Below are 135,565 nucleotides of genomic sequence, written 5' to 3'. Positions count from 1 at the left end.
CCTGCCCCAAACTGACCCTGGGACTGTCTCCTTTCCTTGAACATCAGCTTTTGAGCTCCTCTGGTTCTGGCTGGCACAACCCTTGATGGAGGGCTGTAGCACCTACACCACTGAGGCAGGTGTAGGACAGGTCTGCAGTGGGTCTGGCTCATCCATTTCTATGTTTGACTTGGAGCCTTCCTGCTGCTTTCCACCTATACACCTCGTTTGAACTCAGACTAGGTAGGAGAGACTCGGAGGCGCCTTCAAGTCCTAAGGGGTAAGGCACAGACAGACTAGGGGTGGGAGGGATGGTAATTGGGGATGTTTCCTCCTCCCCTATAGCCTGAGGATTCCTTCCCAGGTCCCAGCGAGTGATGGAAAGAAAATGATTTCTGCTTCCCGCTTAGGCCTTCTGGATGCGGGCCCGGCCTGCCAAGGCAGGGGCGGGGTGGGGGGTTCCTGGAGGGCGCCGCCAGAGTCTGAAGGCTGGGTCCTTAACCGCCCAGGGCGCGGGTGGTGGAGAGAGAGAGGTACGCGCGTGGGCTGGCCGAGTAGGAACTGTCCCGCCTGGCAGACTCTCCGGATTGGCTGCTGCGGGGTGGGGGCGTGGCGGATGGGGTGGCTTCTCTCGCTCCCGCCTTCTTTGGGTTCCGCCCCATCTCCGAGAGCCTCACTCTGATTGGAAGCCGGACATCAAAGCTGCCTCCTCACTGCTTTGAGAGCCTGGGCGCCGGAGGCTAAAGTGCGGCGGGGACGGGGTGATTTGGGGGGACTGTCGGCGGCTCCTGATTGGCCCAGATACCTCAGAGGCGGAACCAGGGCAGTGTCCTTAACTGACCTCACCCGGCGCCTCCGCCCCTCGCTCCCTGCTCTCGGCGTGCTTCCAGGTTTACCCTGCCTGACTCTGCCCCACACATTCCCTGAGGCCTGCCGCATGCTAGGCGGTGGTGTTGGTGTCCTGGGCTCAGAGGGGCCCGCAAGCTCTCCCCCGGAACTCTCTGTCCCTCCGCCTTCCTTTCCCACTTCTCATTCCTCGAACCACCTACACCCTCCCCCCTTTTAGCTCTCAACCTTAGCGGATCCAGATGTTCATCACATTTGATCTGACTGCAGCCTCAGCGTGAGGGGCACAGAAGGAGGTTCGCTCAGGATCTGGGACTTGGGACAGGGGAGGCACAGGCCGCTTTGACAAAACAGCGGGTTCCCAGAGAAAGGGTCGAGGGGGACTGCCTCCAAGACAGGAGACTTCATCGAAAGCCAACTAATGTTCGGATGGGACAAGGGCTGTGCAGGCAGGCACTTTGATTTCGCGCACTACAGACCACTTCTATCCATCTCCGAACCCAAATATTCAGACGAGCGGTAAGCGCGTTATTTTGCAGGGCTCACTGAGGGGCAGTGCTGTAGTATGAGGAGACCCTTGATGAGGGAACCCGGAGGTATGCACATAGTTTTCGGGGACATGGAACTCGCCGGGAGAATCCATAAGAACGCTCATCCAACAGTCTCTCGGGACCCGGATGAGCCATAACTGCGTGAAAGGGAGCCGCAACATCCACATTGACCTCCAGGGGGCAGCATCGACCAGGAGATGGGGTCGTTCCCAGTTCACAGGCTCTGATGCTTCGTCTTGCTGAAGAAGACTACGAAGCTTTTCTCATGCTCCCTTCACACTGAAGCAACTGAGAGTTTTCCTTCAGCCTACACCCCCCCCCGCCCTTTTAAAAGTTTTTTTTTTTTTGGCGGGGGGGGGGGGCCGCCTAGGTGTCTCAGTCGGTTAAGCGTCTGACTTCGATTCAAGTCATGATCTGGAGGTTCGTGAGACCCAGCCCCGCGTCCGGGTCTGTGCTGACAGCTGAGAGCCTGGAGCCTGCTTCCGATTCTGTGTCTCCCTCTCTTTCTGCCCCTCCCCCGCTCATGCTCTGTCTCTCTCTCTCTCTCTGTCAAAAATAAATAAACATTAAAGTGTTTTTTTGTAAGTTTATTTATTTTGAGAGAGAGAGCATGACCTGGAGAGGGGCAGAAAGAGGGAGAGAGAATCCCAAGCAGACTCCATGCTGCAGAGCCGGATGAGGGACTCTAGCTTACTAAACCCTGAGATCATGACCTGAGTGAACTCAGGCATCCCAAAAGGTTGTTTTTTTTTTTTGTTTGTTTGTTTGTTTTTTTGTTTTTTTGTTTTTTTTAGTAATCTGTACACGCATGGTGGGCTCGAACCTACAACCCAGAGATCAAGAGTCGCATGCATGCTCGACTGAGCCAGCCAGGCACCCAAGCCTTTTGGCTTAGATAGAACCTTGTGACCCCCAGGCTGAAACTCAACTTCTGATGAACATCACTGCCCCTTGCGTTTCTCCAACACTGCTCAGGGATCTCTGTCCTTTAAAGAAATATCATTTCCCTCTATTTCTCTACCACTGTACCCTCGGTTTGCCCTGAGTTATCTCTTAACTGGACTCTCGGGGAAACATTTACTTAGTGTTTCACAGCTCTGTTTCTGTGCAAGATGGGCATGCTCATCTCGGCATCAATTTCCCGACCACTGAATGAGGAAGGACAAAAAAAATAAAGGACATCCTTCTTTCTCCCCATCCTATTATTGACCCATCCTCCCTCCACTTAAGAAGGGTGGCTTTTTTTTTTTAATTTCAGGAAATCAGTCAGAAGGCAAATTAGCTGGATTCCAACAGAGACTTAGGGCAAAGATTCAAGGAAAGAAGGAGAAAGCAAGCCCAACACAAAACTTTGAGGGGAAGAATAGGAATCTGTTCTCTTCATCCTGGGAATAATGGATACAGCAATTCATGTTACATTTTGGAGTTTCTCAAGTGTTTTCAGATTCAGATACACCCGTTAAGCCAAGGTATATTTATTGACCCCCTTCTGTGTTCTGTGATAGACACTGATAGGATTCAACAGAGAATAAATCAAAGTCCTTGATCTCCTAAGAGCAGATATTTCGTCTCACTGAAATCCACACACCTGCCCTGTGAGAGGATGCTGTTCCTGCTTCTCATGCTTGAATAAGTTGAGTCCAGCACCACCCAGCCCCTCAGTGGTTTGAATCTTCTCTGCCCACATTCACTTCTTGTTCCATGACTCCAGGCTGGGAGTCATGGGGCTGAGGAAGTAGCTATCTGTGGAGAAGCAACAAATTAAGAAGAGTGATTTATTGGGAGGATATTTACAGAAGTGAAGGATAAAGTGAACAGGCAGGCTTTGGAAAAGACAGAAGCCAGGACAGTTACAGGATCTAAGTAGCAGGGACTAAGGGTCACAAGGCTCACGGGCAGAGAGCAACATGTTCTCCTGGCCTGGCTCCCTTTCCGCTGAAACATCCCTGGTTCAAATGCAGGGCTCTTAACCAAGATCCTAAAGGCTCTGTGAATGAGGATCAGGAAAAATTACATTTTATTTTCTCTAACCTCGAGCTGCAGCTTAACATTTCCTCCAATGATAAGTGTAGGCAACCCACCACAGCAGAATTAGCAGTACCTGTGACTGTTATCAATAGACCTCACAGTCATTTTTATGTCACCTTATCACCTTCTAGTTGCAGAAATTTCAAAATGTCATGTGTGCTCATTGTTACTTCGTAGTTACGATAGTGATTAGACCTACACTAAATCTTAGTATCTATCACACGTTTGATTTTTTATTTTGATGCCTGTGTTTCAGTACAATTGTTTTCTTTTGTAATCCTATGTATTTTATTTTATGCAGTTTACCCTCCATTGACTTCATCATTATAGCCAAAGGGGTTCAAAACAAGGTTAACAACTCCTTGAGCTCTCATGAGATGGTTATAGTTTCCTGGTTTTGCATTCTTTTACAACATCAGTAATTGGGAAGGTTTTCTTCACATTTAAACAAAACGCCCATATTTTCTTGTCTTCGTTATTACACCGTTCAATCATTCATTCATCAACTATATAGGAAACACCTCTCTTGTACAAAGCTATGCTGCTCAAAACTCTGCCGTCGTGTGCAAAATAACCCTCACTTGCCAATGGCTTCCCATAGGGCTCCCATTCTGGTGGAGGAGTGGACCGTTTACTCACATGGGTCATCCGGGCTGCAGCTTACTGACGGCAGAGCAGAGGGAGGGTTGCCCCAGGGCAGGCAGCAAGAGGGTGTGTTGTCTGTAGAACATTTTAAGACGATACTGAAACCAACTTTTTATTGTTCCCATGCCACAGCAATTCTACAACATTGTTAGTGACAAAATACTGCTCCTTGTGGTGCTATCTCCTTGCACTTCATCCTGCTTGGTATGCAGGAGTTTAACGGTGTCCTGTTTACACACACACACACACACACACACACACACACACACACACACACACAAATGCTTTCGAAAAGACTGCATTTCGAAAAGACTGCATCTCCCCATCCCAAATCTCATCTCACTCCACTCAGGGTGGGGTCTGCAAGCTTTTGGACCAGTCTACTCCAGGGTGAGCGTCCAAGCCATCTGTCTGTGAGCCCAGTGTCCACCCTTCTTGAGTGACAGTAATGTGACTGCCACGTATCGCATGCTTGCTCTGTACAAGGCACTGCTTTTTCCCCCTCACTTTGTTGAATTTCTTCACTGAGCATTGCTATTTCTATTTTATTCATGCCATCTCTTTATTATTTCTTCTATTTGCTGTGTTTGAGCTTGATATGCTAACCTTTTTTTTTTTTTCGTTGTTAAGATGAATTCGAATCATTGGTTGCCAGCCTTGTCTCCTTTTCTAATATATGGTCGTAATTCTATAACTTTCCCTCTAAACACTGTTTACTTGTGGCTCACAAAATCCTTTGTCTCTTTCTATTGTTATTCAGCTCCAAAGATGTTCTAATTTCTATTGTGGTATCTTCCATAACCCAAGGGTTATTTAGGAGTATATGGCTTGATATCTGAGCAGTTCAGTATTTCTTATTTTATTCTTGATTTCTACCTTCTGGAAAACATACACTGAATGGTTTTAATCCTTTGACATTTTTTTGAAGCTTGTTCTGTGACATAGCATGGGTAATTTTTAGTAAACAAAATTTATTTTACAAAAGAATGTGGATTCTTTTGCTGCTGGGGGAAGTGTCTTGTATTTGTCAAATAGATCAAGTTGTTGATTGTGTCCTTCAAATGTTCTATATCCTTACTGATTTTACCTTGTGTTTTTTTTCCCCCCATCAGTCATTGAGGAAGGTATGCCAGAGCCCCTCACTGTGAATGTGGATTTTTCTGGGGCTTTTTTTTCCATTTCATTTTGTCAAATTCTGTTTTGTATATTTTAACACGTTTTGGCTCTGTATTGAATTGGTTTTGGGGAAGGGAAGGAGCCATGACTTTGTGGAAATGCAGTATCCTATTGTCTTTAAAATGGAATTAGGATCCGGGTTCAACTTTCAGTTCAGGATCTTGATCAGAGTCAGACACTGCTGCTGAGAGGTGGGGTGTGGTGAGAGAAATCAGGACACAGCTACAGAGATGTTCATGGAGTGTTCAGATCCAGGGCTCTCATCGGGTTCCTGCAGATCCTCAATATGGACCACCTATAGGAGACGGGGAGCAGTAGCTCCTTGAAGGAAACACGGATAGGTCACCCCCGGAGCTATTAGTTCAGGAGGTAGGAGATCCCCATATCTGCACAGAGAAGGCCTGAGAAGATGTTGTCCTCCCATGTATATCCCAGAACCCTGTGGAGGGCCTCCCTCAGGGGCAGGGACAGGATCAGGACAGGACAGGGATCAGTCCAACGACTCATTAATAGTCCAGTATAAGTTCTACAAACTTAGCATCTGTGGTCATTGTCACCAGCTCTTCCCTGCGCCCCTGTGCTTGAGCCCCTTGGCAATTGCTTTTGCCGCTGCATGATTTCTGTTCCTCATCTCCAGATGTGTCCTGTCATTCAAGAAATCTCTGGACTTTTGAAATCCTCCCTGGTTCCAAGCTCCTTTTTCCTCCTTTGCTTTCAGAACACTTCTCACCATTTTACCTGGAAGTGTCACTGTCTCCATTTTTTGTTTCTGAGTTTTCTCTCATTCTTGGATCTGTAGCCACAGGGCCTCACCCAGGACCTGCAAAGAGCGGACACCTCGTCTGAGCTGCTCTAATCGTGGTGCGTAAGGATGTCTTCTTGTAGCCTCTGCACTTTTTTGAGACATCATATTCTTCCTTCAGCTTGAAACTTTGCAACCCTGACATGAACTTTGTAGTCTCTAATCTCATCTTTATTTAATGCGAGGTTTGCAGATCCCTCTCCAAGTCAGGATCTTGAAGTAACAGCAAAGCCCATCTCCTGTAAGACTTTTTTGGTTATCTTTGTAAAGCTTGACCTTGAATCCTTCTGAGGATCTCTCATAATAATGCAGGATTTGGAAAAGCTGCATAAACCCATCCACTGTAAGATAAAATACATTTGTGTTCCTATCTTCCTCAACCTGAACCCATCTTGATTCTTCCTTTCTCTTAGCTCCCCTCTTTGGGGATCTGTGGGCTTGGGGTTTTTCTTTGCAGGAGTTCCTCCGCATCCTTAGCATCGATACCTTGGACACTTGCAGGAGAGCTAGATGTGTCATCATTAGAGAAGCCATAAGTGGCCTGATGTGTAGCAATCTAACCTCCCGTGACCTTAGGGAGTGAAGGCTCCTTATCCAGATCCCAGTGATAGGCGGTGTCAGCTGGCTTGCAACCTGAAAGCTTCCATTTTTCCACCGGGATCTTGGCGTCTCCGTATAATTCTTGCATTCACAACTGCTCGTGAAACTCCCCCTTCCCACCCACGTGGTTGCCACTCATGTTTCCCACCTGGTGCAGGGGCAGGGTCCAAGTGAGCCAAGAGGCTGTTCTGCCAGGTCTGGGAGCCACCGCCAAGTGTATGTGGGGCAGCTACCCAGATTCTGTCCCAAACGTTTAACACACGAAGTCATTTAACGATCACGGCAGGCACTGTGAGGCAGGTACTGTTGTCACCTCCATTTTATGGAAGAGGAAATGGAGGCCCAGAGACCTTGTCCAAGGCTAATAGACAGCTGGAACATGACAAGGCTGGGATTTGAATGCGGGCGGCTCTGCTCTAGAGGCCACATCCTTATTATTATTTTTTTAAGTCTGTTTATTTAATTTTGAGTCCCCTCTACACCCAACGTGGGGCTCGAACTCACGACCCCGAGATCAAGAGTCGCACGCTCTTCACACTAAAGCAGCCAGGCGCCCCTAGAGGCCACATTCTTAATCACTTTTTTATAGCTTCCAAGAGACTAAATGAAATCCAGCCTGCCTCCCCTCCTATCCCTGTTTTGATCCTTTGCTAGTGGAAATGTAAATGCCCTAGCCCACCGACTCTACTGCATTGTCATCCCCAGACCCTCTGTGCTCTGGTCCTTAACCGGCCCTCCACTTGCCCCCTCCCTAAGCTACCCTCATGCCCTCGAATAAACTGCAGACCTCCTCACACCCTTAACTGCTCCTTCACTTCCCGGCTTTCACTGAAATGGAACTCTCCCCTGGGGGCACTACCTCCTCTGCAGTCCTCTGAAATGAGAGCTGTTTGTTTTCTTACAGAGGAGGGTGCTTTCCTTGCTCCAGATTGCTGCCTCCAGACTACACCTCCTCCGGTCCCCAGTATTGAGTTGTTTGGCCATTAGGCTAAATTGCCTTCTTCCTTCCTCTTTGCCACCGTCTGCCACCTGCCAGAAGTCCTTGCCTCTCTCGGAGAGGCGGACCGTGTCTTCCCCTCTCGTCCACACGGAGGGCCCAGTCCCCACCTGGCCTCTCAACAATTTGGTGACTTCGTCCCAGGACCTTCTGCACTAAAAGCCAGCCAGCTTGGCCACCCCCTGGACTTTGTCCTCTGAAGCCCCCCCTCTTTGAGAATCCCTCATTCAAGCAGCCTGCCTGCCTCAGCACCATCTCTGAACCTTCCACCCATCACTCTGTCGACCCCCTCACCACCCTTTTTCAGTCTCCCGGTACCTCGAGGGTGGTGATGTTTCCCTTCTTCCAACCCATCAGCCCCTCCTACCCAGTGTCAGCTGCGTGGCTTGTTCATTTCAACAACTGCCTTGACAGTGTCCCAGACTTCCTTGCCCCTCCATCCTTTCACCCTATCTGGCCGAGTGCTCCCCCTAGATGAGCTCAGTGATCTGTTTCCTTCAGGATTTTACTCTGAGAGCCAAAAAGCGTTGGAGGAAGTCTCCACTCCAGGAAATAGTTACCGCTCCTTATTCATGACCACCAACCCTAAAAGAGGCCCCAGAATTCCTTAGTGACCCACCACATCATGCTGGTCAGTTGTTACTTTAAGCTCCCTCATCCTGGAACCTCTGAAGCTCTTCTCTGTCTCACCTCACTCTCAGTTGATGATCTCACTTATGTCACAGAGGAAACCGAAGCCTTCAGAGGTGAACTCCCTCAACCCCTGGTGACCAAATTTACACCACCTCCGTGTTCCTCTCGTTAGAGCAACAGTTCTCCAATTTTGTGTGCGCCAGGAGTTCCTGGAGCATGTGTTAAACTATGTGTTTCCGATTCATTAGTTTGGGTGGGAGGGCTAGAATTTTCATCTGTAACTAGTTCCCAGATGATGATTGTTGCTTGCTGCTGGCCTAGGGCCCTCGCTTTGAGAACCACTTGAGTAGAGGGGGCTGCTTTTCCCCCATCCGAGGCCAGTCTCTCTACGGTGTTCTGCAGCCCCTTTCCCCTCCTACATCTTCAGCCTCTCACTTTGAAGAAACCAAACCACTCCTCCACCTTCCCTCTTCCCACTGTTCCCTGCAGCTCTTTCTTTTTTTAATTTTTAATTTTTTTAACGTTTACTTATTATTGAGAGACAGAGCGTGAGCATGAGAGGGACAGAGAGAGGAGGAGACCCAGAATCCGAAGCAGGCTCCAGGCTCTGAGCTGTCAGCACAGAGCCCGACGCCAGGCTCGAACTCGCAAACCGCGAGATCATGACCTGAGCCAAAGTCGGACTGAGCCCCCCAGGAGCCCCCCAGGAGCCCCCCACTTGGTTTTTTAATTTTTAAATGTTTATTTATTTTTGAGAGAGAGAGTGTGTGTGTGTGTGTGTGTGTGTGCGTGCGTGAGCAGGGCAGAGAGAGAGGGGGACAGAAGATCCAAAGTGGGCTAGGCGCTGACAGCAACAAGCCTGATATGGAGCTCGAACTCACGAACCATGACATCATGACCTGAGCCAAAGTCGGATGTTCAACCGACTAAGCCGCCCAGACACCCCTGTTTCCTGCACCTCTCCTTCTCCTGCCTGACTCTCACACACAGCGTTGTGTGTGCCTTGATTGCATACTGGTTTGGAAAAATACATAAGCCTGGGTGAAAATTGAGTATATTTTGCATTATCAGATGGTATTAGGGAGCGATGGTTATTCTCTTACTGTAACGATGGCATTGTGGTTACGTAGGAGAAAGTCCCCGTATGCTGAAGTATTATAGTAAAGTGTGAAACATCGTGATTTCCTGGATTTTCACCTGGTTCAAGAATATATATAAATACGTAAATATCTGTATGTACGTATAAATGGTGATTGTTAAGTCTAAGTAAAGTGGCAGATGCACAAATGATAATTGTGCTAGAGTTTCAACTTTTCTGTATGTTTGCAACTTGTCATGATACAAAGTTGGGGGAAAATCCTTTATTCCTTCACTTCCACTCACTCTTCAGCCCTTTCAGGTGGGCATCCAGCTTTCCTGTGCCGCTCAACTGCTTTTGCCATTGGCTTTCTGTCATTAAATCCATTTTTTTAAGTTTTTTCCCTGCTTGAACTCCCACCGGTAGTCAACTGTGTTGACCAAGTCTTTCCTGAAACGCTTTGGCTTCCAGGACTGAGCACCCCTCTGGCCTTCTTCCTCTCCCTCTGGCTACTCCTTGCTTCTTGGTGGGCTTATCCTGTGCTGTCTGGCCGTGCTGGGGTTCGTCAAGGGCAGTGAGTCCCAAACCCTTCTTCTTCTCATGCTACACTCTCCCTCCAGGGGACCCATCACACCTGACCCATGGCTTCAGTTGCTATCAGCTGATCACTCTCAAATCTGTGTCTTTCCTCCGATCCCCAGACTTCTGTATCTGGCTGCGTACATGGCATCCCTACGTGGATGTCTCAAAGGTACCCCAAACTTAGCATATTTGAAACTGAACCATGGTCTCCCCCCACCAACAGTATCATCATTAAATCTGGACCACGAGGTCCTTGCCCTGGCTCACATACTTTAGGGGGACTCACTTACCACATACAACACTTATTAAATGACACCCAGGCACTTGGGATCTGGCCTTCAGTGCTGGCGCAGCACAACCTGCAACTCTGAACGTGCGCTCTCATAATTAACACTGTCTGGGCCCCAGGGAGAGGCTTCTGCAATCTCTTGCCCTGTATCCTGGAAACAAAAGGTGACTACAACGAATTCTGTGAAAGTTTAGGCTGTGCCTCTGCCAGATTCGGAGGTGTGTCGGGAGGATTTAAGTGTTGGAAGCACTTAGACAAGAGCAAATGCAACTTAATTAATTCATCAAATAGTACCTCTCGGGGCACCTGGTGGCTCAGTCGGTTAAGTATCCCAGTTCCGTTCAGGTCACGATCTCATGGTTCGTGGGTTCGAGTCCCACATGGGGCTCTGCGCTGACGGCTTGGAGCCTGCTTCAGATTTTCTGTCTCCCTCTCTCTCTCTCTCTCTGTCTCTCTCTCTCTCTCCCCCTCCCCTGCGCGCACTCTCTGTCTCAAAAATAAATAACATTAAAAAATATTACCTCTCACGTAGCATAATAAAGTATCATTTCCCAGTAGTGTTGAATGTCCATTTTTCCTGCTTCTCTTTGTGTTCTGGAGGTATCGATGTATGGTCTACGTGGTGCTGCATTCCCAATAGTTGCAAATGACAATTGAGGAACATCTTGCAATTTTAAATGATTATTATTACTGTTAAATGTGTCTGCATGTAGGTCTAGACATAACTTTTGTGAAGTATGATATTGATTTTCTATTTGGTAAGTGGATGAACATTGAATACTGGATTATGAATAGTTTGATTTCTATAAAAATATGTAATAAGGATTTTTAAAGTCAGCAAAAAAGCTTTACTTAAATTAGTTTGATTTAGCATACTAATACTTATGAATTATAATTTTAATGTTACCCTTTTCAATACATAATTTTGAATATTTTAGAAGAAAAGAACTTTTATGACATCTACTACAATGATTTTAGGGGCCACCTGGGTAGGTCAGTTGTTAAGCATCTGACTCTTGATTTTGGCTCTCATGATCTCACAGTTCCTGGGATCGAATCCCACGTATGGCTTGCGCTAACAGTGTGGCGCTTGCTTGGGATTGTCTCTCTCCCCCCTCTCTCTCTACCCCTCCCCTGCTTGCATTCTCTCTCTCTCAAAATAAATAAATAAATAAATAAATAAATAAATAATTTTAAGGGTTTTTTTACATTTACATTTACATATTTTGGTAAAAATACATTTAATTTTTTTAAACATTGGCTATACTATACTATATAATTTTTAGTTTTTCAAATGTTGATTTATCATTTATTTTGAGAGAGAGAGATAGAGAATAAGCAGGGGAGGGGCAGAGAGAGAGGGAGACAGAATCTCAAGCAGACTCTGCCCCATCAGCACGGAGCCCAGTGCGGGGCCTGAATTCACAGATCGTGAGATCATGACCTGACCCCAAATCAAGAGTCAGATGCTTAACCGACTGAGCCACCCAGATGCCCCTATTTTATTGTCTAATTATAAATCAGTGAGAATGAGCATGCACTCAAATCATGATAGAAGTAGAAACTATGAATGTGGAACTCAAAGAAAAATGGGGGATCTTCAAGGAAGCAATCTACTGATATTTTCAAAAACTGAGAAAAGCGTACAAATGGAGGCCACATGTATCTTCCTTGTTTTGACCCATAACTAAACCGATAAAGAATATGAAGTTGTGTGAATTTTATCTGTTCAAGTTGTAGATTTCATGAAGTCATTTTCTCGCTCATTTTTTATCAAATCCACAAGCTGAACGGGGAGATTAAATCCCTGCAACTTCATATTCCTTATTTGTAGTCTGTACGCAGGCCCCTCAAATGTCTGGGGTTCTCTCTCTTTCCCTCAGAAGGCTTGCTCCCCAGGAACCCAGGCATCACTGGTTGCAGGCAACAGTTTCGTCTAAGGTTGCAATCAACCGCCAGTACCAGCTCCCAGACATGGAGTCACTTCTAGCACAGTTCCCAGACATTGTAGGGCAGAGACAGGTGGCCCCACCTGTGCCCTGCCCACATTCCTAACTGCAGAATCTATGGGATAAAGTATGGTTATTGCTGTTGTAAGCCACTAAGATTTGAGTACTTCGTTAAACAACATGGATAAGTCATACAACCTCCTCAATTCACCGTCGTTCCCTTTCCCTCCCTCCCTCCCATCCTCCCTCCCTCCCTCCCATTGAACCTGCTCTCACTAAGGTAACACAGTTAGATCTTTTTGCCACATCCAATGGAAATTTTAAAAATTTTTAATGTTTATTTATTTTTAAGAGAGAGAGAGAGAGCACCAGGGAGGGGCAGAGAGAGGGGAGACAGAATCTCAGCTGTCAAGACAGAGCCTGATGCGGGGCTTGAACTCACAAACCTCGAGATCATGACCTGAGCCAAAGTCAGGTGCTTAACTGACTGAACCACCCAGGTGCCCCTAATGGACATTTTTCATCTTTGCTTTGCTTTTCTTCCCAGGAGCATTTGGCCTTGCTGACTGCCCTTTGAAGTTCTTTTCTCTGCTGGCTTTTGTGAAACCACTCTCTTTCTCTCTCTCCCTCTCATCTTGCCTCCTACCTCTCTGCCTGGTCTTTCTCAGGCTACTTTCCATGACTTGGTCCAGGCTCCCTTCTCTCCTCATCTGTACACTTATCTTAGTCACTCTCGTACCCATCGCTATGCTGGCGACTCTGCAATGTGTATTTTTAGCCCAGATTGCTCCCTTGACCTTCACTCCCCGGTATCTGTCTCATGAATCTCTCCAACTGAATGTCCCCAGTTCCTTAAAGTTAATGTTTCAATTTAAACTTATTGAGCAAGCACCAAATATTCGTTAATTTGAAACTTGTCTCTTCTCCCAAACCCACTCCTTCTTCATTATCCCTGGTTTCAGTAGACAGAATCACCAACCACACAGTTGCCCAAGCCAGAAACCTTGAAGGATCCCCAGATCACACTCTTTCTTGCCTTCCCCGCCCCACCTCCCATTCTAATAAGCAAGTCCTAGCAATTTTACTGTCTAGCTCATCACCATATCATTATTTTAGCAACCCTGCTGCCACTTCCTGCCTACCTACCTCTGGCCTTTCTCCAGCTCCGGGCACCATATGTCCACCGTCTTCGTGGGTGAATCACAAACCTCCCTGGGCTTTGCGGTCTCTGCTCAGGACCTCCCCTGGTTGTTCTTGACTTACTCCCCTAATCTTGCTTCTTTCCAGCTCCCAACTCTCAGCCCAGGGCTCCAACCTAAATCTCATCTCTGGACTTTTGGATTCCAGGGTCTGACTCAGTTTCCCCTACTGGGTTGTGACTCTAGTGCTCTATGTGCTTCAAAGACAGTCTTCATCCTAGTTCTGCCCCTGAACCCGACTCCCAATCTTAGCCACTTGGCCAGCCGCAGGTGGCCTGTGCTAGTCCCCACGAGGAGGGAAGGCAGCACTGCTCAGGGGCCCCCCCACCCAGGCCTTTGAAGATGTCTCCTTACTGGTCCTCTGACTTCTAGTTTGCCAGTCCCTCTTTGGCCCAAGCTCCTCCCAGTCTCTGACGTGAAGACCAGAACCTCTCACTCTCCTACTCAGTTCCTTAGTGGCTGCCCCTCCCCTTCAGGTAAAATACTGGACTCGTTCACTTCGCACGCAAGGCCCTTCAGGATCTGACTTCCTCTGTGAAACCGTAATGTCCTCACAATATGGTGGAAAGAGCACAGGTTTTACAGAGTGGCTTTAAACCTCGGCTCTGCCATTTCTTGGCTCTGTGATATTTGGCAAGTTACTCTGGATTGCAACCTTCTCCTGTACAAAATGAGACAGGGATGTTGTAAAGGTTCATGATTTATAGGATTTTGTGAATCATCTGTCACTGTGCCTGGCACATAGTAAGTGGTCAATAAATGTTAAAGATTGTTGTCTCCCTTCCCTCCCATCTTTGTACTTTGTGCTTCAATCACAACACTGACTTACTAGGGATTCTTAATTATGTCCTACTTTTCATTGTCCATGCTGTGTGCGTGCTTCTTCCTCTATCTGGAAAGTTTACTACATACTGTCCACTCCCCCTCCACATACACACACAAAAGCCAACACATGCCTTTTTTCAAGAATGAGCTCAACTCTCAAATACTATGAAGCCACCTTTGATTCTTCTAGGTAGAATGAGACATCTTTTTTCTTTCCTCTTATTTTATTTATTATTTATTACTTTTAAAGTTTATTTATTTATTTTTTATAGAGAGAGTGTGGGAGGGGCAAAGAGAAAGAGGGCGAGAGAGACTCCCAAGCAGGCTCTGCCCCATCAGCACAGAGCCCGATGCGCGGCTCGAACCCACGAACTGTGAGATCATGACGTGAGTTGAAACCAAGAGTCAGATGCTCAACAGACTGAGCTACCCAGGTGCCCTGAGACCTCTGTTTTCTAATGCTGCCTGTTTGGGTTATCTATTGCTGCTCAACAAGCCACCCTAATATGTAGCGTGTTGGCAGAAATGCATTGCATCTCACAATTCTGCGGGTTGACTGGGCGGTTCTGCTTCAGTTAGTGTCGGCTGGGATGGTGGGGTGGTTGGATGTTTCAAAAGAGCCTCAATCGTTTGGCAAGCAGTTGACACTGGCTGCCAGCTGGGGCTCAGCCACTGCCAGCATCTGTGGACCTTGGTTCTGCTTCCTGTGGGTCTCTCAGTGGGCTGCTTGGGCTTCCTCACAGCATGGTGACTGGGGTCCAAGGAGGCATGTTCCAAGTGGCAAAAGTGGAAGCTGCAGATCTCATAAGGCCCGACCTCAGAAGTTACACATTCACTCCCGCCACATTCTGTTGGCCAGAACAGGTCACAAGGCCAAGCCAGATTCAAGAGAAGGGGAGACAGACTATACATCTTAATGGGAGGAGTCACAAAGAATCTGCTGCCATCTTCAACCCCGCCCCCCCCACTCCTATGGCACTCTGTCACACATCTTTATTGTAGCTCTAATTACACTGTAGTTTTAAGACCCGCTCATGCATCTGCCTCTGTGCCAGCCTCCGTCTCACAGCTCAGAAACTGACAACCCACTCAAGTATTTCATTTGGTTCACAATGTGCTTTTATTATTCTTTTGAATAAATTATAACACTTAAAAATTGAGAAATTTTACAGAAAAATTGGGATTTATAGCTTTTCATGAAAAAAAAAAAAAAAGCTTTAAATGTGGTAATGCTGGCTCCGAATTCCTTCATGGCAGCACCTGACCAGGAGCTGCTGCCTCCCCAGATAACCTTACCCTGGCACTTGGCACATTACCTGCCTGGCCTTCACAGAAATGGGAGTTTGCAGCCCTTAATTTAGGTCCTTGAAGGCAGCGTTTGGGTCATCTCAGATACTGGGCACTTTCATTGCCAAGTGAGGTTCTTATGAGATTTTAAAACTTGAGATTAAAAAAGAAATTATGTGCAGCTGGAGGTGATACTTAAGAACACTAACATCATTGTCGTCAACAAGAACAAACTTCTAGAGTACTTAGTCTAAGTTAAGGAATGTTCCAAGCACTTGCCAGTAACTTACTTAACATTCTCTGCAATGTCAGGAGGCAGGCACTTTTAATATGTGCATCTTATAGATGAGGAAACTGAGGCATATAGCAATGAAGCAACTTGCCTAAGACAAGCAGGTATGAACAGGAAGAGTGAGACTTCACATGGAGGAGAGAGAGAACAGGTAGGGGCAATAAATCTCTCCGCATACATAGCCATCAGCATTGGAGTCTTGCAAGGAGATGAACAACTAACCTTCGGGACGCCCGGCTGGCTCAGTCCCTTGCCTCTCTTGATCTCAGGGGCATGAGTTCAAGCCCCATGTTGGGTGTACTGATTACTTAAATAAATAAACAACTAACTTTCATTTAGCCCTTTTATTAGCTCGTTTAATCATTACAACAACCCAATTCAGCAAATCTTCACTTTGGCATCACCGCTTTGCTTCACATCTTTTCCTTAATAATAATAATAATAATAATAAAGAGCATTACAGTTACAGCTAAAGCCCATCCCACTCCTTCCCTTTTCTTGGTGGTGATCACCATTCTATTGGAATTATTCCCATGCACATTTTGTACTTTTTACAGATACGTTTGTTTTCCTAAAGGTGTATCATTGTTTTGTGTCTTTAAAAACCTACATAGATAACATACATCACCCATTCTTGCAACTTTCTTTTGCTCATTATATTGGTGAATATAGCTATAATTCATATTTTAAGTACTGTGTAGTAGCCCATTGTAAGAATAAACTATATTTATCTATTCCCTTGCTTTAAGGACAGTTAAGTTCTTACCACTTTTTCTTGACAATCAAATCATACTGCAATGCCCATACTTACTCTTGTCTCCTTGCGCACATGTAGAAATGTTTTTCTGAAGAACACATCTCAAAGCAAGCTTGCTGGGTATTAGGGTATGTGTGTTTTCAGCATTAAGTATGTTGACTCTTGAACAACATGGGTTTTAACTGCGTAGGCCCACTTATGTGAGATTTTTATATATTATGGTACTATAAATGTATTTTCTCTTCCTTGTGATTTTCTTAATAACATTTTCTTTTCTCCGGCTTACTTTATTGTAAGAATACATATAACATACAAAACACGCGTTAACTGACCGTGTTATCGGTGAGGCTTCCAGTCAACAGTAGGCTATTATCAGTAGTAGTTAAATTTGGGGGATTCAAAAGTTATATGCAGATTTTCCACTGCACAGTGGATCAGCAACCCTAACCCCGCATTGTTCAAAGGTCAACTGTAACCTTCAAATTTGTCATAGCTGTTTACTCTTTCAAGCAGAATGTGGGAGTTCCGATGGTCCCACATTTTTGTCAGTCTTTGGTGTTATCAGAGTTATTTTAATTTTGCTGAGATAGTGTGTGTAAAATAGTATCTCATGGTTTTGATTTGCATTTGTTCATTACTAATGAAGTTGAGCGTCTTTTCATCTATTTATTGGATGACTTGCCTATTCATAGCTTTTGCTCATTTTCTCCTGCCTTGTCCTTTTCTCATTGATCTGCAAGAGTTCTTTATAAATCCTGGGTACCAAACCTTCATTGATTATATAGGTTGTAAATATTCTCCAAGTCTGCAGCTAATATATTTTATTTTTTTGTGATGTCTCTAATCTTATAGAAGTTTAAAAATGTTTTAAAGATATAGTCGTACGTGTCCACATTTCCTTTTATTGTTTGTGCTCTTTGTATCGCGTTTAAGAAATCTTTCCCTACTCTGATACCATCAATATATTACCTTACAGGTTTTTTGAACAGTTTAAAATTTTGTTTTTCACATATTTAAGCCACCTGAAATTTATTTTGGGGTATGTTGTAATGTAGGGATCTATTTTTTTCTATGTGGGTAGCCAATTACCCCGAGACAATTTAACAGACAGTCCATCCTTTTCCACCGATCGTACATCACTTTTGTCATATGCCAAGTTCACATGTCTTTAAAGGTCTAATTCCAAGAAGTTCTAGTCTGTAACAGTGGTCTAGTTATTTGCCCATGTGCCAGGACTACACTGCTTTAATCACTCTGGTTTTATAGTAAAGTTGTGATATGTGCTAAGGCTAGCACCCTGGTATTCTTCCACTTCAAACTTGTATTGGCTTTTCTTGGCCATTTACTTCTTTATAAAAATGTTAAGAACAGTTTGTCAAGTTCCGTAAAATATATTGGTGGGGTTTTGATTAGAATTATACTGAAATTTGTATATTTGAGAAAAGTTGCCAACTTTATATTGAATTTGCCTCTTCTTGAGCATGGAATATCTCTCTGTCATTTTTTGTCTTCTTTTCAAAATGTTCTCCAATCAGGTTTTATCATTTTCTCCATAAAAATCATGTTGTATTCATTTCTAAGTATTCTATAGTCTTCATTGTTATTACAAATGACATTTTCTTTCTTTTAAAAAAATTGATTTATTTTGAGAGAACTTGCGAGTGCTGAGTGGGGGAGGGGCAGAGAGAGAGGGAGAGAGAGAGAATTCCAGGCAGACTCCCACTGCCAGAGTGGAGCCCAACACATGGCTCGAACTCACGAAATCATAACCTGAGCTGAAACCAAGAGCCAGAGGCTTAACTGGCTGAGCCAAGCAGGTGTCCCCAAATGGCAATTTTTAAAAACAAAATCTTCTATTTGTTGTTGTAATATAGGCATATTGATATTTGCATATTAATCTTGTCCCCAGAAAGGGGTGTATTAGTTCTAATTATTTGTGGGTTTTCATAAATTTTCTTTGTCACTAATCAAGTATCTATGTGTAGTGATGGCTTTATTTCTTTGTTTTCTTATTGTGCCAGGTCAGACTCCCTAGAACAAGTTGAATACAAACAGTAAAAAGCAGTATCCTTGTCTTGACTTTGGAAGTTATTTTCTCATCTTAGTTAACTGGATTTTTTTTTAAAAAAAATAATGAATTAGTGTTAAACTTCATCCAGTGTGTTCTCTGAAGCTACTGGGGCAATCATTTTTTCCTATTTATTTATTTATTATAAAGTTTATTTATTTATTTTGGGAGAGACAGAGAGAGTATGAGCTGGGGAGGAGCAGGGCAGAGGGAGAATTGCAGGCAGGTTTCTTACTCTCAGCTCAAAGCCCACACAGGGCTCAAACACATGAAACTGTGAGATCATGACCTGAGTGGAAATCAAGAGTTGGATGCTTAACTGACTCTTGAGCTGATTCTTTTTTTTTTTTAAACATTTATTTATTTTTGAGAGAGAGAGAGAGAGAGAGAGAGACAGAACGTGAGCAGGGGAGGAGCAGAGAGAGAGAGAGGGACACAGATCTGAAGCAGGCTCCAGGTTCTGAGCTGTCAGCACAGAGCCTGATGCGGGGCTCGAACTCACGAACCGTGAGATCATGACCTGAGCCAAAGTCAGACGCTCAACAGACTGAACCACCCAGGCGCCCCACTTGAGCTGATTCTTAACTGACTCTTTTTTTTTTTTTTTTTTTGATTTTTGGGACAGAGAGAGACAGAGCATGAACGGGGGAGGGGCAGAGAGAGAGGGAGGCACAGAATCGGAAACAGGCTCCAGGCTCCGAGCCATCAGCCCAGAGCCCGACGCGGGGCTCGAACTCACGGACCGCGAGATCGTGACCTGGCTGAAGTCAGACGCTTAACCGACTGCGCCACCCAGGCGCCCCTTAACTGACTCTTGAACCACCCAGGTGCTCCCATTTTTTTCCTTTTACTACATCCAGTTGTAAATATCTTTCTTTTTTTGTTTCTTTGTTCTTTCTTTTCTCTCTCTCTCTCTCTCTCTTTCTTTCATTTATTTTTCATTAATAGATTTTTAAAGTACACCATCCCTGTGTTCCTGCAATAAACCTTCTTGGTCTCACACACACACACACACACACACACACATACGCACACACACACTTGCACGGATTCTGCCAGATTCAGTTTGCTAATATTTTATTTAGGATTTTAATTTTATAAGTGTGACTGTCCCTCTTTCTCCATCGTCTGGTACAGACGTATTATAAATAAACAAATGGTTTGTAAGAGTTGGCAAAATAGGGATGTCTGGGTGGCTCAGTCTGTAGAGCTTGTGATTCTTGATTTCAAGATCGTGAGTTTCACATTAGGCGTAGAGTTTACTTTTAAAAAAAAGAGTTGGCAGAATAATACATCTGTAAAATGTGTGTGTGTGTTAACTTCTCATTCAATTTATTAGAATTTATAGATCTGTTCAGGTTTTCTGTTTCTTCTGAGTCAGCTTTGGCCCCGCTGTTCATCTAATTTCCCTACCTCTTCAGGACCAAAACCTCCTCTCCCATCCTTGGGTGGCTGGTAAAACATTTCTAAGTTAATAGAACCAATTCTCTCCCAGTCCCCTTCTAGCAACCATGGTCAGCTTATCCTCTGGCTTTCAGTTTTCTCTTCGTTTCTAGAACTTGGGATTTTATTTTTCTTTTGAAAACTCAGTCATGTTTACTTTCCCCCCATATTTTATCCAGTATTTCTAGGTGATGGTACATTTAGATTTTTAATTCCTCCATCTTGCTTGATTCTGTTCTCATTTTATAGATAACAAAGCTTGGGTTCAGAGTGGTTCAAGAGCCCGAGAAAGGCCACACCACTAATACTTTTGAACACAGTACGGTTCTGAATCCTGGGCTGTTGCCACATTATTCCATGCTGCCTTCTGCAGTCAATGAGGCAAGACCAGAAAAGGGGATTACAAAGTTAAAAGGAAAGGGTCTCATGGGCAAGATGGAGAAAGCCTGGGATGAAGCCGGGACTGTGGGGATGAATGATGCTAGGAAGTATGGAGGAAGTGATTGTGTTAAGAAAATGGCATATGGGACTCCCGGGCTGCATTGCTGGAGGGAGAATCGTGGCCTCAAACAATCCTCTCTGAGATTCTGAAATATGTAGCCCCCTACTCCAGATCCTGGCACGCAGGCATCCATTAAACCAATATTTCAACTCAATATTTATGGAGTGTCCAGTTCGAGGTCCCCTGAATATGACAAGAGCGAGCATCTGCAGACATGATCCCTGCCCTCAGAACACTTACATCTTCCAGGGAGACAGACATCCATCAAATAATGAACAAACACGGAACTGCAACTATGCCAAGTGCCTCAGAGGAAAAGTACACCTTGGTGTGGGGGCTCAGAAGAGGGGGATTTGACCCAGGAAGGAAGGTCAGGGTAGTTTTCGTGAGGATTGGCAGAGGAGCTGAGATCTGAGGAATGAAGAGGAGCTAGCTGAAAGAGAAATGGGAGGAAGAGCCTTTCAGGCCTGAGGGCCTAGCCTGCACAAAGGCTGTCTGCGGGAGGAAGTGCAAAGCGGACAGGAAGTGGAGGCTTCAGACTGAGTGGAAATGTGGTGGGAGAGGAGTCCGGAAAGGCCCGCAGGATCACAGTAGGCAGGGCCTTCGAGGCCAGGTTAAGGACTTGTGTCTTTAACCTAAAATCAATGGGAAAGCACTGAATGGGTTTAAGCAGGGTGCCCGAAACAATCGGATTTGCATTTCAAAAAGGCCTAACAGGTATGCGGGCTTGTATTCTCGAAGGCCATTCCCAGCCTCTCCAGCTATTGCCGTGATTCAGAGGAGAGCCAGATGGTCCAGATGGTGGTTGGAACAGGGAGGTGGAAGGATGGACAAGAAGGGACAGACTTGAGACATATTTTAACGGATACAACTGATCAGACTAGAGGTGGATTCAGTATTGACATGCTCGCCATGAACACCTCTACGTCAAATTTTTCAAAGGCAGGGGCTACATCATAGGATGCCTGTTTGTAAGACTCAGGTCCCAGAACAGCCCCTGACAGGTGGTGTGGACTCAGTACACACTTCCTGAAAAGGTGAAACTGACCAGCAGTCCCCCAAGTGATCCTTTTGCCTCTAAAGGTTCTTTCCTTGCTTCTTTTATGTGTCAATAATCAGCCTCTCTGACACATCATTGGGAGAAATCTGCCAAATTCTAAAGGGTGTACTTAGGGGGGAGTTAACCCAAGAACTAAGGTCTACCTTTTCCTTTAACGTGAATGGTAACAATAAACTTACTGCAAGTGTTGCCCAAGGCAGCAACTCCCCCAACAGAACCTTCTAAAAGAGTGAATGGTAGGGGTGCCTGGGTGGCTCAGTGAAGTGTCCGACTTCGGCTCAGGTCACGATCTCACGGTTCGTGAGTTTGAGCCTCGAATCGATAGCTCGTGCTGATAGCTCAGAGGCTGGAGCCTGCGTCAGTTTCTGTGTCTCTCCCTCTCTGCCCCTTCCCCGCTCACACTGTTTGGCACGCTCTCTCTCATGAATGAACATAAATAAATAAAAAAAATAATAAAAATAAATAAATAAATAGGTGAATGACAAATAAATAATAACAGCACCCTCCTCAGTGCCAGGCTGGGGCCAGAGGCACCATGGGGAGGGGACGCTTCCCAGCGTTCCCAGCACAAGAAGCAGCTTCCCAGCACAAGAAGAGGACATGAAGAAAACAATTTCATGAAATAAGTAGAGATAACAGGACAGGAAGTGCTTGTGTTGGGGCTTGACAACACTGGGGGGAAGGCACACACTGAAGAAGACGTCCTTGGGACACTTGCACCTGAAGGAGTTCTAAGTTTTTCTGCACTCAGACACACCACTTGCCAGGGTTTGGGGACTGAGAAGCCTGGGCAAGGAAAAAGGGGGGAGGTGGATGCGTAACAGAGAGAGAGAGAAATTGAGAGAGAGAGAGAGAGAGAAAGAGAGAGAGGTTTCCCCCCTCACCCCCCACCCCTTCCCCCACCCAAGACTTTCTTCTTCCCTTCTCATTGATCCTGGCTGGCCTGGTCCCACCTCCCCCGTGAGGCCCTTCCTAACCACCCTACAGGCTCCCAGTGATCCCCCTGCTCCAGAGGTATGGAGCCCCTTCGAGGGACATTTGCCGTTCACCCTATAAGGACAAAGCTAACATCTCATGGAGCACCTACAGCAGTGGTTCTTTGCCTTGGTGCACATCAGAATCACATGGAAGGTTTGTTAGAACACAATGGACCCACCTACAGAGTTTTATGTGTTAGGACCCTCAGTTTAAGTGGCGGGGTGAAGATTTCGTCCCAGGTCTCTCCGACTCTAGTAACCTTTCTTTCTCTATCTTGCTCCTTTGCATTGTTAGTTACCCTCCTGCAGGTATGTTGTTCCTCAACAAAACAGTCCATTGCTTTTTTGTATACTTTGTATCTCTTGCTTTGCCTAATCTATATATGCAGGCTTAATTGAGAGAGGCTGAAAGATTTGGGGAACTAACCCAGGGAAGCTAGAGGTGCAACAGAATCTGAACTAACCCCCACCCCACAACACCTCCTTCTCCCAGCACTGGGGAGGGAGAACACCTGGTCAAGTAGGGCAGTTATTCTTTCCTTCCTGCGTGGGTGGAGACTTACCTAGGGCAACGGTTTGCTAGGTCTCCCATATGATGTCACCCAAATAAACAGGCACATCTTCAAAGTTCAGTCATGGAGGCAGCAGAGAGGAGACAGGGGTCGAAATGTGAGAAGTGGACAGAAGGGGAGGGTGGGGTGGTATTGACTGGGGAGCCGGGGAGGGACAGAGGAGCCATAGGAAGGGAGATACAGGGGCCAGGGGCAGCTGGCTGTTCCAGAGTTCAGCAAGAGGGCGGGGGAACAGAGACCGAAGAGGCTGCGAGGGAACGAGCAACATGAGGCTGCGCTGACGCTCCTGGCAGCGCCTGGAACCAGAAGAGAAGCCGGGTCATTACATACGCATCAACTTCCACCTCGGTATCCTTCCATCCTTCCCGACTCCTCCGCATCTGTTTCTCTCTCTCTTCGAAACTTCAGGAGCAACGCCCACCTCTCCTCCCGCCCCACCCACCGTCCCGGGAGCTCCCCAGCCGCTGGATACCTGCGGTTGGAGAGGAGGGGAGCCAAGATCAGGGGTTCCGGGGAGCGGGCACAGAAAGAGGCTCCTACAAGGGTGAAGTGGGTGTTGTCTATTTCTGCAGGGCGAGAGGGCTCTGGGGGTGAGCTCCAGGCAGGTCTGCGAGACTTGCTGGGGCTCGAGGTGCCCCTCAGTCGGTATTGAAGGTGTTAGGGACCAGGGGAAAAGAGAAATCCCAAGCGTGGGCTGGGATGCCCTCGTGTCTGTGGATCAGATCGAGAGGCTGACTTCTTTGCCAGCGGGGCGGAGAACTGAGCGAGCCGCAGGAATTTGGGGCGGGTCGGGTGGGGGCGCGAAGGGCAACGGAAACAGGAAGTGAGGGGCAGAGAGGCTGAAGGGGGTAGAAGGAGCATCAGTTACTCTTGGGGAGGCCGGTCCTCCTCCCCGACCCCCGCAGTGCCCGAGACCCGGCGCGCAGCCGAGCACCCGGTCCCCCGCCCAGACTTGGGGCCCGGCTCGCTCGCGGAACTCGAGGCCCGGAGCCAGCGTATGGCTTCACTTGACGCCCCCACCCCTCAGCTCTGGGCCGCTGCCTGGACAGGCACAGAACTACACCTCCTGCGCGGCCCTCCCTCCACTCAGCCCGCGGCTCGGCGGGCATGGCTCGCTCACTCCTGGGAACTGTAGTCCCTGGTCCTGTCCGCCTTCTTTGGGAGGCGGCCGAGATGTCCAGCTCGGGGGTTCTGGCAGCGCTCCCCACTTCCCTCCCTCTTGTCTTTTCAGCTATGGAAACTAGCTTCTCGCAGTGAGGAAAAATTATCCTCCTTCCAAACATTACGGTGGGTCCCGTTGGAGTCTACCAACATGCCTTACTCTCGAGCCACTTTCCTGCTTTCCCTTTGGTATTTAAATCCTGGATCTCAAGCTGGGCGATTCAGCTTTTAGGGGGCAAGTTTGAGAAGACTTCAGACACCGCTTACCTCTTCACCCTGTCCCTTTCAACTTCATAGGTTGGTCCCCGCTAGTTTCGAACATATTTGCTGATTTGGGGACTCAGAAAAATGGGACTTACATACCGTGAATAACCTTTGACATTTCCTCCCCATTTCCAAGGTTGATTCCACATGATTTCCAGCTTGTCTCCCCAATCTCCCCCCACCCCTTCTAGTACACCCGTGATAAACACACACAGAACTGCGGGTTTCAAAGAGGAAAAGAAGCAAATTTGTTGTTGGTAGGGGAGCATGAAGGGGAGGGTTCTTCACCTTCCCCAACATCTTGTAGAGATGGGAGGTTGAGGGGCAATAGAAAAGGCAGTAGATGGGGGCGCATGCCCCACTCTGTACAATATAGAAGAATCTGATATAGACACTTTGTATAAAAGCCACTTGTCCTCATTTGTGTCCTCTTGCTGACTGGCTGGGCTGGGGGGCACTGGGGAACAAAGAAGCTGGGGTGGTGGGCCAGGACACAGGGACACCCCCTGGTCCCCATCCTCTGGCGTCCCCTTGTGGGGTCACTTTGGATCCTTGGTGGGGGCATAGCAAAGCTCCAGTGGCCGGGACACCTTCCAGAACTTCTCATTCACCAGTTCCAGGGTCAGCGAGCCATTCAGTGTCTACAGAGGGGGTAGAAGAGAGAGGCAGGGTAAGAAAAAGTTGGAGAAGGTGGTAAAGGATATGAATCAGAGGCAGAAAGTGACCAAGGGAGGAAGAAAGAAAAAGGAATAATAAAAAAGGTGGGGTAAAGCAGGGGCATAGGGAGTGAGTAGGAAGAAGATAAGACACAGACGTGAGATGAGAGATGCAGAGGGAGAGTGGAGGGTGGGCTAGTTAGGAGGTCAGGATCCAGGGTCTGTGTGGCCCCAGGCCACCCTCCCAGCCTCTCCCCTCTTATAGCACTGCCCTCAGAGGCTCTCACCGTGAAAGCTCCACCCCCGGGGGCGATGTAGATGGTGTACTGCTTTTCACTGACACCTTCCAGACTGGGCAAGGCAGGCTCCTCAGGGCCGTCACCTCCTCCGGTACCCCCACCCTCTCCACCACCCCCATCAGGTCCCCCGGCATCAGAGGCGCCCCCTCCAGGCCCTCCTGGCTCCCCGGCTTCTTGCTGCTGCCTCCGCTCAAGGGCAATACGCAGGGCCAAGTACTTGGAAAGATGGTCCACTGTAGCATTCCCAGTTGTCTTCACATACCTGAAGTGGGAAAGAAGGCAGGTTTAGGGGACAGGAAGCCGCAAATGGAAAAGGGAAGTAGGGGATTTTCCAAAAGGGCTTCTGGGTTAGGGTTTCTTTCTGGGTTTGGGTGAAGCCCACTTCTGATGGACATCTATATGATCTTTTTGATTTCTCAGAGGTCAGGGGAAAGACAGGGCTCTCACCTAGTCTGGCAGTATTCTCCCTTCTCCACGAGCAGGGGGTGGGGCCGGAACACGAGCTCAATTTCTCCGCCTGGCTCCGGGGGACTGGGGGCCCCAGGAGGGCTTGGGGGGCCTAGGGTTCCCCCTCCCAAAGTCCCTCCCCGGTCACCAGAGTCTTCAGAACCGGCGCCCCCACCCACCCCGCCGGTGCCACCTCCCCCTGTCCCTACACTGCTCCCCCCTGCACCCCCGCCACGGGGTCGCTTGGGAGCAGGGCCTGGGGCAGAGTCAGGGGCAGAGTCTGAGCTCACATCCTCTCCATCCCCCTCTCCCTCCCCAGGCTCTCCTTCCCCCCCACTCATCGTGGTGGTCTGATCTGACCCGGGCATCGGCCGCCTCACACGCTGGGCCCTGTAGAAGCAAGTGGTTGAGGTTAGAAAGCACCACAGATAAGGGGTTTAAACTTTAAACTTAAGAGAACAAGAGATCAGGGAAATCTTAATGATGACACCTAATATTTATTAAACACTAACTACACGCCAAACACACTGCTAAGTATTTTGCACTGATCGCCTCACATAGTACAAATCTTAGAAGCAGGTGATTATATTCTATTTATGGTTGAGAAAACTGAGGCTTAGAAATGTTAGATAACTTCTGTGCAACCACAGCCTCTTGCGTTTCCACATGGACTCCAAGAACCAGTCGCATAGGTTTGTAGAAATGCAGAATTTCAGGCCCAACTCCAGACGTACTGAATTAGAATTTGCATTTTTCACAGACCCTCTGGTAATCTGGATGCTTATTAAAGACCGAGCAATGCTGGCCTAGAAGGTCATTTAATTCCCCGCAAGGTGAATCCAGAGTTTATGCTCAAAATCACTCCACTGTTCTAACTTCTAGAAAGTTAGAGGGTGAGCTAATTTTTTCTTAAGAATAGTAGTACCAGTTGCTAACTAGGAAGCTGCAATTTACACCCCTGGCTTCCAGACCTTGACAATCAGGCTGTGGTTAGCTATTAAGACGCTAAGGTTTAGAAGCTGGCAGGCAGCAAAGACGGCACCAGGAGTCTGACCCACGGATCTGTCCCACCAGCCCTGCTATCGCCTCTCTCCCGGCCCGAACCTGTGCATGGCCTGCATGCGCAGCCCCTCTTCAATGCTGGAGCTCAGTGCCTGTTGGTTGTGCAGGCGACTGAGGCGGATGAGCACCCGGTCTTGGTGGGCCTCATATTCCTCCCGGCTGGGATAGATCTTAGAGATCAGGGCATCAAAGTTGGGATCTGGCCGCAGAGACCGCTTGGATACCAGCTTCTTGCGGCAGGTAGGGCACTCCTTGTTCCTGGGGTGGGAGAGAGGAGGCCCTCAACGAGTCAGTCTCAGTCGCTAGGACACTGAGGCCCCAACTCTGTACCCTTCACCCCATCTCAAACACATCCCTCCCATTACCCGCTCCGCAGGGCCGTGACAATACAGTCGGAGCAGAATCGGTGGAGGCACTCCTTGGTGGTCATTGTATTCTTCAGCATGTCCAGGCAGATGGGGCACATGAGTTCTGAATGCAGTGACCGAGGGGAAACCGCAATCTCTGTGCCATCCATGATGGCTTCCTGGAGACATCAGTGAGTGGAAAGGTGATGGTGGGTTGGGGGGAAAGGGGTTTTAGAAACAGGTGGCAATGGAATGGGAGTTTTGAGAAATACAGTGAAATAACAGAATCTGGGTACCCCGTGTTGACCACTTGAGGAAGACGGGAATTCTGAGAAAGAGGAGCTAGTGACTTGGAGAGAATGGAGAACAGAAAGGAGTAGTGTCCATTAACTGAAAGTAGGAGCTTTGCAACAGGAGGATCTGAGGTTTGGTCAGAGGTCTGGGGCCGAGATGGCACAGATGTGGGGTTTGGGGAAGACTTTTTCAATCTAACTTCTTAAAGTGTGGTCTGGGTGCAACCTGTATCAGAATACCCTATGGTGCTTGTTTAAAACACAGATTCTGGGGCCCCATCTCATTATGGTATCAGAATATTGGCAAGGCGTGGTGAGGGGGTGGGTTGCGCAGGGGAGGGCTCCATTTCTAGTAAACTTGGAAGGAAAGTCTTATGTGCATTGACCTTTGACACTGAACTGAGGAACACTGAAGGTAATGTCTATGTGTTTACTATTTTTCAGATGAAGGCAGTCATACTCGCCCTACATCTGTGGCAATAGCTGATGTGAGAATGAAACGAGATAAATGTGAAAGTGCTTGGAAAAGATTAAGGTGATTCAAAGGTGGGGTCAAGGGAGTCTGTGACATCCGGCAGGGTCGGCAGAATAGGGCGAAAAATGGAAAAGAGGCTGTGAGATAGGGGTCTGTTTGAAGGGTTTGGGGAAAGGGAGTAAGCTGTGAAAGGAAAGTCCCTATCACCTGCGGGGTCCGGTGGAGCTCGTATAGACTCAGTTCCCACGTTTTGCTGGCATTCTGGGCATTCGCCGGCGTCGTCATGGTGACAGGGCACAGACCCCCCACCCGGGCTCGGCAGCGGTGGAGGAGGAGAGGTAGGCTGGGGAAAGGGGGAAGGGGGGGAAGGGTGTTAGGGGGGCCGCCCTCGCGCAGACCCCGCCCCTCCTGTGGCTCCCCCCACAACCTCCGCCCCGCGCCGCGCTGCCCCTCACCGGGCTCCAGCCGTCCGCGCCCCGTTGCCGCAGCGCCTCTCACTGGGCCCGGGCTCTCAGCCCCAGTTCGCTCGGTCCGCAGCCGCTGCTCAGACAGCAGCTCCCGCCGCCGCCGCCGCCATGGCCCGGGCGCTGGGGCCCTACGTCACTTCCGTTTGTCCCTCCGCTACCCACCCCCCCCCACCCCGCCCCGCCAGCGGAGACGTCACCCGCCACTCCGGGCTCGGGTGGGACGCGACGTGGGCTCCCGGGTTCCCCCGCCCTCGGGCGCGTCCGCCTTGCGTGAGGAGCCGGCGTCCCCGGAGTCCCCCGCTACGTGGGGACCGCGGTCTCAGTTCCCGGGCCGGCACCGTCGCGCTGCCAACCTTAGCCACCGTTCCCTTCCCGAGGTCCCCACCCGGGGCCTCCGCTCCGGAGGGCGGGGCCTGGGATCTCTTGGACCCCGGGAGGGTAGAGAGGGGTTGGAAAAGGGGCCACCTCCCCCACTCCGCGTCCCCTAGCGGCTCTGGGGGACAACTGCCCCCCTCCCCACAACTCCGTAACCCCAGCCCGGCATTCCGGGGAGGGGAGGGGGAAGGCTGGAAAGGATCTTCGGCCTTTTCAGTCCTCCAGTCCTGTGAACGCAACTAAATCCGGATGAGCCCGGGATTCCCCTTACCACCCTGGGGACTTGCTGCACCCTTCGCTTTGGCTCTCCCTAGACCCTCCGACCCGCTCTCCCCTCGAGGTTTGGGGACAGCGGCTCGGGACGTCCAGACTCAACTCTCGGCCGGAGCCATAGACTCGAGAATTGCGTTTGGACAATCAAGAGCCGCGGCCCGGGGCGGGGGAGGGAGGCGCACGGGAGGAACAGGGGAATGGAGACACCACGCGGAAGCAGGGACACACACACACACACACACACACACACACACACACACACACACACGATGGGGCCCCTATAGGGGAGGGGGTGTGCGCGTGTGGGTGGATGGGGGCACAAGGGGCAGAATGTCTGGAGTGGGAAGCGGACAGAAGCCTCCTCCAGGACTTTTCTGTAAAGGAAGGGGACAGGGAGGAAAGAGAAGAGGAAGGGGCAGAGCGATCCCCATTGAGGGCAGGGGATGAGATGTGGGGGGGCGGGGGGGGGGGAAGACCGTAGTGGGCGTCCTGTCTCCTCCAGCCTGAGCTGGGGCTCCCGGACTTGGGCTGCAGCTGCCAGGGGGTAGCCTGTTTCTGGGACAAGGCAGCAGTGGGTCCCCTCGCCCCCTCCCCCAGTTCCCCCCTACTTCCCTGTCCTCTCCTTCAGTCCGTGGCCAGTCCTTATGTGGGCTCCAGAGTCGATTAGCGCGGACCCCCTCCCCTTCCTCCTCCTCCTCCCAGCCCCCTCCCTTCTGCTCTCCTCCAGCCCCTTTCATCGGCTGGTCCATTCCCCTAATCCTGGCCCCCTCCCCTAATCCCCCCCACCCGACCCCAGGCCGGCTGCAGCTATTGTAAGGTGGAGAGAAAGGGGAGGGGGGGGACTCAGAAAAGGGAGGGGGTAGGGGAGGGCCACCTGTTCCAAGACCCCCTCCCAAGGCCAGACTGGACACCAGGATGGGGCCATGAACAAACCACCCTTGGGGACCATAAGGACCCAGGGAATTGGGGAGAGGGTACTGGGGCTGTAGGAACAGTGGAAGGGGGTGGGGGCCGAGACCCCCTCCCTCTATAAAGACCCAGAATGTCACGCATACACAGTGACATACACTCTCTCCTCTCACACCCGGCGGCGGGGGTTGCCCTGGGAGACCAGGCAGTGAAAGGGAACAATCCTTCGGGAAAGGGAAAGGAGGGGGAGGTGGGGAAGGGTCTGAGGGCTTAGACACAAGAAGAACCGGAGGTGGCAGGGAAGAGGATTTGGAATTTATTAGGGTCACAAGCACCCCTGCCTCCCATATTCAGCATTCCAGAGCCATACACTGCCACCCCTTTTGTAGCCTGGGAACTCAGAGTCCTCATCAGCAGGAGGCCGGGTGGAGTGGTGGGGGAGTGAGCAGAATCCAGGGTCCGTGAAGCAGTTACATGAAAAGACCTCCTGGGAGGGGCAGAAACATTTGGACAGATGCATAGGTGGAGACAAATGGGCTGGGGGGGGGGGTGCCCAGTTCAGTCCCTTGCCTATGGGAACTTCTGCTCTTCCCTTAGTGGCTCCAGACTCCCTTCTCTTGCTTTCTCTTATCATCTAGGTTCCACTTCTCTGCCTTCTCCCTCCCCATGATGGCCTCATACCAGTGACTTCCACTGAGGCCCCTGTGATGTATCCACTGTCTTCAGATGCCAAGAATGCGACCACATCTGCCACATCTATGGGAATGGTGGGGAAAAGGCAGAATCCTATTCACTTTCATAGATCCAAAGTCATCACCTCCCACCAGAACCCCTCCCCACCAACACACACACACACACACACACACACACACACACACACACCAACCACCAATCCTGGTGAGATCCTTTCAGATCCCACAAAGTTTGGGATTTCTTCATTCAGGCCCCCTCCCTAACTCCTTTTCCTTATTCAGTGCTCACCCTCAGGATCCCCCAAATGCCCCATCGGGATCATTCCAGTCACCTGTAAGAAAACACTCATACATGTGTAAATGTTTTTTACTTTTTTTTTTTTTTGGTAGGCTGTCTGTGGCACCTTTTTCTTTTTTCATTCCTTGTACACTTATTGAATATCTACTATTTGTCAGGCCCTGTGCTCAGCATTCTCTCTGAAGCCCAGAGAGATTGGGTGTCTGAATAACTCTGCCCTCTACCCACAGCCTCCTACCTTGTCCAGCACTTTCTGTGGCACTTTCTGTGTCATGGGTGTTGTAATAAACCCTGGGAGGACAGAGTTACAGCGGATCCCATGTCTGTGGAAGGGATAGTGGCTGCTGACTCTGGAAAGGGCTGAACACTGACACACCCCCTCCCCAGACCTCCCACATGGCTCAGCAAATCCCTCTGTACCCCCAGCTGTGTCTGACTAACCGGCCAAGTTCTCGAGCTGCAGTCTGGGTCAGCCCAATCACTCCAGCCTTGGATGCTGCGTAGTTTGTCTGTCCCATGTTCCCCACCTATAGGTGAGTCAGAGATTTGGAATGAGTCAGGAGTCCCAAGGAGGGGCTCTCCTCTCTGTGCCCAATTGGCTGGCTGACCTTCTCCTAACTCAACCTGACCTTCCCTGTGATGCTACTGATGTTGATGATGGAACCATGACAACCACTGGACACCAGGAGTTGGGCTGCAGCTTGAGTGACTAGAAAGATGCCCTGGTGGGGAAAGAGTAACAAGGCAGAAAGGAACAGTTGGGTGACAGTCCTCCTCCAGCTCCCTCCCCCAGGCTAGAGAAACCAGAAGTCACAGGTTCAGAAGTCGCCACCTTGAGGTTGACAGCTATGACTTTGTCCCAGTCATCCTCAGACATGTGGAGCAGAAACTCATCCCTGGTGATCCCAGCACAGGACACAACGACGGACGGTGGGCGAGAAAAGCAGGCCTATGGAAGGGGGCGGTTACACACCAAAACCCAAGTAGAGCCGGGTTAGTGAAGACAATCAATGTTGGCTCTTTAAAGGGGGCGAGGTCGTCTCGCGTTCACCTGTACTTGTTCCAGCAGGCGCCTGACCGCCCCGGCCTCAGACACGTCAGCCTGGAAGGCTGCGTGGTCCCCGCAGGGCGCCACCTCCTCGCTCCCCCGCCCGCCCAGCAGCCGCACCGTCTCGCTTGCCGCCGCCTCGTCCAGGTCGCAAGCGGCTACGGCGGCCCCCTCTCTGGCCAGGCGCACACTGACAGCTCGGCCGATGCCGCTACCCGCGCCTGAGGTGGGAGAGAACACACGGAGTGGGGGGAAGGGGAGAAAGGGAGGAGTAGGCAGGGTCAGGGGTCAACAGGGCGCAAAGTAGTAAAATTCGGACCAGGGGCCAGAGGTCACAGCGGCTGCAGACCCCAAGGACAACACTCCGGCACCCCGACCCGCCCTGGAAGAACATTCCCTCAACCTGTGACCAGGGCCAGCGCCGAGCGGAGACGGAGCTGAGACGCCATGTCCGCCGGCGGGTGGGCGGACACTGAACCCAGCACTGAACCAATCCTAGCGCAGAGGAGGCGTGGCAAGAGCAAAGCCGCGCCAACCTAAGCCCGGCCAGCGTTGAGTCTTCGGAGGCCACCAGCACAGGCTGACCCTCCACCGCGGGGGCGTGGTCACGCGCCACCGCTTGGGGGCCTGGGGAATGGGAAGATGAGGGGCCCTCATTCTCTCAAAAAAGACAAAGACCGCGTTTGGGGCGGAAGATCCGAGGACTTTATTTCCGGTTACCACCCCTACCCCTCAATTCAGTGATATCAAAAGAATAGGAAAAAAAAATCAGGCCATGAGATTGGCAAGCCCACCTCCCCCCCTCAATCACTCCCAAATCAGGACACACGATTGATGTTTAATTGATGTATATCCCCCACTCTTCCTGCTACCCACTCTGTCCAGGGCTCTGGTCTTCCCTGAAGCTTCCACCAACAGGTGGGAAGGGAGGGCGGACCTTGGATAAACCTGCTCTTGGTAGCTTGGTTTTCTGCAAACAGGTTCGGTAGGGGACACGGGGTAGGCTGTCATCACCTCTCTTCTCCAGCCTTCTTCATGGCCCCATTTAACCCCCTAAACCCAACAACATGGTCAGCACATGACTAACACTATGGTCCCTCTGACTTCTCATTCTCACTTCTGCAGCTCTTATAAGACTGCAAAATCTTGATGGCCCTAATGACAACGTTACCACTTCCCTAGCTTACAACTTCCTTCAGCAGACATCCCTGGCCAGGGTCCCCAACTTCCACAGACCCCTGACCTGGAAGGCTTACACACTAGAGATTTAGGGCTGGAGTGGGGACGGTTTACCCCACCTCTCACTCGAGGTGGGCAATCAGCACCATCATGACAACTCCCCCTAGCAGCCCCAGCACCTCCAGAAGTGACTGCAATGGTGATGCCTCCCTCAACAGCTCAGGCAACACGGACACCGTTGCTACATAGATGAAGCCACCTGCAGTGAATGGCAGAACCCAGCCAGGACCTGTACCACTTGCAACTTCACTGCCCACTGCCCCTCCTTCAGTTAGGAGGGCACAGGCTGTGCCTGCCAGTGCCCCTATTGCCGTCAGTAGTTGCAGACGCATCGCCTGGTGGGCAGAAAAGACAGAAAGGCATTCAACAACATCTAAAGATGATCAGTGGTTAGGCATGTTTGGTGGGGTACAGGTATATATGGGTAGGGTGCAGGTCTTTGGGACCTGAAGAATAAGGCAAAAAGAGGAGGATCTAGAATCGACACTTTCTGAAAAACCTAAAAATATCAAAGAGGTCCTTTCCACAGAACTTCTGATTCGGAAGGTCAGGGTGGGGGGCAGTGTAAAACACCCTCATAAACCATTCAGACGGTTTGTGGACTAGAATTCAAGAAATACTGAGCCACAGGACAAAGAAACAGAAGTTCTTCTCCCTCGTTTCTAGAGGCTGTATTGTTTGTAACAGTACCAACTTGTCTGAAACTAATGCGAGGCGATCTTGGGTTTTGGGTGGGTGAACAGGAGAGGTAAAGACTGAGGCAATCGTGTCTCGCGCACATCATTACCAACCTGTTTTTTGCTGCACCCAGACTGGACCAGGATGGCAAAGTCCCCAACTTCATGGGGCACTTCATGTAGCAGAACAGTCATTGTGGTCAGGATCCCTAGCCCCCGACCTCCTCTAAATGAAGCACCAATAGCCAGACCATCTGTGAAGTTGTGTGCCAGGTCAGCAGCCAGATTCAGGTACCCTGATACACGCAGATCTTGTACAAGTAAAAAGGAAGACAATGGTTAGAGTCATCTACCACCCCTTGTCCCAGCCCTTCAGCCATTATCACATCTCCCCCCAGAGACCACTTCACATCCAGCCCCTTCATGTTTCTCAAGACACCTGCCATTACCCACAGTGTATATTCCATGTGATTTGTGATATCCTTTGCCCAAGTTTATCGATAACCCTGGCCCTCACCTGAACCTTTTTTTTCCTCTTCAGAATTCTGAGGTCTCACTGGCCCATCTTTGAGCCCTGTGCTCCCTCCTCTCCTCTTCCGAGACCCACCTGCTTCCTTTTCTTCTTCCTCTGAGCTCTGTTTCTCCTTTGAAGACCGCTCTGAGGAAAGAAGTTAGTAGAGTGGAGAACAGAAATCTCCAGAAATGTCCTCAAAAGGGAAGTCCCCTCCTGCTGAACAGCCGTAAGGTAAGGGGATTCTGCAGCAGGCAAGGTGGCTTTCAAGGAAAGCTGTTCCTGTACTCACCCTGTCTTCCATGCCCATGACCTCCCTGTGTGTGACCATGAGCGTGTCCATGTCCGTGACTGTGTCCATGTCCTCCTTTCACATGTCTCACAAATTTCTCCACCACAAGAAAGGCAACAATTCCACTGAGGACCCACAGTCCCACAGACAGAATGGGTCCCTGGCCTGGGAATAGAGGCATTGAGACATTAAGGGAAATATGGATTCCAGACTCCTCCTCCCCAAGTGCAGGAAGAGAACAGGGAGGGAAAGACCTCTCTCAACATCCCAATACATCTCCATCCACCCCTTCCTCACCACTGTGGGAGTGTCCATGTCCAGGCTGCTCCAGAGGGTGGTGAGAATGAGGTTCTAGAGGAAGGGGGAGAAAAAGCCAGATGAGTGAATACCCTGCCCAAGGGGCATGCATTTGGGGGAATATTGGAAGGTCAAGGATCACAAAGGATGAAGAACCCTTCTGCCCAGAGAATAAAATATGTTAAGATTTGCAGTAGTGGCCAAAAATCACTTACCCAGAGCATGAGGAATGAGGTGCAGAAAGGCATCTCCCAGGAGCCCACCGGAAGCAAAACTGAGCAAGATCTGGAGCAGAGAGCGGTGCCGGGGGGAGTTTGATTCCACAGGGATAAGGAAGAGGACAAAAAATGGAGCTGCGGAGATCAGCACTGTGGCCCCCAGTGCCTGGTGAGGGGAGAGTCAGGGGTCAAGTGGTGTGGGGTTTCCCAACAATCCAGAACCGGCCCCTCTCTCTCCCATCCCCTGGGGACTCACATAGGCCCAGAGAGTGACAGTATCCAGGTCCTGCTTGATGCCTGGAGCCCCAGACTCCCCATAGCCTCCATGGCTGTGCTCATGGTCATGTCCATGTCCTCTGTGGTAGAGGCTCTCATGGGATTGGCCATGGCTATGGCCATGGTGCAAATCCTCATGTGAATGTCCATGTTCGTGACCGTGGGTATGCCCATGCCAGATGCTCTCGTGAGTGTGGCCATGGCCATGGGCATGACTGTGTCCATGGTGAAAATCCTCTTGTGAGCGCCTGTGGCTGTGGCCATGGAAGTCTTCGTGCAGGTCCTGGTGCAGGTCGCCATGACCCCCGTGTCCGGCCACTAGCAGCCCCAAGGCCGCCCAGGTCAGCAGTCCCATGGCCACCCAGTGGGGAGCCCCCAGGCCCCTGGCCATCACGCTGACCAGAGGGACAGAGATAGTGACTCCACTTGACCCTCAACTCTACACCTATGCAGGGTCAGTTTTACTCCGTTTGTGCCCTCCGTCCACTTCTATGGGCCGCTCCCCGATTCCGTTCTGTCCCCACCCACATTGTTCCCAAGACTCGGTCTCTTTATCTCGAACCCCCTCCCGGATGTAGGGCCCTGGGACACCGCTCTAGGCTTTGATCCTCCACTTTACGGACTCTCTGGGCCCTAGTCTCTATGATCCACTAGAAGATGGAAAAGGTCTGGAAAGGACGGTAGGGTAAAGCAGGGAATTCTCACCGGCTTCAGGATCTTCTCCTTTCCCGGTTTGCTCGGACGTGGCAGTCCCGCCTCTAGCTCCCGCGAGAACAGGAAGTTCCGCTCCCCCTCCGTCCCGATACCTTTACCAAGATGGCGACACACCGGTGGCGGCGAGGCCACGCTGCTCTGGCGCGCATGCGCAGGTGTGGAGGTTATTTGAGGGGAGGCTGGGCGAGGCCGGCTAACTGGGCTGAGGAGACCGCCTCCTCCGTTTCCAACTAGACGAGGGGGCGGGAACTAGCACGGAGACTTCCCGTCTATACCAAGATGGCTGCCATATCGGCGCTGTCATTTTGGTACAGAGCAGAGCGAAGCGCTTAATTCGACCCGGTTCAGGCCAGAGTCTTTTTCTCTGGGGCTTCCTCGTGCTCAGCTAGTCCCCCGGTCAATACGTGGGAATCCCTGGTACCTCTACGGTATCCTTGCACTCACCCAAGAGTCATGTCTTGGGCTGCTCGCCCGCCCTTCCTCCCCCAGCGGCATGCCGCAGGGCAGTGTGGGCCGGTGGGGGTGCGAAAAGAAATGCATTGTGGGGTCGCCTCCCGGTGGCGGCGGCGACGGCCCTGGCTGGATCCCGCGGCGGCGGCGGCGGCGGCAGCAGCCGGAGAACAACAAACCCCGGAGCCGGAGCCAGGGGAGGCTGGACGGGACGGGATGGGCGACAGCGGGCGGGGTGAGTGTCCTAGCGGACGGACCGGCGAACCAGTCACCGCGTTATCTGCGACCCCTCCCCCCGTCCCCTGGAGCTCTTTCCCTGGCGCTCCCGCCCCCTTGTTTGTAAACATGCGTCCCCTCCCTCCCGAGGGCCTTAGCGCCCTCCCCCACCGGGGCGGGGCGGGGGAGCTTCCGCCCTCCTAGCTTTGGCTGTTTGAGGCCCTACAATCCAGAGGTCCTGGGCATGGGATTTGAGTCCTCGAGTTTGGGGACTCTGGTCGTTTGAAGGCAGATTCTGCGTCCTAGGAAGGGTCCCTTCCACCTGTTTTCCTTGCACGCTCTGGCTACACGCTGGGAATGGAGGGGCTGTCAGTTCCACCCCACGTGCTGCCCCACCCACATAAGACATGTCTGGCTTGGGGTGACCAAACGGATTGCTTGGAATTGTCCCTCACTTGAACTATCCTGCCTTTTGTTAACCCCCTCCCTCACCACAATTAGGAGTTAAACCGTTGTTTGACAACAGGGTGTTTCTGGACTTGAGGATGGGTGGGGTGGGGTGGGTTGGGGTGGGGCGCGGCGGGGGATTAGAGAGAATTAAAGTCTCCAGTTGGATGATCTAAGACTCATTTTCTCTTTTTGTCTTTCTGTCTGTGTGTCTCTGTGCCTGTACGTACCCCTCCCTCAGACTCCCGAAGCCCAGACAGTTCCTCCCCGAATCCCCTTCCCCAGGGGGCCCCTCCCCCTTCTCCTCCTGGCCTACCCCTACCCCCTTCAGCAGCCCCAACCCTTGGAGGTTCCGGGGCCCCACCCCCACCCCCGATGCCACCCCCTCCACTGGGCTCCCCTTTCCCAGTCATCAGCTCTTCCATGGGGTCCCCTGGTCTGCCCCCTCCAGCTCCCCCAGGATTCTCCGGGCCTGTCAGCAGTCCCCAGGTGAGAGGTCGTGGCTCACTGACTGCCTCTCCACTTTCATTTCCTTGTTTTCCTTGTGACCCCAGATCCTTGTGTGAACTTCCCCATGGCCCACTGACCTTCCAGTCCTCTAATCCTGGCAGGCCTGTGGTCCTTGTGAGACCCCTTGCCCTTCCTGAGGTGACTGATCTTTCAGTGCATGCTTCCTTCCCAGCCCTATAAAACAACCCGATATTCTGATGTCCCTTTCATCTATCGGTTATTTTTCTGCCCTTTTTATCCCATCTGCCGTCCTGAGATATATGCCCTTCGGGGCCCCTGTGTTGCACAATTTCAAGGAGAACTGTATGTCTAATTTTTGGGGGGTTGTGCTCCAAGGGTGGCCCTTCACATAGACTGCAATGTAAATAATGTCCTCTGTGATGTGCAATGCAGGGCCCTGCCTAGGTGGTAGGGGATGATTTCCATGACCTCTGAGAGATTCTCCTTCCCAGTGAGTCTCCCTGTGACTTCCCTATTTCCCCCATCCCAGATTAACTCAACAGTGTCGCTCCCTGGGGGTGGGTCTGGCCCCCCTGAAGATGTGAAGCCACCAGTCTTAGGGGTCCGGGGCCTGCACTGTCCACCCCCTCCAGGTGGCCCTGGGGCTGGTAAACGGCTATGTGCAATCTGCGGGGACCGAAGCTCAGGTATGGGGCTCAGAGATCATCGGCAAGGAAGAAAGAGAGTATCTGACATTTACCATCACCTGTGGGATTCCCAGGGGCTCATGGGGTTGCATTGGAGCAAGTGGATGGGAGGAAGCGTGGTGATGACTAAGGGACCTGAAGCTCAGATGTGGGATGGGCGATGGTCAGGGGGAAGAGGGGGCTGGTATAGGGTTTTTGAACAGTAAGGAGAGTGGGACTGGGTCATCCCTCATATCCTGGTTCCCCATCTGTGTGGATGGATTTAAACTAAGTTTGCTGGGAGGGAAGTTGGCAAGGGACTTGATTGTGAGGGGTCTACATGCGGCCTTGCTGTTGCTGTTCCCATCTCCTTCAAGGCAAACACTACGGGGTTTACAGCTGTGAGGGCTGCAAAGGCTTCTTCAAGCGTACCATCCGTAAGGACCTGACCTACTCGTGCCGGGACAACAAGGACTGCACAGTGGACAAGCGCCAGCGAAACCGCTGTCAGTACTGCCGTTATCAGAAGTGCCTGGCCACTGGCATGAAGAGGGAGGGTAAGGGCCTGCGTCAGCCGGGCTTCCTTGGCTACCCTATGGGAGAGGAGGGAGGAGGTGGAGGGAAGACTGCAGGAAACTGCAGACTTGTACCTCTCAGGACTGGACTGTTCTCCCTCCTCCTCCAGAGGGCGATATTTGATTTCTCTCTTCCCTCCTCATCAGCTCTTGTCTCTCGAATTCTGCTCTGTTCTCTTGAGTTTCCTTTTTTTTTTTTTTTTTAATTTTTTTTTTTTCAACGTTTATTTATTTTTGGGACAGAGAGAGACAGAGCATGAACGGGGGAGGGGCAGAGAGAGGGAGACACAGAATCGGAAACAGGCTCCAGGCTCCGAGCCATCAGCCCAGAGCCTGACGCGGGGCTCGAACTCCCGGACCGCGAGATCGTGACCTGGCTGAAGTTGGACGCTTAACCGACTGCGCCACCCAGGCGCCCCATTGAGTTTCCTTTTTTTAATGGGGCTGCTTCTCTGTGTCCGGCACCCATGACCCCTCCCATCTGGTGCTAGGGTAGGATAACTATTCCTTACCCATGATGAGTTTCTCTGTCTCCCCTTCACTAACCTGAATAGTTCCTCCTCTTTTGACCAGTGCTTGTGTGCCTGTGATTTACCTCTCCCTCTCTCTCTGTCTCCCTGTTATCTGTGATTCCTCCTCCAAAGTCTGGGACTCTACTCTTTGAAGCTGCAGACTTTACTGAAGACCTCAGGGCTGCCTCCCCTTCTCTTTCTCTTATCTTCTTAAGTCTAATTCTGGAATTTTCAGACACTTTAAGGTATCTTGGTCCTATGCCTCATTTTAGAGAAGATGAGCCCGAGGCCTGGTTTTTCTGGGGTCATGCAACGAAAGAGGGGGCAGGGCTGCAATCAGAACCCACAAGTTTGAAGACCCGGGCCAGTGATCCTTTCACTGTGACTTTGTTGAATCGGAAGAGCACCAGATTTGCAGCCAGGCACACTTGGATTTAGATGGACGACTTGCTCTATGTTATGAGAACTTGGACAAGCTAACTTCTCCAAGCCCTAAAATTTTCATCTTTAATAACAAAGAAAAGAGATCCTGGAATTTTCATCATAATTGAGTGAATGTTGAAATGTATTTGGCCCATTTCTTAGACCCTAGGTTTAAATGTTAGTTTTCTTCCTAATTCCTTTATCCTGCCTTCCTCTTCTCCTTCTTGGCTTATTTATATGCTCTTTTATAGCCCCTGCTTCCAGACTCCCTAGTCTACCATTTCTAGTGACTTCTCTAATTTCTATAAATATCTCCTAAGGGCCTTGAGAACCCTGATAAGGCCCTAAAGACATTTCAGAACCCTTCACGGCTGACTGTTGACTTTCTACTTTTTCTTCTCCTCCCCTCCCCTCACCCCAGCGGTACAGGAGGAACGTCAGCGGGGGAAGGACAAGGACGGGGATGGGGAGGGGGCTGGGGGAGCCCCCGAGGAGATGCCTGTGGACAGGATCCTGGAGGCAGAGCTTGCCGTGGAGCAGAAGAGTGACCAGGGCGTTGAGGGTCCTGGGGGAACCGGGGGTAGCGGCAGCAGCGTGAGTGATGGGGTCAATCCACTCTCTCTCCTGATGGGGGATGGGGGACGGGAGTCTAGGTTGGTTCTATTTCCCTCTCCCCTCCCTTTACCCTCCATCCCCCTTAACACTGCCTGGGACTGGAAGTGCTGCCAAACAAGGTCTCTCAAACATCTGAGGTGGGTGTGATAGCTTTCTCTGTCCCCATCCCAAAACAACCCAGTGGTAGAACCATGGGCTAGTCCTAAATAAATAATTGTTTTCACGAATGCCAGAAGAGAAGCCTGACTAATGGGGATTGGTTCAGATGGGTTTGAAGGGAGACTCTAGATAAGGAGGTGGTGTCAGAAACCTCTTACAAGGGGGGGGACTTCCAGTGTACCTCCAGACCTTCCGTAACTCTTACCTCCCCATCCCCTGCAGCCAAATGACCCTGTGACTAACATCTGTCAGGCAGCTGACAAACAGCTATTCACGCTTGTTGAGTGGGCGAAGAGGATCCCACATTTTTCTTCCTTGCCTCTGGATGACCAGGTCATATTGCTACGGGCAGGTCAGTGACCTTGGATCCCCTTTACCTCTTGATATTTGATCCCTGTTTGACCTCTGACCTTCAGTGACCCCAGTGCATACTTACATACCAAGGGAGCCAAGTTCATTGATTTCCTCACTTCTTCTCTTCCCCTGATATGCTTTGAATCCCATGGTCTGAGCTCTGGCTCCTGACCCTTGCCGCCCCCCACGCAGGCTGGAACGAGCTCCTCATTGCTTCCTTCTCCCACCGATCCATTGATGTCCGAGATGGCATCCTCCTCGCCACAGGTCTTCATGTGCACCGCAACTCAGCCCATTCTGCAGGCGTGGGAGCCATCTTTGATCGGTCAGTGGCCTTCGGCTAGGCTGGCCTGTAGGTAGAGGGGGTGGGGCTTTAGGCTGGTCCGTGTCCAAGGCTGGCTGAGCTGTGACCTTTGAGTGACCTGCAGGTCCCTCTCCAGGGTGCTGACAGAGCTAGTGTCCAAAATGCGTGACATGAGGATGGACAAGACAGAGCTTGGCTGCCTGAGGGCAATCATTCTGTTCAATCCAGGTAAGAGGAGGATTACCCCTGTTTCTCAAGACCAAGGCAACCTTGGAGCCTCCTCTTCTCCGGAGACTCCTAAGTTACCCAGCTATCCCCCTCAATCTGGAACTCTCCCAGCTGACCAAGAAAAACCCACATGCACTGATACGTTCCCCTTTGGCCCCATTCCACAACTTAGCCAGGCACCTGTTAAAGGGCCAGTAGGTGGGGCCCAAAAGGGACATCGTGTGGGCCACATCTCCACATTTGTCCTGATTTGATTTGTCTTCTTCCTCCTCTCTTCCCTGCCATCCCAGATGCCAAGGGTCTCTCCAACCCCAGTGAGGTGGAGGTTCTGAGGGAGAAAGTGTACGCATCACTGGAGACCTACTGCAAACAGAAGTACCCTGAGCAGCAGGGACGGTGAGAAGGAGCTGTGGGGGTGTGGGGTTGTGGGGTGCCATGAAGTTGTGTTCAGGGCCCGTGTGGTTCCAGCTGTCTTCTCCCACCTCTGCTTCAGGTTTGCCAAGCTGCTGCTACGTCTTCCTGCCCTCAGGTCCATCGGCCTTAAGTGTCTAGAACATCTGTTTTTCTTCAAGCTCATTGGAGACACCCCCATTGACACCTTCCTCATGGAGATGCTTGAGGCTCCCCACCAGCTGGCCTGAGCCCAGACCTACACGTGGTGCTCCTCACACTTGAGGAGTACACATCTGAGAGGGACTCCAGCCTTGGGGGCACGGTGGGGAGGGGCCGTGTCCTAGAATCTTGGTGGGGTGAGGAGTACGGGGCAGAGTTGAGACCTCCAAGGGGATCCATAAACCCTCCAAGAGGTTTGCTTGATATCCCAAGTCAGAGGGGACCCCAGATCCTTGTGAGGGCTGGACCTCATCCTTCAGTGACCTTGAGTCTCTGAATTTGTCTTGGGTCTGTCATGATTTGGGGTGATTTCTTACCCCCTGCCTGGAACGATCTCTCCTTCCCCCAGCACAAAGCACTGGCCTTGCTCACAGGACCTTGCTTCCTTCTCATCTTGCCTCACTTAGCTACCCATGTGAAGAGAGAAAATGGGAACTCTCCCGGAGATGGATACTGGGGGGCAGGCCCCCCAAACTGATGGACATGGGAGTAGCACTCTGACAGGCTTTCCTCCAGGCCTTGACAGCCTTGACAGTAGCCCAGCAGGTGGGGGCTACTCTGGAAGAGGGAGGAGCCCTGTCACTGTCTCCTGTTCAGAGCCCCCCTCACACTTCACCTCTTGCTGCAGTCAGACTGAATAAAAAGGTGGTGGTGGTTAAGGGGTGGGTGAAGATGTAGGAACCGATCTGCTATTTTTAATTTCCTCTGAGGATAGAGACTTGCAGTTAGACTCAAAGAAGTACTGTACTTTCCCAGGTTGACTAAGAAATGCCAGTGGTGGAGGTGGTGTTTGGGAAAGGCAGGGCCCTGAGATGGTCTGTCCCTGGGGCCCTTCAAGCACTGGCCTTCCCTATCCCCTCCCCCATCTCTTGTCTAACTTGGGGAAGGGGCCTGGGATGTGATGGCAGGGTGGTTTGGTGAGTAGTCTTCAGGCCCTTCCTTTCACAGCCTTCCCCCAGACCTGGGCACAGTGTAGACTGGGGACACAGGACCCTGGCCTGAGAATTGAGGGGGGGATGGTCAGCCTGCAGAGATAGGGTGCTGGGGCTGCATGATTTTTGCCTCGCAGCCCTTCTCTCTGGGTTTCCTTTCCCTTCTCTTTCACTCACACATAAAATAGCTTTCAAATTAAAATCGCTGTTTTCTGGACTGAGGTGACTGTGTTGGGGGGGCGGGCAGCACTGCGTTGGCCGCGTGTGTGTGGGGGGGGCATCCGGTCGGGAGCTCCGGACGAGCTCCCTTGACGCCGCCGCCGAGGTTCCCCGGGGCCTGAGAGGCGGGCACAGGGTGGGGGACACAAGGCGCGCTTTGTCGGGGAGGGGGGAGAGGGTGTGCCAGGCTGGGGGCGGGGCCGGCCGGAGGAGGAAGAGGGGGGCAGCTGATTCTCAAAGGCGCCTTGTTCGCTTGCGCCCTCCTAGCGCCAGCGGGCGGCGGCGCCTCGGCTCGCTCCTGTCTTCTCCGGCCGCGCCACGGGCTCCGGGCAGACCCGGCGCCGTGCCCGTCCGTGGGGGCGCACTGGGCGTTGAGCGCGGCGGCCTCCTCAGGCGTTGCCCGCCCGGAGGCGGCCTCTCGTCCCTGAGTGACCCTGTTTCCCCGGACTCTTCCAACTAGCGTCGACGGCCCCCTGAGTCCCTTGCCACCTGGGCTCCCGGACTCCCTGACCTCGTCCCCCCATTTTCATCTCCTTGGACCTGATTATCCTGTGTGTGTCGGGCTGTACAGTCTCTGGCTCTCTCCGCCCCCAAACTAAGTCCCTCTGCCTCCCCTCTAACCACCTGCCCCCCCCCCCCCCCCCCCCCCCCCCCCCGAGCCGTCGGGTTGCAGGTCTCCAGTCGCTATCTATAGCCTTGTCTATAAATACCCCCACCCCAGGCCGGCTCTGTAATTACACTGGGCGGGGCGAGGGGAAGTAATTATGGAGACCTGTTGGGGGGAGGTAGAGACCCCCAGGCCCGCCTCTCTCCTCCCACAGTGCCCTAAATCCCGCCCAGGACTGCTGAAAAGGGGCTCTGGGCCCTTAACGGGGAGGGAATTGAGGTGGGGGCTTTGACTGGACGTCTGAGTCCTAGAAAAGGAAGGGGCAGAGGAAGAGATATTGGGGTTCCCGAAAAAGGAATCGGGGGTATAGGCCATTCAGCCTCTGCAAGGAGCAAGGGTCAGCGAACGAGGGCTGCTGTCTCCCACCGCCCCCCCCCCCCCAACCAGGTGGAGATCGAGGGTGGGGTTTCCCCTCGGTGGCTGTGGGCGGGCGGTTGGAGGCGGGGGCTGGGCCGGGGGCGGGGGCGGGGTGGGGGCTGTGGGCCGCCGGGGTGGCCGGGGACACACAGGAGCGGCGGCCACTGAGGAAGGAGCAGCGCCAGAGCCCCGACGAGGCTGGGCCGCTGAGAGCTGTTGCTACCCGACAGCCTCTGACCTCCGCAGGACCCGGGCGTCCGAGGCTCAAAGCCTGCTCGCTCTCTCCTGTCAGCCTTGGGGGGCGTTCAGCGCCTCCGGCCGCCCGTAGGTCCTTGGGACCGGGCGTTCGGGTCGCCAGCCATGGAGCGGTGCAGCCGCTGTCATCGCCTCCTCCTGCTGGTACCGCTGGTGCTGGGGCTGAGCGCCGTCCCTGCCTGGGCAGGTAAGAGGAATCCGACGCCTGGGTTCTTGGAGTCAGGCTGCAGCTCTGAGTACCCCCCTGGGTAGGAGATAGCTGATGCCCGAGGCAGAGCTTCTAAGTTCAAAAAGGGGATTTAGGGGGCTAAGGGTCCAGACTCGAGGGCAGGTCACTCGGTTCCCTTGGAACAAAGATAGGGATCTCTTTGCCTCCTTGGAGTAACTGGGAGAGGGCAGGTAAAGCTGAAAGGTGGAGGCTCACCTAAAGAGGGGACTGGATGCTGAGGTACTCTGGGAGAGCCAACGCTGGCCAAAGCTGGTGCAGTCCAGCCAATGCTGGGGTGGCCAGGTAGATGCCAGTGTTGATGGGTGAGGACGGTGTGTATATCTTCCGGGCTTTCTATCTATATGTCTGGGGTGAGGGGCGAGCATCTGTGGGTCAGAGCAGAGCCTAGTGAGGAGAGAAAGAAGGGATGCCTGGACTGTTTGTCCCACTGGCTTCCCCGACAGGATCCCCTTCCCCCTCCCTGTGCCCTCGATGCTGCCACGCGGCTGGCTCTGGGGAGCACTGGGGCTGGCTGCCAACAGGACGGCCGCTGGACAGGCTGGGATCAGGTGTCTGAGGCGAGAGCCAACTCTTTGCATTCCTGCCCCACCCCTCCCCCTCTGGCCAGCGGGGCTCCCCTGGGACCCTGGTGTCCACAACCCCAATCTTTTCCTTCTTTTTCCCAGGATCCAGAAGTCCTGGCACCTAGGAAAGGGATTTGATGTCAGACAGGAGGGGGCTGGGAGCACCTGGGTCCTAAGCAGGCAGGAGCCAGCCTCCCACTCATAGAAACACTAGAGGATAATTTGCATGTAACTCCACCATTCATTTCTTCTCCGATGTGGAAAGAAAATGGTCAGAATAGCAGCATAAAGGATTTAGATTAGATTACAGAAGGAAAAACTTTCAAGATGTGAGGAGGATGAGGCTGAGGGACTGGAAATTGAAGTGTGTGATGTTTCTGGACTCTTGGAATCTTTCTTAAGGAGGAAAGGAACCCTCTAGCATGGAGGCAGGGGATGGCTGAGATGCCTGTCTCTTGTTTTGGGGCTGAGGGGCTAGAGATGGGACTCTGTAGGTAGATAGGCTAGTGTGGACTTCATTAGAGTAAAAAATGGGGCACTTGGGGGCCAAAGGTAGAATGGTGGGGGTGATGGGGCTACTAGTGGGGAGCGTGTGGGGCAGACTGAGGCTGGAGTCAGTGGGGCACGTATGTGGCCTGAGGTGGGCAGATGGGTGGGCAGACCTGTGGGTAGACCGTCTATAGGATGGAACTGTACTCCTGTGGGGTTTGGTGAAAGGCGGGGGCCTCTGAGGTCTCCTTGGCCTGGGGTCTCTGTGAGTCTCTGTCTCTCTGTCTCACTCACCCTTCCTTTCTCAAAGCGGCCCTTGTGTGTTGGTGTTTGCGGAGCTGCCACACTCAGGGGCCAGGCTAGGGCGGGGGGTGGGGGGTGGGGATGTTGGTGAAGGGGAGGGCACGGCCGTGGTTTCCCCGTGCCTGGATTCAAAGGGCCTTTTCTCTGCCTGTCCGCCCCACCTCACCCACCCCACCCAGCTCTCCTCTCCTGATCACTCTGGCCCCTGCCCTGCCCCATGCTTCTGTGAAAATTTTGCTGGACTTTTTTTTGGAATTTTTCCAATCTGGAGCTGATGGCGTGAGGAGTGCGAGGGAGAGGTGACCTTTGTCTTCCCGGGAGTGTGAGCCTTGGGAAGCTGAATTCAAGGTGGATAGGGCTGATGGCCTGGGTCTTGAATCTTTGGATCCAAGAGGTGGGGGTGGTGGGGCAGGGTTGAAGTTCCAGGTGTGGGGAGCTTGCCCGGGTTTTGGGCAAGGACTCTGATGGGATCCACAGATGTGTGGCTCAGGGCCCTGGACCTGCTCCGGCTCCTCGTGGCAGCTTCAGCTCCCACCCCCGCCCCCCCAGCCCATCTCCCAGCCAGGGGTATAGACTCCTGGGGTGGCTCTTTCTGCTCTCTCCTTCCTCAGCGTGGTCCTCCCCACCTCCCCAAACATGGAACTGAAGCAGCCTGAAGCCCCGTTCCCTTAGATCTGCCTCTCTGCTCCCTGCCTGGTGGCCCCCCTGCACCTCCTGTGCCCAGGATGATCGATTGCCCAGATGTTGTTTGTGCTGGAGATATGGGAAAGAGGCCAGAGACCCAGGGACCAAGAGATACAGAAAGGGAGTGAGAGAGGGAGAAAGACAGGGAGACACAAAGATCAACAGATGTGGAGACAGGGAGAGTAAGACGGAGAGAGAGAAGGGGAGATGGTGGAGAGTAGAGAGAGATTCATAGTCTGAAAGACAAAGATCAGAGGAGACCGAGTGAGACACACTGAGAGGGAGAGGGGCAGGGGTCACATGGAGCTAAATACAGGGCCAGTGCTGCCCTTTCCCAGGTGACTCTGATTTCCCGTCCATTTAAGGGGCATTCAGAGACAAGTAAGGAAGAGGTGACCTTTCTTTTCAGGGAGTTTGAGCCCCAAGAAGCTGAGTTCTAGATCCCAAATACCCCCATATCTTGGCCGTCCTGAGGGTGTGTCCTTTCTCCTGATCCTTATGGACTTTCCCAGGTGCACCCTCTGTGGATGTGCTCCGGGCCCTGAGGTTCCCCTCCCTTCCTGATGGTGTCCGGAGGGCGAGAGGCATCTGTCCAGCTGATGTGGCCTACCGAGTGTCCCGACCTGCCCAGCTCAGTGCACCCACCCGCCAGCTCTTCCCAGGTATGGGTGACATGGTGAACTAGTGAGAGCTGGGGTAGGTCATGGGGTGGGGTCTGGAATCAGACACCAGAAGGGAAGGGTTTTCTGGCTCTTTGTGCCTCTCATTCCACCTGGTTATGTCTCTCCCGGGTACCAGGAGGTTTTCCCAAAGATTTCTCATTGCTGACTGCTGTCCGGACCCGCCCTGGCCTCCAGGCTCCCCTCCTGACTCTCTATAGTGCCCAGGGTGTCCAACAGCTGGGCCTGGAGCTTGGCCGACCCTTCCGCTTCCTGTATGAGGACCAGACTGGAAGGCCACGACCCCCCGCTCAGCCAGTCTTCCGAGGCCTCAGCCTAGCAGATGGCAAGTAAGTCAGTTTGCTCCTCTGGTCTGCCTGGACTACACCTTCAGGAGCTCCCCTCTGGCCACTGCCCCAGAACCCCTACTCCTTAAACTAGGAAACCTGCCAACGTTTTTGGCCACATGTCACCAACCTAGCGACACTTCAAGCCCCGGTTTTGGGCTTCAGCTACTTCAAGCCCAGATTTTGGGCTTTAGAGTTTAAATCCTTGCCTGTGCCTTAGGCAAGTTACTTAACTGTTTTAAGTGTCAGTTTCTATGGGCTGTAAAATAGGGATGAGAATCATGAGAATCAAATGAGAAAAGTAGTGCCTGGTGCATTGTAAACACTCAACAAATGGTAGCTGTTATGATGCTACTATGATTACTGTCACTGGCTCCAACCTTTCCATCAATTGCTCCCCAGCCCTGTTGACTCCCTGCCCCCCGTCCGTCAGTCACTTGAACCGCTCCCTCCATGACCAGGTGGCACCGTGTGGCAGTGGCTGTGAAGGGCCAGTCTGTCACCCTCATAGTTGACTGCAAGAAGCGAGTCACCCGGCCTCTCCCCCGAAGTGCTCGTCCGCTGTTGGACACCCATGGAGTGATTATCTTTGGTGCCCGTATCCTGGATGAAGAAGTGTTTGAGGTAACAAACAGAGAACAGAGAACAGAGAACAGAGGTATTTCTGGTCTCATATCTTGTGTCTGTTCCCCTTCTGGGACCAGTACTCCATCTTCTTATGCTCTGACCCTTCATTTGACCTCTTATGAGTTTGTATTTCTATATCCTATCCTCAGGGCTGATTTTCTATGTAGCAGAAATAGGTGCCCATGTGTATGGCAGGACAGATGTCTCCATCAGTCTTCATCAGTCCGCCTATCCATTCATCTCTTTAACTAATATCTCTATCTGCACCCACCCATTCATTTACTCATGTATTTCCCACCCATTCATTTATGTGCTCACACACTAATCAAGCATTCAGGTTTGTATCCACACGCTTGCCCATCTTCCTCTGCCCTGCCACTTTCTTCTTCACTCATCCATCAATCTATCCATCTTGAACCCATCCATTAGTTCCCTCATTCATCCACCCACCCAGCCCATCTACCCATGCATATGAGGATGCATGTATTCATTCATCCACTCATTCACCCACCTATATCCTCACCCAACCACTCTCCATCCAACCATTCATTCATTCACATGTTCCCTTCCATCCACCTACCTACCTACCATTCTGTTTTCTCTATTTCTCACCTCCATTTATCTACCCACCAATTCTTTCATTCATTCATTCGCTCATTCACTATCCACCAACCCTCCAGCCAGTGGTGCATTTGAGCCCCCATCCATCCATCCATCCATCCATCCATCCATCCATCCATCCTCTCACCTAGCCAATCAATATTCTCTGAATACCTGCTGTCCCAGTTTCAGGGGGAATACAGAAGAGTAATATAAGGTCTCTATTATTCTTAGCAGCTCCTGGCTCCTCTTTGAAGATGAGACAACAACCCCAAACTACAATATAAGGCAGCCTTGTGCTAAGTACCATGTGTGGGCACAAGTAAATGCCATTGGAATTCAAAAATGGCTTCCCTCTCCCCCATTTCTAGAGGTTCTGAGAATTATCATCATCACTGCCATTGGCAGGTCAAAGCAACTAAGGTTGGGCCATTGTTTCCAGGGCCTTTGTGAAAAAGTTGATGCATTACCATAGGGGCAGGAGGTAGGCAAACAGTGTTGGACTTAGAGTTGGAATGTTTGAATTCTAGTCTTGAGTCTACCATTGAAAGTGACCTTGGGGGCAGTCATTGTCCCTTTGAGCTTTTCTGAATGGAATATATCAGACAATAGGCATAAATATCCTTATCCTACTGACTTTCCCAGTTGTTGTGAAGGTCCAATGGGATTATGGATGAGAAGGTCTTTTGAAAACTGAAAAGGCTGACAACGATCTTCTCCCATTATGTTGTTTTACATAGGATTGGCTCTTACCTTGTGTCCCAAACTCTACCTTCTGTTTCTCTCTGAGGCCCTCTCTGCCTCCCTCCATTGGTGTTTCTTCCTTGTGTCTTTGCAGGGTGACATCCAGGAGCTTGTCATTGTCCCAGGGGTGCAAGCTGCCTACGAATCCTGTGAACAGAAGGAGCTGGAGTGTGAGGGAGCTTGGAGGGAGAGACCTCAGAAACAACACTCTCACAGGGCCCAGAGATCTCCAAAGCAGCAGCCACCAAGACTTCATAGGCCACAAAATCAGGAACCCCAGCGACAGGTGAGAGAACTGGGTGAACCCCAAACCACAGTATACCCCAGGGAGGGAAGATACCCATACACCTCCCCAGGGCAATTCCCCCAATGTTCCAGAGCTCCCCATACTATTTTGGGCTCCCATCCTCCCCTCCACTAGGGCTGCTCCCTAACCATACCTCCCTATTCTCATCACTCCCTCCTCCCAGTCCTCATTCATAAACCTTTTTATTTTCAATTAAAAATAAAAAGTGTCATTATGAAGAATTCATGGCTGGGAGCTGTGTCCCCTGCTCATGTCTCCTTTCCTCTGCCAGTCTTTCTGGGACTGTGTCCTTGGGTTTCCCATCCCTTCCTTGAATTAAGAGATTGGGGGACAGTGTGTATGTGTGTGTGTGGGAAGATCTGGGGACAGAGGATGGCAGATGGGAGAGCATGGAAGGGGAGAGACAGAACGAGTGAGAATGAAGCTGTTATGGTAAGACCTAGGAAGAGAAATGGGAAGGAGCAGGAGATAGAGAAAATCCCAGAGGAGGGCTGGGTCTATGGAATTCTGTGTAGGAGCCCAGTCTCTGGCCCCCTGCACAGGGAGATGCAGAGTAAGGGGCTGTGGGGGAGGGGAGGGAAAGGAATTCTGGATTGGGTAGGGTCCAGATGGTTAGGGGTGAGATATGATCTGGGGTCAGTGGTCTGAAGTTTAGATGGTCAATCTCTTAATCATGTCTCTGCTTCTGTCCCACATGTGGGATCCACCCCCCCTTCCCACCTCTCCCCATCTTCTCCTGACCCCCTGACCTCTCCTTTCATCCTCAACTCCTACCCTTTTTCCAAACTCCCACACTGTCTCATTTCCCTCTCCTCACTCTTGCACCTCTACCTCTTCCTACTATTCCCACTGCCCCTTCCCGAACCCCAGCCCACTGAGTCTTTCTTCTATGACTACGAGACCCCCTATTACGATGAGATGACTACAGGGACGACCCCTGATTATCAGGTAAACTTGAGGGACCCCATCAGTTCTCCCCTTCCTCCTGCCACCCCTTGCAAACATCTCCTATGACACCTTCCACCCCTCTTAACATATGGGAAGAGACATTATATGTTTAGATTATAGGAGTTTCCTCACTGCCCCCTCCCATGTCTCTCTGCTGCAGAGGCCACCGAGCCCCAACCGCAGGGCGCTCCCTTCCCCCAGGGGGAGTCGGACCCCTCCCAGAAAGCCTACCCCACCTGCCAAGAGGTCAGCAGCCCGGCAGGCGCCCCCCTCACCAGGCCGGAGGCCCTCTCGAATTGGAGGTTCTGGCCAAGCACGGGGCCAGCCTCCCCCCTTCCGACGCCCAGCTCGGCGGGCAGCTCCCCCCACTGCCCGGGCCCCCCCCAGGACCAGAGGAAGCGGTTACCGGCAGGTAGAGCTGGGGCATCCAGATCTGTGCCCCCAAACCTCTATGACCTCGGAGATTCACTCTCCCCAAACTGTCCCCCCTCCGAAGGGGCTGCAAGATCTGAGATAACCCCCACCCCCCAGCACAGACAGACATTGCACACGGGGTGAGGGGGTGGGGGGACAAGGTGCTGCTTTGCCTCCTTTCCCACTAACCTTTCTCTTTCCTTTCCCACCCCATGCTACTCTTCCCCTTCCCCTTGGGGTTAGGATCCCACCCCAAGTGGAGAGGAAGGAACCCTGGAACCAAGCCCTTTGCCACCCCATGAGGAGGTAACTTCATCCCCAACCCTAACCCCCGCTGGGGGCAGTGGGCATCTGTGACCCACCCCCCTTGCCCCATGTCATCTTGGTGAATCAGCCATTCCTCTGGCCGGAGGGTTCTTTGTCACGTCCATTTGTGGCCTTCCAGTCACTCCAGACCTATTGGTCTGCTTGTCTTTCTAAGTATAGCCATTTTTCTTCAGTGTCCATGTCTCCTTCCATTCTTTGATTCTGGAGTAACCTCTCCATGTTGATGTCAAAAAGTTTTATTTTCTGTATTGTATTTCTCTTCCCAGGAGTCACTTTCTGTCCAGTGCTGTCACATTTTCTCTTGTCTCAGTTTTTCCATCCATTTCTTTGTTCTCTGGAATCCTTTGTCTACCATTGTCTCTATGGACTGTTTACTCTGTGTCCAGCCCTCCGGCCATCCTTCTTTCTTCTTGTAATTTATCATTTCTTCCCACCAGGCCCATTTTTGGGGCATCCCTCCTCATTTTGGGTCTTTGATGGCCATCCCCTTTCTATGCAACCACTTCCCTTGCTCTTCTTGGGGGAAAAACTCCAGTCCCAGTTACCCTCAGAATCCTTTAAGGCTAGAAGTTGCCACACCCTCGGGTCCAGGGAAAACCTCCTCTCAGCCCTAATGCCCCCATCTACCCCTCTCCCTCCCCATCCCCGGGAAGGAGCAGACAGATCTCCAGGTCCCCTCCACAGCCGACAGGTTCCTGACAGAGGACTATGGGGAGGGTGGCACAGACCCCCCAGCAGGGCCCTACGATTACACATATGGCTATGGGGACGATTATCGTGAGGAGACGGAGCTTGGCCCTGCCCTGTCTGCGGAGACAGCCCACTCAGGAGCCGTAAGTGAAAGGAGCTCCTCTTCCATTCTTGACCTCCAGTGGTAGCTCTAAGAATCGCTTCCTGTTGTTTTTGATTCTTGTCTGTTGGCTGCAAGCTACTTCCCATTGATGATTTGCCATTTTCTGTTCATATAAGTTGTATATGTTGCTTGAAAGGATTACTTTCTGCTTTCTCTTGCCAAATACCTTGCCTTGTGACTCCTCATGGATTCCTCTTCCCAGGGAAATTGGTATTTTCTTTCTTTTTTAATCCTATGGCCACCTCCTGTCTTTCTTGGCCACTTTCTGTCTTAATAAAGCTGTATTTCAGAAAGCTTTTGGTCACTAAACCCCTACTTTGTGTCCGTTTTCAGTCTGTCTCCATCATTTCTTCTTGGTAAAAACAATTTCTTATCCGTGTTGCTGCCAAATGATCTAACTTCCTGTGTCATATTTTCTAACCTACAGCCACTTCCTGTCTGCCCTTTCCTGTCTTCTCTGGCCATGGCATCCATCTTGGTGACTGTGAAAATTTGTACTGAAAGGGACTTATTTATATTTTGCTTCTAGTTTTTCATGCTGTCTTCATTAGCTTTCCTTTGCTAATAAGCCACTTCCTGTGTGTCTCAGGTCATCCAAATCCAAAAAGTTTCCATTGTGGGCCTAGATATTTGTCATGGCTACCTCCTGTGTGTTCTAGCCTCAATGTTTGTATTTTCTGGAAGAATCACATTTCATTGTCATAATCCCCTTTCCAGGAGTCACTTTTTATCTGTTTTGTGAACTTCTTCTTTCTCTTGGTCATGGTAGCCATGTTGTTGTTGAAGGTCCACTTCCTGGATCCTCTTTTCTTAGCTGTTTCCTGTCTGTCCAACCACTTCCTGTTTGTCGAGTTCATTTTCTAGCCATCTTGGCCATGTTTAATTTTTCTTGGCCCTGGCATCATTCTTGTTTCCAAGTGTTTGTCCCTTTGAAATGTCTCCCTTAATTGTTTCCCAGGTCTTTGACCACTCCCTCTCAGTTGGGATATTTCCTGTCTACTCCATTCATCTTTTGCTTGCCTTGCAATTAGAGCTGCCTCCTCTACACTGCTGCCTCATCCCACACTTCCCTTCTCTAATATTGCCACTCTGAACCCTCTGCTGCCTTTCCCTTTTGCTGCTTTTTGGAAATTTGGGGTTGATCTGGGATATGGGAAAGTTCAGAAGTTGGTCATTGCTGTTTGGCAGGATGGAGGTGGAGGGGTACATTCTGAAGATCTTTGCTGGGAGAGTTGGGGGTGTTGGGGAATGATTTCCATTCTTCCCATCCTTATCTTGGTTTTGGCCTTAGTGTTGGGAGTGGACATCTGAGAAGTGTAGAAAAGCAAGAACTGGTGGGCTTGGAGTATATATGAGGGCCAGAGGAAGGGTGTAGTGTCCCTGCTGGGAGAAGAACGGGGCCAGGGGAGTCTGCTCTGGGGCTTGAGCAACAGTCCAAGAGCTGTATTTTTCCAAAAAAAACCAGTTATGAGGTCTGAGTTTGGCATATCAGGGGGGCCTGATCTCCAAATCTATTTAGAGTATGGATGTTTAATCCCTGGAGAGTTTTGAACTTTGTGAACCCCTTGAAATTCTAAGAAAAATTCTGTGCACAAAGGCGTACACCTTTTCTTTTCTGGAAAAGACTTCATGGATTATATCTGATTCTCATATGGATCCATGCCCTCCCTCCAAACCCTGATAAAATCAATCCACAATCTTAGAGAGATTCTTATTTGGTGGATTGGGGTAAGGGTAAGGATGTTGATGTTTTCTTAAAGTTCTAAGTATTCCTGGGGTCAGAGAGAGTTTGGGAGAGGTTGGGGAGTTTGGAATCCCAGAAAGGGTTGGGGTGAAAACCTTCCTGAAAGAGGTCCTAAGGGAGATGAGGAAGTGTATTTGCTAAGGTGGGGCTGGGAATTGGGAGGTGGAGGGCCCTGAGGTCTCCTTGGAAGGCTTGGGAGGTCTGGGAAGAGGGAGTCTTAGGAGAGGGCTGGGAGATTTTGGGGGTAGGGTTAGGGAGGTGTCCAGAGGATCTGGGAATGAAAGAAAGTAGGAGTTAGGATGGGGGTAGTATTGGTGTCCTGGCTGCTCACCGGTCCCACTGGGGGTTACATGTGTGTCTTCTTCAGGCTGCCCGTGGACCCCGGGGGCTGAAGGGAGAGAAGGGGGAACCTGCGGTGCTGGAACCTGTAAGTTGGTCTGTTGATCACTGAGCTGAAGGCAGAGGGAAGAAGAAAAAGAGGTGGGTTGCTAGCCCTGTAGCCTCTGACTTTCAACCTTTGGCTCTACAGGGTATGCTGGTGGAGGGGCCTCCTGGCCCAGAAGGCCCTGCGGTGAGTCTAGCTGGGACCTTTAGCCTCCATTCTTTTCTCAGAGACCCTACTTACACAATCATCTTTGCCTTCCCCACATATGACCAGGCTTCCTTCTTGGAACTCTGGAGAATCCTTCCAAAGCTTCCCAGATCCTCAAATCTCTTTTATAGAGACCACTCTTCAGCCACATACCCCTCTTCTATGTGAATGCCCACACCTGACCCACTCCTCATTTGTTCCTCAGGGGTTGATTGGTCCCCCTGGCATCCAGGGCAACCCAGGCCCAGTTGGAGACCCTGGCGAGAGGGTAAGGGAGCAGCGTGTGTGCGCATGCACACGTGTGTGTGTGTGTGTGTGTGTGTGTGTGTGTGTGTGTGTGTTATGAGGGAAGGGCTGCAGAGGAGCCTCTAGAACCCAATGGGGGCACCATGCTCAATAACTCCTCATTAGCGGATTGATTAATGAACAAAGGGCTGGTGTGCTCTCCAACACCCAGAAAGGAGGACAGGCTCTGGATGGGGAGGGGAGTAATCTGGTGTCTCACTCTCATTTTTCTCTGTGGGAGTGGGAGGGTTCAGGAAAGATCTAGAAAAGTCTACATTTATCCTGTAGACGGATTCACAATGATGCCAGGACCCTAACATTCCCCAACTATCACCTATCCTCATTTTCTCCCCACTCCAGGGCCCCCCTGGCCGAGCAGGGCTCCCTGGATCAGATGGGGCCCCTGGACCTCCTGGCACATCGCTCATGCTCCCAGTGAGTTGTCTTCTGGGCTTTGGAATGGGGAAGGTAGGGGAATCATGTTCTGTCACCAAGAACCAGAAGACCAGGAGAACAAAGGAGGATTCTCTAAAGACCATCAACTCAAAGAGATTGATCTTTGAGGTGGATGGACTAGATCTCATTAGATGACCTGGAACCAAACATGGATCATCTAGAACTGGGCAGAAAATCCTATATTTCAGGAAGTCTAGAACTTCTAAAAACTCTAGGAGAATTTTCCCAGAGAAAGAAGCCAGAGAGTAGGGGAGGAAGATGCGAGTAGTTTCTGAAAATCTCTATGTGATTATCTGGAAAACTTCTGTGGGAGACAGTGGAGGAAGGCATGGGGTGGGGCTGTCCCTGAACCTGGGAGATGGGGCAGAAATTCTGGATGAAGCCTCTGGTTGGGAGAGTCACATGGGTTTCCTGGAAGAGAACCTACACCTTCCTCTCTCTCTGCCCCTCAGTTCCGGTTTGGCAGTGGTGGGGGTGACAAGGGCCCTGTGGTAGCAGCCCAGGAGGCTCAGGCCCAGGCGATTCTGCAGCAAGCACGGGTAAATAAGACTGGAGGGGCATGGAGGGCAAATGAAGACTTTGGGAGGGATTGGAAGGGTAGGTTGGAGTAACTGTGGAGGAGGGTAAGGTCTGGGTTGGTTTGAGGCTGAGAGTAAGGTTTGGGGGAATACAAGGAGTGGAAGTGCAAATTTGGAAGGTGGAAGGTGTACTGGGGTTGGGAGTTTCCAGCTACCTCTTCCTCAGCTCTGCTGTGTCCCCTGCTTCCCTAGCTGGCGCTCCGAGGACCCCCTGGCCCCATGGGATACACAGGCCGCCCTGGACCCTTGGTGAGTGAGTGAGGTATTGGGGTACGGAGTTCTTTGTGTGTGTGGGGGGAAGTAGGGATAGTTCTAGAAAGGGACCGTGTTGAAAGTTATTTTGCTTATTTTGGGGAGGGCTTTGAAGTCACTGTTGGGTGTATCATTTAACATAGCCACCTCTCTTCTCTGTCACAGGGACAGCCTGGGAGCCCTGGCCTGAAAGGAGAATCTGGAGACCTAGGACCTCAGGTGACAAGCCCCACCCATTTGATCCCCTATCCAGGGCCTCCCTTTCTGTCTATGCCCTTTAACCCTGCCCCTGACTCTCCCTCACCAGGGCCCCAGAGGACCTCAAGGCCTCACAGGCCCTCCTGGCAAGGCTGGGCGAAGGGTGAGTGGGGGTGTGGTGGGTGTGGGTGGGAGAGAGGGCACACACAAAGTGTGAAGGAATGTGCCTCTGTTTGCTCTGACACTTCCTTTGCACCCCAGGGCCGAGCAGGTGCTGATGGAGCTCGAGGGATGCCTGGAGAACCAGGAGTGAAGGTAACAAGTATGGGTCCCTCTCTGATGTCTGTGGCTTCTAGCACTATCTAAGCTCTGGGGATTACTGAATTCCCCAGGTTTCCCCATGAAGCGACACTCAGGACAAAGTAGGGATGGATAGGGTGGGTAAAGGGCTGGGACCTCACTTGGGCTGCCCTCTTCCCCTAGGGTGACCGAGGTTTTGATGGACTCCCAGGGCTACCTGGGGAGAAGGGACATAGGGTGAGTATATTGGGGGTAGTGCATTGTGACAAGGGGTAGACCTTCCATGGAGGGGTGGGGAGGTAGGGATCTCAAGGCAAGAGGAGGAGGCTGAGGGTCCCAGGAGGAACTCAATGGGTGAAACTGATTGGTTAATTAAAGAGGGTCAGTATCTGCCTGAATTGGGGGTTCTGAGGCCCCTCTTATCTCTTCCCCCATTTTCCAGGGTGATACTGGTGCCCAGGGCCTTCCTGGCCCCCCTGGTGAGGATGGAGAGCGGGTAAGTATTGTGGCTAGGGCAGGGGTCAGTATGGGAGAAGTGGGGAAGGTGAGGCTGCTTCATCATGTCTTCCTCCTCCAGGGAGACGATGGGGAGATTGGGCCTCGGGGACTGCCTGGAGAATCAGTGAGTGTCTAGGGGTTTGGGTGAGGGGGGTCTCTGGGGATGTCAGGGGAGCGGCATGGGCATGAAGGAGACACCTTACCTCTCGCCCACACATGCCATATCTTCCCCTCACCTGATTGCAGGGACCTCGAGGTCTCCTTGGCCCCAAAGGCCCACCTGGTATTCCTGGACCCCCGGTATGTGACTATCCCTGACTTCTGACCCTGACCTCACCCCCTGACCTTTCCAACTCTCCAACCTTTCTAGCTGCCTCTTCCTCCCACACTTCTGGTTCCCTATCCCTTCCCCCCCAGCCCCCAGCTCTGCTCCAGCCTTTACTCCCAGGTGCTCTTACAGGGCCGTACGGTGCACTGTACTAAAGGCTCTGAGGGTAGCTTAAAAAAATTCTGAAGAAAAACAAAACCCCACAAACCCACAGACCCATAGACCTATGCCCTGTGGACCTGGGCTGGCTATGTTTGCTTAGGTTTGGGATGAATTGGAGGTCTGACCGATGTCAGGCTGCCCCGTCCCACCCTCTGGAATGACCGGGCCTCTCAGAAACCACAGGTCCTTCCAGGGCCCTGGCCCCATCTTCCAGCCTGCTCACGCCCCTCTCATGTTTCAGGGAGTCCGAGGCATGGATGGTCCCCATGGTCCCAAAGGGAGCTTGGTGAGTAATGGGCACAGAGACACCACCTGGCCCTGAGCCAAGGTCCTGTTTCCATTTTGACTCCCTGTTTGGTTCTGGTTCTTGCCCTCTTGCTGCCCCTGCTGTGACTCAGCTCTTGGCCCTAAGTTTGTTGTCACCATCTTCTTTTGACCCTTGCCTGGTTGCTTGTTTCTAGGGACCCCAGGGAGAGCCAGGACCTCCTGGACAACAGGGCACTCCTGGAACCCAGGTGAGTTGTCGTGTCCAACCCCTCCCCATCTTTAGCAACTTCCCCTGGGCTTCCACAGTGGTTCAGACCCTGGATGGAAATTAAAGGTCTCAAGCCTTCACCACTAATGCTCTGAATGGGGATGCTGGCTATAGGAGAGAGTAGTCCACCCCTGTGGGGCTCCTGTGACTCCTCTCTCTCTCTGTATAGGGTCTCCCTGGGCCCCAGGGTGCCATTGGCCCTCATGGAGAGAAGGTAAGTGACTAAGTGATTTGGGGGACAGGAGATACACCGGGGGAGGTGTAGGGAGAGCCTTAAATGTGTGGCTGGGGCTTCAGCCATGGTGTGACCTGATCCCACTGGTGACCCTGAGCCTCCTTGTCTTCCTGCAGGGTCCCCGAGGGAAACCAGGGCTCCCTGGCATGCCTGGCTCAGATGGACCTCCGGTGAGTGGGTCCCTACCTCTTAATCCAAATTCCACATGACCCTCCACCCCAGTGAATGACCTCCAAGTGCCTTTGGTGACTATCTACATAGTGTGTTCCTTACACCAGGAGGTCACTGGTGGTGCCTGCCCATGGTCACTAGGCTTCATTAGGGTCACAAGGGAAAGCTGGGCTAAAGAAGTGAAGGAAAGGGTGCAGGGAAGGTAACAGTGGCCAGATGTCACATTCTCCTTCCTTTACCTGCAGGGTCACCCTGGGAAGGAAGGTCCCCCTGGAACCAAAGGAAACCAGGTGAGATGGTCCATGCCTGCTTTCATCCCTGGAGGAGTTTCTACCCAGACTCTGGGGCCTCAAAATCCTTGGAATTTCCTTGGCTTATCATTCACGTGTGGCTGAAGTATTCTTGGTCCCATGCTTGTATCCCTATCCAGATTCCAATGTTGTCTCTTCCATTTCTTCTACCCCCCAAGGCCTCCATAAGTCACACCCTGAGACCCCTTTACAGGTATCTCTCTTTCTTCTTCCAGGGTCCATCTGGACCTCAGGGTCCTCTAGGATATCCGGGACCTCGAGGTGTCAAGGTAATGGACAACCAGGCTGGGAAATAAAGCACTATGGTTGGGGGAGGCAGCTGGGATCTCAGGAGCTCAATCCTTCCCAACCTCCATCCCTGATCTCCCTGTCTCTATCTCCCTTCTAATTCTAGGGTGTGGATGGAATTCGTGGTCTGAAGGGCCATAAGGGTGAAAAGGTGAGCAGCGTGCCTCCAGCTTCCCAGCACCTCCCTCCATTCTGCCCAGCACCACCCCTTTGGTCCAGCTCTTCCCCTGCTTCCTGTCCTCCAGCCTGCCCTGTGCTGCTTTCCAGCTCTGAAATCCACCCTTACACCCATATTTTCTAAAATGCTCCATTTTACCTCCTGACCACCCCCCCCACCTTCCACATCATCGCTAATGAGTTCTCACCCCCATTTTTCTCAGGGCGAGGATGGCTTTCCCGGGTTCAAAGGGGACATGGGTGTGAAAGGTGACAGGGTGAGTAGAAGCCCACACACTGGCCCCCCAGTCCTAAGTCCTGATCCTCCTCCATTTTGGAGCCCCCAATCACTAGCCTATTTCCTGAAACCACACAGTCCCCATCCAGTGGTCTTTTCCCCTTAAAGCCTGCCCCACCGCAGAATGACAACCCTACAGCTGAGTCCCACCAGCCCGAAGATCACAGCACTCTCCCTTTCCCTGTCCTGCAGTAGCTCTGGGACCCTACTCAGCCTCACCGAGGCCTACCTCTCCTCTTGGAGCCCAGCCCATACCCCCAGTCCCTGACACTTGCCTCTTCAACCCTCTTACCCAGGGAGAGGTTGGAGTTCCTGGTTCCAGGGGAGAAGATGGTCCTGAGGGACCAAAGGGACGTACTGGACCCACTGGAGACCCTGGCCCCCCTGGGCTCATGGGCGAGAAGGTGACCAGGGATGAGGGAGTCTGTGCCTACATGCTCTAGGGACATGGAGGGGATGAAGGCCTGGGCACTAGGATCAAGATCGACTTTAGGGTGCCAATAGTTGGAGTCAGTTAGTCATTTGAAGACCATTAATTATTCACCTCTCTGTAGAAGGCTCCTCCTGGCCACTGACAGTTAGGGGTGGGGGTGAGGATGTATAAGAAGTTAAGGAAGAGTTCCTGTCATGAGAATTTACATGACATAGAGGTGAGGACAAGGCATGAGGCTGGCATAAGGTATATGGGTGCAAGGCAGAGTGAAAATGTGTCTGGACTCAGAGCAGGAGAAATTCCAAGAAGGGAGAGTCAAAGAGGAGGTGAGCCAGACCTGCAGAGCTAACTCCAGCAAGCCCTCACTCACCGAGTGCCAACACCCCACCTGCTTGTCCTATCAGTCCTGCAAGGCAGGCTCCACTACAGCCCTGTGTTGCGGAGAGCTTTCAATGAGGCACCAAGAGGTTAAGATGCTTGTTAGTCACACAGCCAGTGAGGGGCATAGCCTGGGTTTGAACCCAGGCAGTCAGTCTGTAGAATCCCTGCTCCCAGCCTCTGCTTCACAGTTGTCCAGACAAGGTGGGCCCTGAAGCATCAGGAGGAAGGGGTGCATGTCAGGGGGATTAGGGGTGATGCAGAGCATGGGTGGGGGCAGAGGCGTTCCTGAGTGTGGTGTGTGCGGGCCTGCAGGGGGACTGGTCTTGATGGAGTAGAAGTGTGCACTGGGCAAAGGGAGCTGAGGTTGAAGGGTAGGCAGGGGCTAGATCACAGTCCTGAGGAACTTGATGGAACTGCAGATTTAAAGACACAGAAGGGGTGAGATCCCACCACCAGAGTTGGGGAAAATCTACTCTCAGGAAGGAGAGATTACAAAAGCCAGGCAGCCTGTGGAACAGGAGATGAGGGGTCAGGGGCTGGAGGTTTGCTGGGGAGCCTTGCCGGGTAGGGGCTGGCTCCTGTCTCTGGGGCTTGGGGTCTCTTGGGGGCAGGGATGGAGTGGTATCTGTGGCTCCTCTTGCTCCTGACTGCTCCCTATCTCTCCACAGGGCAAGCTGGGTGTTCCTGGTCTGCCTGGCTACCCTGGACGCCAGGGTCCCAAGGTGATATGATGCCCCTTTTGTGACCTTCCTCTTCCCTTCTCTGACCCCTGATTCCAGGAAGCACAGACTGACAGAGCAGTGGGGGACCCTAGAGTGAATTTAGTCCACCCCCATTCCACAGATGGGGGAACAGAGGGCCAGAGAGCAGCAGGGGTTTACCCAAGGACACCTAGTTATTGGCAGAGCATAGTCCTCCCTTCCTGCTGCCTCTGTCACCAGTTCTGACCCCCTATTGACTCTTCTAGGTCCTCCCTTTTTATGACTTTTCAATTTTCTCCTTCTCTACCCTCACCAGGGCTCCCTGGGATTTCCTGGTTTTCCTGGCGCCAGTGGAGAGAAGGGAGCCCGGGTAAGCTGGGGGAAGGGAGAAGGTGTAGAGGGCAGAGCTGCTCTGTTGGGGGAGTCATGCCCTGGGTGATGTGGTGTCTCTGCTTCCTTCCTACCAGGGCCTGTCAGGGAAATCAGGGCCTCGGGGAGAGCGGGGCCCCACGGTGAGTGCAGGGGGGCAGACATGTGGCTCAAGATCCAAAGAGGTGCTTTGGGATTCTTCTGACAACTCCCCTCCCCTCTCTCTAGGGTCCACGGGGTCAGCGGGGACCCCGAGGTGCCACGGGGAAGTCTGGAGCTAAGGTTAGTGGTCTTGGCAGGGCTCCATCCACCATCTGGCCCTTAGCCCAGCTCCCCGTTGACTCCTCTGACTTCCAGGATAGCTAGAAAGCAGCTCCTCTTGCTCTCTGACCCTCTTTCCCCCCACAGGGAACATCAGGTGGTGATGGCCCCCATGGGCCCCCTGGAGAAAGGGTGAGTGTGGTTTGAGTCTCCTGATCCCTAATGCTCCCCAGGGAGCTTGAGTGGAGCCCATGCCCTCTCACCCCAGGGGGGAATCTGGATCCCCTGCCCATTCTCCTGATTCAACCCAGCTCTGTCTCTAGGGTCTCCCTGGACCTCAAGGCCCCAATGGATTTCCTGGCCCCAAAGGACCTCCGGTAAGCTGACCTCTGACCTGCCTTGGTTCTGTGAATCCTTCTTCTCCATCCTCCTTCCCAGCTCAGAGTTCACCTGACATCTGAACCCCTTCCAGGGTCCCCCTGGGAAGGACGGGCTTCCAGGACACCCAGGCCAGAGAGGAGAAGTGGTAAGTGATGCCCCTGGCCTCCTGAGACCTTCAACTTCCAGAGCTGTCTGGAAGGCCCACCAGGGAGGTTCTTCTGGCAGAGTAGAGATCAACCTGGTGCTGCTCAGACCCATGGCCAAGGGCCTGGTGGTGACCCTGCCGTTCCTCTGGGAACCTGGGGTCCATCCCACAGTGTCCATGCCTGATATGCTTTGACTGTTCTCTCCTCTTCCTCTCTCAGGGTTTCCAAGGGAAGACTGGCCCCCCTGGCCCTCCAGGGGTGGTGGGACCTCAGGTATGTCTGCCCTCTGAGAGAATGGACCCCAGACCCTGGAGTTAGTCTTTCTGCCCCTTTTGTCCCTTTTTCCAATCACATGCCCCAGCCCCTGCTTTGCCTGACCTGCCCCCCACCCCACCGGGGCTGGAATTTGGAGCAGGGACCCCAACTTCAGTCTGGTTCCTGGGCCGGTTCTCATCTTCTTGAGCCTCAAAGGGGCAGTTCCCCAGTGGGGACACAAGTGGTGTGGTTACTCCAAACTGGGGAGTTAACACCAGCGCAGTAGCCTAGCAGAGCCCTAGGAGTCTCCCAGTAGCTTTGGGGCACAGCTAAAAGGGTTCCAGAGGGGTTATTTCAGGGTGGCCAGGGTGGCCTGTTTGGGCAGGGAGATGGGTAGAGGGTCTGAGATGGAGTCTTTCTGTCTCTTTCCCAGGGAGCAGCAGGAGAAACTGGGCCCATGGGGGAGAGAGGTCACCCAGGACCCCCAGGCCCCCCTGGAGAGCAGGGACTGACTGGAACATCTGGAAAAGAAGGAACAAAGGTCGGTAAAGGGCCAGGCAGAGGGCAATTTGGGGGGCCAGGGTTGGGGTGCTGAAGGGAACAGCTAATTGGGGATTTGAGAAAGGCCAGAAATCTCTCTGTCCAATCTGGGAGCATAGCTGTGGCTCATCACTTTTTGTTTCATTTTAGGGTGACCCTGGTCCCCCAGGGGCCCCAGGGAAGGATGGACCTGCTGGTCTGAGGGGTTTCCCAGGAGAGAGAGGCCTCCCGGGCATTGCCGTGAGTGTGAACCCAATCTCCCAGCCGCATTGCCTGAGAAAAGTTACTGCTGTCCTGGCATCCCTCAGTGTCACCCCACTCCCATTTCTCTGAGCCTGCCCCCCCTCGACTTTCATCCTTCCCTGCATGTCTCTTGGACCCTCATTCTTGTTGTGTCCCACCCTCCTGTCTCACATCTGTTGCTCCAAATCTCTGGTTCATAGGGTGGACCCGGTTTGAAGGGAAACGAAGGTCCGGCTGGTCCTCCTGGCCCTGCAGTGAGTCTGGGGACCCTGGGGGACAGGAGGGAGGACCCAGGAAAGAGTGGGTGTGGAAGGATGAAGAGTGGCATCTGGATCTAGGCAAGACTGTGGGACTGGGCAGAGGGAGCCTAGGGTCAGCCATAGTGCATCCAATTTTGGGCTATTCTCCTGGGAACCATGGTCAGGGGTCCTCTGGTGTGGGTGGGCTGTGGTCTCCTCCTTGGGGGTCTGACTCCATTTCCTGTTTCAGGGCTCCCCTGGGGAGCGAGGTGCAGCAGGATCAGGGGGACCCATTGGCCCCCCAGGGCGCCCTGGCCCACAGGGTCCCCCTGGAGCTGCAGGAGAGAAAGGTGTCCCGGTGAGTGTGGGGTCCCTGGGGAGACACACACTGGGGAGGGGTCTGTGAGCTGTGAGCTGCTCTGGAGGGTTTCCTGTGAGGGTGTTTGAAGGTGATGATTCCGGGTCATGACTCCTTTCTTCATTTCCTACAGGGTGAGAAGGGCCCCATTGGTCCAACTGGCCGAGATGGGGTGCAGGGCCCTGTGGGGCTTCCTGGTCCCGCTGGACCCCCAGGCGTGGCAGGAGAGGATGGAGACAAGGTGTGGGAACCCACAGACCCTGGACCCAATCTTTCCAGATGAGATCGATGATCTGGGCATACCTCCCATCCCCTTTCCTGTCTTAACCTCCCTGCCTCATCCAGGTCCTTTCTCTAATATCTCACCTGCCTTCTCCCTGCAGGGTGAGGTGGGAGACCCTGGACAGAAGGGCACTAAAGGGAATAAGGGTGAACATGTAAGTGGCCATGACTTTTGACTTCTGACCTCTGACCTTTAGCCTCATTTCCACCTGGTCTCTCTTCCTGTCTTTGGTGTCTTTGACTCTCCTTTTCCCCTGCAGGGCCCTCCTGGACCCCCTGGGCCCATTGGTCCCGTGGGGCAACCTGGAGCAGCGGTGAGTGACTGATGCCCTGTCTGCCCCCACCAGGGGCACTGGCAGCCTCTAGTCTGCCCTCAGTTCCGCTTTGCCCTGTGGGGGCTCTGGGCCTGGTGCCCAGCTCAGTGTGGAGTTTGTGAATAGAGAACACCTGACCCATGACCGTCTCTGTGTCCTTGTCCCTGCCCTCTCTCCACCTCAGGGAGCAGATGGGGAGCCCGGAGCTCGGGGGCCCCAGGGACACTTTGGAGCCAAAGGCGATGAAGGAACAAGAGGATTCAATGGGCCCCCGGGACCCATTGGCCTACAGGTTAGTTGGAAGGTAGAGGCAGGGGCTGAGAGGTGGGGTCAGGATGGGTCTGATGTCTGCCCCAGACCCCCACCATCCCCTGCTGCTGAGGACTAGGGGGCGTGTGGGATTGGAGGGAAGGGCACTGTCTACCTGGAGCTGTGCTCTAGGGGGTTGGTCATCTGGGCACGTGCTGTGTACCCCCACACAGGGTTTGCCAGGCCCCTCGGGGGAGAAAGGAGAAACAGGAGATGTGGGCCCTATGGTGAGTGTGACCCCCTAGCCCTAAGCCCACTTACTACTCACCCCCCCATCCAGCGGCCCCAACACCCCACTGCCACCAATGCCCCTGCTCCCTGGTAGGGTTGTCCCCGTCCCCTGCCACCCCCAGGATGTCTGCCTCACCCAGCCCCCTGCCATTTCTGTGTGCCTAATGCTCTTTCTCTTCCCTCCCCATCTCTGCCCTATCTGCTTTCCCCAGGGACCTCCGGGCCCCCCAGGACCTCGAGGCCCAGCTGGACCCAATGGAGCTGATGTGAGTCCTCTTAGCCTCTGTCCCTTCAGATCAACGTGGCCAGTCCTGCCTCCCTTTCCTCAGACTATAAACTCTAGTCTCATCTCAGCTGCCGAGAGAAGCCTCTGGCCTGGAAGGCCTCCCACTGTCTCACTGCTGTGACCTTGGGGCGCTCATCCAGGCTCTGTCCCTGGAATGGCACCTCCTTCCTTAAGCAGTTACCCTAACTTCTGTTCCTCTTTCAGGGTCCGCAAGGTCCCCCGGGAGGTGTTGGGAACCTGGGTCCCCCTGGAGAGAAGGTAACTGGGAAGGGGGTGAATGAATGGACTTACCTTGGCGGGGGTATGAGGGTTGGATCGTCTGTTAGTTTTGGTTGGGGGTGGCAAAAGAAAATGAGATGGGGGGGAATAGCAGGATTTTGGGGGAAAAGGAGGTGTTTGACCCCAGTCTTCTTTCAGGGGGAGCCAGGAGAATCAGGATCTCCAGGGGTCCAGGGCGAGCCAGGTGTCAAGGTGAATGAAAGCTCTGAGGCCTTGCCCCCTAATCCCCATCACCTTCCTCAACCTCAGCGCCCCACCCCTGATGTGTGATCTGCTAGAGCTGGAGCTCTTCTACAGCCCAGGAGCCTGTGCTCCCCATACTCAGGGAGATTGGACCCCTGGGTCTGAGTGAGCCCCACACTCTTTCTTTGAAGGGAAGAGGGACCAGATGATTCCCTGTGGGCTTGACTTTCTGTGTGCATCCTGCTGTCACTGAGGGGACAGAGGGGAGGCTGAAGGTGTTTTGGAAGCAGGGGCTGCATCCTTGATCTTCAAGACCCCTTTGGGACCATCTGTACCCTCCATTCATCTTCCAGGGCCCACGTGGGGAGCGTGGGGAGAAAGGAGAATCGGGGCAGCCAGGAGAGGCCGGACCACCAGGGCCTAAAGGCCCCACCGGTGATGATGGCCCCAAAGGGAACCCTGTGAGTTTGGCGGGGGGGGGGGGGGGCAGGGCTGGGAGGAGGGTCTTGGGAATGAGAGACCTGGGAATATGGGTGTGTATGAGTGGGAGGGTCTTGGAGTGGGGAGAGCCCAGGGATGGGGGGAGTACTTGGGCGGAAGTCTCTGGGAATGAGATCTGGGAGGGATGTATGGGGTCTGGAATCCAGAGACAGAAAGTGAGAGATGCCTTCTAATTAATTCCCTGAAAGCATTAGAAGGCATAAAGTGCATGAGGTGAGAAAAGTGGGTGCAGGAGACCATCTTCTCAAGGGGTGCAGGCGGGCCTTGCCTGTAGAGAGGGAGGGTGTCACATGTGCCCATGGGGGTCTGTGTTGGCTCTGGGTAGGCTTAGGGGGTTGTGACCTTGCCCTGTTCTTTTCTGGACTAGGGTCCTGTTGGTTTTCCTGGTGATCCTGGCCCTCCTGGAGAAGGTGGCCCTCGGGTGAGTCCTCCTCAGAGAAAGAGGGGAAAGAGGGTGGGCTTCTGTACGGAGCCTCCGTATGGCTGATGCGTTTTGAATGTGAGAAGCTGGGGGCGGGGCAGGGCAGGTGGAGGGATGGGAGGATTAGCAGTTTTGGGCTGATGCCAGCCGGGTTGGGGCAACCCTTGACCTTGGTTCATCCCTGCAGGGCCAGGATGGTGCAAAGGGTGACCGAGGAGAGGATGGCGAGCCAGGACAGCCTGTGAGTGACCCGTGACCCCTCCCTCCACCATGGAGCCCAAGCCTTCAGGCCCATTGCCCCCTTTTTATGCCCTACTCCTGAGGGGTCCACTGGCTGGAGGCTAACCACTCATTTACCCCTTCTCCTCCCTCCATAGGGATCCCCTGGTCCCACTGGGGAGAATGGACCCCCTGGACCACTTGGGAAGCGGGTAAGTGAGGTGGACACCTGGGAACTTGTGGGGCGGTCCTTAGGGTGGATAGAGGATGGGACAGTAACACATGGGATGGTCAGGGAGGTGCTTGGGATCTAGGCTGTCCTTGGGTGGGGTGCACATGTGTGTGAACATTTATATTTTTAAGTGTCTGTGTATAACTGAGTGTGTCTGTTCTTGGGTTTTGCTATATATATTCTTGCCAGGGGCGGTGGTATTCACCAACCGATCAGAACAGACACTGGAGGAAGGGGCTAGCTTTCCTGGAAGGCCCCTGCTAGGCCAAAGACTAACCCTCTAGTTGCTGGGGCAGGAGGTGGGGCACCAGATGGTGTGTGGGCAAGTGGCTTTTTGCGAGATGCACAGAACTACTCGGTATTTTAACAACGGGTGCAGCTGTACCAGCTTGTCTGTGGCTCAGCTTCTGTGACCGCGTCTGTGCACGCCCAAGTGTGTGTGTGAGTGCGCGTACATGCTCGCTGGAGCCCAGTAGGACAGGGAGGAGAAAGCGGCTGAGCCTGGCTATTCACTACCTCACCGACTTTTCCTTCCTGTATCCATCTGCAGGGTCCCGCTGGCACACCTGGTCCTGAGGGGCGGCAAGGAGAGAAGGGGGCCAAGGTAAGGGAGAGGCTGGAATATTCCCTCCATCTCCTGGCACCTCTGGTTCCTCAGACTCCTCTCTCTAGATGTCTACCCTGTGTTGACCTCCTCTACGTTGAGCCTCTTGTTCGGATGGGGGTTCCGTTCCTTATACTTACTCCTGCTCAAGGGGCTCCTGGGGTTTGGCCCCTCCTCTCTGCTTCATCCAGTCCGCCTTGGACCCCCTACCACCACCCACACTCCCTTCCTCTGCCCTTTAAGGCTCACTCCTTGTATGTGTTTCAGGGGGATCCTGGCGCTGTAGGTGCCCCGGGGAAGACAGGCCCCGTGGGCCCTGCAGGCCCAGCAGGGAAACCTGGTCCTGATGGGTTAAGAGGTCTCCCAGGCTCAGTGGTGAGTAATGGAATGGAAAGGCTTGGCTGGGGCAGGAGGGGTGAGGGGCCTTGAGGGGTACCTGTGTGGGGACACTTTTCCTCACCTCTGTGGCCTCCTTGAATCTGCAGGGTCAGCAAGGCCGTCCTGGGGCCCCGGGCCAGGCTGGGCCTCCAGGTCCTGTGGTGAGTGACTGTGGATTAGTGGGGTGGGTCGGGGTGAGGAAGCTGGTTCCCTGGGGCAGGGGGAATCCAGCTGAAGCCCTAGAGGAAGTGGGAAGTGGTGGCGGGAGGGCCTGGTCCCACCCCTCCCTGGAGAGAGTGACTTCCTGTCTCCCCACAGGGACCTCCGGGGCTTCCTGGCCTCCGGGGTGATGTCGGAGCCAAGGGAGAGAAGGTGAGTGACACAGATATGCGGCCAAGTATCTCCCCTCACCCTCACCCTTGAAGCCTAGGGGGACCCTGAGTGCCCACCACTATGCTTCAGGGCTCCAGCACCATCTCTGGGGGTCCTTACCCAGTGACGACCGTTCACAGGCCCTGTTCTGTCAGACCCTGTGCCTAAGTCTCTCTTGCCTTCTGTGCTCTCACCCCCGTGGGCTCCTTCTTCTGCATCCACGTGTCTCCTCTCTGCACCCCCCTGACCACTTGTCCCTTCTCCAGGGTCACCCAGGTCTCATCGGACTGATCGGGCCCCCTGGGGAGCAGGGAGAGAAGGGTGATCGGGGACTTCCTGGCCCCCAGGGCTCCGCTGGACAGAAGGGAGAGACGGTGAGGACATGGTCCTGAAAGGTCTGGGAGGATGAGTGTGGGGATTCGTGTTGGGGGTGAGGGTGGAGGTGGAGAAAGGGGTGAGGGAGGGGGTGTGGAGGAGGACCCAGTTGAACCACGCCCCTCTCCTTCCTAGGGTATTCCAGGAGCGTCTGGGCCTATTGGTCCTGGAGGGCCCCCTGGCCTCCCCGTGAGTACCCCATCTGTTCCTCACAAAATCCCCTAAACCCCACTGCTCCCCCCTCCATAATCCCCCAATGGCTTCCATGGCAACCACCAGCCTAACCAGCATAGGTCCCAGGGTCCTCCATATGTCCTTACATCTGCAGCATTTCCTCCCCCGTCCTTTCGGGGCCTCCCAAATGTCCCCGTGTTCCCTCACGCCTGCCCCTCCTGCGGTAAAGCCAGGGTCTGTGAACTCATGACTTTGCATCTCCATTCCTCCATATCCCAACCGTCCCCTGTGCTGACCATCTCTGTCTTGTAACCTCATTTCACAGGGACCTGCTGGCCCCAAAGGAGCCAAAGGAGCCACAGTGAGTGACCCCCAGCCAGCTCTGAGCTCTGCCCCCTTCCCCCAGCTGGACTTGACACTTTCTCTCCCGGGCAAATGTGCTCCCTCCAGTGGAGTTCCTCCCTGGCCTGGAGACTGACCCTTCTGTGACCCTGATCACATGCTTGACCTCTTGACCCTTCCATGACCTATCTACTCCTTTGGCAGGGCCCAGCTGGACCCAAGGGAGAGAAGGGCGTCCAGGGTCCTCCGGGACACCCGGTAAGTTACAAGCCAGGGCTTGCTTCTCTGTCCCTCTCTGTCCCAGTGTTTCTCCATTTCACCCTCATATCGACCTTGCCTGTCACCCTTTCCATCTGTCTCTCCACCCAGGGCCCCCCGGGCGAGGTGATCCAGCCCCTGCCCATCCAGATGCCCAAAAAGACTCGGCGCTCGGTGGACGGAAGCCGCCTGATGCAAGAGGATGAGGCCATACCGGCTGGGGGGGCTCCGGGCAGTGCTGGGGGGCTGGAGGAGATCTTTGGCTCGCTGGACTCCCTGCGGGAGGAAATTGAGCAGATGAGGCGGCCGACAGGGACCCAGGACAGCCCCGCTCGCACCTGCCAGGACCTGAAGCTCTGCCACCCGGAGCTGCCTGATGGTCAGTGCTGGCCTCAGGAAACAAAAATAACAGTGTGGGCTTGAAAAGCAGAATGGATGGAGGGGGTTCTTGGGGAAGGTGTGGGGTGGGGGTGAGCGCTGAGGGGCTTGGAAGGGCAGCTCTTTGCCAACTAGGTCAGAAGTATTTCCCTATTTCCCAGTTGATCTGGTCCTCCCAGTGCACGGCAGCTCATCATCAGCCTGCTGCCTACGGGAAGCGACAAACATACACACGTGTACACATGTGCTCGCATTTACACGGATGGCCGTGTGTGCGAATCTACAATCACGTGTTGTATCCCCGTGAGGATGTCAGCGCTCCTGCCTCCTCCGTTGGGAGCCTGGGGGTGCTGCTGGGGGGAGGGGTGCCACAGACGGGCAGGGGTGTAAGCGATGATGGAATGTGAAGAAGGGTGGGTGGTGGTGTGGGGCTCTGGGGGAGAATGGGACGAGGAGACTGAGGGCATGGGGGGGAGGGCATGGTGGGGAGGGTATGGGGGGAAGGTCATGGGAGGGAGGTCAAGGGGGGAGGGCATGGTGGTGAGGTCATGAGGGAAGCATGTGGGGAGGAGGTCAAGGGGGGAGGACGTGGCAGGGAGTGCTGGGGTTTGGAGCAGCATCGGGGGGAGAAGTGGGAAGGGAGGCAAGGAGCACCTTGGGTCCCACCTGTTGGGGCTCTGATCCTTCCTTCTCCCTCACCCCACAGGAGAGTACTGGGTCGACCCCAACCAGGGCTGTGCTCGGGACGCCTTCCGGGTTTTCTGCAACTTTACAGCAGGAGGGGAAACATGTGTGACACCCCGGGATGATGTCACACAAGTGAGAGCTGGTGCCTGACTGCTCATCCCTGCCCCATAGCATGGCCCAGTCAGGGCCTAGTGGTTTCTAGGTTTATGTGACAGGCACCCTCGCCCCTGCGGAGCCTGCTGCCGCTTCTTTCCTTGACTCTTTCCTTCTCACCGGCCCTCTGCCGCTCACTGTGTCTCCTTCCCTTGACAACCCAAGACAAAGTTTGCCTCTTGTTTACCCTCAGTCAGTCCCTGGCTCCCACTCTGGCCCCTCATTTCTCCCCCAGCCCTTTCTGCCCACCCATTCCCTGCCCCTGACCGTGGCCCAGCTACCCTGCGTCTGTAGATGCCCCGCAAGCCTGTCTCTGTCTGCCCCTGACTGTGGCCCTCTCTCCTGCCAGTTCTCTTACGTGGACTCAGAAGGCTCCCCGGTAGGTGTGGTCCAGCTCACCTTCCTGCGGCTGCTCAGCGTCTCAGCCCACCAGGATGTCTCCTACCCGTGCTCTGGGATGGCCCGAGATGGTCCCCTGAAGCTCCGGGGGGCCAACGAGGATGAGCTGAGCCTGGAGACCAGCCCCTATGTCAAGGAATTCAGAGACGGCTGTCAGGTAGGAACCGGAAGAGCTGGGTGGGGGTGGATCCCAGAGTCAGGCTGGGGGAAGACCTTTTGGGCAGAGGCACCAGGAAGAGCAGGAGGAGTCCAGCTTCTCGGTGTCAGATATGCCTGAGGGAGCTCAGACGGGGGTGATGGGGGGCGGGGTGGAAAGGATGGAAGGTGGGGTTCACCTGCGCGCACACACCAGCATCACCCAGAGTGAGTCGTGCAGGCTCGTGCACTCATTTACACAGGCTGCCCAACAGAGGCACACGGGGGCGCAAATCACCCATTCCAGGAAGGCACAGGAGGACCCAGACACCCATCGTCTGTACATACATCCCCAGAATTGTCTGGACAGGGTCACACGGGGACACACAACATGTGGAATCATGTCAGATATTATCACACGATTACACCACGGACACGTGTTTACACATTGCTATGGAGTCCCACAGACTCACACAACCACCACACGTAGACAATCTCAAGGACAAACCCAAGGCTGCACAGACTCGTTCAGGAGCACAGATACGCGCACACGTTCCCAATCCTGATGCTCTGGAAGAAATTTGAAGAAGAAAATCTAGCAAGTTGGATCATGTGACAGGGACTGGGGGAATAGCAGCTAGGGGCGCTCAGGCCTGAGGCTGGGGGACCCGTGGGGCGTGTGCACGCCTCCACCACGCTCACTGCTCCCTCTGTCCCGTCTCCCCCCTCAAGACACAGCAAGGCCGCACGGTGCTGGAGGTGCGAACACCTGTGCTGGAGCAGCTACCAGTGCTGGACGCCTCCTTCTCAGACCTGGGGGCCCCCCCGAAGCGGGGAGGGGTGCTGCTGGGGCCTGTCTGCTTCATGGGCTAGGTCCTCCTCTGTCTGACCCTGTCCGTCGAAACCAGGCCCACCTGGAATCCCACAGCATCAGCTCTGTGCCACCTCCCGAGAGGGCTCCTCACCATCTAGGTGGCTCCGGGCCAGGGCACCGGGAGCCCCCAGCCAGGGGCAGACCAGGGGAGGGGTGAAGCGGGTGCCGGGACGCCCCAGGGGAGGGGTGGCATCTGGGGCTCTTGGTCCTCCCACTTGGAGCCTGTGACCCGTTGGACAGCCGAGACCCTTATTTAAAACGCACCTCCCAATCACCCCAAACAAGCAGAAGAGAAGAGAAAGGACACTGTGTATTTTGTATTTAAAAGTAATTATATTAATTATTTAAAGAGTGGAAAACAAAAGAACAAACAAGATAAAGAGAGAAATGCCAACAAAAATCAGCGGACTTTGGAGACAGGGCTCTCCAGGGGTGAGCCCCGGCACCCTCCTCCTTGCCTCAGGGCTTTCCTCAGTGACTGTGGGGGGAGGTTTTCAGGCCAAACCCCACCTCCCTCACAGCCCGCCTGTAGCACCCACTGTGAATGTTGGAATATATGGTCTCCTTTGCCTCAGGGTCTGACTCTCTCTGTCCAGTGTGGGGCTTTCTCATCTCCCCCTACCGGGTGTTTGGCTCCCTGACCCCCACACCGGCTGTCTCTCACTTGGTCTGGGGCTTGCAGGAACCGCCTGCTACTTGGGGAGCAGGCCGAGCCCCCAGGGGCGAAACAGAAGAGTGAGGGGTGAGTGCAGGGCCTGTATTCAGCGCTGTTGAAATATCGAAATGCTTCTTCCTCATCAGCTGGTAAATGGCCACGACTCAGCCTGCTGAGTGTTCCACCGCCAGCCTGGCCACCCTGGTCCCACCCCTGAGCCTCCCCCCCCCCCCCGCCTTCCCTGATCCCGCAATGGAAGGGCTAATGTGTGGCATATGGATGGAAGGGACTCCCAGGACCTTGTCTAGCCCCATGCCCAGTGTCCTTTCTGACTGATGGTTAAATAATGTGATTGTCCCCTCCTGGGCGTATGAGTGTGGTGCTTGTGTTGTTATTTCAATCCCCACCCGGGCCCCCATCCAAAACCCCTCTTTGCCTGCTGAGCTGTTACCAGAAATGGAAGGCTTAATCCCTATGCCCAGAGGGCCTGTCCTTTTGCGGTGTCTGGGCCCAGAAAAGAGTTCATAAAACCTGGCTGACAAGTGTGGACCGCCAAACTGATCTCCCGGTGACATCAGGTGGGAGCCCGGGGTTCTGTCCCACACAGGTGCTGGCATGTTTCTGGGTTCCTTGTTTCCAGGTCCAGCACAACCTCCCCCGCACCCCAATTCCCCATTTTTAGGACATCAGGGCTGGAAGGGGGTGCTTAGAAGGTCTGGTCTAAACTCTTTGCAAATAAGGACCTTGGGCTCCTTCCAAGACAGCGTTTCCTGCCCCTGGACCTCTGGTCACCTCGTGTCCTGCCCATACCTGTGTGCATTCCCAGCTATGTAGTGCCGGGCTTTTCTCTGTGTCAAGGTGCACGGTCCTAGTCTCATCGCATGCTGTGCTGCCCCCGCTTCCTCCTTCCCCAGGGGCCCCTCTTAGGGCTTATTCAGCAGCTCTGTGCCCTCCGGGTCAGGTGTCTGGGTAGGTCCCTTCAGTTCAGGGCAGCCGCTCAGCCAGGCATCGCTCGCTGGCCTCCCCACCTCCCGTGGGGCTGCTCATCCTCACACAGGATTTCCTGGCTCCTGCCCATCCTGGCAGTAGAATGAAACTTATTCCAGGGCCTCATCTCAATCAGGACACCCCTTCCTCGCTCGCCGTCCGGCTGCGGGTGTCCGAGCGAGCGTGTGTACGGTGTCCCGGTGGCCGCAGACCCCCTGGGGCGGGCCTGGGAGGGACCCAGGGCCCCGGTAGGCAGGGCGCCGCCTCTCTTGGCGGATCCCGGACGGCACAGCCTTGATCGTCCCCGTCCCCTGAGGACAGAACCCCGATCTTTGAAACCCTGGAGTGGTGGAGCTAGCTCATTCTGGATCCAAAGAAGCTCTCCTATGGGGCTTAGAGGCCCAGCCTGGCAGAGACGGTGGGCAGGGAAACCGTTTGCAGGTGAAAAGCCCCTCCGCGCATCTCTCCGCCTCTGCTGCCCCCTGGTGCCGGCGCCAAGCCCTCGGCCAACTAAAGGGCAAGCGGAGTAAGACCTTCCTAACACGTTGTCCCTTTCTTCGTCCCCAACTGAACCCTCCTCACTCCCTCAGCCCAAAAGGCCGAGTGGAAGCCCCCTGATCTTATCTTTACGGGGTCAGGCGGTGGACGGGCTTTTGGGATCACTCGCCCTCGGTCTTAATCTCCAAGTCCTGAAGGCTTCCGACAACCCCCTTCCGGAAGCTTCCTTCTGGGCCTCAGCTAAAAGGAAGATCAGACGGAAATAGATCTTGCCCGCACTCACCCCCAGCTAAGCTGGGCCAGCGCTGAGGCTTTTCCATGCTTTCTCTGCAATTGGAGCCAAACCCAGAGTTTGCCCCCAGAACCCAAAGGGGAATGTCCCCAAAGGTCACTTTTGGTCAGATGCTCTGAGCTTAGAGGGCTTTTCTCCATGAAAACAATGCCATACATTCACTCAAATAACACTTATACAGGGCAGTTGGGTCCCAGGCCAATCCGCAAAAGCCTATTTAGCTAGAATGCTAACCAACCCCGGACAACCGTTTTACCAGCGATTCTGTGCCAAGTTGCAGACGAGGATGCCAGAACCACACAGCCCTCTCCTTCTGCCTCCTGGCTCCCCAGGGCGAGGGGAGCCAAGCCCTGGCTCTAAGGAAAGATGGGAGGAGTTGCAGGGCAGGGCTCCAGAGGCGGGAGTTTTGGGGTGTGGGTAGCGCAGGTCCCCTGGTATCTAAACATGCGGGTGCTGGTAGTGGCTCCAGTGGCTTGTGGGCAGAGGAGACTTCCAGATGGGCTGGGGAGTAGATAAAGAAGACAGAGGCAGAGACTTTGGGGAGTTCCTTTGGGCTTGACTGGGTCAGAACCACGAACTCTTGCAGGAAACGCTGGGCTCTGAAACTCTTGACTGCCCCTCCAACAAGTTTAACTTGAACCCAATAAGGAGAAGGAAGTCACTGATGATGTTGGGAAAGAGAAGGGATATGACAGATTTGTGCGTTAGCAAGGCCCCACCCAGGTTGGATGAGGCTGTGAAGGGCCTGGACACAGGCACACGGCCAGCCACAGGGGTTTAGTGAGATTTAGTGGGAAGGCTGTGGGGATGGATGCTGTAGCCTGTCACAGCCTTGGAGCTACTTCTTAGCCTTGGGCTGATATTTTTGGCGTCCTACCTCATGGTCAAAAAACAGCTTGTAAAATTTGGACCACTTAGATCACTGCACCTGAGAGCACTACATATCCCAGAAGACCTCCCCCTCCTTGGCTATGTTGCATGCTGGGATTTGTAGTTTCTACATGGATCAGGGTAGGTGGGAGTAGAGACAGATAAGGAAGGGAGTGGGTCAAAACAAGGCCGCAGTTGCCTCAGAAAGGAGTTCCAGAGCAGTAGGGGGTGGTGACCCAGTTTTGTGATTATGTAGCCCCGATTCCTGAAAGTTCGGTGTGGTCGGCAGGGAGGGTTAGGAACACATCCTAGTTTTTTCCTAACCAGCTATGCAGTTCAGAGGCCAGGATCACATTTCCCAGCCCACATCTGCTCAGGTGAGCTGACATCACCCCCTGGGTGCTTGCAGTTGGCTTTCTTTTCTTATTTCCCCCCCTCACATTCCCCCCTACTGCCATCTCAGTAGGGAAGAACTGTCCACTGGTCCTTGAATGAACACCAGGGACATCTGTAGGGACACCTCCTTTAGGGCTACCCTCAAGCAGCCAAGAGTGTAGAATAAGCCTGAGAGCCAACCCACCACACCACCTTCCCTCCACCGCCTTCCCTCAGGTGATGGGCATTTGGTCTACAAATTGTTGTGACAATCCATTTGTTTACTTCGCTCTGGCTTCTCTTCCTCTCAATAACATCTTCTGCGCAGAAGGCCTTGTGAATCCCATAAACTCGGTGTGTGGTTTTCTAAAGAGTAACAGATAGAAGCCATGTTGGATACTATGGCAGCTGGCATAAAGGTCATGTTCCAGGTCTTGCCATTTCAGCTCTAAAGGGCTGGGATTCCGCAGGGTCTGGGGCCAGAGTATGTGGGTCGTGGTGATATATTCCTGTGTTATGTTCATGGCTCCCCATGGTCTGGGCTCTGTTGGTGGGTCACGTGGTGGGTAAGTGCTCACTAACTCGGGTACACCTGTACCACAAGGGCTGGTAGAGGTTTCTTATGGCTCTGCAACTTTCCCGTCTTTTTATTAATATCTCAGTATTTCCCCTACTTTTCAGAATTGAAAATCTATAGAAACACATAAGTAAAAAATACAAATTAAGAAACAGGTTTCAGACATATTAGGGTTGGGCAGAGGGTGGGAAGTAGCACCGTACTTTTAATTGGAGCCCTGGTGACAGACAGAGGGGGTCAGACAGAAGAGTCTGCAGCGGCAAATGGTCCAGGCTGGGTAGGGTTGAGCCGACTTAGGGCTGAGGGTGGTGCTGATGATAGCCGGCAGGAGATCTCTCGGCATTCCTTTTTTTTTTCAATTTTTGAGTGAGAGAGAGTAGGCAGGGGAGGGGCAGAGAGAGGGGGGAACAGAGAACCCGAACCAGGCTCTGTGCTGATAGCAGCAACCCCGATGCCGGGCTCGAACTCACGAACGGTGAGATCATGACCCGAGCTGAAGTCGGATGATTAACCGACTGAGCCACCCAGATGCCCCTCTCTGCATTCCTAACGAGGGCTTCTCCTGCATCTAGCTTGCCAGTGGTGTTTTGCTTCTAACTGGGGTGCTTATTTACTATGAGCATCAGTTTTCCCGTCTGTGAAGTGGGATAGCACTTGGTTTACAGGGCAGTAATCCCCCTTGTAGTGACAAGGGAGGGGAACTGGCCACACCCCCCTGGTTCAAATGCCTTGCCTTGGTTACTGGCGACACACTGGTGATTGGGGCACACTGCTCTCCTTTCAACTTTTGATTCTAGTGCTGTCAAGACCTCGTACTTCTGAAGTTTCTTTTTGTTCCAAACATAAAATCTGATTAAAACAGCTTAAGACCCAAAGGAAATTTCTTTTTTTTTTTTTTTTAATGATTTTTTTAAAAAGTTTATTTATTTTGAGAGAGAGAGAACAAGCAGGACAGGGACAGAGAGAGAGGGAGAGAGAGAATCCCAAGCAGGCTGTCAGGTCAGAGCCCGATGTGGGGCTCGAGTCCACAAACCGTGAGGTCATGACCTGGGCCGAAGTTGGATGCTTAACCGACTGAGCCACCCAGGCTCCCTCGAAAGGAAATTTCTTACAAAAATACCAGGGTACTCAGTATTTGAAGGAAGGGTTGACTTAGTACAGAAGAAAAAGGGCAGTTTTGAGACCTCAGAGCTTCATGGACTTTGTCCCTGAGTGTGGCCACAAACACCACTTGGTCAATCTGCTTTCAACCTCTGTGTCTCTGGGCTCCGTGGTTCAGGTTCCTGGAGTCCCGTCTGGTTGGCCTAGCTTGCAGACAGGTCAGCTGTCTCCCTGAGAACCAACTTTCTATGGCTGGTGGCCCAGTATAACAACAAACAGATAATTTATATGAAGCGCTAGGGTGGGTGTACGAGAGGTATTGGGGACACTCTTCCCACATAAGGTAGGATTACTGAGAAGACACCCCAAGAGGTGTTTGCTGTCTTTCCCTCTATACAGACCACTTTCTTTTTTTTTAATGTTTATTTTTTTATTTTTGAGAGAGAGAGAGAGAGAGAGAGAGCAAGCAGGGGAGGGGCAGAGAGACAGGAGGACAGAGGATCCAAAGAGGGCTCTGTACTGTCAGCAGAGAGCCCAATGTGAGACTCGAACTCATGAACCATGAGATCATGACCTGAGCTGAAGTTGGACGCTTAACCAACTGAGCCACCCAGGTGCCCCTATACAGACCACTTTCTATACCTCCGGCCAGCCCGTTCATGACCACACTTGCACTCCTTGACTCATCCTTGCCCCAAAGGGCCAACCCAAAGTCACACTCCGCCATTGCGGCCACAACATCATGAGCTGTCTAATCTCAGAGTCCAGCATCTCTGTTGTTTGTATTTTGCTGACTTGCTCTTTAGCACATGACCATGACCATGATATCGAGGGCTGCATTATGACTTCTGTGGGCTCTATGCACATTTGCCTTTCTGGACCCTTGCCTCAAAAAAAAAAAAAAAAGCAAAACTCTATTTTATGACTGTGTTCATATACAGATAAATCTATCAATATTATATATTGATATATTAAGATATTTTCTTCAACCTAAAAGTTCATTTTCTATCTTTTTTAAGTTTATTTTTTTATTTTGAGAAAGCACAAGTGGGGGAGGGGCATAGAGAGAGGGAGAGAGAGAGAATCCCAAGCAGAAAGAATCTGCACTGTCAGCACAGAGCCTGACGTGGGGCTCAAACTCACAAAACATGAGATCATGACCTGAGGTGAAGTTGGATGCTTAACTGACTAAGCCACCCAGGTGCTCCTAAAATTTTTTTTTTAAATATTACTTTTTTCAGTTTCCATTTTGAATACTGTAAATATATATAACATAACATATACACAAGGAAAGCCTTTTGGGGTTCTCAATAATTTTTAAGAGTATAAGAGGATCCTCAGGGGGTAAAAATGGAAAATCACTAATCTAAAAGAACTCTTATAAAGATTACTCATGCCCTGTCCCCACCCTCAGAGATGTGGATTCAATTAATCTGGCATGGGGCCCGGGCAAAGGTATTTTTGTACAAGTTCCCCAGGGGGTTCCAAAATGCAGCCTGGGTTGCAAACCTCTGCTTAGAGACATGCATGTAAGAAATAAGCAAAGGGACAGAGGGAGAAAGGCCACCAAATGCCCTAGGTCTGAAAGGGCCTCTTGGGACCTGCTGCATCCAGCAGAAATGCCTGCAAAGGCAGGCACAGAAAACCCAAATAACAGTGGCCAAAAGCACATAGAAATTAATTTTTCTCATAACACAAGAAATCTGAGGAAGACATCTGCTAGTGTTGGTTTGACCACTTGTCGGTCGATGCTATCAGACCCCAGACTGTATCTTTGTACTTCACTATCTCACAATGTTACCCTTCCTTCCATATGCTTGTCACTTCATGTCTCCAAAGTGGTTGCTGCATCTCTAGCTATCACTTCCTCCATCACCCAAGATGGAAGAAGTAAGTTATAGGGATAGCCACATCTATCGCTTTAGCAAGTTTCTGCTTTTGGGTCACACAGCCATCCCTAGTTGCAAGGAAGTCTGGGAAAGGGAACAAGGGGTCAGGACGAGTGTGGTGTGGGGTCAGCCAAACCACAGTGTCTGCCACACATTAGTTGAATCAGTATGTGGGAAGTCAATATCCAACTTCCTTCCCCGGGCAGGACTTGCAAAGCTGAACAATGGTGTTAATTTTATTTTTTTATTTTTTATTTAAAAAAAAATTTTTTTTTCAACGTTTATTTATTTTTGGGACAGAGAGAGACAGAGCATGAACGGGGGAGGGGCAGAGAGAGAGGGAGACACAGAATCGGAAACAGGCTCCAGGCTCTGAGCCATCAGCCCAGAGCCCTACGCGGGGCTCGAACTCACGGACCGCGAGATCGTGACCTGGCTGAAGTCTGACGCTTAACCGACTGCGCCACCCAGGCGCCCCCAATGGTGTTAATTTTAGACCAGGTTAGCCATTAAGTCAGCAAAGTATGGCACCACTGGGCAAATTCTTACATATTTTCTTTGGCTAAACTATAAGCACATTTTTTTTTTTTTTTGGTTATAACTGTTGTTCTGTTTTATGTCACTGTCAAACATGACACTCGTCAACTAAGAGAAGGTGTGTTAGAACTATCTGACACCATGGGAATGCAAGCTGGTGCAGCCACTCTGGAAAACAGTATGGAGGTTCCTCAAAAAACTAAAAATAGAACTACCCTAGGACCCAGCAATTGCACTACTAGGCATTTTTATCCAAGGGATACAGGTGTGCTGTTTCTAAGGGGCACATGCACCCCCATGTTTATAGCAGCACTATTAACAATAGCCAAAGTATGGAAAGGGCCCACATGTCCATCGATGGATGAATGGATAAAGAGGATGTGGTATATATATATATACCTCTTGGTATTATATATATATATAATAAATATAATATATATATATAATAAATATAATATATATAATGGATTATTACTCAGCAACCAAAAAGAATGAAATCTTGCCATTTGCAACTACATGGATGGAACTGGAGGGTATGATGCTAAGTGAAATTAGTCAGAGGAAGACAAAAATCATATGACTTCATCCATATGAGGACGTTAAGAAACAAAACAGATGAACATAAGGGAAGGGAAACAAAAATAATATAAACACAGGGAGGGAGACAAAACAGAAGAGACTCATAAATATGGAGAACAAACTGAGGGTTGCTGAAGGGGTTGTGGGAGGGGGGATGGGCTAAATGGGTAAGGGGCACTAAGGAATCTACTCCTGAAATCATTGTTGCACTAGATGCCAATTTGGATGTAAATAAAATAAAATAAAATAAAGCTATAAACAAATTAGAAAAAAAAAAAAAAGAAGTATCTGACACCATTTGGGCGGTAGGGACGCCCAATACCGCATTGTTGCGTCTTTAAAGAGCAACTTCAGGGTACTGCAGGTATTTTGAAGATACTAAGTCTCGTATCCAGCGCGCTAAGATGCGGCCCGGGAAAAGTATAACTGCCACTGAAGCGTGCTATTGATTTATGACCACAAATAAATCTCCAGCAGGTCCTGAGGGCTGGCCCACACTCAGCACCCGCCCACCGGCACGCGCGGCAGGGCGTGATACCCTTCCCCGTCCCGTTTCTGAGGCTCGCGGAGCCTCTTCGCTCCTTACTAACCAAGCACCGTGGTGGCGTGCGGCGTGGGACAAGGCACCGCGTAAGGTGTGATTTCCGAGAAGATGAAGAGCTTCTGAGCAGGCAGTCAGTGAGAGGCCTGTGCCAGGACTGGAGGAAGGCACTCCGTCATCTTCCTGTATCTGATGCTGGAGGGTGATGCACACAGTGAGAGCGCCATTTTGTATGTCTGGGCGTCTACTCTTGTTACGTCTTGGCTGTGAGCCAGACGTGAGGTGCGTACCGCTTCGGCTTGGGTTGAGCTGGGAGAAACCGAAAACCCCGGGAGCAGTAATGGCTTAACCAAGGCAGACGTTTATCTCGTTCTCACGCAGAAGCCTAGGGATTCAGATTCCGTCTGTCTTGTTCGGCCGGCCTCACCATTACTCTTCCTGCAACGGCCGATGTGACTGCTTGAGTTCCAGCTTTCGTTGTCTGTATTCCAATCAGCAGAAAGGGGGAACGGCAAAGAAGGACCCATTTCTCCCTTTTTATAAGGCCACTTTCCAGAAGTTGCACACAGCAGTTCCGCTTACGGTTTGCTGGACAGAATTTGTACCTAACTGGAGAGTAGGGTGGAAAACTAGTGCTTACTCTGGAAGCCCATGTGCCCTCTTAAAATGGAAAGTTCTATCAAGGAATCAGGGATTATGGATATTGGGGAACAATTAGAATTCTCTGTCTTGCCATTGTCTCTAAACAATTTCTTTTTTTTTTAATTTTTTTAACGTTTTATTTATTTTTGAGACAGGGAGAGACAGAGCATGAACAGGGGAGGGGCAGAGAGAGAGGGAGACACAGAATCTGAAGCAGGCTCCAGGCTCTGAGCTGTCAGCACAGAGCCCGATGCGGGGCTCGAACTCACGGACCGCAAGATCATGACCAGAGCCAAAGTCGGCCGCTTAACCAACTGAGCCACCCAGGCGCCCCTGTCTCTGAACAATTTCTTGAGTAAGGTCCAGAAACCGGGGGATTGTGCGGTGGCTTTTACCAGTAAAGCGGTGTCATAATTTCCATTCAAATCAATAGTTTAAAAACATCTTTTTTTGCCTTTTGTGTGTGTGTGTGGGGGGGGAGGACATTCCAATGAAATCTACCTACCGGTTCTAGGCAAAGCATTAAGCGGGAGTTTAAAAACAAACAGGCTGCCTGTTTTGTTTTGCTGGCAAACTTCCCACTAGGGATTCCTTGAAGTCTTTGGAAGCTGGTTTGGAGGCACCTGGAGCTTGTATCTAAGACACAGCAACACACTTTCCTCCATGTCTCCGCCATGAGTTGCCTCTATTAATACGCCTGTCTTTGAGGGTCTGAGGTCATTGGCCTTACTAGAACATCAGTAGAATAGCTCCAGTGTGTATCCTTTCAAGATGATTGTAGTTTGTTAGCAATGCCATCCAGTTGAATTCTCAGAGATATATGCCATATAGTTATGTATTCCTTGCTCAAAACTCCAGTGATCTATACACCTGTTTGGCCTCTAAGGCAGTACTAGCCAATGGAACTTTCTGTGATGTCAGAGATATGCTACATCTGTGCCATCTAATACTGTGGCCACTAACGCCATGAGGTTATCGAGCACTTGGAAGGTGGTTAGTGCCCCTAAGGAACTTTATTTTTAATTTCATTTAATTTTAATTAACCTAAATAGCCAACGTAGCTAGTGGCTGCTGTATTAGCACAGCTTGAAGGTACCTTGTGGTTTAAGGACTCATCTAAGTTTGGAGCCATTTTTACGAATTTGGTGAAGAGACCCAAGGTTAATATGGATGTGGGATATGTATGCAGTTTTGAGAATTCAAACATACCAATTAATTCATGTTCCTCTTTTTTGGGGGTAGGGAGTTTCAAGGACAAAGGGAAGAATTTTTCTTCCCAAAAGTTTACTGAAAATTTAATCATAAAATCGATAGGGGAAGACAGAGTTTTGGGGTGCAGTGCTTTTTAAAAATCAGGATTACTGAGATATAATTTATGCACAGTAAAACTTATCCTTCTTAACTGGATTGTTCTATGAGTTTTTAAAAAATGTTTATTTGTTTATTTATTTTTTGAGAGAGCACAAGTGGGGTAGGGGCAGAGAGAGAGAGGGGGACAGAGGGGCGAGCCAAATGTGGGGCTCGAACTCACGAACCACGGGCTCATGACCTGAGTCAAAGTCAGACGTTCAACCGACTGAGCCAGCCAGGCGCCCTGTTCTATGAGTTTTGACAAACATTCATTGTGTAATTGCCACCATAATCAAGATGAAAGATAGCTCCTCTCCCCCTCAAAAAAAGTTCCTCATGGGCACAATTGTTTTCAAGTGAACCCTGGTTAACGTGTCACTAAGTATAATGAACAACTTTAATACTTGAGGTGGATTTAGGTCATCTGTTTAAATTCTGTTTTATGGGATTATGCCTCAGGGTAGAAGAATTTACTGTGGTAATATAGCCAGCGTGGCTTGTTGGGGCAGCCGAGTGAAAGCAAACGGCTGGTGGTGAACATAATTTATTGGCATTAAAAAGAATACATCAGCCAGATGGATGCATGCATGCTGATCAGGGACTGATTTGGCAAGATGTTTTACTGAGGAAATGATATCAGGTACAGGGCTAAACACATTTTATTTATTTATTTTTACAACTAGGTGAGTTAAACGTATGGACTTAGAACAGTTCCTGGTGCTTGGTAAGTACTGCTTAAGTAAGGATTAGCTAATCTTCCTAATATTGCTATAATTCACAGTTAACCCGAGATCCACCTACCTTTTGACTGGCTAGAATAAGCTGTCAACGAGTTCTATTGGTAGGATTGGCATCTCCAGTTTCTCCAACTATTTTATCATGATTTATATTTTACATATTCTCCTAGAGACTTGACACTTTCAGATTTACATATATATGTATTTTTTTTGGTAGAAAGTGGGATCCCAGAGGTTCAAAGCGGAAGCTTTTCCCATTTCCAGAATTGCATTAGTAAATTCAAATAAAACACCCAGGGAAGGGTGAAGTCACCACTGAAACTTTTTTGGTTTCCTGTAATCTCCTTTAATGTTACTTCAACCCATCATCTTAGATACTTTCTCCTCCACGTGCCCCAATATTCAAAATAGCCCCCTTACTAGGTTAGGTTTTCCTAATTGAAAGTTGCTCTTGATCCGTATCCCAAGGTTCCTAGAATTCTAGGATATTTTCCTTAGTTCAAAAGTGTTTTAATAAAGTCTAGGGTGTCTCCAGACAGATTTAACATTGCAACAGGTCTGGAGGGACAGACCTTGGGGCCATTTGTGCTGTCCTACGGGAGGATCTGGCTTGATCTTTAAGGCAGAGCTCTTTAAACTCACAGGGCGAATCAGCGGAGGTGTGCTAAAGTGCCCCCTTTTCATGTGTACCAGGAGAAATGTGTTGGGAACGTTTATGAGTTCTTTGTCTTCGTGATTCCCTTTGGCTTGGTTCCCAGCACTTTTAAACCACGTGAGTTGAAGGTTTGCCAAGATTATTTCTATGTCTGTGGCGTCTGTATGTGGTAGAATTGGATTGTTGATACTTCCTTAACCTCTTTTGTGATTTTTTTTAACGTTTATTTATTTATTTTTGAGAGACAGAGAGAGACAGCGTGAGCAGGGGAGGGGTAAAGAGAGAGGGAGACACAGAATCCGAAGCAGGCTCCAGGCCCCAATCTGTCAGCACAGAGCCCGACGCGGGGCTCGAACTCACAAACCACGAAATCACGACGTGAGTCGAAGTCAGACGCTCAACCGACTGAGCCACCCAGGCGCCCCTCTTTTGTGAGTTTTTAAACTTGCTAGTGGGTCTGGTTTTGGAATTCTGATATCCCCAAATCTAATGAGCTGTGACCTGACCAGGCATTTTATTTGCATCTTCCCTTGCTTCTCAAATCCCTTTTCATTTTTCAATTTTCTAGCAGTTTTGCCTGAAGGTGGTCCTGCCTCCACTGAAAGCTACTAAGAGGGAGTCTACATATTTTTAGAGAAAGATTGTAAACCATACTCGGCGAGTCCAGAATGGTAGCTACTAGTCACATATGGCTATGATAATTTAAATTTAAATAATTTAAAATTAAATGAAAAAATTCTACTCCTTAGTTGCACTAGCTATTAGCACTTTCAATGCTGAAGAGCACATGTGGCTAGTGGCTGCTTTATTGGACAGCTCAGACACAGGACATTTCCACCATAGCAGAAAGTTCTATTGGACAGTACTGCTCTCTCTAGGTGTTTTCCGATGATCCCACTAACTTTACAGATACTAGCGCTCTCTAGTTATGTAGTCCTTCTCCTTTCCAAAGTTGATGTTGAAGGGTTTCCTTCTGTTGGTATGTTTTCCTTATATTCAGTTATGTAGAAATGTGATCAGGGTTTGTTTAGTGACAGAGCAATGATTAGCATATTTTCACAGCTGCTGTTAAAGGCATAGCCAAAGCACAGAAGCGCTGGCGCTGCCAAAGCATCTACATTTGGCCACATTTATTTTGGTTTCTGTACGCCTAACTTTTTCTCTAACTTTTTTGTTAAAAATGTTGGAGTATTCCCAAATTGACAAATTCCCTCACTTCTTATTCCAAGTGTAGGTTCCACTGTTGGCCACGAGGTGGCAATGGGCTCTTATTTAACATTCTTGAGCTTCAGAGACGATTTAAAAGTCATTTGGATCCTTGCAATGGGTAATCTGGCTTTTTCCTCAGAAAACTTAGAACATTACTCATGAGGATTAAAAATACCTTCCCAAGTCTCTGTTGTACGTTCTGGCATGGAAAAACAGTGGAAATTCACAGTGACTGAATATGTATGCCAAACCCTAGAAGCCTCTTGCTTCTACCTGGTGCCAGTGGGTTCTTCATTTTTTTCCCTCCTAATTTAGTTGTAGAAAGATAAACTGTCTGTGATTTTATTTTCTTCTTCTTTTAAGAATATTTTTATGTTTGTTTTTGAGAGAGAGGAGAGAAAGCAGGGGAAGGGTGGAGAGAGGGGGACCAAAGCAGGTTCTGTGCTGACTACAAGAGCCTGATGTGGGGCTTGAACCCACGAATCACGAGATCATGACCTAAGTCAAAGTCAGATGCTTAACTGACTGAGCCACCCAGGCACTCCATCTGTGATTTTCAAACTAAAGAAGTACTTTTTTACCTTTTTTTCTCTCTCTCTGCTTTGAGTCCTCACTCATTTGATACAAGAAAGAACGCTTAAACTCAGAACTGTTTCAAATACAGCATCAATGTAGATTAAAAAAGAAAAAAAAGGGGCGCCTGGGTGGCTTGGTCGGTTAAGCATCTGACTTCGGCTCAGGTCATGATCTCACGGTTTGTGAGTTCGAGCCCCGCATCGGGCTCTGTGCTGACCGCTCAGAGCCTGCAGCCTGTTTCAGATTCTGTGTCTCCCTCTGTCTCTGCCCCTCCCCTGTTCATGCTCTGTCTCTCTCTGTCTCAAAAATAAATAAACGTTGAAAAAAAAAAAAAATAAAAAAAAGAGGAAAGGACAGAAGCACTAAATAATTTACCTGTTATAAAAAAAATTACCTATTATGTTTACATGTGACAGTCCTCTACCTTCAAGAGGGCAAGCTTCAGAACCCTACTCAATGGTAAGAATTCAGAGTTAACTCACAGTGTTATGACTGTCCTCTGATGATACCATGTTAGGAGGAATTGTTGGCCAAACCAAAAATCAGGGAGGCCTCCTTCTCCTTGTCAAACCCTAAATTAATGTACTGGTGCTGCTTTATAAGCAGAGGGTAAACTAAGTCCCTTTTAATTATGACTCAAGATAACATACATATATATGTAAATATATGTAAATATATATTTGCGGCTGAAATACTGCTCATATTTATTAAAAAGGCAGAACATAATGCATCTGTAGGGATCCAGAAGATAATATTAAATTAACTATTAGGCATTATAAATGCTGGTTTATCAGTCTTCTGCTGAAAAGGTTTGTTTGTTTCTTATCAAAATTCCAGGGGCTCCTGGGTGGCTCAGTAGGTTAAACCTCTGACTTCGGCTCAGGTCATGATCTTATGGTTCATAAGTATGATTCGTGGTTCATGAGTTCAAGCCCCGCATCAGGCTCTCTGCTGTGAGTGCAGAGCCTGCTTCAGATCCTCTGTCTCCTCTCTCTCTGCTCCTCCTTGGCTTGCATGCACGCACTCTCTCAAAAATAAATGTTAAAAACATCCCAAATAGTGAAGTCTCTCCTTTTTAGGCAGGGGCAGGCAATGAGAGTCTCATTCAGAGTCAAACTTCTTGGATGTGAAATTCTTTGGATTGCCTCCCTCTGTTTTCCAAGATGATTGACAGTGGATATACTGAATTACAGCTTCACTTTCTCATTTGGGACACCGAGAGTTGGGAGACTATACTCTCTGCTAGAAACATCACAGACTAGAAGACACGTGTAATTTCTCATGGCATTGAACAAAATAAAAACCAAAACCAAACCAAAACCCCAAACAAACAAACAAAAAAACCCAAAACCTTCAGAGAATAGAATATTTTCATCTGCATCCTTTGTACTTCAGCTTTTCAAACACTGTTAAATCCAGGGGCCCTTGGCTAGCTCAGTTAGTGGAGCATGTGACTCTTGATCTTGGTCATGAGTTCAGGCCGCATCTTGGGCACAGGGATTACTATTTAAAAACTGCTTAAGTGCTGGGGCGCCTGGGTGGCTCAGTGGGTTACGCATCTGACTTCGGCTCAGGTCATGATCTCACAGTCTGTGAGTTCGAGCCCCGCGTTGGGCTCTGTGCTGACTGCTCAGAGCCTGGAGCCTGCTTTGGATTCTGTGTCTCCTTCTCTTTCTGCCCCTCCCCTGCTCATGCTCTGTCTCTCTCCATCTCAAAAATAAGTAAAAACATTAAAAAAGTGTTTTAAAAACTGCTTAAATGCTAATAGAAATTCATAAAACATTTGTAATAATAATTTCACATCATGATAACAAGAATGAAAAATAATTATATGAATTTAGCTCCATGTCTTCTGCAATAACCCGTGTTTCCAGGAAACTAGGATTTAAGGGTATTTTCTGTATCAGTGTATGTCTTTCTTTGATAAAAATGGATACTCGTGTGATTTTGAAAATTGTCAGCAAAATGGATGGTTTGTTCCTGTGCAGAAAAGCAGTAACATTCTTTGAAAGGTCTGCTTACAAGGTTGGTCCCTGCCTGGCATCTGGGAACTTGGATTTTGAAAGGGTTCCCACCATTCCCAGACCCATTAAGAATATGCCTAAATTGTGTCTAAACTGTATAAAAATTGGTTTATGCTGAACACCTGCTTTCCTTCTGCGAGTCTGGAATTTTGGAACGTGCTAGGCAGAGGGTGCCTCCACCACCAGGCCCCAGTAAAAATCCTGAGCGCCGAGCGCTGAGCTTTCCTGGCAGACAGTATTTCACACCTGTGGTCACACTCATGGCTTCAGGAATTAAGCGTGTCCTGCGGCTCCAACAGGAGAGGACTTTTGGAAGCTTGCACCTGGTTTTTCTGGGCTTTGTCCCATGTGCCTTTTCCCTTGAATGACTTTGCTTCATAAACTTTGTAATAAGTCACAGCCATGAGTACAATTATATGAATCCTCCTAGTGATTCACCTAATCTGGGTGGTCTTGGAGACCCCTGAAATGGCCTCTTACTTGATCACAAGATGTCCATCTTGTGATATTTAAAATCACCAAAAACTGACGTATGGTCATAGTTTATAATGATATTTGCTCAAACCGGGGGCGCCTGGGTGACTCAGTAGGTTGAGCGTCCGACTTAGGCTCAGGTCACGATCTTGCAGTTTGTGAGTTCGAGCCCCGTGCTGGGCTCTGTGCTGACAGCTCGGAGCCTGGAGCTTGCTTCGGATTCTGTCTCTCCCTCTCTCTGCCCCTCCTCCACGCACACTCTGTCAATCTCTCTCTCAAAAATAAATAAACATTAAAAAAAACCCTGGTTTTACATAGTCCCATGCAAGAAGGTCAGTTAAGAAAGGAAAATTCTTTAAGTTTGGTTAAGGCCTTGTTGGTTTTGAAAAATGACACTAATCTATGAATATTACAGGAATTAGAGGTTTTCCTGGTTACTATTATATAAAATTTGGGCTTAGATGGCACATCATGCCATGAAATGACTGAAGCAAATATGATTTCTATCTTGGTCTCAAACATCAACTAAAAAGATTTACAAAAATCATAAGAAACTGTATTCTATAAAGCAGGCCTATGTCTGAAAAACCTGGTATCACCTTTCTTTGATGCTTTTGAAACTGGAGATGTACTTCCTACTGCATGGCTCAAAGGGAAGTTTAGGGTGATCTGATAAACATGGAGTCATGGGGTAAGTCTGTTTCTATACCCTGATGTGAATAATATAAAAAGAGAACTATAATGTTAACATACTACACCTGTGATCTACACCTGTGAGCAAATATCATTTGCTGCCATTCTGATCTTATGTTGATTTTTGCACTTGGAAAGCATATTCTTCATGGTTGACATGCTTTATCAGTCCTGTATGAATGTCAGTGGTGAAATCCAGGCTCAGTGTCTGTTCCATCTGGGATTTCTAGGAGTGATGGTTCCACCCCTCAACTAGTAAAAATGCAGAATGAATTTGGTCATCTACAATGAAGTAAAGTGAATTTTAGGAGGTCCTCTATCAGTTGGCCTCTTATTCAACAAGGAGAATCGATCACCATCAAGAAGTGTATTATTTCTCCATGCCTGGGTAAAACAACAATGACCTGTCCAGTGATCACCAAACCCTTCAACCATAAACATGGCCACATGATCATCTCCTTCCTCTCAAAAAGAAAGAACAACAATATTCGATTTAGATGGTTTATGTTCCTCAGGAAAGGTCCCTCAATAGACTGGAAGAACTTGAGAAAGAGTAAGTACATTGAATTAAAATGCAGACATTCAGAAACTGGTGTCGGGGGCACAATTTAGCCATAATATCCTTTTTGGAAGTGGGGGATTGCTGGACAACAGGAGTATCAGAATCACTTGTTCCAAGGCTACGTGTGATAGTTGAGATCAGTTCCGGAGTCCTGTGAAGAATACGAAGAACGTAAGGGGTGTCTGGGTGGCTAAGTTGGTTAAGCGTCCGACTCTTGATTTCTGCTCACAGCTTGTGAGTTCAAACCCCGTGGCAGGCTCTGTGTTGATGGTGTGGAGCCTGCTTGGGATTCTCTCACTCCTTCTCTCTCTGCCCCACTCCCCGCTTGTGCTGTCTCTCTTTCAAAATAAATAAACTTTAAAAAAAGAAGAAGAAGAATTTAAAACAATCTAAGCTCAAAGACTACATTCCCTTTCCCTCTGGAGTCCCAGGAGAGAAAAATATTATATAGAGAGGCTGAATGCTGGCCTAAGAAAAATGGAAAAGTTTCTGGACTTTCCTTCAGCAGTGGGGCAAAGTCATGCTCTGTGGCCACACCCACTTACAGATGAAAATGGGATCAAGAGTTGGGGGCAATTTGACTCAACTTGAAAAAAAAGGAGCAGCCTCTGAGAGTTTCTCCTCATTCTCAGGGCACTGCCCATGACATATCCTGAACACAGCATCCTTATTGAATGCTCCCAAACTTATGTTGCAATGAAATGAATTATATCCCAAGAAGGAAGAAGGAAACAGAAATACCACCTGTTGGCTGAGGTCCCTGTCATCCTGAAATGAAAGTAAGAGGGGAAGATGAATTTGGTCACTGAGAGAGTAAAGCGTGACAACACGTGAGAAGATTAACCAAATGTTTGCACTGCGGCCCCCATGTCACCGGGAATGAAAGCAGGGCCCACTCTGTGGGTGTGAGTCTACCCCAGGCTTCAAAGAACACCCTGCAGAATAGGGTGACCAGCAGCCTCAGGTATCTTACTGGGTCAGATCTCCGTCTAGCTGTCTTCCTCCCTACAGGCTGTCTTTGCCTTAACAGAATCTGATTTCAGTGGCCTCTTTTGCTCTGTTGTTTTGTTTTTCTGTCACAACTTCATGACTGAAGAAGAGGGGAGTGAGACAGTGGAAAGACAGTAGCAACCACTTTCAAGAAGTTTCTTACCTCAATGGCTTCTAAAACGGAGAAGGAGGCTCTCTCCGAGGGCCACGAGCCCTAGCACGAAGACTCCGACTCCAGTCAGCATCTTGCTCCGGGCAGAATCAGACTGCGCCCCTGAGAAGAATGAACTCAGGGTCAGTCCTGTCTTCACCTGCCACAACCCCAAGGCCTTGTCTGATGCCTGGACCCTGATCTAAGCCACCGTGGAGAGAAAAGGAAGAGGATAAGGCCAAGCTTGGAGCCACTATGGAGTAGGAGCAGATGTGGACAGCACGCTAATGTTTTGGGCCTCAGAGTGATGACTTCCACAGGAGGCAAACGCTGGTTTTATTCAGCCCATTAAGTCCGAGCTTATGGGACTGAATGGAGATGGAAGAGAGAGGCAGTTCCCATGTGTGAGGGCCAGTCATGAATGCAATTGCCTTTCTGAGTTTTTGCTTTGACAAGGAGAGATCCTTTAGACCTGCCCAGGGCAGGATACATGTGTGCTCGAATCGCCAGATCTTTACTGCTCCAGCAAAGATGGCGGTTAGGTTGATGAGGAACAATACGGGGTGGTGTGACCCCAGTGTACAGTGAGTGACACAAGACAGAATGAGAAGCCCTCAGAGCCTGGAGTTCAGGGAGCAACTCACTCCACGGTGACAGGACCGTCCAGGCTGGGGTGCTCCACCTGGCAGGTGTAGACATCTCCCTGCTGGGGGGTCATTTCCAGCATCACCAGCATCTGGAAGGTCCAGTCTCCATTATGGATCGGGTTAGTGGATAAAACCCCAGCTGTTTCCTCCTGTCCATTCAGGAACCAGCGGACTTGAATGTGGCCGGGATAGAAATCTGACACATGGCAAACAAGCAGGTTGTGGTGCTGCAGGTGCCCCTTCTTGGAGGGGGAGACGTTCACGTTAGGCTGGACTAGGAGGGGACAAGAATCTTGTTATGACAGCTGAGACCACCAAAAACAGTGCATTTAGCGATTTTTTTTTTTTTTTGCCAAAATGACTTCTTAGATGTTAAATGTGAATCATATCTATTAAGGTATTTAGAGGCAGAAGATGGAGCACATAGTAGGAAAAACAGAATGAAACATTCAGTTGTTCTAAGAATGACCTTGTCATACCCAATAAAGAAAGAGCAAAGAAGAACAGGAGAGGGTCAAAGTTGGTGCTAACACTTTTGCTGGAAATGTAAGAGACAGTAACTAATATTTTTTGATCAGAAATGTTTGAACAGGCTATGTCTTGAATTTACATTTTCTCATCTTGTTCAAAAGGATGTATAATCCTGCCAAATATTATCTCGGAATCAGGTTATAGTCAGTCAATAGATTTCCTTTGATTTTGCAGTTTGATATTTTCATTAAAAAAAAAAGTTTGTAGGGGCGCCTGGGTGGCGCAGTCGGTTGAGCGTCCGACTTCAGCCAGGTCACGATCTCGCGGTCCGTGAGTTCGAGCCCCGCGTCGGGCTCTGGGCTGATGGCTCAGAGCCTGGAGCCTGTTTCCGATTCTGTGTCTCCCTCTCTCTCTGCCCCTCGCCCGTTCATGCTCTGTCTCTCTCTGTCCCAAAAATAAATAAACGTTGAAAAAAAAAAAAAAAGTTTGTAGCCAGATCCACAAACCTAGTGTTCTTTGCTCTTTCGTGTTTAATTAGCAGGGAGTCTGGCCCTTTCCGCACTGATCTTGGCTCCTGTGCACCATGACGGGCTCTGAGCCGGGGTAGGGTGGCCTCTCGGGGGCGGATGGGGGGGGGCCCTCTCCTCTGCTGCCCAAGCCCACCCCTTCCAGAGTCGTCACCTTCCCACCTGCCCGTCACCTCTGCGCTGCAGCGTGAAACCCTCGTCCAGCTCGAAGTTGTGCTTGCACACCGTGTCCACGGCGCTCCGTCTCAGCTCCAGGAACTCCTTCTGGATGTTCCAGTTCTTGGCAGTTTCTCGGCCCAGCTCAGACTCCGCCACAAACACCCCCGCGGCGCTGTCACTGTCGAACTGGACGAACAGCTCTCTGTTGTACACGTATTGTTCCAGGAAGCGGTGTGTCCCGTTCAACTCGTAGCAGACACTCCGCCTCTGGTAGAGGTAAAGCTCTATGAGGAGTAGACTATGAGGTTAATATCAGAATGGATAGCTGAGTGTGATAACGAATAGGGGGGTGAGGAAGCATTTCTTGAGCAAATTTGAATCACAAGGCAAAAATAGAATGAAAGGAATGACATTAAATTTCAATACTTCTGTTAAGCAAAGTGCACCACTAAGAAGTTACTAGGGAATAGGAATAGACTCGCCATGCCTACAATTGACATGGGACTCATATCTAAAATATACAAGCAACTCCTAAAACACAAGCAAAATAAAGGACTGTGATAGAGAAGTAGGTAAGGAGCGGGATGGGGATTTGTAGGAGAGGAAACTTGCAAGGCAGACTGTGGCTCATCAGTGGAAAGAAAATCGAAAATTCAGAAGGAAATGAGACTGAAATCTATCAGACTCAGAACAATTAGAGAGTTGGATAGTTCCAAACTGGTGCCTGGGGGTATGGAGAAAACTCACATATTGCTTGATGGAGTGTAGCTGCCTCAGATGGTCAGAATAGCACTCAGGGGACTCTCGGTCAAATTGAAGAGATGTATGTCATATGATGCAGCACTCCCACAACTTGTTAGACATCAAAAATGTTCACACAGGTCCATAAAGGGACAGCTAGGGGCTGCTGCTGGCTGTGGCAGTATTTGTGAAACTGAGGAGTTGGCAGAAATCAGTCGGTGTGATCATCCCTGGGACAGCAAATACCTAAACTCTTGTCATGTGCACCGTGGAATATTATGCAACCCTTAGAAGAAACCAAATGATTGTACTCTTCACTCCCTTGTCAGATCGTATTGTTATTATGCTGAGTGACAGAAAAAGAAAACAATATACTTTATAACATTGTGTAGGAATGTTAAAAATATAGACACATGGGGGGGCGCCTGGGTGGCTCAGTCAGTTAAGCGTCCGACTTCGGCTCAGGTCATGATCTCACGGTCCGTGAGTTCGAGCCCCGTGTCGGGCTCTGTGCTGACAGCTCAGAGCCTGGAGCCCGTTTCAGATTCTGTGTCTCCCTCTCTCTCTGCCCCTCCCCTGTTCATGCTCTGTCTCTCTCTGTCTCAAAAATAAATGTTAAAAAATATATATATAGACACATGAGAAATACATATTTTGTTTTTTGTTTTTTGTTTTTTTTAAATTTTTTTTTTCAACGTTTATTTATTTTTGGGACAGAGAGAGACAGAGCATGAACGGGGGAGGGGCAGAGAGAGAGGGAGACACAGAATCGGAAACAGGCTCCAGGCTCTGAGCCGTCAGCCCAGAGCCTGACTCGGGGCTCGAACTCACGGACCGCGAGATCGTGACCTGGCTGAAGTCAGACGCTTAACCGACTGCGCCACCCAGGCGCCCCTGAGAAATACATATTTTGAAAGAATGCATAGGAACAAAAACTATGTAGGAAACCCATTAGAATGGGTGGGTGTGGGGCGCCTGGGTGGCTCAGTCGGTTAAGTATCTGACTCTGGATTTCAGCTCAGGTCATGATCTTGTGGTTCATGAGTTCGAGCCCCATGTGGGGATCTGTGCTGACAGCTCAGAGCCTATTTGGGATTCTCTCTTTTCCTCGCTTTCTGCCCTTCTCCCACTCTTGCTTACTCTCTCTCTCAAAATAAATAAATAAACTTAAAAAAAAAAAAAGAATGGGTGAGTACATTCTCTGTGTGTTTTAGAATCTTATCACAATGATCACATTAGGGACACTCAGACAATGTGATTTTTTTCCCATGTCTTATCCTGTTCTTTACACTTGAACATTTTAAAGCAAGTTACTCTTTTGTTTGTATCTGTATACAGCATCTAACCTTAGTCTTAGTAAATACTTATGAATCAGAGAATGGGCAGATAATTGATTTTGTTTTTTAAAATATGTTTCCAGTTTTATTGACGTATATTTGATGATAAAAAACCACATAGGGGTGCCTGGGTGGCTCAATTGGTTGAACGTCCGACTCTTGATTTCGGCTCAGGTCATGATCCCAGGGTTGTGGGATCAAGCCCCACCGGCCTCCAGGCTGAACATGGAGCTTGCTTGGGATTCTCTCTCTCTCTCTCTCTCTCTCTCTCTCTCTTTCTCAATCCACCTCCTCTCCCCCTCTCCCCCACTTGTGCATGCTTTCTCTCTCTCTAAAATTTAAAAAATCATGATAAAGGCTGATGGCCTGATACACGTGTACATTTTGAAATAGTCACAAGCCAAATGGCATATTCACCATCTCATACAGTTACCAGTTACCTTTTTTTCTTTTTTTTGTAGTGAAAACACTCAAGATCTACCTTCTTAAATTTCAAGTACACAATATGATACTGTCAACTATAGACACATTGCTGTACATAGTTCTCTAGAACTTAACTCATCTTGCATAAAACTTAGTACTCCTTGAAAAATACCTCCCCATTTTCACCTCCCCTAACCCCTGGTAACCACTTCTATGGATTTGACTATTTTAGATTTCACATACAAGTAGGATCATGCAGTATTTGTCTTTCTACATCCGGCCCGTTTCACTGAGCGTAACGTCCTACAGATTCAGCCATGTTGTTGCAAATGTCAGGATTTCCTTCTTGTTAGAGGCTGAAGACTATTTTGCTGTGTGTATACGCCACATTTTCTTTATTCATTCATCTGTCCATGGACATTTAAGTTGTGTCTGTATGTTGGCTATGTGAATAATGCTGACGTGAACATGGAAGTGCAGATATCTTTTCAAAATCCAGATTTCATTTCTTTTGGATATATACCCAGAAGTGGGATTGTTGGATCTTGGATCATATGGTAGTTCTAATTTTACTTATTTGCTTACTTAATTACTTAATTAATTTAGAGAGCAAGAGAGTGTGAGCAGGAGAGAGGGCAGAGGGAGAGAGAGAGAGAGAGAGAGAGAGAGAGAGAGAATCTTAAGCAGGCTCCATACTCATCGGACTCTGGGATCATGACCTGAGTTGAAATCAAGAGTCGGACACTCAATCAATGGAGCCACCCATGCACTCCTATTTTTAATTTTTTTGAGGAGCCTCCATACTGTTTTCCATAATGGCTGCACCAACTTATATCCCCACCAGCAGCGTGCAGAGTTCTCTTTTCTCCACATCCTAGAATCATTAATCTTCTTCCATCTTTTGATACTAGCCATTCTACCAGGTGTGAGATGGTATCTTATGGTGGTTTTGATTTGCATTTCCCTGATAATTAGTAAAGTTGAGTACTTTTTCATATACATGTTGGCTAACCGTATGTCTTCTTTGGAGAAATGTCTATTCAGGTCCTTTGCTGTTTTTTTTAATCAGTTTTTTGTTTGTTTGTTTTCTATTGAGTTACATGAGTTCCTGTACTTTGAAAATAAACTTAGTAAATTTAGTAAGTTGCTTGTTAGTTTAATGCAATTTTGTTTGTCTGTTTTTGCTTGTTGCTGGTACTTTTGATGTCATGTCCAAAAAATCATTGCTCAAACCAATGTCAAGAAGGTTTTCCTGTATGTTTTCTTCCAGAAGTTTTATAATTTCAGATTTTACATTTAAGTCTTTAATCATTTTTTTTTTCAACGTTTATTTATTTTTGGGACAGAGAGAGACAGAGCATGAACGGGGGAGGGGCAGAGAGAGAGGGAGACACAGAATCGGAAACAGGCTCCAGGCTCTGAGCCATCAGCCCAGAGCCCGACGCGGGGCTCGAACTCACGGACCGTGAGATCGTGACCTGGCTGAAGTCGGACGCTTAACCGACTGCGCCACCCAGGCGCCCCAGTCTTTAATCATTTTGAGTTGATTTTTATATATGGTGTGAGATAAGCATCCTATTTTATTATTATGCATGTGGATATCCAGTTTCCTCAGTATCATTTATTGAAGACTATCTTTTCCCCATTGTATGTTCTTGGCATTCTTGTTGAGTATAAGTTGACTGTAGATGTGTGGATTTATTTCTGGGCCATTATGGTCCACTGCTCTATACGTCTGTATTTATGTCAGTATCATACTGTTTTTTTTTAAAACTTTATTCATTTATTTTGAGAGAGAGAGAGAGAGAGAGAGAACAAGGGAGGGGCAGAGAGAGGGAGAGAGAGAATCCTAAGCGCTAACAGCACAGAGCGCGACATGGGGCTGAAACCCCCAAACCCTAAGATCATGACCTGAGCTGAAATTAAGAGTTGGATGCTTAACCGACAGAGCCACCCAGGCACCTTAGATTATACTGTTTAAAAAAAATTTTTTTTAACGTTTATTTATTTTTGAGACAGAGAGAGACAGAGCATGAATGGGGGAGGGTCAGAGAGAGGGAGACACAGAATCTGAAACAGGCTCCAGGCTCTGAGCTGTCAGCACAGAGCCCGACGCGGGGCTCGAACTCACAGATGGCGAGATCATGACCTGAGCCGAAGTCGGCTGCTTAACCGACTGAGCCACCCAGGCGCCCCATAGATTATGCTGTTTTAATCACTGTAGCTTTGTAATATATTTTGAAATCAGGAAATGTGATGCTTTGTTCTTCTTGCTCAGGATTGCTTTGATCATTCAGGATCTTTTGTGATTCCATATGAATTTTAGAGTTATTTTGTTCTATTTCCATCAAGAATATTATTGGGGTTTTGAAAAGGATGGCATGGAATCTGTAGATCATTTTGGGTACTATGAATATTCTTCCAGTCCAGTCTTTTTTGATTTCTTTTGCCAATGTTTTGTAATTTCCAGTGTACATGTCTTTCACCTCTTTGGTAAAGTTTATTCCTAAGTATTTTACACTTTTGGTTGCTATTGTGAGTGTGATTGTTTTCTAAACTTCTATTCAGACAGTTCATTGTCTGTATATAGAAAGGTGATTGATGTTTGTATGTTAACTTAACATCTTGCAACTTTACTGAATTTTTTGAAAAGTTCTAATTGTTTTTTTGTTTTTTGAGTCTTTGGGGTTTTCTGTCTATATGAGCTTGTCATCCACAGAGATAATTCTACTTCTCTGTTTCTGGTTCGGATATCTTTTATGTCTTTTTCTTGTCTAATTGTTCTGGCCAGGACTTCCATAACTATGTTGCAAAGAAGAGGCAAGAGTGGATATCCTTGCCTTGAACCAGATCTTGGAAAACTCTCAGTTTTTCTCCATTGATAAGGTAGGCTGTGGGCTTTTCATATATGACCTTTACTGTGTTGAGTTTGAGTTCCCTCCAAACTTATTTTGTTGAGAGTCTAATTGTGAATGGGTGCCAAACTTTCTCAAATGTTTTTTTCTGTGGCTGTTGAGATGATCATGTATTGTTTTTCCTTTTTGTTTTATTAATGTGGTGTATCGCACTGATTGATTTGTTTATGTTCAACTATCCTTGCATCCCAGGGATGTGTCCCACTTAGTCATGGTGTATAATTCCTTTAGTATGCTGTTGAATATGGTTTGCTTGTATTCTTTTGAGGATCTTTAAAACATGTTTACATATTTATTTATTTATTTTAAGAAAGAGAGAGAGAGTATGAGCATGTAGGGAGAGGGGTAGAGAGAGAAGGAGAAAGAGAGAATCCCAATCAGGCTCTGTGCTGTCAGTGCAGAGCCAAACACGGAACTCAAGCCCACCAACCATGAGATCATGACATGAGCCAAAACCAAGAGTTGGATGCTTAACCCATTGAGCCACCCAGGTGCCCCTCTTTTGAGGATCTTGAATATATATTCATTATGGATATTGGCCTGCAGTTTTCTTTTCTTGTGTTGTCTTTGTCTGGTTTTGTTATCAGCATAATGCTGGTCAGCAAAGAGTTGATTATACATTACTGGCTGCCTGGAATCTAACTGGGGGTCCACAATTGTCTATTGAAGGAGTCTTTAAATTGCAGCTTCTCTATGTGACTTAAAATGTATCATCAATGGAAACTCCAGAATGAATTTATGGCACAACTTCCCAGACCACAGAAATGAGGGCAATGCGGCACAGTGGCAGAAGTAAAGGATGTTTGAAGAGCACGTCAACACGAGGCTCACCATGTCAGTTCAGGGTTGAGCTCGGGGAGCCCAGCTCCAGATGAAGCTTCTCCTTCTGCTCAAGACCCTCTCTGAGTGGCTGTCAAGGGGCCTTAACAGGCCCTCCTAAGTGTCAGAGAAGGGTGTGTGTGTGTGTGTGGGGGGGGTCTGGCCATTGTCTCTGTCACTGCAGAGATGACTAGAGTTGATTTGGGTGGTCTCTTCAGAGTCCTTGTCCTTCCTCAGGGCTCCATGTGTCCCAGTTTGAAGTTGCTCAACTGGTTGCTCAGGCAGGGAAGAGGAAGAGTAGCCTCAGGAGCCACCACACAAGCCTCAGGGAGCCCCATTTGACTTTTAGTGGCTGTGCCACAGGAGCACTTCATTTCTCTCAGTCTCCTGAGCCTGTCTTCTTGCTCTATGCTCTGCCCTCTCAGCCTCTGAGCCCCTGGCCCCATCCAGTTTGGAGTCTGTGGTATCTATCTTCTACCTGCCCTGCCTGCTCTCCTCCCCCACATCCAACTCCATTCCCTGTTCCACTAAGAGGTTTCCCCACCTGTTTTTCAATCAGAACACGGTTCTGCTAGTTCTCAGTAGTGGTTGCAATGCTTTCTTTTTTTAAAGCAATTGACTTAAAAAAATTTTGATGTAGTCCCAATGGTTTGTTTTTGCTTTATTTTCCTTGCCTCAGAAGACTTCTCTAGAAAAATGCTGCTATGACTGTTGGTGGGAATGCAAACTGGTGCAGCCACTGTGGAAAACAGTATGGAGAGTGCTCAAAAAATTAAAAACAGAAATAGTAAAAAGTTAAAAATAGAAATAAGAATCTACTCATTGCATTGCTGGCTATGTACCCAAAGAATATGAAAACACTAATTCAAAAGGATATGTGCACCCCTGTGTTTAATGCAGCATTGTTTATAATAGCCAAATTATGGAAGCAGTCCAAGTGTCCATCGATAGATGAATGGATAGAGAAGATGTGGTGTATAGATACAATGGAATGTCATTCAGCCATAAAAAAGAATGAAATCTTGCCATTTGCAATGACATAGATGGAGCTACAGTATAATGCTAAGTGAAATAAGTCAGTCAGAGAAAGACAAATACCATGTGATTTCAGTCATATATGGAATTTAAGAAACAAAACAAATAAAGGGAAAAAAGAGACAAACCAAGAAATGACTCTTAACTATAGAGAACAAACGATGGTTATCAGAGGGAAGGTGGATGGGGGGATGGGTGAAACAGGTGAAGGGGATTAAAGAGTACACTTACCTTGATGAGCACTGAGTAATATATAGAATTGCTGAATCACTATATTGTACACCTGAAACTAATATAACACTGCATGTTAACTGTACTGGAGTTAAAAAAAAATTTTTTTTAAAGTAAAGCAATTGACTTTCTTTTTCCCATAATGAGATCTTGTTTTCAAAGCAGACAAATGTCATACAAAGGGTCTCTCGAAACTGTCTTGTATGTGTATTTGAAAAGTATCACAGAGTTTGTAAAACTCTTGAAAACATCTGAATTTTCTAGAGTAGAGCTAGAAGAGTTCTGGCATAAAAGAAATCATCCTTTCAGAATAGGACATATTAAGACTATGTAATTACTATAGGATATAAGGAAGGCAATGTGGACAGGGCAGTAAAGATGTCCACAGACCAGCTGTGTGGCCTTGGGCAAGTAATTAACTTCTCAGAGTCTCAACTTTTTTACCTATAAAAAAGGATGTTGTTATCATTATTATTTTTTTTACCTTGAAGGACTACTTTGATTTAATTTAAAACTCAATAAAATGATATAAATAAAACCTAGAGCATAGAGTCTGGCCCTGGTCACTGGAGGCTAGAGCTCTTCCCCTTGTCAAGCTGTGATGGGGTAGATTATGGGGAGACAGAGAGAAATGAGGGAGAGAGCCTGGTTTGTTCAGAATGGCTCAAAAGGAGCTGCCCTTTGAAGCACGACATTAATGCTTGAAAAGGAGCTTTTATTAACAGTACTGATAGCTTTTCTTTCCACCTCTTCTTTCACTTGGGAAAGGGAGGCAGAAGAAGGGGAGTAAACAAAAGCTTAAATCCCCAGGTGTCTTCTGCTGCCCAGGTGTGTGGTAGGCCGGAGTCCCAGGGCCTAAATGCCAGGATGGAGAATGCCCTGAATAGAGGATGTTTCAAGCGGCTCTTAGAGCTGTTTCATCCATGAGTTGGATGCTTCCTTTCTCCACAATTTTCTTCATGATCCAATAGGCACTAGTATTTTCTCAACAATCTCAGTGTCACCCAGGTCCCGTTAAGTGAGGTTCTCCCCTTTTCTCTCTTTTTATTTCTGCTCTGTTGGAAGTTGAGGAAACCCCGAGGAATTGGAAGCATATGAAGGAAATGGAGGAATATGCCCGGGCCCATTGGGTCCAAGTTTCCTAGACTCCACATTTCACCCAGCAGTGAGTTCCTCAGCATCAAAACTGTGCCAAGAGCTCTGGGTCCACTTGCTCCCACCCCCCAGTGGTCTCTCTTGCAGGGCAGGGAAATTCCATTTGTTCCTCTTATGTCTGAACCCACTGGCTTCTCCCCTTCACCCCACCCCTCCCACCACCCACCACTCTCTGTTCACTCCAAAGCAGACCCCAGACCTGATTTCAAATGTACTCATGTCAACGTCCACCGCTATCACTACCCACCACACCAGAATGGTGATGCCTCTCCTCTCACGTCCTGTGGGACACTGTCCCATCTCACCAGCTACTTCCACAGCCCCTCCAGCAGTCTAGGATTCTCGCTTCTCCATTTCTTCTCTTATGTGCAAGCACACGTGCATGGCTGAGATGCCCTGTCCAACTCTCTGTCCGTCTGAGTCATAAATGTCTGAAATTTTCTCTTCCCTCTATCTGAGAAATGGGTATATCGGGATGGAGTCTGAGCAGATGGATTTGGGAGTTTCAGATGCTACTACCTCTGGAAATTGAGGAAAGAGCCCCATAGTACCTGATCCTCAGGAGGAAGTGGGGCTGGCCTTATGGATGGGGATGAAGAGGCTGAGAAATTTTAACATAAACAGATTGACCTTTCTATCACACATGGTGGTGAATCAGAACTAGAAAAGGCCATTTCCTGTTTCTCACTTCTTCTCTGGCTCTGTCCTGATGTGCCCTGACCCGACTCCTGATGTGAGGGACAGCTGCAACTGGTATCCTGCTGGCCTTAACCATAGCTTGTGCCCGTCACCCTCTTCTGCTGCCCTGGCCAACAATGGTCATGGAATGAGGGTTCTTGCCTGGTTCTACGGATCCTTCCACAGAACCTACCAGCACCTAGGTTCTGGAGCGCCTACCTGGAGCACTGATTCGATAGAGAGATCTTCAGATTGTGGACAATGCAAACTAACCATAATTTCCCCTTTCTGATCTTTGATGTTGAAATGCCATTTTGATGATCCCTCTGTGAGAAACTTGTCCCTCCAAATCACTCCAGATCACCAGGTACCATTGTCCCTTGATTTCCTTTTCTCTCTGGTGAGACTAGCAGCTCTGCACGATGTCAGAGCCCCAAAGCCTTCCTCAGGGAGTGGGCCCATATGGAAGGCCCCCCTAAGATCATTTCCCTGAGGGGAGGTTCTCCAAGAATAGCAGCTCTGCACTTACCTGGGGTGTCTCTGCTCTGAACCAAAGGGGAGCTCAGCATCATCAAGGACATCATGAGAGCTGCCATCCCCGGGGCCCCAGGGACCCTCAGGACCACCATCCTGGAGCCTGGGAGAAAGGATGGGGGCTGAGATATTTGCAGTCAGAGCAGTTCTCACTCAATGGGATATCAGAGAGCTTGGACAGCCTTCTATAGCCTCTAGGAATGGCCAGATTCTGAAAAAGGAACCAATAATCAGGAATTGTCACTCACCAGACAGAAGTTTGGGGCAAAGCACATGATTCTTTAAGGTGTAAGATTCACTGAATACAGTATAAGGAGAGAGATTCTCATTTTGAGCAACTGGCTAGCCATAAAGCTTGATTATTTTATATATTTTCCTCCCTAGGAACATTGTTCCCCCTCCATGGTGAACACCATCCCCTATTTAAAATTAAAAAATCAAATCATCTTCCTCTTAATGATATTGTTTTGAAATATGTCATTGAAGTTATCTTGTATTTTTTATGGGTAGTGACTTTTGTGAATGGATAACTTTTCTTTAAAACTTCATGTTGATTCTTAGTATCATACAAGAATTCATTTGTTATCAAATGATATTATGTGTACCATTTTATGCCTTTGATAATTTTTATATATACCTTTGGTAATTTTAGAGGAATTGTTTGATGTTTCCAGGCAGATAAGCAGAAAGCAAAAAATACTTAATTGCTTCATTTCTAGTTGTCACTCTTTTATTTCCTCTTCATATAGAATGTGGTGATATAAGGCACCTTTATTTAAATGTTAAACATTTAAATGTTACTGTTAAGGACAATTTCCCTAATCATTTCACATTAAGTCTAATGGTACATCTTTCTCTGACGTGTTGTTTTATTATAGAGGGGTTTGGAGCTACAATAAAGGAGGGTGGATCTACAGAAAGTTCCTCTAGTGTTTATTGTTAAAATTACAGAATTTATATTAGTGGAGCAAATAATACTTTGCATTTGATAAAGAATTTCATGTGTTCTGAACTAGTCCTGCATTGTAATAATTAACATTTCTTGATCCCTTACTATGTGCAAGGCTTTGTTTTAAGAGATTCACAAATTCTGAGTATCATCCCAATTAGATCTCACAATAAACCAATGACATAATAATTTCCATTCTACATGAGAAGCAGTAAGTCACAGTGGGTTTTTAAAAAAAGGCAGGAAGTAGCAGAAAGGGCCTGATGCTTTGCTATAATGTATCAGGAACAATTTCCTAATAGAAACCTTAAATAATTTTATCTGCCTTTATTCAGTTCATCAGCACTTTATTTAAGGACTTAATACATTAGTTGGAAATTGTATTTGTTTTGTCATTGTCTTTTTAGGTTGTGTGTTCTGGGGGAGTATATTTCAGGAACTATCTGTATTGTCTGTTGGGATTATTTGGTGTTTAAAAGTTACCAAAAGTATATACATATGTTGAACTGAAAAAAAAAAGAATGGTCTTTGATAACTTCATTGGTCTATTCAAAACTCTCAGATCTGTAACTTTCTGAAGCATTTTATATGGATGCTCCCATGTCACCCTCACAGAATTACTGATACACAAGTGCTACCATCTCCATTTCAAAAATGAAGAAACTGTGGCCCAGAAAGGCCAAGTAATTTGTATAAAGTGGTACAGTTACTTCCATGCCTTATCTGGTATAACCCAGAGACCCTTAGTCAATCCCCTTTTTACTTCTAAGATCTACAGAACTGCTGAGAGGAGAAAATACACACCACACATCTTGAGTGACTGCCGGTACAGCTCCCAGGACTAATTCTGAGTTCTGGGATCGACAGTCTAACCTTCTAAATGGTTAACACACTGCTTAGGACTTGTGCTGTCCCAGAACACGTCCATGCAAGGGGGATGGTGTTCACTATGGAGTGACCTTAAGTAGGATCCATGCCCAATGTGGGGCTTGAACTCACAACCCTGAGATTAAGAGTAGCATGCTGTTATTGACTGAGCCAGCCAGGCAAAGAGGAAGATGGTTATGATGTCTCTTCATTAGTTTTCTTTCTCTTATTCCCAAATCCCACAGAGGTTGGGACTTTCCGGGCCACCTTCATCCTGACAGCTCTCCCCCTTCCTCTCCCAGTGGTTCTATCATTTTCTTTCCTGGCCAGAGATGCCTCTTCTGACATTTTCTGGTTGAGCTGTTTCACCTCCACCCCTTCTCCCTCAACAGGATAGGGAAGTAAGTCCTGGATTCAGAACTCTGCCCTGCCCTGCACTACCTCATTCTCTCTTCACAGGCTGGTTCACAGCGGTCACTGCAGATGCACCTTGAAGACATAAGGCGCCAGACCCAAGTCATGATCCTGCGAGTCATCTCCCTGGCTGCCCTTCTGAGCCCCCATGGAACTGGGGCCATCAAGGGTGAGTGCTCTGGTGGGCCAGAAAGGGTGTGGACTATAAGGAGATTTGTAGCCCACAGGTGCTGTTTTCTCTCCTGTTTCTCCCCTTCCTCCTTCTTCCTCTTGTATGAGGTGTTCTGCTTTTTTCTTTCTGACAGCAGCAAGAACCAGTGTTTATTGAACCTGACCAAGTGCCAACTCTCATTTCATTTTCACAACAGCTTTTGCAGGAGTGCATTTATTATTCTCAACCTAGAAATTAAAAGGCAGAGAACATGTCTCATGAGCTCCATGTCACAGTGTGGATGAGTGAAGAGCCATGGCTCTGTGTCTTCTGGACAATCTGTGTGTCTCTCTTAAATTTCAGAGGTAAACTTCTTGAAATTGGAGTCTGCAATGCCTATTTTGGACTTTCCCCTGCTTCACTCAGTCCTCAGCCCACTGCATTCTCCCTTTTGTCTCCTCACATCTGATGCTGCTCTCAGTGGGGCCACTAGTGGTCTCCCTACAATGAAAACCAGTAGTCACTTGTCCGTGTGGATCTTACCTGTGTCACTAGTAATATTTGCAACATGACCACTTCCTCCTTCCTGGAATTTTTCTCTTGTTCTTGAGGAGCACACTTCTTCCTTGTTTTCTTCCCACTCAGTCGTCTCCTTTACAGCCTCTTTTTAAAAACATTTATTCAAGTGATTTCTACACCCAGCGTGGGGTTTGAACTCATGACCCCGAGATCAAGAGTCACATGCTCTTTCAACTGAGCCAGACAGGTGCCCCCAGCCTCTTTTTTGAATGTCCATATTTGTTGCCAGGACGCAGAACCACACACTCCGACCCTACTATGATGACTTTGTACACTTCTTGGGTGACTCAATCCAAGCTTTTAACTTCACCTACCATGAGGACTCCTAGTCTATGTCACCGGCCCAGTCTAGCCTGAGATCCATCCATTATTTCAACTGCTCTCAAATCAACTCCACTTGGTCACCCAGAAATTCAAACTCATTATGTCCCCCAAAGAACACTTTTTCTTCTCTCAACCACTTCCTTGTCCTTCATTACTTTTTCAGTCACTGATGCCACAATTCTCCATGTTGCTTGGATATTTTGGACTCCTTCATATCCCTGTTTCCACCACAGTACTTACTGAGTCCTGTGGCTTCTCATCTCTTCAGTGTCATTCAAATCCATCCTCCCTTCTTCTTACCCCATGTTAATGCCCTATCTACACCCTCATCACTTGCCACCTGATTGCTGAAGAGTCCTACTGGTCTTGCTTACAAACGAGCCTCCTCTAATCTATCATCCTTATAGCTGCCACCTTCATGTACAAATCTGATTGTGTTACTCTCTGAAGACCCTTCAATGATTTTCCAGGGGCTCTGGATCAAATTCAAACACCTGCAATTATCATACAAGGCAGGTCCTAAAGTAAGCTCTCCATATCCTCCGAGCTGCCGTAGCACCCTCCGACCCTCCAAGAAGTTCCATGCCTCTCTGCTCCTACGTCTTCTGCTAGAGACACCACTTCTCTCTGTCTCTGCTAACCTCACATAAAAACCATCTCTAGGAAGCCTTACTTCAATCTCATTTTAATGCTCTCCATTTGCTCCCAAGCAGCACCTGTATGTACCCTGTGATAATGCAGTAGTGATGACCACATATATATGAATCGTCTTTGTCTCTCTCATTCTTTCGATCTCAGCTTGAGGACAAGGACCATGTCTTTTGAGTTATAGCCTTAATGCCTAGAGAGTCAAGGTTCACATTAAGGCTTTTTTTGACTGAATGAAAGTGAACATCTGTAAGAATATAATTTGCTTCACAATGCACAGACCTTTAGTTTTAAGACTTTGCAAAAACAATACAAATGAGATATCTTAGGATGAACAAACTATGTCCGGGTAGCCATGTCTGTTCCCTGTATGTTTTCTTCTTTCTTTTTCTTTTATCTTCTTTTCTGTAGGTGAGGATTTTGTAGTCACTAAATTCAGTGGATGTCCCCAAGCATTTGCATGAGACAATGAATCCTGTCACTAGAAGCATCCAAGGAGAGGATTAGTTCTTGTGTTGGAGCTGCAGGGATACTCTTTGAATCTTTGATTCGGATGCTAGACCAGTGAGCCCTGGAGCGTCACTTCCTCCTAATTCCTTTTCTTAGCCCCAAACTGTCTCATTTTTATTGTTTTACTGTAATACCAATAGATTTTTTGTTATTGTATAACTTTTTGTTGTTTCTTACACATCAGGTAAAACTAAGATGCTATGCCATAGGTGTTTCAAACGCAACAACTATTATTTCCAGTGGAAACTACCCTTAAAAACATAAAGTCAACAAGAAAATTTGTGAATGCTGTGTGAATGATAATACTTGAAAATTTAAAATGCCTTAAATGAAGGTGTTGTGGACAAGGTTACATGATCTACCATCATGTAAAGCTAAAACAGTAACTAGAAGTCTGTAAGTAGCACCAAGACTCTGGACGTCTTTTCATTTCCTTCACAATTTAAAAAATTTTCCACTCCAGAAGATTTTTATTCCACTCTCCCCTTTCTCCCACCCCACTCTGTGACTTTATCATTAACTTTATATGTCTTTTCTGCAAGGCTTCTGAGATGTTGTGGGTGTGGATGGAGTGGATGATTCCATCTTCCTTTCAGCATGAATTGTGCTAACTTGGGCTAGTTATTTAACCTCTGTGGGCAGGTCCCTAATATGCAAAAGAATGCTTTACCTGGGGGTATGAAGTTGCAAAGAATAAATTGAATGCATAGTAAGTTCTCCATAAATATTACCTTATTATTGTGTTCATTGTGATTATTCTTGTACTGGAGTGATGGATGCTTAAATTTTCTGGAATAAAGGGAAACAACCTGAATTTTCAGTAAGTCATATCTCTCATTGTTTCTTCCCATTTCTTTTCTTTCAGTTTGCATTTCTCATTTTCTGTGTTCTTCCTTCATGTTATTACTATTTCCTTATCTCCTTGCTTCCTGTGTTCTGTTTACTTTCTTACATAGTCACCTGTTCTTCAATCTCCCTTCTTCCTCTTCGTGCAGTGGGCCACGTGTCAACATATGTCCAGTTTGTCCAGACACACAGACCCTCTGGAGAGTACATGTTTGAGTTTGATGAGGATGAGCAGTTCTATGTGGATCTGGATAAGAAGGAGACCATCTGGCATCTGCCAGAGTTTATTCATGCCTTCAACTTTGATGCTTGGAAGGGTATTGCTGACATTGTCACAGCAAAGAAGAACCTGAACACTCTGATCCAACGGTCCAACCACACCAGGGCCACAAATGGTACTGCTTGCTCTTGCTTATTTCTCTACTACCCAACTGCAGGGATGGGAGAGCCCATCTGCTGCATAGAGAATGGGAGACCTAGATGTCCACTCATGAATGAACCTCTCTCTCCCTGTGAGTGAACAGTATTCAGCTCACAAAGCTGGGTGGTTATGTCATCGAAGGAGACATTTTCTTTTTATTGAAGAAAAAGAAGGCTGAAGGAGGCCAGTCAGGAGTATGAGAAGCTATGACTTTGACCTGGAAGCCTGTGGGGGGCAAAGGGTCAGCCTGAGGGAGGTGGCCCCTAACCTGGAGAATATAGGTGGTGGGGTGGTGGGGTCCTTTGAGATACAGCCAAAGGCAGCAGATTCACCAGGTTCTGTCCTTTCTCAGAGCCACCTGAGGTGGCCGTGTTTCCCAAGGAGCCTGTGGAGCTTGGACAGCCCAACACCCTCATCTGCCATGTGGACAAATTCTTCCCACCTGTGCTCAATGTCACATGGCTGTGCAATGGGCAGACGGTCACCAAAGGTGTGGCTGAGAGCATCTTCCTGCCTAGCACAGAATTCAGGTTCCACAAGTTCCACTACCTGACCTTCATTCCCACGGCTGAAGATGTCTATGACTGCAAGGTGGAGCACTGGGGCCTGGACCAGCCGCTCCTTCAGCACTGGGGTATGGAGCCCCCTCCTTTTGCCAGCACTGTCCTGATACCCTCTCTATTTCCAGGATCCATCTTTCCACAGCTCCTGCTTTTCTTAATCCCATGTGTTTTATTGCCACTTTATCCAAATTTCACCGGTGGTCTCATTGTTTCTAACTCTTTATACCGCCAAACCTGAGGCCAGCTCCTGCTCTCTGCACTTTCTAACTCTTGTTTTTCCTTTGTGCCCCAGAGGCCCAGGAGCCTATCGAGGTGCCTGAGACAATGGAGACTGTGGTCTGTGCCCTGGGCCTGGTGGTGGGCGTGGCGGGCATCATCACTGGCACCATCATCCTGAAGACCAGGAGGCCCGACAACATCCCTGGGTGCAGGGGCCCCTGTGAGTTATCCCAGAGCTGGGGGTACTAGGGACACAGTGCAAAAGAGGAGGCAACATGGTATGGGTAGTGGGTGGGAAGGAGAAACACTTCAACAGGGGTTCTTTGAGAACTTTGCATTTCAGAATCACTGACCTAGATTAAAATAATACAATGATAAAGAACATTAGTTGAGTTGCTTACTATTTACTAAGCTCTATTCTATAGGCTTCTTATGTATTCATTTATGTTTGGAGGTTGATACCATTATTTCCCCATCATACAGAGTGGGAAGCAGACATGAGGGGGGTGAAGGAATCTGTCCAAGGTCACACAGCTTGAAAGGTACAGAGTCTGGATTTGGACTCGGGCATTGGGGTTCCAGAGCTCCGTCTTCTGCAATATGTAGATTATATTATCTACGGCCATTTTCTCTCTCCCTTACAATCTTCATAGCCTTGATTTTCTTTTGTTGTCGTAGTGATGTCTAGAACCTTCAATACTATGTTAAACATTTGTAATAATAAAGGATATCCTACCTTTTGCATAATCTTAAAAGGAATGGATTTAATTTCTCCATAGATATATTTGCTATAGATTTTTCGTTTATAATCCTTGCCATGTGGTAAAATTGATCAAATTCTGTTTATGCAAGTATTGAGTTGAATTCATTTGAAGTTAATATGAATGTTATTTTTTGGTTTATTGACTTTTTGGGTCATATATAGATTTTCTGACATTGAAACCTCACTGCATTCCTAGGTATTTTGTGTGATCGCAGCCTACTGATATAAAGTAATGATGGTGATCAGCTAGGAATGCCTACGGGCACTCGCTTGGGTCCCTACTACTTGTAGTGACAGGAGCCAATGTTGTGGCCCTATTGGCCCTTGTGGTTCTTATGACTGCAAGACATTCCTCCGCAACAACCATTAGGGAACTTTGAAAAAAAACAAGGTTTATTAATTTATTACTCACAAGTCCTGGAAGGCACTTGGCATGCCCAGAGCCACAAAGTGAGGTGTGGAGGGAGGGAGACACCTGGGGATCTGCCATTATTGGGGTTGAGGAAGGGGTGCCTCTGATTTCACAGGGTCACTCTTTGTTGGTGAATTTAAAACATAAGAGCTGGAATTAAAGTGCAGGAAGGCAGGGGTGCTTGGGTAGTTCAGTTGGTTAAGCCTCCAGCTTCAGCTCAAGTCATGATCTCACAGTTTGAGGGTTTGAGCCCCGCATGGGGCTCTGTGCTGACAGCTGGGAGCCTGGAGCCTGCTTCGGATTCTGTGTCTTCCAATCCCTCTCTGCCCCTCCCCCACTCACACTCTGTCTCTCTGTCTCTGACTCTCTCTCTCTCAAAAATAAACATTAAAAAAATTAAAAAAAAATAAAGTGCAGGAAGAGAAAAGCAGCGTCACTCAAGTGGTTATCTAGGTCACCCTGGGCTTTCTAAAAGGGGAACTTCATCAGGCAGGGGCCACCTGGCTCTTTATCTAGTTGTGTATCAGTCCACCCTTGTCTTTTCAATGGATGTGTTTGAGATGGATGCCTTGGCAATCAAAAGCTTAATGTCCGGCACTTACATTACAATAAAATAAGCTAATGGTCAGGGACTTAACACTATCCTAGGATAAACCTTATTTGATCGAAATGAATCATGCTTGTAATACATTGTTGAATTCAGTGACATGGCTGACATTAATCCATAATTTTCTTCTCATGCACTACGAGAAAATAGCTGGCTCTGAGAATAAAGATGCACCAGCCCCAGAAAATGATTTAGAAAGCTTTTGCTCCTTTTCTGTGTTCTAGAACAGCATGTATAAGAGAGGAACGATTTGTTTTTGAAATGCCCTAGCTGGCACATTAGGACAGGGCAAAGTAGTCTTTGCTTCCCAAGCCTGTCTTTGATGCTCATTACTCTATTTTTCAGGTTCCTATTCCTTCCTGTAGTTTTGACCTTTGTGTTGTTCTAGAAATGTATCCATCTAATCTAAATTTTCAGATTTATTGGAATAGAATTGCTCATAACAAGCATTTTTCATTTAAAAATGTCTGTGTTTCTCCTTTTCATTGTGAATCACCTACATTTTCCTTAAGAGTGTTGCCAGATGGATCTATCAACCTCTTTAAACCTTCCATTGAATCAAATTTTGATTTTGTTTATCTTCCCTATTTTTGGTTTTCTAGCTCACTAAATTCTGCCCATGTCTCTATCATTTACATTTTTTTTTTCTTTTGCTGTCTTTCTACTTTTCCATTCTCTTAATGGAAATGATTAGCACATTTGTTTTCAGGCTTCCTTTCCTGATAAAGTTTGTTTAAAACCTAAACATTTTCTCCTAGGCACTACTTTTTAAAAAAAATTGTTTTAAATGTTTATTCTTGAGACAGAGACAGACAGAGCATGAGTGGGGAAGGGGCAGAGTGAGAGAGGGACACAGAATCTGAAGCAGGTTCCAGGCTCTGAGCTGTCAGCACAGAGCCTGACACAGAGCTCAAACCCACAGACTGTGAGATCATGACCTGAGCCAAAGTCAGATGCTTAACTGACTGAGCCACCCAGGCACCCCTGCTTTTGTTCTTTTATAGGTGCAACTGCTCTCTCTGCAAATGTTGAGAATTTTCTTTTTGTCTTTGAAGTTCTTACAATTTTCTTATAATGTAATTAGATATGTTTTTAAAAGAGATGTTTTTAAAAAATCTATTTGTCATCAATGCACCATGCCAAAGCTATTTCATCTTTCTATAAAGCCTGGAAATCTTTTCATCTCTTTTTACTATTTTCCCCACTTTCTAGGTGTCTAATTATCCAAATGCCAGAATGTTAGTTTCTATCCTTCATGTCTCATAGCTTTTCTTTTATATTTCCTATTGTTTAATTTTTCATATTGCCCTCGAGAGCATTCCTCTGTTGGGCCTCTTCTTTATTAATTATTCTCCAGTTGTGGACATGACAATAGTTGTTTCATGTAAATATTCTTTATTCCAACCATTCTTAAAACTCAGTTTTTCTGCTTGATTTATTGATTTCTTGTTTTTGCCTCAAATTACAAATATTCTCCTTTGCCTCTCTTTTTAAAACCTTTTCTTGTGAACCGGCAGACATATGTAAGAAATACACAAAACAGTAAGGCACAGCCAATGATTATCAAGCAAACACCCATGTAACTACTACTTTTGTCAAGAAATAGAACATTGCCAACACCCCAGAGGCCCTTAGGTCAGTAGGTAATTTGTAAACCTTTTAGGAGCCGGAAGCTCCTTTTACTCACAAAGCCTAGCATAGTTCCTTGTACAAAGTAGGTCCTCAATACAGGTGTCTGGTATAAGTGAGTAATATATTATTTATTTAATGTGTACTTATTGAGTACTTTGTTACCGCCAAAGATTCCAACTCTTTTGAAATTAGATACAGCCATGTGATTTACTTTGGATAACAAAATGTGAGAAGTGACATGTTATTTCTGGGAGGGATCATTAAGAGCCAGTGTATGATTCATTGGGGCCCTTTACTCTGCTTGGGAACTTATGGGGGCAGGTGTCGAAGAAGGTCTCTCAACCCATCTCCCTGAGCAACTACAATTAGCAGAGCTACCCTCCTGGCACACTGGACATGTAGCACGAGTGAAAACTAGACACCCTGTGATTTGTACATCAGTACCACCTATCTTATTTTCATTATATAAAATGTAAGAAAGAGAAGTGTTCAGAGAGACTTCAAAGAAGCAGAGTGGCAGGAAAGTTAGAAGAATATTTCATCGCCTAAGGCAAGGGAGCAGAAGTTTCAGGAAGGAGGAAGTAGCTAATGATGTTACGTGTTTATAATCTGGCAGGTATGGTAAGTATCCACTGGGCCGATATTGAAGGGTTATTGGTGACCCTTTAAAGAGCAGCCCAACTCCTACCTCCTTCAACTTTCATCATCTCGTTGCTGGGCCTCACTGTCTCAGGAGTTTCAGAGCACGTGGGCTGACGAGAGCAGGAGAGTGAAATGACATCTCCTCACGGTGCCCTTTGACTTCTCACTGGCCTGCAACATCTGCTGGGAAGACCGCCTTCTCCTGAAGTGCTGATGAAGAAAGAAAATGAAAGAGACAGGCATAAAGGGATGGAGAATTCGATGCCAAACTGGGAATCCTAACCCCACTATGTTTGCCCTACTACAGGGGACAATCTTTATGTGGCAGAAGACATAGGGGAGTCCCCAACATCAGATCTACTTTAAAGCTCTGGTGCCTCTGAATCTCTGTCCTCCTCAGCACCAATGACTGATGTCCCCAAACACCCCTCCAATTACTTCCTGTCTGTGATTCTACTCACACTTAGCACCTGAAAAGGGCCTGACGTATAGGAAGTACTCAATAAATGTTGAAATTTGATGTAGGTGATAATTTGGTTCCCACACAGGATGGTCTATAGGCCCTGGTCTATAGACTCCTCCCTATAGAGCATCTTTTCAGAGTAATCCTAAGGACTAATAAATACCTGCGTTTGCTAGACATCTCTGGTGCCTTCTAAGACTCTAAGGCCTTTCCCCAGTCTCTATATCTTCAATTCCCTAGGAGCACATATCCTGGACCTGTAATGTGGATGTAGTTACTGCAGTTTCTGTGCCTGTCAGATCTAGAGAATGTACTTCTCTAGCCTATAGCATGGGGTAGAGGGCACAAGATTGTTGGTGTCACTGTGGGGCTGATTTGCCCTGAACTATTCCTCTCATTGTGTCCATCCTGATGCTAACCTCCTTTGATCACCTCCCTTTATTTCACCCAGAATTCTGACCACTTCTGGACTCTGACCTTCAGCACTCCTGTCTTCCTCTAGGCATCAGAAAAGACCCATCTTTCAGTAGATACACTGTTTTGCAGGAGTTTCCTATAATAAAGTTGTTAAGCTCTTTGTGACTCAATGTTCTTTTATACCAAATCATGCTGTACTCATTAGTCCTCTGATACACCTGCCCCATCCTGTCAGGCTTTACTTTAGATCCCAGTTTGTTAACCAGTTTACTGATGTTCAAGTCCCAATTGTCAATTAAGGTCACATCGCCTACTGGGTCTGTGGGCCTGGAACAAAATATGGGAATATGGATGAGTATGTGTTTCAGTTGGAGAATTTTAACATAAACTGTTTCACCATTCTATTCTTGGTGGTGAATTGGAACTAGAAATTCAGAGGTGCTATGAGGATTTGATACAGAAACCCAGAAGTTATAATATTAAATTATGCATAAGGGGCATCTTAAGAAGGATGCCACTTCCTGTTTCTCGCTTCCTCTCTGGCCCTATCCTACTGTGCTGGATGTGGGAGTTCTGGACAAGGTGCAGGGGTGGAGGGGGGGAAGATCCAGAGGTGACAGTTGCAGCATGTATCCTATGGGCTTAACCAAAGCTTGTCCTCATCACCCTCCTCTGCTGCTCTGGCCATCACTGGTCATGGAATGAGGGTTCCTGCCTGGTTCTGTGGAAGGGGCCTCTACCTGGTGCACTGATTCTATCGAGTGATCTTCAGATCTTGAACAATTCAGACTAACCATAATTTCCCCTTTCTGATCTTTGATAGATTTTGAAATACCATTTTGATGACCCCTCTGTGAGACACTTGTCCCTTCAAAATCACTCCAGACCACCAGGTATCATACACGCATGCCCTGATTTCCTTTTCTCTCTGGTGAGACTAGCAGCCATTGCATGGTATCAGAGCCCCAAAGCCTTTCTCAGGGAGTGGGCCCACATGGAAGGCCCCCCAAGGCCATTTCCCTGAGGCAGGTTCTCCAAGAATGCAGCTCTGCACTTACCCAGGGTGTTTCTGCTCTGAACCAAAGGGGAGCTCAGCATCACCAAGGACATCAAGTTGCCATCCCTGGGGCCCCAGTGATCCTCAGGACCGCCATCCTGGAGCCTGGGAAAGGACAGGGGCTGAGAGGCTTGCAGTCAGAGCAGCTCTCACTCAATAAGCCTCACTCCTAAAATATATTAATATAGCATATGCTATATTAAAATATTAGAGATGATGAGCCTGGGCAGCCTTCTGTATTGCCTGGCTGTGGTCAGATTCTGAAAAAGGAACCAATAAGCAGGAATTGTCACTCACCAGACAGAAGTTTGCGGTAAAGCACATGATTCTTTACGGTGTAAGATTCACTGAAGACAACATAAGGAGAGAGATTCTCATTTTGAGCAACTGGCTGAGTCATAAGGCTTGATTGTTTTATATATTTTCTTCTTAGGAACAGATACCAAGGAATGTCATTCCCCCTCCATGGTGAACACTATCCCCCTTGCCTGGATGTGTTTTGGAATGGAGCAAATCCTAAACAATGTGTTGAAGATCTAGAGGGATTGGACTCCCTACTGTTAAACCCCAGGGTTCATCTTTTCTTTGCATTTCAATATTTTTGGGGGGTGGTAGTGAAGTTTTAAACACCAAATGATCCCCTACAAACAAATTTATATGTGGTTCCTGATATGTGTTCCTCATTTTTTTTTTAACCCATTGTGACTAGTTTCCTCTCATGTAGAATGGAGATTATTATGGAGCCTATGTCATTGGTTTATTGGGAAATCTAACTGGGATAATATTCAGTATTTGTGAATCTCTTGAAACAGAGCCTTGCACATAGTAAGGAATCAAAAAATGTTCATTATTATAGTGTAAGGCTAATTCAAAACAGAGAAATAGTTGAAACAATTTTAACAATATAAGTTCTATCATTTTGTTATTAAGTACCAGAGGCGTTTACTATAGTTCTACACAAATTTATAAAAATATGACAATTTCTTTAAGGTTTATTTATTTTTTGAGAGAAAGAGAGAGAGAGAGAGCACGAGTAGGGGAGGCTCAGAGAGAAGGAGACAGAGGATCTGAAGTGGGTTCTGTGCTTGTTAGCCCAGAGCCTGATGGACTCAAACTCACGAATTGTGAGTGCATGACCTGAGCCGAAACCAAGACCAAGAGTCAGATGCTTAATGGACTGAGCCACCAGGCGCCCCAAGAAAATGACAAATTTATAAAAGAAAAAGACTTGGGGCACCTGGGTGGCGCAGTCGGTTAAGCGTCCGACTTCAGCCAGGTCACGATCTCGCGGTCTGTGAGTTCGAGCCCCGCGTCAGGCTCTGGGCTGATGGCTCAGAGCCTGGAGCCTGTTTCCGATTCTGTGTCTCCCTCTCTCTCTGCCCCTCCCCCGTTCATGCTCTGTCTCTCTCTGTCCCAAAAATAAACGTTGAAAAAAATTTTTTTTTAAAAAGAAAAAGACTTTACAAAGCAGAGAGTTAATTTTACAGAGTGGTAAAGTATCAGAGAAATCTCATATAAAGAAGATAAAAATTTCAAGAAGAAATAAAAATAGTAATAATTAGGAGTAAAATAATTAATATTTTTGCATTCTGATTACATATCTGGAACCATCAAATTATTATCAGACTTCCAAAAATATCAAAGGAATGAAAGGGTAAAAATCAACACGAAATTATGAAGAAAATTATCCATTCACAGAAGTCACTACAAATAAAAAATACTCAAGGATCAATTTCAAAGATATTTCCATCGATCCCAGGAAAGTGATTATGATGTCTCCATTTTGGTTTTCTTCCTCTTATCCCTGAACCCCACACAGGTTGGGACTTTCTGGGGCATGTCAGTTCTAGCCTCTGTCCCAGACACCGGGATGTTCCTGCTGGTGTTTTCTGGTCGGCTGAGCCCCACTGAGCCATTTCACTTCCGCCTCCTCTCCCTCCACCAGATAGGGAAATAAGACCTGGATTCAGAGCTCCGCCCTGCCCTGCCCTGCGCTGCCTCATTTTCTCCTTGCTGTCTGGATCATAGTGGCCACTGCAGATACACCTGGAGTAGATAAGGAAAAGAAAAACCGTGTCCTCATCCCTGAGTTAGGAGGATTAAACCAAGCAATGCACTCACATAACGGGTTATAGGAGTCGCGGTTGGTTCACCATGCCCGGGGCCGTCTTCCTGGGCTTCCTCACTGAATGATCCCATCCTTTCTCAGACCCCAGCAAGCACTCCGGGGTCAGTAACACGCAGGTCTGCACTTTCAGCCTCCACCTCTCTTAGAAATGGGAGAAGCTGGTCCCATGCAGGGCATGATGGGAAGGGAGCAGCGTGAGAGGAACAGGCAGAGGGAACTGAGAGGGGGCAGGGGGCTAACAAGATGCCGGAGACCCTTGTAAGGAGCCAGGGAGAGAGGAGGTTCCACCTTGGTGTGTCCGAGATCTTCTGAGAGCTCAGTATGTGCCTCAGGAGGTAATACTCCATATTTGAGGCAAGAAGGAACACTTAGACCCTATCTTGACCTTCAGGATAATTTCATATGAAACAGAAAACCCATAATCATTTTGGATTGTAAAAGGAGGTCTATGTTTAAAAAAGAGAACTGCGTCTATTGGTTTGAGCATTTTAACACGCGTGAATTACTAGGACAGGAGGCCTAGGCGATCTGATGATTACAGACTTATTTAAAGGATAAATCCGTATCTTTGATAAGTTGTTGCATTAAAGAGGCTAAGCCTTGTTTGGTCAAGGACTATTTATCACGGTATGCAAAGAAAAGGGCTTAAGTTTATTACATTATATTCCTAATTTAAAATTCTGATTTTAATTTGATTTCTGAATGGTAATGGTAAAATATGCTTTTGGCAATCATGTTGAATCAGTGCTGCATGAGTATAGGTTGTATAACAACACAAAATTCACTGTGGGCTCATCCTTGAATAACTAAGGATGGTCTCAGATCTACAGGGATGAAGGTAGAAAACATAAATATGGGACAGTGCAAAGATAGAGTGTGAATTCAGAGGTGGTCCATGTCCAATTTGTCGCCTTTCCCAATAGTTAGGATATCCCCTTTCCATGTTTTCCTTCTTGCCTTATGTATACACAATAATGAACTTCTTCATTAACTCCTACTGCTTACCAATATCCTCAAAAAAAGCAATGGCAGAGATGATTTGGTGCGCATACTCTTAAGAGAAAACAGACAATAACACTGGCTTTTTATTACCTATGGAACTATAAAAAGGGAACTTGGATAGGGCCCCCCCTGAGAGAAAGTGTGCATGGAATTAAGGAGAACAACTGTAGAAACTAGTTTCATCCTCTTGGGAGGCTGAGGTCTGTCCAAGAACCAGCCTCTGGGACTGAGGAAACTTAGAAAAATACTTGTTCCAGGGCACATACAGGTCTTTGGGTCACATCAGGAATCCTATGGAGGTAAGAAGAAAAGTTATCTCAGGTTGCTGATCTCTCTTCCTCTAAGTATCAGGAAAGAAAAATTTGGCGACAGATAGGGTCTTAGCCTGATGAAAAATAAGATTTTTCTGGGCTTCCTTCATCAATGGAACAAAGTCACACTCATTTTCCACACTCACTAAAGGGATGAAATTGAAGACCCTTTTCCCAGTAGGTACCTCAGAGTCACAATGCAATGAAAGGACTTTCTGCAACCCACTTCCTACAAAGCAGGAGTATTACCTGGTTTTCAAGATCCTCATTACATTAAAATAAAAGGAGAAAATCAAAGGACCTTCCTGGTCATTAAGATGCTCACTGAAGTTGAGAGCAATGCATGAACAAAGTGAGAATTTCAGCAAAGAAAAAATGGTAAGTACCAAATACAAATCATAGAGCTAAAGAATACAATAACTGAACTGAAAAATTCAATAGTGGTGTTCAATAGGAGACTAGATCAAGTAGAATAAAGGATCAATGAACTTGAAAATAGGTCAGTGGAAATCATCTAGTCAGAGGAGTCAAAAGAAAAAGTAATGAAAAGAGTGAAGATAGCTTAAGGGACTTTAGACGTCATCAAATGTACCAATACACACATTATGGAAATCCCAGAGGAATAAGATGGAGGAAGAGGAGGAGGGGAGGAGAGGAGGAGGAGGAGAAGGGAGAGGAGGAGGAGGAGGAGGAGGAGAAGACAAAGATGAAGATGAAGACAAAGAGAAGAAGAAGAAGAAGAAGAAGAAGAGGAGAAGGAGGAGGAAAGGGAGAAAGGGAGAGAGAGAGAGGGAGAGGAAGAGAGAGGCAGAAAGTTTATTCAAAGAAATAATGCTGAAAATTTCAATCTGGGGAAGGAAATAGGCATTCAGATCCAAGAAACCTAAAGAATATTAAAGATGAACCCAAAGAAACCCACACTGAGGCCCATTATAATTAAATTATCCAAGTCAAATACAAAGAGAGAATTTGGAAAGCAGCAGGAAAAAAGTGACTTCAATGAAATTATCAGTAGGTTTTTCAGAAGAAACATTGCAGGCCAAAAAGAGTGGGATGAGATATTTAAAGTGCTGAAAGAAAACAAACCCTGCCAACCAAGAATGCCAAATCCAGAAAAACTGTCCTTCAAAAACTAAGGGAAGATAAAGACTTTCTCAGATAAACAAATGCTGAGGGAGTTCATCACTAGATCTGCCTTATAAAAAATGTTAGAAGGAGGTGAAATGAAAGGATGCTAACAGCAAAATGATAACTTAATAAAGTATGAAACACATTGGTAAAGGTGTAACATTGGTAAATATGTAACAGTGGTGAGCAAATCACTTTTAATTCTAGTATAAAAGTTAAGAGACAAAAGCATTGTACATAACTATAACTAAAATCATATTAATGGATATAAAACATAAATAGATGTAAATTGTGACATCAATAACATCTAATGTGGAGGTAAGGGGAGAGGTAAAAGTGTAGAGTACTTGTATGCAAGTGAAGATGAGTTGTCACCTTAAAACAGCTTAAAACAGAGTGTTATAACTAGAAGATATTTTGTATAAGCCCATTGTAACTACAAAGAGAATACCTACAGAAGCCACACAAAAGAGAAAAGAATTAAAACCAATCAATAGTATATTAAAAAAATGAACACAAAAGACAAAGAAAAAGAGGAACAAAGAACTATAAGATGAACAGAAAACAGTTAACAAAATGGCAATATTTAAATCCTTCCTGGGGTGCCTGGGTGGCTCAGTCAGTTAAGCATCAGACTCTTAGTTTTGGTTCACGTCATGATCTCACAGTTAGTGGGTTTGAGCCCTGCACTTGGTATTCTCTCTCTTGCCCTCTCTCTCTGCTGCAGTTGGTATTCTCTCTCTTGCACTCCCCCACATGTGCTGTCTCTGTCTCTCTCAAAAGAAATAAATAAATAAAAATTAAAAAAAATCCTTCCCAATCAAAATTTACTGTAAACGCAAATTGCTTAAGTCCCCAATGAAAAGACATACATAAAAAATCCAAGATCCAACTATATACTGTCTATAAAAAACTTACTCTAGATTTAAAGATACACATAAGCTGAAATGAAGGAATGAAAAGAAGATATTCTGTGCAAATAATAACCAAAAGAAAATAAGGATGGCCATAAATATATCAGAAAAAATAGACTTTAAGTAAAAAACTGTCTTTAGAGACAAAGAAGGTCATTACATTAAGATAAAAGGGCCAGTTCAATAGGAAGATATGTGAATATAAATGCACCCAACATCAGAGCACCTAAGTATATATAACAAATACTGACAGATCTGAAAGGAGAAATTGATGGCAATACAATAATAATAGGAGACTTCAATACATTTTCAATGGGTGGAACTTCCAGACAGAAAATCAATAAATAAACAGTGGAGTTAAACAACACTATAGAATAAATGGACTTAAAACATACACACAGTATTTTCCACCCAACAGCATAAGAATATATATTCTTCTCAAGCATACACAAAACATTCTCCAGGATAAACCACATATTAGGTCAAAAAATAAGTTTTAACAGATTTAAGAAGATCAAAATCATATCAAGTATCTTTTGCAATCATGATGGAATGAAATTAGAACTCAATAACAGTGAGAAAATGGGAACATTCACAAATATGTGGAAATTAAAGACCATATTCTTCAACAGTTGGCCAAAGGGAATTAAAAAAAAATATCTTGAGAAAAGGAAAATAAAAACACAACATACTAAAACTTATGGGATGCAGCAAAAGTAGTACTAAGAAGGAAATTTTTAGCGAAAAAAAGAAAAAGAAAAAAGAAAAAAAGGAGAAGTAAGATCTCAAGTAAACAACCTAAGTTTACACCTCAAGGAACTAGAAAAAAACAAACTAAACTCCAAGTTAGCAGAAAGAAAGAAATAAAGATTAGAGCAGAAACAAACCAAATAGAGAATAGAAGAATAGATGGTATCAACAAAACTGAGAGTTGGTTTTTTGAAAAGATTAAAAAAATGGGTAAGCTCTTAGTAGACTAAGAAAAAAGAGAAAAGACTGAAATAAATAAAATCAGAGTGAAAGAGGAAACATTAAATGGATGCCATAGAAATAAACAAGATCATAGGGAACTTTATGAACAATTACATGCCAAAAAATCGGGTAGGCTGGAAGAAATGGAAAATCTCCTAGATAATAACAAGATAGAATCAAGAAGAAATAAAGCCTGAAAAGACCAATAAAAAATTAGAAAACTGAAGTAATAATTAAAAACCTCCCAACAAAGAAAAGCCTGGGACCAGATGGCTTCATGGGTGAATTTTATCAAACACTCAAAGAAGAATTAGTACCAATCCTTCTAAAGCTCTTCCAAAAAATAGAGGAGGGAACATTTCCAAACCACTTATGAGCCCAGCATCACCCTGATACCAAATTCAGATGAAGACAACGCAAGAAAAGAAAACCACAGGCCAGTATGCCTAATGAACACAGATGTTAACATTCTCAATAGAATATTAGTAAACCAATTCAACAGCACATTAAAAGGATTACGCACCATGACCAAGTGGGATTTATCTGTGGGATGGAAAGATGGTTCAATATTGGCAAATCAATCAATGTGACACACCATATTAACAGAATGAAAGAGGGGTGCCTGGGTGGCTCAGTTGGTTAAGCGTCCGACTTTGGCTCAGGTCATGATCTCACAGTCCGTGTTGGGCTCTGTGCTGACAGCTCAGAGCCTGGAGCCTGCTTCAGATTCTGTGTCTTCCTCTCTCTCTCTGCCCCTCCCTCACGCACACTCTTTCTGTCTCTCTCTCTCAAAGATAAACATTAAAAAAAGAATGAAAGATAAACACAATTATCACATGATAGATGAACAGACACAGAAAAAGCATTTGACAACATCCATTTGGGATAAATGCTATCAACAAAATAAAGGTAGAGGAACTTACCTCAACACAAAAAAGGCCATATATTAAAAGCCCACAACCTACCCCATAATCAATGAGGAACCTCTGAAATCTTTTAAGATCTGGTATAAGGAAACAATGCCAACTCTTGCCACTTCTCTTCAACATAGTACTGGAAATCCTAGCCAGAGCAATTAGACAAGAAAAAGAAATGAAAGGCATCCAAAACAGAAAGGAAGAACTGAATTTATCTTTGTTTGTAGATGACATGATTATATATGTAGAAAACTCCAAGGATTAAACAACAACAAAACTGTTAGAACTAATAAAAAAATCTAGTAAAGTTCCAGGACACAAAATCAACATATGAAAATCAGTGGTGTTTGTATATACTAACAAGAACTATCTGAAAAGAAAATTAAGGAAACAATCACATGGCAACAAAAGAAAACTAAAATACCTAGGAATAAACTTAACCAAAAAGATGAAAAATTTGTACACCAAAAATTATAAAACATTGGTGAAGGAAATCCAAATAGACACAAATAAATGAAAAGACCTCAGTACTCATGGACTGGAAGGATATTGTTAAAATGTCCACACTGCTCAAGGTGATTTACAGATTCAATGCAATTCCTGCCAAAATCCCAATGGAATTCTTTATAGAAATAAAAAAAATAATCTTAATCACAGGAAACACAGAAGACCCGAAATAGCCAAAACAAATCTGAGCAAGAACAAATCTGGAGGCATCACATTTCCTAATTTTTTTTCCACAGAAAGTGGTTTATTGCTTTTAGAACACAGTAAGATGCTTTCAGAACTTTTGTTAGTTCTAAATGTTTCTAAAACATTATTTTGTTAGTTGATGAAGTAGGCACTTCAACACATAAAACTTCCCACTTGCAACTGTGTGGAGCCCGAGCTGTCCGATTAGATAGAGGCAACTGCTTGCAAGTGGTGCTCGTGCTTATGGCCGGTGTACTGAGTGCCAGGTCTGACCTCCTTGCCCTGACGCTTGTGTTGCTCCTTATTCTCCAGCACTCACTCAGGGCTCTTCCTCACCACCCCGCTTCTCACAATCCTGTACAGGACCCTATGGCAGGAGACACAGCTCTGAGTGGGTGGATGGAGTGGCCTGGCTGGCACCCAAGCTAATCCACATAGGGAAAAATGGTGATCCTCTCTGAGTTAGGTGGCCTCAGATGCCCCTTCTACAACAGAAGTCCTCACTTGTGGGCACCCTCTCCTCTCCCAGTAATATCCCCCGGGGCCAAAGCAGTTGTTTAGTAGGAGAGCAGGAGGTGAGAGGCCCCACTCCCTCACAGGGATCTTTGTTGTAGATCACTACCTGTTTAGGTGTTTGTTAGGTGTTGCCTATGGGGCAGACAAGGGGCCAAGCTACTTTTGGGGCAACACAGGCCAGGTTCAGCCCATGAGAACCTAGCACTATCTGAGGAGAGCTGTAGGCCCCATGACCAGTGTTGCCACTTCAGACCCTAGTCTGGCTATGGGGTTGGCATGCCTGGTATAGACCAAGTGAGGGCTCCCAGCAACCACAGATGTCTGAGGCAGGAAAACAAGGCTGCCAGCTTGTGGCAGTCCTGACAATGACCTTCAAGGGCTGATCTTGCCCTCCAGACCTGGCCAAGGAGAAAAGGGGCCCCCCGCAGCCCCATGGGAGAGAGGCCCTAATGTCAAAATATATTACAAAGTAATCGAAAACAGTATGGTACTGGTATAAAAACTGACATATAGGCAAATGGAACAGAATAGAGGGCCCAGAAATAAATCAGCGCATCTATGGTCAATTGGTCTTCAAGAGGAGTTTCAAAAACATGCAATGGGGAAAGGAGAGTCTCTTCAATAAATATTGTAGGGAAAATTGGGTTCGTATATGCAGAAAAATGAAACTGGGCCCTTGTCTCACACCATATATGTAAATCAGCTCAAAATGTATTAGAGACTTAAACGTAGGCTTGAAACCATAAAATCCCAGAAGAAAACATCGGGGGAAAGCTCCTTCACAACGAGAAGAGATACCTCATACCTGTTAGAAGGGCTATTATCAAAAGACAAAAGATACGTGTTGCCAAGGATGTGGACAAAAGGCAGTTCTTGTACACTGGTAGTGGAAGTGGAAATTGACACAGCCATTATGGAAAACAGTACGGAGTGTCCTCAAAAAATTAAAAATAGAACTACCATATGATCTAATAACCTCACTTCTGAGCATATATCTATTGTATGTATGTAGGAACACATATATTGTATATATATATTATTATGCATAATACACATGCTAAATTAGCTATATGGCTAACACTATGCTAAGTAAAATAAGGCAGACACCGAAAGACAAATACTACATGTGGGATCTAAGTGAAATTCATGGAGGCAGAGAGAAGAATGGTGGTAATTAGGGGCTAAGGGGAGGTGGAAACGGGGAGATATTGGTCAAAGCGTATACATTTTCAGTTATCCAAGATGAATAGGTTCTGGAGATCTTATGTACAGCATGGTGATTGCAGTTAACAATACCGTATTGCATACTTGAAATTTGTTGAGGGTAGATCTCATGTTCTCAACACACACACACACACACACAAACGTGCGTGCGCATACACAGAAAGACAATGGCTACCACGTGAGGTGATGAATATGCTAATTAGCTTGATTGTAGCGATCACTTCACAATGCATACATACATCAAAACATCAAGTTGAACACCTTAAATATATATAATTCCTATTTGTCAACTATACCTCAATAAAACTGAAAAAAAAATCTTCAGGGTCTGCCATCACTTAATTGGCTACATGGGAGTCAGTAGAGAGCTAATTAAAAATACATATTTCCAGACCTCACCACCCACTGAATCTGGGTCTCTGGGCAGAGAGTCTGGGGAATCTGTGCTTTAGGGAAGATTTCTAGGAGATTCTGGTGAGCAGGGCTTGGGGCCCTTTGAAGATAAACCCAAACTCCTTAGGCTGGCATCCAGCACTCTCTGCTATCTGGCAGCTGATCATTGCTAGAGAAAATGATGCCATTCAGCAGATCTGCAACCCTACAAAGTCTGTATGAGGCCCTCAATAACTTACCATTCCTATTTCTTGTCTTTGGGCATTTCTCCCACCTAATTAACTCGGCAACTTGCCTTTTTAAAAATTTATTTATTTCGTTTTTGGAAGCGTGCAAGCTGGGGAGGGGCAGGGAGACGGGGACAGAGGATTTGAAGTGGGCTCTGCGCTGACAGGCTACAGGCTGACAGCAGTGAGCCTGATGTGGGGCTTGAACTCACGAACCGCAAGGTCATGACCCGAACCAAAGTCGGAGGCTCAACCTACTGAGCCATCCAGGTGCTCCAGCAACTTGAGTTTTATTTATTTATTTATTTATTTATTTATTTATTTAATTATTATTATTTTTTAAACATTTATTCATTTCTGAAAGGCAGAGAGAGACAGAGCGCGAATGGGGGAGGGGCAGAGAGAGGGAGACACAGAATCAGAAGCAGGCTCCAGGCTCTGAGCTGTCAGCACAGAGCCTGACGCGGGGCTCGAACACACGGAGCATGAGATCATGACCCGAGCCGAAGTCGGCTGCTTAACCAACTGAGCCACCCAGGCACCCCAACAACTTGAGTTTTAAAAGATGTCACTCTCTTGGGGCACCTGAGCGGCTCAGTTGGTTAAGTGTCCGATTTCGGCTCGGGTCGTGATGTTACCGTCAATGAGTTCAAACCCCGCGCGTTGGGCTCTGTGCTGACAGCACAGAGCCTGGGGCCTGCTTCACATTCCGTGTTTCCCTCTCTCTCTCTCTCTGCCCCTCGCCCAGGGGGCTCTGTCTCTCAAAAGTTAAAAAAAAACAAACTAAAACTAAAAAAAAAGATGTCACTGTCTTAATTCCCACCCGATTTGTCCACTATCTCATTCTCAGCAGATGACCTTGTCTTCCACTTTCCCAAGAAGAAACAAAAGCTGGGGACACCCACAACCAGCCCCTTCTCTCACCCTTCACCCTTTCCTTTGTCTCTGTGACAAGAGTCCTTGTTTTTGTTCACAGCTCACTCCTCCACTCCTCAATGCTATGCTCGCTGGTCTCTTCCTCTGCACAAGTTGCCAGAAAGAAGCTCAGCTCTCTTCTCTGTATACTGATTCCTTAAAGAACAGCACCATTGAGCCCCAACGCTACTCTATGCCCGGCGATGGGAAATCAAAGACAACTAAAATGCCATCTCAGCCCCCATAGATCTTAGGCTCCACACTCACCCGCCTTACTTCTCAGCTCCTGCTCCCGGTGCTGCAGCCAGCCTGCTCTCCCCAAGTCTCCCTGATTTCCCAACCCACATTTCAACCTGTCTTCACTTCATCTTCCCAAGTCATTGTTCCCATTGGTTTAGTCACCCTCTCGACCTCAGCTTCTGGCACACTTCTCTGTCCGACTCTCCTAATACCTGCTCTTCATTTTCTGGTTTCTTTCCCAGGCTTTTGTCTGTTAGCCAACATCACAACTGTCTAGGTTTCTGAGGGCCAGTCCTTTGCTCTCCTCTCCCAGGATCCGCTCTCCTCGATGATCTCACGAAAGCCAGAGCCTTCTCATCGGCTCCAGACCCTATTTTATAGTAACTGTTCACCTGTGTCCCTCAAGCGTCTCAGACCCAAAGGTCTTTCCCCACCAGCGTTTCTTCCTACAGCGCCTGGAGGCGGTGCTGTGCTTGGAGGCCGGGTCAGCACCTGCCAGTCCCACAGGCCACGCCTGCACCCCCTGCCTCCTCTGTTCCTCTCGCCCCCACGGCCAGCCAGGTGCAGGTCTGCGAGGCCCGAGGACCTCGCTTTCTCTTGTCTCCTGCCCAGCCCCTCCTGGCCCAGCCCTCGCGTTCCAGACCTGGCCCCCTGTCCCTCAACCGCAGCCCCAAAGCCCCCTTCCCGCCACCAGCAACAGCCCGAAGGAGCCCGTACGCTCCTGCACACACGGTCTGCACGCCCCGCCCCTCGGCCCACGTCCGCGCCGGGACCCGCTTCGCTCCGTTCCAGGCCTCTCAGTAGCACCAGCTCGGTCACCGGCGTGTCCTTCCCCGGTTCCCCGCGGAAGCGCGCCCTACGGCCCTACGTAGTCTCCCGGCTACGACCTGCCCGTCCAGACGCCGCGCCCCGGGAGACGGCCGGCGCCCTCGGCGTCCCCGCGACAGGAAGTGCGCTGCGAGCAGCAGAGGCGCAGAGCTGGGGGCGCCCGGCCCCACTCCCCGAAAACCCGACGACCCCCCGGGGCGGACCAGGGCGGTCAGGACCGCCGTTCCCCGTCCTCCGGCCTCCCCCAACCCCTGGCTCCCAGCTCCCGCCCGACCTCAAACCCGCGCCACCTCCCGCCGGCGGAGAGCGCTGACCCGGCGCCCCCGGGGTCCTAGTGCCGACTAGATTGCGCTGCTTTGTATTCCTTGAGCTTCCGCAGCGTCTGTCTTGCATTTATTGAGAGATGGCCTGTGGAAATCAAAGCCGAACGGAGGCCAGCCTTGAAAATTATAAACTGACAAACCAGTTTGATCATACAAAGCTTAATTTAGCTTATTTTGCAAGGCTAACTTGACCTGGATCTTTCTGGCTTGTGCTTTCGGAAATAATAAGCAAAACTTGAGCTGTGTCCCAAGGTTGATATGAGGGAACCCCTGAAAATTCTGATATTGTAGCCAATTTGTGAAGAATAAACAGTCACTGCTTTCTCACGGCAGAAGCTGCCTTATAACAATATACCCCCGAGACTCTTTACATGCTCTGGTCTGAGAGCTCCTGGTCTGCAAACTGTATTTTTGGTGTGTGCACAATACATTTTTACTAATTACTTTAGTGATTCATTGGTTTTTATCTTGGCTATTTCGAACTTTTGACAGCATGTTATATTAATGTGCACGGTTCTAGCTATCCTTCTCAAAGTCTCACCTCAGGGCTGGATTTTTAAAAACTATCTTTTAAAATAGTGAGTTAGGTGACCTTAGTCACAGAAGCTTTCTAGGCCTTGGTGTTCTCACTTATAAAAAGGAGAGGACTTAACTCAATGATTTCTGAAGTTCTTTCTACCTTTAAACAACAGGGCCTTCACAGGGAACAGAAGAAAGTTAAGTAAATAAACACGCATACAGATACATAAATATATAAAATGTGGCTCAATGCTAAAGGAGATTCAGTGATCTTTAGAGAGCAATGGTCATACTAAGGAGAAAGCAATCAATTCTGCTGGCAGCTGGAGGAGGAAGGGGGAGGTGATATTTCCTGTCGGATCCAGGGAGAAGCAGAATCCCACTAGTGGGAAAAGGCCTCAGAAGAAGGCATAGCAGGACAGAAAGAGTTGGGGAAATGGAGAATAATGCTGTTCTGACTGCCTTCCTGCTGTGCGGGTTTACAGTCTTGGCTCACGTCACCTCCTCCGGGAAGCCTTGCCTATTTCTTTCTCTTTTCCACAGTGAGCTTCTCTCTCTTCTGTGCCAATATTATATCTTAAATATACCTCTGTTTTTTTGTGTGTGTTGCTGCTGGAAATGTAGAAGTAAATTTCGTAAAGCTTTCTTAAAGCCTGGTGTAAGAAAGGCCTCTTAGCTTGCAAGTTAACATATCTTTTCACTTTTCTTAAAAAAATTTTTTTAAATGTTTATTTATTTTTGAGGGGTGGGGGAGGAACAGAGAGAGGGAGACATAGAATCTGAAGCAGACTCCAGGCTCTGAGCTGTTAGCACAAAGCCTGATGCAGGGCTTGAACTCACAAACTGTGAGATCATGACTTGAGCTAAAGTCAGCTGCTTAACTGACTGAGCCACCCAGGCGCCCCAACATATCTTTTCATTTTTCAAGTGCTGCTGTAGAGAGACTTGACCTCAAAAGTGTGGAATGTACCTTGATCCATGAAAATAATCACAACCTCCAGGTAGCATTTAACCTAAATACCAGCAGAATATTTTTAAAAATGTAATGCATTGATTTAAAATATCATTTAGAGACGATAGAAGGCAAACTGGAAAAGTCACAAATTTGTGGAAGTTAACTAAAACACGCAAACAATTAGTGGATCAAAGAAGAAATCACAAGGGAAATTAGGAGATACTTAGATGAACAAAAACTAATACACAACATACAGTGCAACATACGTAAGAACAGCAGTAAGGGGGAAATTTATATCTGTAAACACTTACATTAAAAAGGGAGACTTCAGGGGCCCCTGGGTGGCTCAGTCGGTTGAGCGTCCGACTTTGGCTCAGGTCATGATCTCGTGGTCTGTGAGTTCAAGCCCCGCGTCGGGCCCTGTGCTGACAGCTCAGAGCCTGGAGCCTGTTTTGGATTCTGTGTCTCCCTCTCTCTCTGCCCCTCTCCTGCTCATGCTCTGTCTCTCTCTGTCTCAAAAATAAATAAAACATTAAAAAAATTAAAAAAAAAAAGGGAGACTTCAAACCAATCACCTACTTCACAACCTTAGGAACTAGCAAGAGAAGAACAAACAACCCAAAGCTGGCAGATGGAAGGAAACAATAAAGATTAAATCAGAGATAAAGAAAATAGAGAATAGACAAATATACTGAAAATAAATAAAACCAAACATTGTGTCTTCAAAAAGATTAAGAAACCATTACTACTGATTCCACAGAAACAAAAAAGATTAAAAGAGAATGTCATGAACAATTGGATGACTAAAAATTAGATAACCTGGATGGAATGGACAAACACCTAGGAACACAAACCTAGCTAAAGCGAATCAACAAGAAATAGAAAATCTGAGTAGAACTATAGTAAGGTTAAGTCAGTAGAAAGAACCTTTGGACAAAGGAAAGCTGCTCTTCACTGGTGAATCCCACTTAACTGTAAAGAACTAATATGAATCCTCCTCAAGGAATTGAAAAGGAGCAGGGTGCTTGGGTGGCTCAGTTGGCTGAGCGTCTGACTTCGGCTCAGGTCATGATCTTGCAGTTTGTGAGTTCCAGCCCAGCATCGGGCTCTGTGCTGACAGCTTGGAGCCTTCTTCAGATTCTGTGTCTCCCTCTCTATCTGCCCTCCCCCACTCACACTCTGTCTCTGTCTCTGTCTCTTTCTCTCAAAAATAAATAAACATTAAAAAAAAAAAAGAACTAAAAAAGAATTGAAAAGGAGGGAACACATCCTAACTTATTCAATGAAGCTCTTATTGTCCTGATACCAAAGCCAGACAAAGGCACTACAAGAAAAGAAAACTAAAGACCAATATCCCTTATGAATATCGATGCAAAAATCCTCATCAAAATACTAGCAAACTGAATCCAGCAGTATATGAAAAGAATTACACTCCAATTAGGAATTATTCTTGGTATGCAACCATGGTTCAACATATAAAAATTAATCAATGTTATATACGACATTAACAGAATGGAGGAAAAAACCCAAATGATCATTTCAATTGATGCAAAAAAGCATTTGACAAAATTTTCACACTCTTTTATGGTGAAAACACTCAACAAACTCAAAGTAGAAGGAAATGACCCCAACATAATAAAAGCCATGAGTCCCACACCTAACAGCATAATCAATGGTGAAAGAAATCTATATCTATATCTGTATTTAATTTTTTTTTCACATATGAGTTTTAATTTTATATTTTGAACTATCTACAGATACAAAAGAAGAGTGATTTGGGCTTAAAATTTTCAATTTCTTCCCAGGGGATAAGAGGTTGGGGTTCTGGGATTTAGAAAAGTCAGGGAATGGGAGGGATAAGTTCTTGGCGAAGCAAGCAGCTTCCAGCAACATGACAGAAGTTCAGAGCCTGAAAACATGGCCACCAAGAGACCAGCTATGGTAGGGAGCAGCCTCAAAATGACTGGTACAGTGTGCCCGGAGCAGGAGGTTGGAGCAAGAGGCACCGAGGACCTGGCATGTTGGAAGCACACACTTGTGTCACTTCTCTGTCCAGGAAACTCTGGGGAGAGAACTAGACCGCTTGAAATCCTGAAATTGTCTGGGTCGGAACTACTTAATTAATTACTAAGAAAGGATCACCCCAGAAAGTTGAAGACCATATGAACATTCATGTTGCACATTAATATAATGGCTTTGATTTTTCTTGCTTTCCACATCATAATTAGTTGACTTCTTGATAAATTGAAATAGCTGGGATGACAGGAACCGTAATTGTGGTCCCAGAGCGTAGCATGGTGCCTGAAGCAAAACAGACCAAAGGTAGTTAAATACATATATACATACATAAAATAGATCTAAGGTCCAAAATTGAAACAGTGAAAAGTAAGATCGCCCTCTGGTGGAATCTCTGGGTGGTCACAGGAAAGGACCCCCAGCCCCTGGCAAGGAAGCTGCTGAAATGGAAGAATCTAAGAAAATAATTAATTGAATGGCTAACTGGTAGCCAACCATGAGTAACCAGAGCAGCACTGTCCGGTAAAAATATAAGGAGTTATGTATTCAATATCATATTTTCTAGGAGCCACTTTAAAAAGGTAATAAGAAAGAATGAAATTAATAATATATTGTAGGGACACCGGGTGGCTCAGTCCGCTGACTGAGCGGCTCAGAGGGGCTGACTTCGGCTCAGGTCATGATCTCCCGGTTTGTGAGTTCAAGCCCCGCATTGGGCTCTCTGCTGTGAGCGCAGAGCCCTCTTCGGATCCTCTGTCCCCTTCTCTCTGCCCCTCCCCGACTTGCACTCTCTCAAAAATACACATGAAATATACACACATATATAAAACATATTTAAAATATTGCCAATTAAACATTAATATAAAAACTAATAATGAGATTATATTACTTATATATAATTAAATTTTCTTTAATGTTTATTTATGAGAGAGAGAGAGAGAGCGCGCGCGCGCGATGGGGGAAGGGCAGAGAGAGAGAGACGGAGAGACAGAATCTGAAGCAGGCTCCAGGCTCTGAGCTGCCAGCACAGACCCCGGTGCAGGGCTCTAACTCATGGACTGTGAGACCATGACCTGAGCCAAAGTCGGATGCTTAACCTACTGTGTCACCCAGATTCTCCGTTATATATAATTTTAAATATATAATACATACATTTTTTTTACAAAGTCTTTGAAATTCAGTGGTTTTCTTTTTTTTTAATTTTATTAATTTTTGACAGAGAGAGAGAGAGAGAGAGAGAGAGAATGCGCGCGCGAGCATGAGTGGGGGAGGGGCAGAGAGAGGGAGACACAGAATCCGAAGCAGGCTCCAGGCTCTGAGCTGTCAGCACAGAGCCCGATGCAGGGCTCCAAACCACAGACCGTGAGATCATGACCTGAGCCGAAGTCGGACGCTCAATGGACTGAGCCACCCAGATGCCCCTTGTGGTTTTCTATTTATAGTATATCTCAGGACTAGCCATATTGCAAGTGCTCAATGACCACACATGGCGGTGTTGACTATATAGGCCAGCACTAATCCTAAGGGAAGGGGCCATGTCCTGCTTTCCTCTGTCCAGGACGCAGTAGGTGTTCCATAAATATGTGTTCAATGAATAATATCTCCCAACACCTACCTCAACCTATACTCCAGAGAACATGATGGACACAACTATGTTTACTTCAAAGTCAATGTGTTAGATGATTTAGAGTAACTGAATTTATGTCATATTCAAAGAGCAGACACTTTACTCAGATGTTAACCCTGTCTTTTATTTTCAGAATTTGTTTCCAGTACTAGAATGTCTCTCTCTCTCTCTAGGACCACTGGTATTCACCTCATTGATTTTTATTTGTTGTCATCTATTTGTTCATTTGACAAGCATTTATTTAATACCGTGTTAGCATCTGCAGGAAGAGAGGGGGTTATATAACAAAGAGTCAATGAACCACGACCCTTTGACATTTTTGTATGAGGGGATGTAATTCATACATAAATATTATAGGAAAATAATGGAGAGACCTGCTTCCTGCCAAGATAAATTTGCATGTGTTCTTGGCTCCCAACTCTTAAAAACCAACCCTGGAGAAACTGTGGAGGGAAACCAGTGGGAATCCCTAATGACACTGTCAATTGTTTTAGGGTGGGTTGCTTGTTGTGACAAGATTCATTAGAAGCAAACTGTTTTTGCTCTTCTCCAGCATTGGGCTTGAATAATTATTGTTTGCCCCACAATGCAAAAAACATTGGTGAGATCCTGATTGCTCATACTGCTGTAGAGGGTTGGGGAGAAAGTCTAGGTTGAAATCCCTGCTGGGGTGGGGAGGGGCCAGGACAATAGGTGCCCCTGATGCCATAGCCATTCACTCTTTAGCACTCTATCTACCAGCCCCAGGGCTGGGTCACTAAGAGAGAGGACTGGCCTCTTCCAGCACTTTTTATCCTGAAGCCCTGACCTGAACTGTCACCAGCAAGGTGACATTAAAAGGGTGGTAATTGGTTTTGTGCTGTCCTAGGACTCCAGCCCTTCCCTCCCTTTACATTCATGATACTGACACAGATGGGCACTCTCGGTCCAAAATAATAACTCCCTCCCTTTGGGAGAAAAACAACAAACAGGCCCATATGTGTCCTTAAAGAAGTATTAGAAAATATAGAACAGCCACATAAAATGAGCATGAAAAGTGCATTAAAAAATAAGAAACGCTATTATAATGTGAAAAAACATAGGGAATAAGGGAAAGCTATAAAAAGTTCTAGGCATGAAAACAAATGTAAAAGTCAAAATAAAAACCCCACTAACCAGGGGCGCCTGGGTGGCTCAGTCGGGTAAGCGTCTGACTTCGGCTCAGGTCATGATCTCGCGGTCCGTGAGTTCGAGCCCCGCGTCCGGCTCTGTGCTGACAGCTCAGAGCCTGGAGCCTGTTTCAGATTCTGTGTCTCCCTCTCTCTGACCCTCCCCCGTTCATGCTCTGTCTCTGTCTCAAAAATAAATAAACGTTAAAAAAAATAAAAAAAAAACCCCCACCAACAGGAATAAATAGTGGAGACATACAATGGAAAAACAAATGAGTAAGTGGGAGGACTACACTGACAAACTCTCCTAGAATAAACAAAATTAAAAATAGAGATGTCAATGGGACGCCTGGGTGGCTCAGTTGGGTAGGCTTCCGACTTCAGCTC

The 135,565-nt window shown here is 48.5% G+C and overlaps 7 protein-coding genes and 1 non-coding gene across 11 annotated transcripts; 3 read left to right on the top strand and 5 right to left on the bottom strand.

The window, feature by feature from the left end:
- Positions 1–24,786: 24,786 nt before the first annotated feature.
- Positions 24,787–28,727, bottom strand: RING1 (ring finger protein 1). Its single transcript, XM_030315224.1, has 7 exons — positions 28,597–28,727; positions 28,349–28,484; positions 27,392–27,552; positions 27,069–27,284; positions 25,965–26,354; positions 25,506–25,779; positions 24,787–25,203 (listed from the first exon to the last, which is right to left on the bottom strand). Exons 2-7 carry the CDS (start codon positions 28,424–28,426, stop codon positions 25,102–25,104), a joined length of 1,221 nt encoding a protein of 406 aa, XP_030171084.1. The 5' UTR covers positions 28,427–28,484; positions 28,597–28,727; the 3' UTR covers positions 24,787–25,101.
- A 1,731-nt stretch (positions 28,728–30,458) lies between these two features.
- Positions 30,459–32,681, bottom strand: HSD17B8 (hydroxysteroid 17-beta dehydrogenase 8). The gene is made up of 9 exons (XM_030315222.1): positions 32,607–32,681; positions 32,207–32,424; positions 31,988–32,104; positions 31,785–31,877; positions 31,597–31,682; positions 31,394–31,478; positions 31,147–31,189; positions 30,847–30,921; positions 30,459–30,652 (listed from the first exon to the last, which is right to left on the bottom strand). Exons 1-9 carry the CDS (start codon positions 32,650–32,652, stop codon positions 30,636–30,638), a joined length of 780 nt encoding a protein of 259 aa, XP_030171082.1. The 5' UTR covers positions 32,653–32,681; the 3' UTR covers positions 30,459–30,635.
- A 204-nt stretch (positions 32,682–32,885) lies between these two features.
- On the bottom strand, positions 32,886–36,559 carry SLC39A7 (solute carrier family 39 member 7). Of its 2 annotated transcripts, XM_030315220.1 has the most exons (8): positions 36,419–36,559; positions 35,694–36,108; positions 35,435–35,603; positions 35,220–35,273; positions 34,923–35,087; positions 34,637–34,777; positions 34,234–34,430; positions 32,886–33,777 (listed from the first exon to the last, which is right to left on the bottom strand). In XM_030315220.1, the coding sequence occupies exons 2-8, from the start codon at positions 36,102–36,104 to the stop codon at positions 33,505–33,507; spliced, it is 1,410 nt and encodes a 469-aa protein (XP_030171080.1). In that variant the 5' UTR covers positions 36,105–36,108; positions 36,419–36,559; the 3' UTR covers positions 32,886–33,504. The 2 variants fall into 2 exon arrangements, with proteins under 2 accessions (XP_030171080.1, XP_030171081.1); XM_030315221.1 differs by lacking the exon at positions 36,419–36,559 and having other exon boundaries at positions 35,435–35,587; positions 35,962–36,013.
- A 205-nt stretch (positions 36,560–36,764) lies between these two features.
- Positions 36,765–43,607, top strand: RXRB (retinoid X receptor beta). 3 transcript variants are annotated; one of them, XM_030315219.1, is made up of 10 exons: positions 36,765–37,112; positions 37,782–38,029; positions 38,541–38,697; positions 39,054–39,233; positions 40,608–40,780; positions 41,183–41,312; positions 41,507–41,639; positions 41,743–41,846; positions 42,137–42,242; positions 42,340–43,607. In XM_030315219.1, exons 1-10 carry the CDS (start codon positions 36,881–36,883, stop codon positions 42,485–42,487), a joined length of 1,611 nt encoding a protein of 536 aa, XP_030171079.1. In that variant the 5' UTR covers positions 36,765–36,880; the 3' UTR covers positions 42,488–43,607. The 3 variants fall into 3 exon arrangements, with proteins under 3 accessions (XP_030171079.1, XP_030171078.1, XP_030171077.1); XM_030315218.1 differs by having other exon boundaries at positions 37,782–38,188; XM_030315217.1 differs by having other exon boundaries at positions 36,784–37,112; positions 41,755–41,846.
- A 1,386-nt stretch (positions 43,608–44,993) lies between these two features.
- Positions 44,994–73,631, top strand: COL11A2 (collagen type XI alpha 2 chain). The gene is made up of 66 exons (XM_030315216.1): positions 44,994–45,075; positions 47,669–47,818; positions 47,955–48,165; positions 48,624–48,786; positions 50,228–50,419; positions 51,311–51,388; positions 52,046–52,108; positions 52,783–52,962; positions 55,094–55,153; positions 55,256–55,297; positions 55,524–55,586; positions 55,964–56,038; positions 56,512–56,598; positions 56,830–56,886; positions 57,055–57,108; positions 57,197–57,250; positions 57,349–57,402; positions 57,571–57,624; positions 57,830–57,883; positions 57,965–58,009; positions 58,132–58,185; positions 58,617–58,661; positions 58,837–58,890; positions 59,080–59,124; positions 59,262–59,315; positions 59,562–59,606; positions 59,843–59,896; positions 60,022–60,066; positions 60,296–60,349; positions 60,666–60,773; positions 61,852–61,905; positions 62,201–62,254; positions 62,352–62,396; positions 62,482–62,535; positions 62,662–62,706; positions 62,838–62,891; positions 62,987–63,040; positions 63,261–63,314; positions 63,730–63,837; positions 63,987–64,076; positions 64,280–64,333; positions 64,569–64,676; positions 64,810–64,917; positions 65,060–65,113; positions 65,219–65,272; positions 65,457–65,564; positions 65,755–65,808; positions 66,025–66,078; positions 66,303–66,356; positions 66,516–66,569; positions 66,914–67,021; positions 67,429–67,482; positions 67,670–67,723; positions 67,860–67,913; positions 68,484–68,537; positions 68,805–68,912; positions 69,023–69,076; positions 69,234–69,287; positions 69,554–69,661; positions 69,798–69,851; positions 70,162–70,197; positions 70,383–70,436; positions 70,548–70,815; positions 71,521–71,633; positions 72,004–72,210; positions 72,921–73,631. The coding sequence occupies exons 1-66, from the start codon at positions 44,994–44,996 to the stop codon at positions 73,059–73,061; spliced, it is 5,211 nt and encodes a 1,736-aa protein (XP_030171076.1). The 3' UTR covers positions 73,062–73,631.
- Positions 73,632–92,666: 19,035 nt separating this feature from the next.
- Positions 92,667–103,793, bottom strand: LOC115513305 (HLA class II histocompatibility antigen, DP beta 1 chain). The gene is made up of 3 exons (XM_032593333.1): positions 103,694–103,793; positions 93,845–94,114; positions 92,667–92,947 (listed from the first exon to the last, which is right to left on the bottom strand). Exons 1-3 carry the CDS (start codon positions 103,791–103,793, stop codon positions 92,667–92,669), a joined length of 651 nt encoding a protein of 216 aa, XP_032449224.1.
- Positions 103,794–105,997: 2,204 nt separating this feature from the next.
- On the top strand, positions 105,998–110,413 carry LOC115514896 (HLA class II histocompatibility antigen, DP alpha 1 chain). The gene is given in 5 exon segments (XM_032593332.1): positions 105,998–106,097; positions 109,136–109,381; positions 109,760–110,041; positions 110,263–110,384; positions 110,387–110,413. Coding segments are annotated over 5 exon segments (777 nt in total).
- Positions 110,414–125,078: 14,665 nt separating this feature from the next.
- Positions 125,079–125,209, bottom strand: LOC115515161. The gene has a single exon (XR_003969213.1).
- Positions 125,210–135,565: the final 10,356 nt, after the last annotated feature.

The sequence above is a fragment of the Lynx canadensis genome, chromosome B2, assembly GCF_007474595.2.
Source record: "Lynx canadensis isolate LIC74 chromosome B2, mLynCan4.pri.v2, whole genome shotgun sequence".
NCBI lineage: Eukaryota > Metazoa > Chordata > Mammalia > Carnivora > Felidae > Lynx > Lynx canadensis.
The sequence above is the reverse complement of the archived record's forward strand: the minus strand, read 5'-3'. Positions and strand labels throughout refer to the sequence as shown.

What these genes read in the sequence shown, in the direction of transcription:
- RXRB (XM_030315218.1), top strand. Translation starts at nt 36,881, where the DNA reads ATGTCTTGGGCTGCTCGCCCGCCCTTCCTCCCCCAGCGGCATGCCGCA. An exon ending in GATGGGCGACAGCGGGCGGG is followed by an intron (nt 37,113 to 37,781) that starts GTGAGTGTCCTA and finishes CCCCTCCCTCAG; the next exon opens with ACTCCCGAAGCCCAGACAGT. An exon ending in CTGCGGGGACCGAAGCTCAG is followed by an intron (nt 38,698 to 39,053) that starts GTATGGGGCTCA and finishes ATCTCCTTCAAG; the next exon opens with GCAAACACTACGGGGTTTAC.
- SLC39A7 (XM_030315220.1), bottom strand. Translation starts at nt 36,104, where the DNA reads ATGGCCAGGGGCCTGGGGGCTCCCCACTGGGTGGCCATGGGACTGCTG. An exon ending in AGAGGAAAAAAAAGGTTCAG is followed by an intron (nt 34,431 to 34,636) that starts GTGAGGGCCAGG and finishes TACTTGTACAAG; the next exon opens with ATCTGCGTGTATCAGGGTAC. An exon ending in CTGGGTGCAGCAAAAAACAG is followed by an intron (nt 33,778 to 34,233) that starts GTTGGTAATGAT and finishes TCTGCCCACCAG; the next exon opens with GCGATGCGTCTGCAACTACT.
- RING1 (XM_030315224.1), bottom strand. Translation starts at nt 28,426, where the DNA reads ATGACGACGCCGGCGAATGCCCAGAATGCCAGCAAAACGTGGGAACTG. An exon ending in GGAGAATACTGCCAGACTAG is followed by an intron (nt 25,780 to 25,964) that starts GTGAGAGCCCTG and finishes TTCCCACTTCAG; the next exon opens with GTATGTGAAGACAACTGGGA. An exon ending in CCGGGGGTGGAGCTTTCACG is followed by an intron (nt 25,204 to 25,505) that starts GTGAGAGCCTCT and finishes CCCCCTCTGTAG; the next exon opens with ACACTGAATGGCTCGCTGAC.
- COL11A2 (XM_030315216.1), top strand. Translation starts at nt 44,994, where the DNA reads ATGGAGCGGTGCAGCCGCTGTCATCGCCTCCTCCTGCTGGTACCGCTG. An exon ending in CAGGCCAGAGAGGAGAAGTG is followed by an intron (nt 63,041 to 63,260) that starts GTAAGTGATGCC and finishes TTCCTCTCTCAG; the next exon opens with GGTTTCCAAGGGAAGACTGG. An exon ending in CTGGACAGAAGGGAGAGACG is followed by an intron (nt 69,662 to 69,797) that starts GTGAGGACATGG and finishes TCTCCTTCCTAG; the next exon opens with GGTATTCCAGGAGCGTCTGG.
- HSD17B8 (XM_030315222.1), bottom strand. Translation starts at nt 32,652, where the DNA reads ATGGCGTCTCAGCTCCGTCTCCGCTCGGCGCTGGCCCTGGTCACAG. An exon ending in TCAGTAGCATCACAGGGAAG is followed by an intron (nt 31,683 to 31,784) that starts GTCAGGTTGAGT and finishes ACTCACCTATAG; the next exon opens with GTGGGGAACATGGGACAGAC. An exon ending in GCAGCTCGAGAACTTGGCCG is followed by an intron (nt 31,479 to 31,596) that starts GTTAGTCAGACA and finishes TCCCTTCCACAG; the next exon opens with ACATGGGATCCGCTGTAACT.
- LOC115513305 (XM_032593333.1), bottom strand. Translation starts at nt 103,793, where the DNA reads ATGGTGGTCCTGAGGGTCCCTGGGGCCCCGGGGATGGCAGCTCTCATG. An exon ending in TCAGAGCAGAGACACCCCAG is followed by an intron (nt 94,115 to 103,693) that starts GTAAGTGCAGAG and finishes TACTCCTCATAG; the next exon opens with AGCTTTACCTCTACCAGAGG. An exon ending in TTTCACGCTGCAGCGCAGAG is followed by an intron (nt 92,948 to 93,844) that starts GTGACGGGCAGG and finishes GTCCCCTCCTAG; the next exon opens with TCCAGCCTAACGTGAACGTC.